The sequence below is a fragment of the Pogoniulus pusillus genome, chromosome 16 (assembly GCF_015220805.1).
Source record: "Pogoniulus pusillus isolate bPogPus1 chromosome 16, bPogPus1.pri, whole genome shotgun sequence".
Lineage (NCBI taxonomy): Eukaryota > Metazoa > Chordata > Aves > Piciformes > Lybiidae > Pogoniulus > Pogoniulus pusillus.
In genome coordinates this window covers 7,110,501-7,252,786 of record NC_087279.1, presented here as the reverse complement: position 1 = coordinate 7,252,786, position 142,286 = coordinate 7,110,501, and the positions used below count along the sequence as shown (strand labels likewise).

The window sequence follows — 142,286 nt, the reverse complement described above, 5'->3', positions numbered from 1 at the left end:
GAGAGACTTCAAAATGGAAATTTAAACAATCACAACTTGTAGAGCTTGCTTATGTTTTCTGTCACAGCACAAAGGCCAAATCTAGCTGTGCTTTAATAGCTTTGGATGTGGCTGCTTGGAACCAGAGATGTATTTGCTCCAGTGACTGCGTAAATGAAAAATCATGGATATGCATTTCCCCCACCCCCCACCCTCCCTTTAATTCCTCCTGCAAACTTCTCCTAAAACTTCTTATAGTAGATGTCAGCCAATAAAGCAGTCATGTAATACATTAGAGTCAAAGAACCTAGCCAGGGCTTTGGGCTGGAGCTGGCTTGTGTTAGGTTTCACAGAGTTTGGGGAAGCTCGCTGAGATTTTATACACGATAAGCCAAGCCTTGCTTGTCTTAATCAGGTCTTAATCATCCCCCAGATTTCAGTTAGCCAGCTCCCCTGAGGAAGTCTAGCTAGCTTTTGGCACAGGGAGGACTTCCCTAGTTATCAAAATCAACAGCCTGCATGTGACACGACGCCGGGCTCCGCTTCACAGAGGAGAGGAAGAAATGGACGTAACAGCGCTTGAGTGTCTCAGCAAGGCTATTAATGAGTGTTTTAAGATGGGAAAGTGGGAACTTGGAACCCCAGGCCACCACACACTCCAATCTAGGCGTGGATTTAATACAGCTCATTTATAACTGGTTATTGCTTGGAGGCACAGTGGACAAAACCCTTAATGTAAGGAGGAAAAAGTGTAGGCTGTCACTTTCCGTTCCAGGCTTTCATTTCAATCGTATGAGCAGGAGCAGCTGCGTGCTGCTATCAGGCCCGTGAAGTTTTTAGTGCTAAAAAGGCAGCTGGACTGGAAATACCCCAGCAGAACACATCCATTTGTCTGCTTAGCTTCAGCACTTAGACTATCAATCAGGTCAGGCTAAAGACAAATGAATGACATCAGTCAAAACAAAGGGATAGCTCCGTGCAGTGATTAGCTCCGTGTAGCCCAGAAAAAACTTAAATAATTTGTGCTTTGAAAATGTGATGATTGATTGGCTTCCATTAGGCTGGGATTTTAAAACATTCCATGAACTCTCAGATAAAATGGCACTAAAATGTTATTGCAATAACCAAATAAATCATAGCGGACTATGGTGTATATAAGTACTTTAAAACATTATAGATACTAGAATTCTGTGTATAATAAAAAGGTGAAGAATGTAAGCCATGAAATTTTTTTGTGCTCTCATCTCACATCAGCGTTATCCTGGTCTGCTTGCAAGGGTAATGTTCCTAAGGATATGGATCCTTGGGTTTATTTCCACAGGCTAGACGTACATGAGTAGATGTTGCAGGGTTCTGCACATGTTGGGTCAGAGGGAGGTGGTTTAAAGTTAGCACAGTGAAGAATTTACCTGAGATGTTCATAATGAAGCTGGCCACAGAATCACCTCAAGGATCACCTCAAGGATCACCCAGTTCCAACCCACTGCCATGGGCAGGGATGCTTCCCACTACATCAGGTTGCCCAGAGTCATATCCAGCCTGGCCTTAAAACATCCAGGGATGAGGCTTCCACCACCTCCCTGGCCTGGCCTTAAAAACATCCAGAGTTGAGGCTTCCACCACCTCCCTGGGCAACCTGTTCCAGTGCCTCATCATCCTTGTGGTGAAGAACTTCTTCCTGAGGTCTAATCTAAATCCGCCCTCCTCCAGCTTGGATCCATTCCCCAACTCCTATCACTACCTGACACCCTAAAAAGTCCCTCCCCAGCTTTCTTGTAGCCCCCTTCAGATACTGCAAGGCCACAATAAGGTCTCCTCAGAGACCACTTTAATATGATCTCAGCCCTGAGAAACAAGCTGCAGCCATCTCAACGTGGGGCATTTCTCAGCATCAGCTTTGTGGTTCTGGCCAGAGAACCTCTGACATATAATAATGTTTCGCCCTGAATCTCGTGTAGAGAAACAGAACAAAATCAGGCCCTGATGTGTAGGGTGCCAGGATGGTTAACACTTGTAATTTATGATCCTTCTTCTAATATTTCACTTTTCCTTAATGACTAAGCCTCTGGAGGCAGAGCATTCTCTGAATCATCTCTTACTTCAAAACAAACTCAGGCTCAATGCACGCAAGAATGCCTAAATATTGTAAGCTCTGGGTCATAAATCAGGAGGCAAGGAAAATAATCCCAAGCAAAATGCTTTATTTCACTATTTGAGGATTTTGCTCATGCATTTTAAGCACTGAAGTAATTGGTGACACTGTAAATCTTCAGAGTCAAAGGCAAGGAGCATGCAAGCAGCTCACACAGGATTGCCTTTGAAGCTCGATGGCTTTTACACTGTTAAGCAACTCTGGTTTGGAATTTGTTTTCTAGTGAGAGAGAACTGAGTGTGTTGAGAAGGTCCAGACACCTTGAAAACAGTTTTTGGAGGGACTTTCATGTTTGATTACCTCAACTGTTGTCTAAACAATAAAACCTGTGATCTAGGGCATTACTCATACTGGAAATACTAATCCCCAAATTATCACATCTCTGCAATGAATGATGTACCTGAATGAAAGCCTCACCTTTGGACCTTGTCTCACACTCCAGAGCTGAGGGGGGCTTTAAGCAGCAGCTAAGGTAGCCATGGGTAAGATCTAAGGTCCATCTATACACATTTCTAAAGCAATGCTATGAAACAAACAGGTGGGTTCTTGAGAGGGCAAGGGACACCCTTCTCTAGAGACTTTCACAACCCACCTGCACGTGTTCCTGTGTGACCTGCCCTAGGTGATCACAGGATCAGAGTTGGAAGGGACCACAAGGATCATCTAGTTCCAACCCCCCTGCCATGGGCAGGGACACCTCACACTAGATCAGGCTGTCTACAGCCTCATCCAACCTGGCCTTAAACACCTCCAGGGATGAGGCTTCCACCACCTCCCTGGGTAACCCATTCCAAGGTCTCACCACCCTCATGGGGAAGAACTTCTTCCTAATGTCCAGTCTGAATCTACCCATTTCTAGTTTTGTTCCATTCTCCCCAGTCCTATCACTACCTGACATCTCAAAACATCCCTCACCAGCTTTCTTGTAGCCCCCTTAAGATACTGAAAGGCCACAATAAGGTTACCTCAGAGTCTTCTCCTCTCCAGACTGAACTGCCCCAACTCCTGCAGTCTCTCCTCATAGGAGAGATTCTCCAGCTCTCTGATCATCCTTGTGGCCCTTCTCTGGACACCTTCCAGCACATTCATATCCCTCTTGTAATAGGGGCCCCAGAAGATGCAGTACTCCAGGTGGAATCTCACCAGTGCGGAGCAGAGGGGGAGGATCACTTCCCTTGCCCTGCTGGCACCACTTCCCTTGATGCAACCCAGGCTCTGGTTGGCTTTCTGGGCTGCAGGAGCACACTGGCAGTTCATATTGGGCTTCTTGTTCACCAGCACCCCCAAGTCCCTCTCCTCAGAGCTGCTCTGTTAGGGTGTTAGGACTCAGTAATCCCTTCCAGCCCCTGACAGTCTACGTCTCTATCACCCACACCAGCGAAGGGAGCAACACTGCCTCTTTGCACCACACGGTTTTCCTTCCAGGAGCTGTGTTTCAAAAGCTATGTGACCACTCTTGGTTACTGTCTACCTGCTGGAAGCTGTGTCTTAAAGCTAAGTAATGCACCACTTCTGCTTGGAATTAGCCAGGTCGGTTGCTAACAGATTACCATCACCAGCTTTTATCGAGGCTATTATCAGTGCCAATTGTCTGCCAAGTGGCATTAGGTTTAGTGTTTCCATCTGCTTAGTCATTAAGCACATGTCAAACTCTGAGTAACTGGTAATTTCTGTAATTAAGGCCACCATTATTGTTTCCTTTACTTAAACAGGGAGTCCAAATTAGGTGGTTAAATATAACCACTAGTTGTTCTTCCCCCCACACACACACACTTCTGGTCTGTGCTGCAGAACAGTGCTAATCCTGGGAGAATACACACTTAATAAAATACCTGTAGATTAAGTTTGCTACTGTGAGCTCAAAACTGTGAATGCCCCCATCCTCTCCAGGGCATCTAACATGAGGAAGGTCCCAGGCAGCAGCCAAAGATCATACAGAATCACAAAAACGTTCAGGTTGGAGAAGACCCTCGGGATCACCGAGTCCAACAGAGAGCCCTACTCTACAAGGTTCACCCTGAGCCATATCCCCAAGCACCACATCCAAATGACCTTTAAACACATCCAGGGTTGGGGACTCGACCACCTCCCTGGCAGCCCATTCCAGTGTCTGACCACTCTTTCTGTGCAAAAAATGTTTCCTGCTGTCCAGTCTAAACCTACTCAGTTGCAGCTTGAGGCCATCCCCTCTTGTTCTGTCACTAATCACCTCTGAGAAGAGACCAGCACCAACCTTTCCACAACCTGCTTTCAGGCAGCTGTAGAGAGCCATGAGGTCTGCCCTCAGCCTCCTCTTTTTCAGACCAAACAGCCTCAGCTTCTTCAGTCACTCCTCACAAGATTTATCCTCCAGGCCCTTCACAGCTTCCTTGCCCTCCTCTGCACTCACTCCAGCACCTCCACATCTCTCTTGTACTGAGGTGCCCAAAACTGAACACAACACTTGAGGTGTGGCCTCACCAGAGCTGAGTACAAGGGGACAATCACCTCCCTGCTGCTGCTGGACACAGCATTTCTAATGCAAGCCAGGATGCCATTGGCTCTCTTGGCCACCTGGGCACACTGCTGGCTCACATTCAGCTGCTTGTGCATTAGAACCCCCAAATCCCTTTCTGCCAGGCAGCTTTCCAGCCACACTGCCCCAGGTCTGTAGTGTGGATTGTTGTGAGCCAAGTGCAGGACTTGGCATTTGGCCCTGTTGAAGCTCATTCCATTAACATTGGCCCAGACATCCAATCTGTCCCAGTCCCTCTGTAGAGCCTCCCTACCCAAGGGATGGTCTGGAATCCTAAGGACAGATGGATAGGAGTTTATAAACATTGTTTGCAGTTGTGTGTGTGTGCTGAAGGAGGCAGAAATATGATTAGCTACCTCTAACCAGATCAAAGCCCTTTAGTTTTTCTGGCTGTTGGTACTTGGAGCTCAGTTTCTTATTGGACAGATTGAAGAAGCACTCATCAATGTGCTGCACGGGCAACCAGCAAAGCCGAGTTTCTCCTCAGCAGTACAGGATGCCCCTGAACAGGAAAGGCAAAAACCACCACGAGGATTCCTCAGTCACTTCTTACAGGTCCAGGTTCTTACAGGTTTCCTCCTGACTGCTTCAGCAGCCTGGGGTTTCTCTCAGGCCCTTCATTCTTACATTTCTGAGCACTGATGGTGAATGAAACTTAAAGCTACGAAGGCTTTCCCTGGAAATGGCTCAGTTCTTCTGTCACTGCACAGCCAGTGAGGATAACTGACACTCTACTTATCACTGGCTGCATTACTTAGCATCAACGTTGGGACTTGCAGGTGATGCTTTGCCTCACAGGCTGATAACTGCTGAACAACTGCTGAAATAAAGTTTCCATCTTGCCTGACATCTAGTTGATTGGGCAGGGCTGGGTGCTAAGTTGGACTGGATGATCTTGGAGGTCTCTTCCAGCCTGGTTGATTCCATGCTAAATCTGGGGCTGTTTTGTTCAGAGAAGACTGGGAGGAGAGCTCTATAAATAGCTGAAGCGCAGGTGTCAAGCTGAAAGTGCCAGGCTCTTTTCTCTGGTGCCCAGTGATAGGACAAGGAGCCATGGACACAAACTGGAACCCAGGAAGTTCTACCTTAACATAAGGAAAAACTTCTTTACTGTGAGGGTGCTGGAGCCCTGGAGCAGGCTGCCCAGAGAGATTGTGGAGTCTCCTTCCCTGGAGACTTTCAAGACTCGCTTGAACGCATCCCTGTGTGAGCTGCCCTGGGTGACCCTGCCCTGGCAGGGAGCGTGGACCTGGTGATCTCCAGAGGTCACTTCCAACCTGTTCTATGGTTCTGTGAAACAATTAAGGGGTGCCCAGAGCCAAGCATTGGCAACACAAAGCTGCAGGCTCCCAGAGCAAAGCTGGTAAAGGGCTCCTGTTCAACAATGGGGCACTTCTTTCAATACCAGAGGACTAGGGAGGAAGGTGCCATCCCTCCCTCATGGCAACCTTTCCTCTTGTTGCTTTAAGCCCAGCTGTGATGTTATTTAACTGTTGGTTTCTGGGTTAGATTGAATGCCCTTTATTGAGAGAAGCAACAGCCTTTTGGCAGTGGGGCATGGTTGGGCCTTTTCTTTTCCAGGGAAAAGAGCCCTCTTCAAGTCACTTACAGTCAGATGTAAAAGCTACCACGGATTTAATGTAATCTGAGTGTATGTTCTGTCACCTTTAAGGCACTTAAGGGATTTTCTTGATTTGTGTATTTATCAGCAGGGGTTCTTTTAGATCCTGCCTGATGAATACACAACCCCTTCAAATTAAGAGTAATGTGCTGGGTCTATTCTCCTCTCACTTGGCCAAATCTAGTCATTTCTGGAACGAGCCATACAGCATAATGTAAACTGCTGATGGCTCCGTAACCTGCAGGGCTAGAAAAACACCAGGTAGGTAAAAATAGGGCGCAGTGGAAAACAGGAGGTGAAGTGTTTTCACTTGGCTGGAGCAGAGCCATTAGGCAATTAGGCTTATCCTCATTAGCCCCTGACAACACAGCCTCTGCACCCTGATTCCATTGACTCACCGCAGATATGCTGCCCTGGGAGTGCTTATTTGCCCTCCTTCCTGGAGGTGCTGTGGGGTTGTACATTTAGGTGATGCTGCCTGCAGCTGGGTGGACATTTGTTTGAAGGACAGAGATCACATTTTCAGCTGAAACTAGGCAATGGTCTTTATTTCACTCAGGTGTAGGTTCATGCTTTTTAGCTTCTCCTTCACAAGGAATGAAACTGGGGGTGTTTAGCCTGGAGAAGAGGAGGCTCAGGGATGACCTCATTGCTCTCTACAACTACCTGAAGGGAGGCTGTAGCCAGGTGGGGTTGTGCTCTTCTGCCAGGCAACCAGCAACAGAACAGAAGGACACAGGCTCAGGTTGTGGCAGGGGAGGTCTAGGCTGGATGTTAGGAGGAAGTTGTTGGCAGAGAGAGTGACTGGCATTGGAATGGGCTGCCCAGGGAGGTGGTGGAGTTGCCACACATGGAGGTGTTCAAGAAAAGACTGGATGGGACACTTAGTGCCATGGTCTGGTTGATTGGACAGGGCTGGGTGCTAGGTTGGACTGGATGATGTTGGAGGTCTCTTCCAACTTGGTTGATTCTATGATTCATGTCCCTGAACCGCGGCCATCCAAGTGAGGCATGGCAAGGTAGATCAAAGATTTAGTCCTGCCTTACGTATTAAAATTATTATGCACCTTGAATATTGCATCCAGTTCTGGACTCCCCAGTTCAAGAGGAACAGGGATCTACTGGAGAGAGTCCAGTGGAGGGCTACAAGGATGCTGAAGGGACTGGAGCACTGCCTGGTGAGGAAAGGCTGAGACCCTGCGGCTGGTTAGGCTGGAGAGGAGACTGAGAGAGGATCTGATCTATGTATAGACATGGGGGTTAGGACAGCAGAAGACTAAGAGGGGATCTGATCAATGTATAGGCTGGGGGTCAAGAAGGAAGGGACAGGGACAGCCTCTGCTTGCTTGTGCCTGGGACAGGACAAGGAGCAATGGATGGAACTATATCACAGGAAACTCCACCTCAACATGAGGAAGAACTTCTTGACTGGAAGGGTGACAGAGCTCTGGAACAGTCTGCCCAGAGAGGTTGTGGAGTCTCCTCCTCTGGAGACTTTCCAGCCCTGTCTGGATGTGTTCCTGTGTTACCTGCACTAGATTCTCTGGTCCTGCTGTGGCAGGGAGGTTGGAGTGGAAGATCTGCAGAGGTCCCTTCCAGCCCCTAACGTCCTGTGACCCTGTGAATCAGAGGAAAGATAACTGAATGAATGTCTCTACACAGACTTTGCTAATGGTTTTTATGGTCCTGAGGCAGTCCTGTGGCTGACCAGCATCTCCAGTTCTGGGCAGGTTTCACCACATTTAGTTATTTTATTCTTTAATTTTGCTTTACTGCTAACCAACCCTGGTCCTCTGCAGTGTCAAGGCATAAAAGAGAAGGTTGGGCTCCGGCTGAAGTGTAGAAGGACCTCAGGAACATGCTCATGCTTCCCTTGCGGTGGATGAAGGGAAGCTGCTCCTTCTGAAACAGAGAATAGAAATTCTGCAGGAATTGGGGAAACTGTCATTGTATAGAGGCCTGAACTGCAGTCCCCTCAGCTTCATTAAATGCCTCTTTTCAGAGGCAAAAGCTTGTCTGATGTGGTCAGATGAGACATCCATCCTGCGAGAGGAAACACCAACCCCACGGAATGAACTAGGCTTTACCAGGGCACAGGCTAGGAAGTGCTCCCCTCTCTCCTCCCCCCCCCTCCAAATACCCAGTCTGGTTTCTCCCTGAAAGCACTGCCACATCTCTTCATCTCAGGGATAAATACTGATAAAGCTGCTGTGTCAAGTAGAGCTGGAGGAGGCTGCCAGAGAGCCCTCCAGCCCCTGACAAAGCCCAGACCATGGCAGGCCACTCAGGCACTTGTTACAAGCACATAAACACTTGCTGCTTCAAGATAGGGGAGAAGGGCAGCAGCTGAAAACAAGCTAAATCAGAGGGGCTGGGTGACTGCTATTTATCATCAGGCTCCTAATTCACTGGGAATTTGCCAGCCTTCGGTTCAAGCTCAACCCTAATTCATCACAGGCAGCAATGGCAGTGTCAGGGCTGGGGAAAGGTGCTCGACACAGCACTTCAGCACTCTTCTCATTTACAAAAATCTGGAGGTGAGGCCATTCATGTTGCTGCCTGCAGCTGAGATAAGGCTGGCTGTCAAACAGAGCACTCCTGGGAGGCAGCCTGTGTAGCACTGAAGGGCAGGCAAGGTGGCTGCCAGCAGTGGGACTGCCACTGCCACCTGGGTGGTGGCCTCTCTTCAGCAGGACCTGCACTTGCAGGAGTCCAGAATGAGGAGAAGCAGGCTGGGAGGTCTGCTGGTAGTTTTAAACTGCCATTTCTGATTGTACCAAGAATTGGGAATCTGTTCTGCACTTTGGCCACCACAACCCCAAGCAGCGCTACAGGCTGGGGACAGAGTGGCTGGAGAGCAGCCAGGCAGAGAGGGACCTGGGAATACTGATGGACAGGCAACTGATCATGAGCCAGCAGGTGCCCAGGTGGCCAAGAAGGCCAGTGGCATCCTGGCCTGCATCAGAAAGTCTTTTTCAACCTGGTTAATTCTGTTATTCTATGATTAGGAACTACAGCAGTCTGTAAAACCAAGTATGAAATATTTGGCCCTAGCTGAGTGAATCACAGAATTAACCACATAATTTAATGCCAACCCCATTGCCAACTCCAGTGGGTCAGGTTTCATAGAATTTCATAGAATCAACCAGGCTGGAAGAGACCTCCAAGCTCAGCCAGTCCAACCTATCCCCCAGCCCTATCCTGTCAACCAGACCATGGCACTAAGTGCCTCAGCCAGGCTTGGCTTCAACACCTCCAGGGACTGCAACTCCCTGGGCAGCCCATTCCAATGCCAATCACTCTCTCTAGGAAGAACTTCCTCCTAACATCCAGTCTAGACCTGCCCTGGCACAACTTGAGCCTGTGTCCCCTTGTTCTGTTGCTGGTTGCCTGGCAGAAGAGCCCAACCCCACCTGGCTACAGCCTTCCTTCAGGTAGTTGCAGACAGCAATAAGGTCTCCCCTGAGCCTCCTCTTCTGCAGGCTGCACACCCCCAGCTCCCTCAGCCTCTCCTCACAGGGCTGTGCTCCAGGTTGTTCAAGCCACCCCCCCCCCCCCATCCAACCTGGCTTTGAACACTTCCAAGGCTGAAGCCCTCACAACAATGCCTATTTCACACAGCTTAATACATCAGCTCCCACCGCTCCATCGCAAGGCTCTCTCCATCCATACCCACTTAACGAAGTGTTTACTGCAGCAATTAGCTCTGTTTTGGTGATGGGTTCAAGACTTGGCAGATAGGCTTTACAGGCCCCCAGCCCTACAGGCATTAATCCAGGGGAACAGCCCCACGGATTTACCAAGTGAATAAAGTTAAGGACATGCCTAAACAGGAGGCTGGAAGTGCTGGTGGCAGGAGGCAGAGCTTCTCTGGTACCCGAAGCACTGGCAGCTCTCTCTAAGCAGCTTCTAATAGTAGTGCTTTGGTTATCAGACTGTGTGCTCCTTGTTCCTCCTCGGTGCTGTGATCCAGGCTGCTAAAAATACCATTTTCACTCTCCTTATCAAAATATTTTAAGGGGAGCAGCAGCAGAAGGAAAATATTTTACCCGGAGGAACCAAGGCGAGGAAGACTTTTAACAGAGAGGCCTGGTAGAGGGCTTGTGACATTTACACACCTTGTGACACTTCAGAGCCCCTCGTTATAACACCTAGTTAAGGGTTTCCCTTAATAGCCTTTCAGGCATAGAGCACCTTATTAGTGCCAGGCCCTCAGCTCCCCCCAGCCAGGCTGGGCTGCTGCCTGCTCCAGTGAGTTCTGCTTCCAGAGGATAATGATTTCGGGAGGGGGGCTCAAATTAAAGGGAAGGGGCAAGCTGCACCAGTGAAAAGTGCTTTTTGAGCTCTGATAACAGAAAAGGCTTTATTGTTGATGCTGAAATTTGGCAGGACTCTCCAGTCTTTATGGCAGCTTCGGGAACTGGGGTGCTGCTGGGCAAAAGTGCTCAATCCTTACTGAACACTTGAAACATTGCCTACTGCACAACAGTAGCTTTTCACTGGGATCTCACCTGCAGACCTGCAGAGCCCAGCACCTGCCTCTCTCTCTCTCTACTGACTCTCAGGTTTGGGGAATTTGGCTCCCAGACCCATGTACACCTACTGGACACTTATCATAGAATCATAGAATCATAGATTCAAACAGGTCGGAAGAGACCTCCAAGCTCAGCCAGTCCAACCTATCACCCAGCCCTAACCAATCAACTAGATCATGGCACTAAGTGTCCCATCCAGTCTCTTCTTCAACACCTTAAGTGATGGTGACTCCACCACCTCCCTGGGCAGCCCATTCCAATGCCAATCACTCTCTCTAGGAAGAACTTCCTCCTGACTTCCAGCCTAGACCTCCCCTGGCACAACTTGAGACTGTGTCCCCTTGTTCTGTTGCTGGTTGCCTGGGAGAAGAGATCAACCCCCACCTGGCTACAGCCTCCTTTCAAGTAGTTGTAGACAGCAATGAGGTCACCCCTGAGCCTCCTCTTCTCCAGGCTAAACAACCCCAGCTCCCTCAGCCTCTCCTCATAGAGTTTGTGTTCCAGGCCCCTCACCAGCTTTGTCACCCTCTCTGGACATGTTCCAGCACCTCAACATCTCTCTTGACTGGACACAGTACTGGACACAGTACTCAAGGTGTGGCCTGACCAGTGCTGAGTACAGGGGAAGCATAACCTCCCTTGTCCTACTGGCCACACTGTGGTAAAATGTATGTGAGCTACTGTTTCTTGACTCCAGAGAACTGAATATACCTGCATAAAATAAGTTCCTTCATGCATATACCAACTCTTTTTATTTTAATTAAAATACTCATGATTGAAGCTGTAAAAATAAGTCTTCAATGTGCCTAGAAATAGGCACCTTTCATGTGATCTTTCTGCATAATTGGGCACCTAAAGGCCAGATTCAAGCCAGCACAGGGCAGCAGAGAATTTCCTGGTAAACAAGACTTTTGGACAGGTTCCTTGGTCTCAGTGCATCACAGAAGGCAGGTAGCAGATGGCAATATAACAGTGGCAGGGGGAGGGAAGGGTTCCTGGACAAGAGGTAACCAGTCCCCTTGTTTGCTGGCCCCAACATGAGCAACACTTGCCATCTAATGCACATTTCCCTTGCTGGTGGCCTTGGGAAATGCAGCAAAGTTCTGCTGTGCTTGGGGATGCTGTGGAGGGTCCCTTGATGGTGTTTCACGTTTGGATGTCTCTCCTGACTGGAGAGCCCTGCAGAGGTGGGGAGGCAGACTCACATCTCATGTATTGGTCTTCTTTAATGCCTCTAGAACTGACATGGAAGGATCAGGTCACTTCATATTTGAGCTTTATTCTGTCCCTAGAACCACAATGGTTGGAAAAGACCTTTAAGATCATCATGTCCTACTGTAGCCCAGCTCCCATGACCATTAAACTACAGATTAAGGGTTGTGTCTGCTCTTAGGTTTAAAGCAAGTCCACATTTCCTTGCAGTCACAAGTACATCAGTTATTGGTCATTAATTATCATTGGTCATTAATTATCTAGCTCTGTGGATGTGGCATTATCTCGTAGCCATTAATTGTGCTTTCCAAGTAATCTTCAGATAAGATTCAGGATGACAGCTGCTGTTTCGTAGCAGCATGCATAGAAAAGCAAAGCAAAAAGGTCTCCCTGAATGATTGTAAACCTGCATGGAATTCCAGTGTAAAAAGGAAAGATTGTCTGCATAGTTCACTCATAAAATTCCTAGAGTGGGTTGGGTTGGAGGGGACCTTAAAGATTGCCCAGTCCCCTGCCATGGGCAGAGAGACTTCCCACTAGCCCAGATTGCTCAAAGCCTCATCCAGACTGGCCTTGAACACCTCCAGGGAGGGGCAATACACCAATCTCCTTGGGCAACCTGTTCCAGTGTCTCATCACCCTGGAATACCTTCCAAATTTCCAGTCTCAATCTCCCCTCTTCCAGTTCAAAGCCATTGTCCCTCCTCTTGTCATTCCCAGCCCTTGTCAAAAGTTCCTCCCCAGCTATCTTGTAGCTCCCTTCAAGTACTGGGAGGCTGCTCTAAGGTTTCCCTGGACTCTTTTCCAGGCTGAACAGCCCCAACTCTCTCAGCCTGTCCCCATAGAAGAGGTTCTCCAGCCCTGTGGTCATCTTGGTGGCCTTCTCTGGACCCTCTCCAGCCGCTCCTGTGCTGGGGACACCAGAACTGGAGGCAGTGATACAAGTGAGGTCTCAGCAGAGCAGAGCAGAGAGGCAGAATCTCCTCCCTGTGCTGCTGCTCTCCCTGCTTTGGATGCAGCCAGCACACAGCTGCCTGCTGGGCTGCCAGTGACCATTGCTGGCTCATGGGGAGTTTGTCACCAACTGACACCCCCAAGTCCTTCTCTTCAAGACTGCTCTTGAGCCACTCCTTGCCCAGCCTGGATTTGTGTTTGGAGTTGCCCCAAGCCAGGTGTATTGCAGCATGCTTGGTGTTCTAACGCACCTGTGCCCCCGTTCCCCAGCCTACATTTCATTAGCACAGCAGACAAACAGGGAACTGCCAGCAGAATGTAAAATGCAGCTATGGCCACATAAGCCTCTAATTCATTCTGATGACAGCTCCCATCCCCAGAATGGGTGCAGCCTGCTTAATGCAGCTGCTGACAGCCAACCCTTATGAGAAGGGTAGGCAGAGCAAGACTTCTGTATCTTCACAACTTCTCTGATATAAATCCTTCCCTCTCCCTCTCTTCTCCCAGCTGATGTACATGCAGGTATCCTTCCCTGAAACAAATATTTGCCTGAAGGCAGAAGTCATTATTGAATTCCTACTTAGTGAGATCCAGGTGAAATGTTATGGGGTTTTTCTGTACTGTAGTACCTCAGTTCAGGTTGTGTATCCTGAGAAGTGCCTGCTCCCCAAAAGAAGTATATACAAAAAGAAGTTTTAATCCCCTGGTGCTCCCCTGAGCCTTGTATCTCTGTGATTTATCTCAGAAGATGTGACATCCAAAGCTCAGACAGGGGAATGTGATGTACTTGTTTCACTGCCTTCATTTCAATCCTTAGAGATGGACACTGGTCACTGAAAGAGACTCTGGAGACTGGATTCAGCTCCGGTGTTAAACTGGTTTTGCCTTCTTGCAGTATCTCGGACGATCCCCTTGCTCCTGCATCACTCTGTTGTGGCTTTGAAGAAGCATCTCTGGTCTTCTCCTGTCCCTCAGAGACTCAGCAGTCTCCCTGTCAATCCCTTAAGCTTCTGAGACACACCACACACCACTTACATAGAACATAGAATCATAGAATCAACCGGGTTGGAAGAGACCTCCAAGATCATCCAGGCCAACCTATCCCCCAGCCCTACCCAGTCAACTAGACCATGGCACCAAGTGCCTCATCCAGTCTTTTCTTGAACACCTCCAGGGACAGTGCCTCCACCACCTCCCTGGGCAGCCCATTCCAATGGGAAATCATCCATGTGTTTAATGTCTCAGCTAGCAACCTTAGGTGCCACCACACTGCTGACTCCACTATTGCAACTGGATCATGTTCTGGTGTTGAAGTCTATGTGCCAAACTCTGTCCTACAACAGAGATCAGACAAGGACTTTGCTTCCCTTGGTAGGGCAACCAGAGTGCTCACAACTGCTTGTGCTCCTGGTTAAGCAGCACATAACCCTCCCTGCCCCCATGACTTTGCTCTGCCTGTTGGGAAGTAAAATGGTTTATTTATGAGACTCCTTTGTGAGAGGAATTAAATCATAAACCTGGAGAAAGGACTTGGTTCGAGCTGTGCCACTTCGTGTAAAAAACCCTTGCAAGCAAAGGGATGAAAATCCTCTGCTCAGAAGCCAACCAAAGCCATCCTCAGGCCTGCCTGAGCATTTTGACTGATACTTTGTTTTCTCTCTAGTGCATCTCTAGATCTCCTTTAGAGTGACACTTCAATACATCAGAATGATTTAAGACCTACTTCATCACCACATTATCCCTTCCCTTTGACCAGAGCTGGAGCCTTCACCGCTAATTCATTCGTCTGCCGGAGGAGAGCAAGAGTCCCCTTAAGCTTCCTTATCTTTCCTTTCAAGTTGTCCTGACACTAATCTAGGCTTCCCAAAGGCCCTCTTTGTAAATATGTCCATCTGACTCTGGCAGGTTCAGGGCTGTGAGCTGCTCAACACTGCAATTAGCAGACGACTCTGCTTGAAGATGCTCGGCATCTTGACAGGATTGCTCACTAAGATTGGGAACAGAGAAGTGGCTTCTCCTAAATCACAAAATGCCTCTTTCCTTTAACTGCAGATGACTTCAGGCATCCCCATCTGTGTCTTGAACAGCAAGCACTTCTGTCTTTGAGAGGCTGTTAGTTCAGGTATGAGGTGTTTTTCCATGACAGGTTATCCATGGGACAGCAATGTGGCCAAGAAGGCCAATGGGATCCTGAGGTGCATTAAGAAGAGTGTGTCCAGCAGATCCAGGGAGGTTCTCTTCCCACTCTACTCTGCCCTGGTGAGGCCACACCTGGAATATTGCATCCAGTTCTGGGCTTCCCAGTTCCAGAGGGACTTGAAAGAGGCCAATGGAGGGCCAAAAGGATGCTGAGGAGACTGGAGTACTGCTTGATGAGGGAATGCTGAGATCCCTGGGGCTGTTTAGTCTGGAGAGGAGAAGACTAACTCCTGAAGCAAGGTGTTGCAGGCAGAGCTTGCAGGAAGAGCTACTTTGATTGGCACCTGAGCTGCCTTTTGCACTATGAACTACATGAAGGCCAGATTGGAGAGAGGAAGGGAGAGACTTTCTATAGTTGCATCCTATCCTTGTCCAAGTGGGTCCTCCTACATCTTGTACTTCATGGGAAAGCTGGAGAAGCAGCCAGTTTTCACCTGTCCTCCCTCAAAGGGAGCCAGCAAACCTTCAGTGTGGATACTGTACATGATGCAACACACGTGCACCATGACAGCTGTGAGTTTGGGTCTCTGCTGCACAGCTCCAAATGCCAACCTCGTGAGTTTCAACAACACCAACTGCATCTGGGCTGGGGAAATCTCAGGCATCGATACAGGCTGGGCAGTGGCTGGCTTGAGAGCAGCCCTGAAGAAAAGGACTTGGGGGTGCTGGTGGATGAGCTCAACATGAGCTGCCAGTGTGCACTTGCAGCCCAGAGAGCAAACCAGGTCCTGGGTTGCACCAAGAGAAGTGTGGGCAGCAGTCAAAGGAGGTGATTCTGCCCTCTGCACTGCTCTGGTGAGACCCCATCTGGAGCATTGTGTCCAGCTCTGGAGCCCTTGGTATAGGAAAGATCTGGAGATGTTGGAATGTGCTGGACCCAGAGAAGGGTCATGAAGATGATCAGAGAGGAAGAGAAGAGAAGAGAAGAGAAGAGAAGAGAAGAGAAGAGAAGAGAAGAGAAGAGAAGAGAAGAGAAGAGAAGAGAAGAGAGAAGAGAGAAGAGAGAAGAGAGAAGAGAGAAGAGAGAAGAGAGAAGAGAGAAGAGAGAAGAGAGAAGAGAGAAGAGAGAAGAGAGAAGAGAGAAGAGAGAAGAGAGAAGAGAGAAGAGAGAAGAGAGAAGAGAGAAGAGAGAAGAGAGAAGAGAGAAGAGAGAAGAGAGAAGAGAGAAGAGAGAAGAGAGAAGAGAGAAGAGAGAAGAGAGAAGGGAATAATCTAAGGAGACCTTTTTGTGGCCTTCCAGTATCTGAAGCAGGCTAGAAGCAAACTGGGGAGGGATTTTTTAGACAGTCAGGTAGTGATAAGACTGAGGGGAATGGATCCAAGCTAGAGGAAGGCAGATTTAGATTAGAGGTTAGGCAGAAGTTCTTCACCATGAGGGTGGTGAGACACTGGAACAGACTGCTCAAGGAGGTGGTGGAAGCCTCATCCTTGGAGGTTTTTAGGAGCAGCTGAAGGTATCCCTGGGCAGCCTAGTGTAGTTTGAAGTGTCCCTGTGCAAGGCAGGGGTATTAGAACTGGATGATCCTTGAGGTCCCTTCCAACCTTGACAATTCTGTGATTCTGCAGTTCTAAATGTCAGCAAGAGCATCATGCCTGCACATGTGAAGTGCATTTAAAACCTGATGTTAGTAGGATCAGATTAGCAGTAATTTAATTTTAATGGAGATGTTTATGCTGAAACCTCTACAAATAGAAAGAGACACGAATCATGATCTGCCTTTAATTAATTCTCTTGATAAATCTGTTCCTCAGACTGCACCAAATTACCTTAATGAGGAAAAAAAAAGTCTTGTTTATCTCAACAAACCTTTAGCCAAATGTGGACTGTTTATAGGAATGCTTCAGCAATGTTCTTCAAGGAGCACAAACAACAATGATGAATGTTCAGGTTGTGCTGCTCTTTCTGTTCTCTTCCCTCCCATCAAATAAATAATATGTTTGCTTTAAAAACAAATGGAGAGGGTTTGGGTAAGCAGTAGTAGAGCTGAAGGGGAAATGGGCTAAATTATAGCACTAAATTACTTGCTTAGGTAGGGGAAGGTCCCACCTAGTTTCAAACAGACTGTGCACAGAGCCTTTATAAATCAGACTTGCCCTGAGGTTTGGCTTTGTTTTAGGGACAATTTGGTTAATTTGTTGCTTTAAAAACAAAGTAAACTTTAGGCAAAGATTGATGGCTTTGAGAAATCCCTTCCTTGTTCCAGCACCAGTTAAGTGAGCCGTCCCAGCCACCACCACCACCGGGGTACACCTGCTGGCATTACACAGTGGGTGCTCCCCAGCCTACCCAGTGACCCAGGATCCCAGGACTTAACCACAGGGCCCTGTGGGGGTTCAGAAGCATCTGGAAGATACAATTGGAGTTTTAGCATGCGCCACTGCTTTTGCTTCCATCTCCTCAGAGCTGTTGCTTTCCCAGGAAGCATTGGCTGTGTGGGCATCCTATGGAATGAGATGCCCAGGGAGGTGGTGGAGTCACCAACTCTGGATGTGTTTGAGGGTCATTTGGATATGGTGCTTCAGGATGTCTGGAGAAAAGGAGGCTCAGAGGTGAACTTCATTGCTGTCTACAACTCCTGAAGGGAGCTGTAGCCGGGTGGGGTTGATCTCTTCTCCCAGGCAACCAGCAACAGAACAATCATATCATAGAATCATAGAATCAACCAGGTTGGAAGAGACCTCCAAGATCAGCCAGTCCAACCTAGCACCCAGCCCTATCCAGTCAACTAGACCATGGCACTAAGTGCCCTGTCCAGTCTTGTCTTGAACACCTCCAAGGATGGTGACTCCACCACCTCCCTGGGCAGCCCATTCCAATGCAAATCACTCTCTCTGTGAAGAACTTTCTCCTAACATCCAGCCTAGACCTCCCCCAGCACAACTTGAGACTGTGTCCCCTTGTTCTGTTGCTGGTTGTCTGGCAGAAGAGCCCAACCCCACCTGGCTACAGCCTCCCTTCAGGTAGTTGTAGACAGTAATGAGTTTACCATGGTCTAGTTGATTGGACAGGGTTGGGTGCTAGGCTGGATTGGATGATCTTGGAGGTCTCTTCCAACCTGGTTGATTGATCCTATGAAATCATTCCTGGGGGGAGAGGAGGGAGGAGAAAGAAAGGAAGAAAGGAAGAAAGGAAGAAAGGAAGGAAGGAAGGAAGGAAGGAAGGAAGGAAGGAAGGAAGGAAGGAAGGAAGGAAGGAAGGAAGGAAGGAAGGAAGGAAGGAAGAAAGGAAGAAAGGAAGAAAGGAAGAAAGGAAGAAAGGAAGAAAGGAAGAAAGGAAGAAAGGAAGAAAGGAAGAAAGGAAGAAAGGAAGAAAGAAAGAAAGGAAGGAAGGAAGGAAGGAAGGAAGGAAGGAAGGAAGGAAGGAAGGAAGGAAGGAAGGAAGGAAAGAAGGAAGGAAGGAAGGAAGGAAGGAAGGAAGGAAGAAAGAAAGAAAGAAAGAAAGAAAGAAAGAAAGAAAGAAAGAAAGAAAGAAAGAAAGAAAGAAAGAAAGAAAGAAAGAAAGAAAGGAAGAAAGGAAGAAAGGAAGAAAGGAAGAAAGGAAGAAAGGAAGAAAGAAAGAAAGGAAGGAAGGAAGAAAAGAAGGAAGAAAAGAAGGAAGAAAGAAAGAAAGAAAGAAAGAAAGAAAGAAAGAAAGAAAGAAAGAAAGAAAGAAAGAAAGAAAGAAAAGAAGAAAGAAAGAAAGAAAGAAAGAAAGAAAGAAAGAAAGAAAGAAAGAAAGAAAGAAAGAAAGAAAGAAGAAAGAAAGAAAGAAAGAAAGAAAGAGAAAGAAAGAAAGAAAGAAAGAAAGAAAGAAAGAAAGAAAGAAAGAAAGAAAGAAAGAAAGAAAGAAAGAAAGAAAGAAAGAAAGAAAAGGAGAAAGAAAGAAAGAAAGAAAGAAAGAAAGAAAGAAAGAAAGAAAGAAAGAAAGAAAGAAAGAAATTGGGGGGGGGAAGAGCCCTTTTAAATGGTATTATTTATTTAATAAATCAACATTGAACCTCAATAACACTTTGCAATTATGAGTGTTTAAATTCCAAACCGTTTCAGGCTAATCACTTTCAGAAACAAACAAGGGCTCGAATGTGCATCGCCTGCAGTTGTTATTGGAAAGGTATGCCCAGAGCTTGCTAAATGAAGTCAGTCCCAGCGCAATTATGCTCACTCAAGCATGCTTTCAACGTATCGTGCCAAATTAGGTAGATTTGAGCAATTTGACTTCCTGTAACAAATCTCTGGGGCACTTTTGAGAAAGTACAGACTGTTTACAAACACTCTCGGGTTTCACGGGGGGGGGGGGGAAACCTGGAGCAAGGGCAGGCTGAGCGGCGCACAAGCGCACACCTGTCAAAGCCTGACAGCAGCACGGGCTGCTCATGCCACATGTGCTGGGGAAAAGCCTCCCCCCACACACACACCCCCTCGGTTTTGTGATCCTTTATTTGCAATTTAAAAGCTGAAAGGCCACCAAAGTTTTAATTACCTGGGACGCGGTCTTCTGAAAAGCTGCAATCTGTTAAATGTAAGTCTCGGCGGCTTTCTGCGTGTGATGGTTTGGGTGTTCCCCCCCCCACCCCCCAACCCCCACTTTGGAAAATCACCAGCAGCTCTGGAAATGGAATGAATCATAATCATAGAATCATAGAATGAACCAGGTTGGAAGAGACCTCCGAGATCATCCAGTCCAACCTATCCCCCAGCCCTATCCAGTCAATGACAGGGTGCTAGGTTGGACTGGATGATCTCGGAGGTCTCTTCCAACCTGGTTCATTCTATGATTCTATGATCTAGACCATGGCACTAAATGCCTCAACCAGTCTTTTCTTGAACTCCTCCAGGGATGGTGACTCCACCACCTCCCTGGGCAGCCCATTCCAATGCCAAATCAATGACTGCAGCTTTCTATTTGCAGCTTAGCGCAACATACAAGCAGATATTTACAGTATATGCAGTTACAGGCAAGTTAAAAAGTAATACAGAAAGGCAACAGCCCTCTCAGAAAGCTGAGTCCCCAGCAGGGGCTCCCAACCACCCTTCCACCTTCCTCCCACCCCTCTACCTTACCCTATATCTTGCCTTAAGTTTAAGGCAGTATGGAGGGTCAGCCAGGGGGGTTAGGAAGCAGGTGGATTAGTCATATAGATGGCAGGTTAGGTTAGAGAGAGAAGTGCAGCCCACAAAGCCCAGAACGAGACTCCCTTACCTATGTTTTTGTTCTTATCCATCTCAGCAAGCCTATGAGTGAAGTAGACATCACCACTGTTCCCTTTGCACAGCCTGTAATCTAGTTCTTCTCACCAAAACATTCTAGCTAGCTTCAAACTAGCACACTTTTTTTTCTGCCTTTGAGTTATTTTGTTGTTGTTGTTGCCACATTTGAGCTCTTTTTCTCTCTCTAGCACACACCAAAACCAAAAAGGAAACAAGAGCAGAGATGGTGTGTTTGGGCTATATGTGCTGGAGGTGTAACAGTCTACCTAATGCTGCTCAAGTTCTGCTGTTGTCCGGTTTGTGATGGCAGAATCACAGAAACAGTCAGGTTGGCAGAGCCCCTCAGACCTTTAAACAAGCTTAGTGACTCAACACCCTCCCTGGGCAGCCTGTTCCAGTACCTGACCACTCTTTCCATGAAAAAAGCTTTTCCTAATGTCCAGCCTAAACCTGCCCTACTGCAGCTTGAGGCTGCTCACTCTTGTTCTATCACTGATGACCTGTGAGAAGTCCCCTCTCAGCCTCCTCTTTTTCAAACCAAACAGCCTCAGATCCTTCAGTTGATCTTCATAGGATTTATTCTCCACTCTGCTCCTCTCCTTTTTGTAAGTCAGTGTGTGAATAAAGAGCAGAGTGAATTGAACATGTCCTCTGCTGCTGTGCCACCTCTTCAGAGGGGACACTGCTCAAGCAGCGTGTGGAGTTGGTGCTTAGGGACATGGTTTAGTGTTGACCCTTCAGTGCTGGGTGGAGGGCTGGACTGGATGAGCTTGGAGGTCTCTTCCAACCAAAAGGATTCTGTGATTCTCTTTTGTTGTTTGTTCATGTTGCTGGGTTCTGTGCACTTCAGTTTTCTCATGGCTATCCTCATCCTTCCCATGAGATATGCAGCCTCTGCTCTGGGGTCTGCGCTGCTGCTGCTGCTGCTGCTGCTTGGGGTGTGTGCTTTGGGCAGCTTCTCTCTTCCCACTTCAAGCAATCAGCTGCTCCTCAGGAAAATGTAAACTAAATGAAATATCTTTGGCCTCTGGATGCTGTGGTACAGATGTGAGCACGTCATGGCCCCAGAAGATTGATATATAGGCCTGAAGAGACACACACAGCCTGGAAGAGGATTTGTGTCCCATTTTCCAGGCTGATGCTGTGCTATAGGGCCAGGAAGACATTTTTTAATTGCCCACTTTGAAATTTACGCTTGTTTGGGGGTTCTGAGGGGTTTTCTGGGCTCTGAAGCTGTTACCTGACCTGCCTCCTCTTCTTTAGGTGCAACTCACCTAAACACCGTGCAGCACTGTTGCCCTTGGCACGGACATCTGGATTTTCATCAGGCTGTTGCATTAATTAATTTCTCCTGCCTAATGAGTACATGGTCCTGAGCAAGCTGTGCTAGAGGCCTGGAGCATCTGAGTATATTGAGCACTTAAAAGCTAATTATACCAGCTAAGCTTTTCCATGTTTAAAGGCACCCGAGGCTGGTGTAGCCACTGACAATTTAGAGCTGTAGGCTAAATGACTTACTTTGAGCTGGCTTCGAGTGCTGCCAACAGAGCACACTTCCTACCAGCTTTAGCCAGGAACCCACACTTCAGAGCAGTTGCATCAGCATGGAGACTGGGTTTTGTTTAATTAGTTGTCATTTTCCTAAGAGCCACCACGTGAAGAACAGCCTGATTGTGCTTAGCAAAGACCACAGAGTCACCATAATGGTAATTAATGGTAATTAATATGAAGACAGGCTCAGAGAGTTGGGACTCTTCAGTCTAGCGAAGAGAGGGCTCTGAGGAGCCCTTATTGTGGCCTCCCAGTATCTGAAGGGGGCTACAAGAAAGTTGGGGAGGGACTTTTCAGGATGCTGGGTAGTGATCTGACTAGGGGGAATGGAGCAAAACTTGAAGTGGGCAGACTCAGATTGGATATTAGAAGAAGTTCTTCACCATGAGGGTGGTGAGATGCTGGAACAGCTTGCCCATGGAGGTGGTGGAAACCTCATCCCTGGAGGTTTTTAGGGCCAGGCTGGATGTGGCTCTGGGCAACCTGATCTAGGATGAGGCATCCCTGGGTATGGCAAGGGGGTTGGAGATGGATGATCCTTGAGGTCCATTTTAGCCCTGACAATACTATGAATTTCTGGTAGCTTGCAGATTTGCCCCTCACATCTCACATCTCCTGGGAGCTCTTCAGCTCAAGTTTAGCAGGCTATGTATGGTAAACAAGCACTCACAGATAACATCCAGTTATTTCCAACTCTGAGCATTTTTTCTCCCACCCCCCAAGAAATTCAAAGGTCAAGTGGAGTGAAATGGTTTTAAAAAACAAAACAGGCCAACAAAGGAAAGGATTAATTGCAGGTTTGAAACAATAACTTCATGACATCAGCAAACAGCAAACTGGATTTGGAGCTCGAAATCTTCTTTCAAATGATTTATGTTCATCATATTTCTGCTTGTAAACAGAGATTAGAGAATAAACTTAATAAATCTCCCTCTAAGGCATAGCAAAGCACATGTGCATTGCTAATGTTTTAAAGGTCCCAGTTAAAGCTCTGGATTTGCCTAACTAGCAGCCACATTTTTGTGTAAGGAAAGAGGAGTAGAAAATACTTTCCTGTGAATTAATGAGCTAATTTTGGGATTACACTCCCAGCTGTTACTACACAGGCTGGCTTTGGTCATTGTAATGCGTTCTGATAGTCCCCCTAGTAACAAGCAAAGCGGTCTCACAAGCTAGGAACAGTTCAAAGCTTTTGATGACGTGCCAGTCCTTGAAGCTCCCAGTCACCCACTGCCTACCAGGCGTGCTCTCCATCTGCCAGAGCATCCACATGGCAGAAGCTTGCAAGAAGGCCCTGCTGGAGCAATGCTTTCAAGATGTCAGTAATCAGCTAGCAGCAGACATTAAGAGCAACTATTACAGCCCTTGCCAGCCAGGTTGGGGGATTTCTGCCTTCCTTCAGAAATGATCAGTCTTAATCTCAGCAATACAGAGCACAGCCTCTCCAAGAGAGGTGCAGCCTTGTCATGTGCCACCCTGTTTTCTCAAGCCAAAACACCAAGCAGATTTTTCTTTCCCTCCAACTGTGTTTCATCTGCTGGAGGATGTGAGGTGCAACACGCGCGGGGAAGGGCTGTGCCGGTGAACCAAACCTCGCTGCCTCCGCGCAGCCAAAGCCTTCCATGGGGATCATCTCCAAGAAAGGCCTGAAGCATTGCCCTGTCGTTACCTTCACTTCACCAACAAGCTGAATTTGTCTTCCTCTTCCAAACTTTACTGCTGTGAGCCCACAGGCCACCCCTTTATGCCTCATGCATTATACACTTTCCATTAACAGATGCCACATGTTAACAGCCTTTAATAGAACTTATTAGGTTTAATGGGACCATGGTAGGGAAGTAGCAAGCAGGATGATGGATAGTTGCAATTCATCCATCAGGAAAGCTTACTTTAAAAGTCTTTGTCGGTGTTTTACCTGTGTTTAAAGCATCTCTGAAGTGATCAATTAGCCCCAGAACTTTTAAACAACATTTAAAGCTCAGAGCTGACTTGCAGCCTAACAGAAAGCAGGGAAGATAAATGAGCTCTGTAACACCCCAGCATTTACACTAATGCATGTGTGGAGGGTAATTGCATCGGTTTAGGGCCTTTCATTTACATAAAAAGGGAATCAGGGCTTGATATGTGGCAAGGTTATGTGAGAAGTAACAAGAGTTCCCTCTGCTGCACTCTCACAAAAGAATCCTGCTTGCTTCCAGCAGCAGTTTTCACAAACTGGGAATAGAAGGAAAGGAAAACAATTTATGACCTGGCATTTTCCTGGTCCATTCCAAATGCTGCAGTGAATTTCACAGTCAGGCTCCCTGGGCTTCTACGTTTCACAAATAAAACAAAAGCCAAGTGGTCACTGATCCACCTGGCACAGAGTTTTCTCCACACTGAAACGGCAGGGGAAGAGGATCCTGCTGCTAGGTGCGAGCGCAAAGCGCCGCAGATGCCTGCTCAGCTCACCGCAGCCTTTGTGCTCCAGACTTTGGAATGGCCTTTTAAAGATGCTTACCTGGACTCTTTCTGATGGCATCTGGAGAGATTGTCAGCGGTGGGCAAATGTGCAACCCTTCAGCTGCCTGTTGTCCACTGAGCTTGAATGGAGGGAACTACTGGAGAGAGTAGTTCCCTGAGTTCAAGTTGCCCTGGTGAGACCTCTTCTTGAGTACTGCATTCAGTTTTGGGTTCCCCGAGTTGAGAGGGACAGGGATCTGCTCAAGGGAGTACAATGGAGGGCTACAAGGACAATTAGGGGACTGGAACACTGCCTTATGAGGAGAGGCTGAGGGACCTGAGGCTGGTTAGTCTGGAGAAGAGAAGACTGAGAGGGGATCTAATAAGTATCTGAGGGTTGGGTGTCAGCACTGGGGGGACAGGCTCTGCTCACCTGCTCCCTGGGGTAGGAAAAGGAGCAATGGATATAAGCTGCAACACAGGAGGTTCCACCTCAACACAAGGGGGAACTTCCTCACTGTAAGGGTCCCAGAGTCCTGGAGCAGGTGAGCAGAGAGATTGTGGAGTCTCCTTCTCTGGAGACTTTCAAGGCCTGTCTGGATGCATTACTCTGTGACCTAAGATAGATCACACAGGATCATACAGGATCACAGGATATTAGGGGTTGGTGGGGACCCAAGGAGATCATTGAGTCCAAGCCCCCTGGCAGAGTAGGACCACACAATCTAGGACAGATCACTTCTTCCTAACATCCAGTTTAAATCCCCTCTGCCAGTTTAAGCCCATTACTCCTCGTCCTGTCATTACAAGACCTTGTCAATAATCCCCTCCCAGCCTTCCTGTAGGCCTCCTTCAGATACTGGAAGGCCACTACAAGGTCTCCTCAAAGTCTTCTTTTCTCCAGGCTGCAGAGTCCCAAGTCTTGCAGCCTGTCCTCATAGCAGAGCTGCTGCAGCCCTCTGAGCATCTTAGTGTCCTCCTCTGGACTGGCTCCAACAGTTCCATGTCCTTCTTGTGTTGGGGGCTCCAGAACTGCACACAGTGCTCCAGGTGGAGTTTGACATCCCCTCTGGGGATATTCAGAGCCAGAGTCACATTTCAGCTATGCAGTTTCAATACCCTGACAGCAAAAGCTTTGGGGCATCAGACTTGAAGACTAATTCCTCAGATTTCTTCTTGAAAATAGTCTGCATCTCTTATTTTTCTGAAAGGTGTAATTGTTACTCTGGATAAGAGAGACCCTTTTACTTAAATCACAGAATATGAGTAAGGGTTTATTTATATCCAGGCAGCTCCTTAAATGGGAAACAATGCTCTGGTGTTTGTTCTAATGCATTATTAATTTCAGCCTGCTGGCTTTCTGTGCTTCTAGAGCATGAACCTATTGTTGAGAAACAGTAGAATTGTGTATACATTTCAATATACACAGATCCCCAGCCTTTGAAATGGTATGATTTGTGCCCCTTGCCAGAGATCTACCCAGACAGCCTTGGCTCAGAGGAAGCCTCTGCTTCTTGGCATGTTCCTAGCTTTAAACTCAGTTTGGGGTTTGACCGAAGAAGACCAAGTGACAGAAGGTATTGAGCCTCTGACTCAGCTGGAATGGAGAATCAAGATCTTTCTGCCTGCCTGCTGTGCTGCAGAGCAGCTTGAGTGTCCACAGAGGAGAGGATGCTTGTGCAGGTCACTCCACGGACATCAGAACAGGAACACGTGAAGGGAGCAGTGGTGACATAGTGGCCTTCTTGTATAGAAGGAATCTGTGGCTATTGATGGTTAGAAAAAGCCTTGTGAGCCCCCCAGGAGTTCTGTAGAGCCAATTTCTGTTTGGCTATCTCTGTGGCTATAGTGCAGGGAGAGGGAAGACTTGTTCACAGGTCTGGTCTGTCACCCTTAGGCTAGATCTGAGCAGCTGCTCATGTGGCTACAAAAAAAATCTAAGTCAAAGCAATTTAATTAAATATAATAACTGCTTCTTTATTTTAGTTTTAAAGAGGACACAAATGTGCTGGGACAGCTTTTTAGTTAAGTGCAGCTTCCCTTCACATCGCAGGATCGCAGGGTGTTAGGGATTGAAGGGACCTCTGGAGAGCTTCCACTCCAAGCCTTCTGCTAGAGTAGGACCACAGAATCTGTGTGGCACAGGTCACACAGGAAAACATCCAGGCAGGGCTAGAAAGTCTCCAGAGAAGGAGACTCCACAGCCTCTCTGGGCAGCCTGTTCCAAGGCTCTGTCACCTTTACAGTAAAGAAGTTCTTCCTCCTGTTGAGGTGGAACTTCCTATGCTGCAGTTGACATCCACTGCTCCTTGTCACATGGAGACAAATACAAAGTTTTAAGCAAGTCTGAGCTCTAAGCACAATCCTTTTTAGCTGTGTGTCAGCTAGAACTTTGTGTAGTCCACTGGTGCTCCTTTCCCCTCACAAGCCATGGTGCTTCTATGCCATATCTGCAAACAATTAGTCAGAAATGGTATTTATTTGAACCGTAATAGTCTTAATCTTCCTATGCTAGAAAATTCCTAAGCCTTGAGCCAATATTGTGACAGTTAGTTTATTATTTGATAACACAGGCATTCTGTATAACAACACTGCTCTGGATGCAGGGTCCTTTAATCAAGTGCAGGGCTGGAAACAGAAATTGTAGATGTGTCGGTCTCGTACGCGATAGGAAGTCATCAGCACTGATTTGCTGCACAGAAAGCACAGAGTCAGGCTCAAGTCTCTCTCTTTTTTTCTCTTGAAACTACCCAGAGAGCTCATACCAGTGCTCAGAGGAGCTTGCCCTTGCCCTGCTGCTTCCTTTCTCCCCTTCTTTCCCTGTCTGAAAGGGAGCAGATTTCAACGGCGCCTGATTAAGGCTCAGTGTGCAATTGCCTGCAGGATTGCCAGACACGGAGATGCTCGGTGAGGGAATACACACGTGGGTGCAACAGCTCCGTGATGACTTTTGCTGCAGACCAAGAGGTAAATTTGGCATGACCCTCAAATAAAGCACAATTATTGGACTAATTAGACACCTCTCCACTGCTTTGTCTTCCCTGAAATTTGTTCTGACCTCCCAGCCACTGAGAAGTTTCAGATGCTGTTTCTTGGCTGTGGTACTGAAGATCTTCATTTCTCAGCTGACAGCTTCACTCTGCCCAAGTGTTGAACCTTGTGTGACCGATGGCCTCTTCTCCTGCAGAAGATGGGATCCTCACAAACCTCAAAGCCATCTGAGCCAAAAAAAATGTTCTGCAGTGTGCATGAGGTGCAGATTTTTGCAGTCCAGCAGCTTTGTAATTTGGTTGGACTTTTGGCAGGTTTGCTTCTCCTCCTTCACAAGAACAGTATTTTGAATTCTCCTGCAGTGCTGTTGATGGAAATCCTGTCCAGGGCATGGCAACATATCCAGTGCTGTCCTCTGGGGTGTGCTGTGCTTGACATTTATTGGGAATGGCTTCCCTGAATTATAGAATCATAGAATCATAGAATCATAGAATCATCCAGGTTGGAAGAGACCTCCAAGATCATCCAGTCCAACCTAGCACCCAGCCCTAGCCAGTCAACCAAACCATGGCACTAAGTGCCCCATCCAGGCTTCTCTTGAACACCTCCAGGAACGGTGCCTCCACCACATCTCCAGGCTTCATAGTGAGGGATGCAGAAGCTTTGATGACCACTCTCAGGGAAAAGGAGGAAGCCAAGTCCTGAATGATGCAGCATCACTCCTACGTGGCTCAGCTGTGACAGTGCTACTGACAGATCCTCAGCTCCTCACAGGGAACACAAGGTGCTCTGGGTAGTGTTTCTCAGCAGCAGCTGGAGCCAGATGTGCCAAGCATGCCCACACTTCAGCTCTTCCTTTTCATTTTGGAATAGGTTTCTCAGCTCTGTCCCCTTTGTGGGGAAAATTTGCCCTGTAGTACCCAGCATCTATACAGGGCAGGACCTGGCTGAGGCAAGGTGGACATAGAGGTCTGGGGACTCTGGTTCCTCACTGACCCAGCCAGAGGTAGGTGGCTTCTGGTTCAAGCTGTGTCTGAAGTGGTCTTGAGCTTTGTCAGAAGTGTTGGGGCTGTGGCTGAGCAAACTGACTCATGCAGCCCGCACAGTGTGTGCATGAGCTGTGTGTTTCCAGTCAAAGACTTTAGGGTTAAAACAACTCAGCAAGCAAGCACTAAGAGAAAAGGACCACAAACACACTGGTTGTCATCCTTTCTTGACACCTGGTATCAAATCTAGTGCTGTAATCAATACAGCTTACTGGAAATCCTTACATGTTGGGTACAAACACTTGACAGTCCAATCATAGAATCATTGTTTGTGTTGGAAGGGACCTTAAACGTTAGCTAGGTCCAACCCCACGACACAGACATGGACACCTCCTACTAGATCAAGTTGCTCAAGGCCACAGACAACCTGACTGTGAATACTTCTGGCTTTGGAGCCTCCACAACTTCTTTGGGGATCCTGTTCCAGTGCCCCACCACTCTCAGGGGGGAGAATTTCCTCCCAATGTCTGATCCAAATCCAGCATCTTCCAGTTCGATGCCACTACCAGTTTGAAGCCACTACCCCTCATCCTGTCACTACATGTCTTTGTAAACAGTCCTTCTCCAGCTCTTCCCTAGCCCTCTTTAACCCCCAGTCAGTTCTGATGCCTGCAGCCTATGGGACATGCACAGTGTCTTTGTAAATAGTCCTTCTCCAGCTCTTCCCTAGCCCTCTTCAACCACCCAATCAGTTCTGATGCCTGCAGCCTATGGGACATGCACAGTGTCTTTGTAAACAGTCCTTCTCCAGCTCTTCCCTAGCCCTCTTCAACCACCCAATCAGTTCTGATGCCTGCAGTCTATGGGACATGCACAGTGTCTTTGTAAACAGTCCTTCTGCAGCTCTTCCCTAGCCCTCTTCAACCCCCAGTCAGTTCTGATGCCTGCAGTCTATGGGACATGCACAGTGTCTTTGTAAACAGTCCTTCTGCAGCTCTTCCCTAGCCCTCTTCAACCCCCAGTCAGTTCTGATGCCTGCAGCCTATGGGACATGCACAGTGTCTTTGTAAACAGTCCTTCTGCAGCTCTTCCCTAGCCCTCTTCAACCCCCAATCAGTTCTGATGCCTGCAGTCTATGGGACATGCACAGTGTCTTTGTAAACAGTCCTTCTGCAGCTCTTCCCTAGCCCTCTTCAACCCCCAATCAGTTCTGATGCCTGCAGCCTATGGGACATGCACAGTGTCTTTGTAAACAGTCCTTCTGCAGCTCTTCCCTAGCCCTCTTCAACCCCCAATCAGTTCTGATGCCTGCAGCCTATGGGACATGCACAGTGTCTTTGTAAACAGTCCTTCTCCAGCTCTTCCCTAGCCCTCTTCAACCCCCAGTCAGTTCTGACACCTGCAGCCTATGGGATGTGTGCAGCCTTTCTGCAGATCCTGGGCTCGGTTAGCATGGAGAAGGTTGGACCCCAGCACAGTGACTGCAGGTGGAGCAGCCTTGTCCTGCCATGGAAACCATTCATTTGCTTTTTACAGAGCTGGACAGTCCTGCTGGTGATTTAAGGTTTGGGATTGCCCAGGGCTTTGGGGACATTCCTCCATGGACACGCTCTCCAATGCCTGACAACTCACACATAGTATTTTATACTCACTCAGAATCTGATACTCTGTAGCTTTTGCAGCAGTGTCTAAAAAAATGATTCCCTGCTAAGACCCCTCATAAATCCCAACAGCACATTTCTGCTCCAAATCTGCATTTAATTTAGGTTTAATAAGGTATTTCTAGTAAAACATAGTCACACAATGCTAAATGATTATTAAAACCTGTGGAGGATTAACAGCTTCAGAACTCATGCTGGAGATACCTACATCAGGTAGTAACTCTCCTGCACACGCTGATGCTGCTGGGTTGGACTGAAACCCTTAAACCAGCATCTTCTCTTCCAAACGAGGGGCCTGAACTGGGCACAGAGTCACAGAACTGTCAGCGTTGGAAGGGAATCACAGAATCATACAATCAGTCAGGGTTGGAAGGGACCACAAGGATCATCTAGTTCCAACCCCCTTGCCATGGGCAGGGACACCCTAGATCAGGCTGGGACCTCAAGGATCATTTAGTTCCAACTCTCCTACCCAACCTCCCCTGAGGATATCACAGAATCATAGAATGGTCTAGGTTGGAAGAGACCTCAAGGACCATCCAGCTCCAAGCCCCCGCTATAGGCAGGGACACCTCCCACTAGAGCAGGTTGAGTGCAGAGGGAATTGGACTGAATGAGCTTTGGAGGGCCCAGACCATTCTATGATTCTAAGACAAGCAAAACTCTCAGAAGTAAATGATATGGATCTGCCACATCAGGCATGGATACAGGCTCCTGTGCTTCTGTGGGTGAGCAGGACAAGCACAGGGCAGTGCTGGACCACCTTAAGGAGGGTGCGTGATGGAGAGGAAGACCAGGAGCACTCTGTTTTTCCCTGACAACACGAGGAGGCATGGGGGCCTCCTTCAGAAGGAGGTGGTTAATAATATGTAGAGCCCTTAGCTGAAATACTTATGGCACAAGCAGGCTGAACCTGCTTACCTGCTTACCCTGATGATACTGTGATACTGTGATACTGTGAACTGGTTGCCCAAACCTAGGGCAAACGTCAAGTCTGTGGCTGGAACATCCACATTTGATGCTGAAACGTCAGTTTCTGAAGGGCTTGCACTGAAACATGAGAATCAGTTGCTAGGCTGGAGTAGATTTCCTCAGCCCAGAAGTGCTGTCTGACAGCAAAGTGAAGCAGACAGTTTCTGTCTATGCATTTTGCACACTGAGGCAGGGGCTGCACCCTTGCTTTAGCCAATCTGCAATACAATAGACACAACACGAGAAACATTAGACAAAATAAGGGAGAGGGAACTTACATTTCCTTGTCAAAATACCTGTTTGTGCAGCCTGACAACGTCTCCTGCCGTGTGGCATGAACAATGGGGATTATTTCTCTGGGCGCTGCAAAGGGGACACTGCCTCAGTCCAGACATGCCAAGCTCTGCCCTGCAGCATGATAGCATCAGGTCATTTAATCCTGCAAAATACCTGCTAAGAAGGCAGCAGCAGGAAGCTGCTGAAGTGTGGAAGAGAAAGCATAGCCTCACCTCACAGTGGTCACGCAATAACCTAGGCACAAAGTAGCATTTCCCTTGCCAAGCTGGAAAAAGTGCTTGAATCACTCAAGAAATAGGCCCCAGGATGGATAAGTTTATCCAGCAGTGCCCCTGGCACCCTCAGCAATGGAGTTTCTGCAGTGCAGCAAGAAAAAAGAGCATCTGATACTAGAGTGGGTATGTAATATTTAAAGCACTCAGTGTGGTACTCTTGTGCTGTCTGCCTTGAACTCCTGACAGCATCTGTGCTTTCTGGAGCTGCTGCTAGGGGATTGCAGGCTGTGCTGGATGAGCCAGGCATGTATTTCCAAGGCTGGAACTTGGCTGGGATTAAGAACAGACCAGAGGCATGGGTTGTCCTCAAGACCATGCACAGAGCAGGGCTGAAGCAGGACAGGGAGCTGGAGGGGAGGGGGTGACAGCCTTTGGGCACAATGAGCATCTTGGCAGTGTATGCAACCAGACTGAGTGCCTTTGGCCAAGCCATAGCCTCCGTAAGTCTGCATGAGTGTCTGCTACTCACTGTGATATGTGGAAGTTCATGGAATCATACAATGGTTTGGTTGGACAGGACCTTACAGATCATCTGGTTCCAGCCCTTCTGCCATGGGCAGGGACACCTCTCACTAGACTAGATTGCTCAAGGCCCCATTCAGCGGGGCTCTGATTGCTGGAACACTCTAAGGGGCACTGCATAGGTGGTAAGCAGGTGGCCAAGAAGGCCAATGGCATCCTGGCTTGAGTGAGAAACAGGGTGGGCAGCAGGGATAGGGAAGAGATCATCTTCCTGTATTCAGCACAACACCTCAAGTGTTGTGTTTACCTCTGGGCCACTCACTCCAGGAAAGACACTGAGGGGCTGGAGCCTGTCCAGAGGAGGGCAAGGATGGAGAAGGGCCTGGAGCACCTGGACTATGAGGAGGGGCTGAGGGAGCTGGGGGTGTTCAGGCTGGAGAAAAGGAGGCTCTCTACAGCTCCCTGAAGGGAGGCTGGAGTGAGGAGGGGGCAGCCTCTGCTCCTTGTTGACAAGAGACAGGAGCAGAGGAAATGGTTGTGAGCTGCCCCAGGGGAGGTTCAGGCTGGATGCTAAGAAATATTTCTTCACTGGAAGGGTTCTCAGACATTGGAACAGGCTGCCCAGGGCAGTGCTGGAGTCACCATCCCTGAGAGTGTTTAAACACCATGTGGAGCTGCTGTTTTAGTGTTGGTCCTTCAGTGCTGGATCTAAGGTTGGACTGGATTAGCTTGGAGAGCTCTTCCAAGCAGATGTTTCCTGTGAATTTGTGAGATTCACTTCCTGGCATGGGCTCTGGCAACGAGCTTAGCTGGGCAGGCGGTTGTCCTGTCCCTTGCTGATGTATCCACAAAGCCCCACTTTATTTTTGTGGCTTCATGAGGACGTTGTGGTGTAAAGCATTATGATTGCAGCAAAAATTACCCAGGGACCAAAAACCAGGCAGTGCCATGCTGGAGCAGGCACAGCGCATCCGCGTGCAGAACCCAGCGAGGTTTGGCCAGCTGGCACTTAACTGTAACACTACACACACAACTAAAATACTACTGCTAGCAGCTATGCAACTACTGGTAACAAACTGCACAGCAGGGGACAGAACCTGGGGTGAAAGCCTGGCATGGACCAGCGATGATCCAGTGCTGCTGTGGTGGCCTAGGCACAGCAGGCAGCAGGTCTGTGGGTGCCCTGCCTGCCTCGGAGCTGGGCTGACACCCAAAGCACAGAATTTTGTCTGCTGTCAACTGTAACTAAATGTACGATATATGCTGTTAAGGCATATCTTTTCTTGTATAGGTGTAGTAAATTGGGACTTGAAGTTCTTCTGCACTACACTAGATCTTACCCAAAGGGTGAGAGGTTGGACTGAATGATCTTGGAGGTCTCTTCCAACTGGGTTGATTCTGTGGTTCTGTGGTTCAAAGTTGCACCCCTAGGGAAACTCTTAAGTGTGTTTTCATTTCAAACCACTGGAAGTCCCCCAGTAAGGAAAGGCTGAGGTCTCTTCCCAGGACAGGGGATGCAAATAACTGAGTAGATTCATCACTGTGAGCTTGGATGAAGAATGAATGTGAAAGAACTTTTTTTTCCTCTTGGACCTTGCTGGTCCACTTAGGATGGATTCAGGCATTCGACTTTCATTACTGAAATTTCATTCCAGAATTTTCTGTCAGCTGTTCTTGATCTGGACAGGGGAAGGAAGGCTACCAAGGAGGCTTCTTTTAGCCTGTTGAGGGGTTTTTTGTTTTCCTCCTTTCAAGAAAAAGAGAATTACTGTAGTGTAATAGACCTGAGCAAGGAAGTCCGGGGGCTGAGAGCAAGCTGCTCCAGCCAGTTAACAACAGATTGCTTTCATTGCCTCGGCATGTCAGTGATTACGCTGGGCTCTGGTGGGGGCTGGATGCTGACGGCGAGGTCCTGCAGCCTGGCCCCCAATTCATTACTGGCCGCAAGTGCAGAGGTCGAGCGCCGCGCCCGGCTGATTGGGCACCTTGCGCCAAGTGCGCGTCCTGGGAGCAGCCCCTGGCAGCCTTCATCTCTCCCCCACACAAACTGTTGGTACAAGAGGTAATCCGGGAATGGAAAGCGCCCTGGACGGCATGATTGGGGACAGCTGCTCCCCTGAGGTCGGGCACTAAATACCCTCCGCTTTTCATGGCCTGGGGACAAGAGAGGTGTCAGGCTACAAAGAGGCACAGATGGAAGTGAGCAGGATTAAGCAGTGCTGATTAACCCTAAGTATTTTTTCAGCAGTGTAATGGCACTTAAACAAAAGAAAAGGGGGGGAACAAAAGGGAGAAGTGAGGAGATCTGAAAGAGGAGAAACCCTCACAAGCTGCTTCCATCCACCGTCTGAGGACAGCTGAGGCTGCAGCTGAAATGGGTCACCCATGTCTGCAGGCTCAGCCCTGCTCAGCCACCACCTGGCTTCAAAGAAAGTGAATCACAGTATCACAGTATCACAGTATCACAGTATCATCAGGGTTGGAAGAGACCTCACAGATCATCAAGTCCAACCCTTTACCACAGAGCTCAAGGCTAGACCATGGCACCAAGTGCCACATCCAATCCTGCCTTGAACAGCTCCAGGGACATCGACTCCACCACCTCCCCGGGCAGCCCATTCCAGTGTCCAATGACTCTCTCAGGGAAGAACTTTCTCCTCACCTCCAGCCTAAATCTCCCCTGGTGCAACCTGAGGCTGTGTCCTCTTGTTCTGGTGCTGGCCACCTGAGAGAAGAGAGCAACCTCCTCCTGGCCACAACCACCCCTCAGGTAGTTGTAGACAGCAATAAGGTCACCCCTGAGCCTCCTCTTCTCCAGGCTGCACACCCCCAGCTCCCTCAGCCTCTCCTCACAGGGCTGTGCTCCAGGCCCCTCACCAGCTTCATTGTCCTTCTCTGGACACCTTCCAGTATCTCTTGAATTGAGGAGCCCAGAACTAGACACAAGACCCAAGGTGTGACTTCTCCCTTTCCAGCTGTAGACAGCCCTTCCTGCAGGATTCTTCTCTTTCCAGCTGTAGACAGCCCTTCCTGCAGGATTCTTCTCTTTCCAGCTGTAGGTAGTCCTTCCTGCAGGTTTCCAGGAGCTGAGTGGCTAATTTCCATGGAAACACCTTGGGGGACCACCCTATCCATCAGACTTACTCCAATGCCTTCTTCCTTTGGCAGAACGAAACACCGAAGCTGCCTCTACTCACATGCAGCAGCAAAGGAAACGCTGGTAAAAAATGAAGTGGGGTCTTGTTTGGAGAGCAAGTCCTTTCATCAGCTGCCATGCTGTGCTAAACAATAACTGTCAGAGGCTGTTAAACAAGCAGAAAAGCAATATTGCTTGGTACAAAACTGACTTTACTAGCATTTGTACACAGACTGCATCACCCCCACGAGCTCTCAGCAATCCGAGACAGCTCCTACCGCAGTTTCCTTTAGCTTCCACTATGTGCTAAGCAGGGAAGGAAAGCCATCTGGCATTCCTTTGCCTGGCAGGGTGACTCCTCATTAGGTTGTCGACCTGAAAGACAATCTCCACTGCGGCCTGCAGAGAAATGCACAGGACCCCCTGCAAAGCCAGAGCCCTTTCTGCGCTGCAGCGGCAGGTTTGCGAAGGATTCGCCTTCCAGAGACGTTATCAACCCACTGCAATGTGCAGTGGTTGGACTCCACAGGGGTGGGAGATGATATTTAAACCCTCGGACTCCTGAAGGCTTACTCACACCTTGGCCTTGTTAAAAACCTGGCAATTCCCCTCCCATGATGTATTGTTCTGGCTGCAGTAGCTGTCAGCAAGGGGAAGCCAACGCTTGGAGAGTTCATGGGATAGCAGGAGTGATGCTCCCCTGAAACCTACCACAAGGCAAGGTTTGCCAAGTGTCTTGGGCTTGCAGCATCCACAGGAGAGGTAGCTGTGGTTGTTGCAGTGCTGTGATCCCAGTCCCTGACTGGTCTGATTAGGGACATTTTGCTTTCTAAACTGCAAAATGAAAGGCTAACGAACTGCTGAACTTTTTATCACACATTACACCTAGCAGGAGCTCTCCTTTCCCAGGAGTGAGGCATCCATGTGTCCACCATACAGACCTACAGCAATGCAAGATGGGATTTTGTAAAGCTGAAGTAGCAGGGTTTGTACTAAACATGACTTTGTGGCCTTAAATTGCCTGTAAATAAATAATCCTGCTGTAATATGATACAAAAATAATCATGCTATTAAGCCTATTACATTACTCTGCTCCAGTCTTCTCCCCACTCTCACTCCTACTCAGATGCTCTGTGCATCCAGTGATTGAATTGCTGCCTACATTATAGTCATCCACTTGCCTGGGGAATGGCATAAGGAATCACAGGGTCACAGCTCATCCAATTCCAAGCCCCCAGTTCCAACTGTCTACAACTGCCTACAACAAGGGGACACAGTCTCAAGCTGTGCCCAGCGGAGGTCTAGGATGGATGTTAGGAGGAAGTTGTTGGCAGAGAGAGTGATTGGCATTGGAATGGGCTGCCCAGGGAGCTCCCTGGTGGAGTTGCCATCCCTGGAGGTGTTCAAGACAAGACTGGATGAGGCACTTAGTGCCATGGTCTAGTTGATTGGACAGGGCTGGGTGCTGGGTTGGCCTGGATGGTCTTGAAGGTCTCTTCCAACCTGTTTGATTCTATGATTCTCTTATCCAGGGACAAGAGCTGCCAGCTGCTGCTCCAGATCCTCTTTGCAGCAGACCAGGGTATGTAACCTGACTACTCTGGGTCTAGCCAGCAGGATCTGAACTTCAGCAGAGTCTCCTTTGGCCTCTGAGGCCAAAGTGCAAAGTACAAAGATTATGGTTCTATGATAAGAATCCTGCAGGAAAGGCTATCTAAGGCTGGAAAGTGAGAAGAAATCAATCTGAGCAGAATCAAGACTGGGCTTTGGGGGCTGCCTTGACTTCATCTGGCAAATATTTGACAAAACTATGAACGTACAAAAGATTTCACAATTTAATTGTTTGGTTTGGTTTGGGTTTAATTCTGTCAAAGCTTTTTTTTTGGGGGGGGAGAGGAGGAGTGGGGCTGCTGATTCTGTCTGCAAGAGACTCTGTCCATCTGAGCTGGGGAGGGTCCATCTGAGGCTGGGAAGGGATAGACTCCAGATGTCTGGAGGGAAGAAAACCCAAACATGGGAAGTGATCCCAGCAGAGAACCTGTGACTCGATGCCCACCCACACCCCCCACCCCCCAGCCCCCTCGCACAAAGGCATTGTCTGTGCCTCCCACTCTATTTGCGCCCCCAGCTCATTGATATGCAGAGGAAGTGCCCCGGGTCAGGGTGGGGGGGGGTTGGGGGTGGGTGCTCAGGCAGGCAACCCCAAGGTCAGCTGTAATTGCTCTAAAAGGTGGCACATGGCAATGAATGAGCTCTAATGGTTTAGATAGGATCTATTTCACATCAAGAAAGTTTTCCACCCCCTCTCCCCCCCTCCTCCCCGAACAGACCTAATCGAAAGTAATCTGAAAATGAGGGAAAATAAAAACCATGCCCAGGCTGACCTAAATACCTATTTCCTTGAATTTTCTGCCCCAAATAACCTCAGTCCTGGGAAGTTTAATTTCTCCCTTCTGCTAAATATGCAATTGCCCGGGAGAAATGGTTACTCACAATCAAGCTTTTTAAAGCTAGCAACTGTTAAAATATTATTGTTCTAGGAAGAATTTTGGGAGGGGAATAAAGAAAAGCAGCCAGTGGAGAGGGAAGGATTGAATATCCCCAGGCTGCCAGAGCCAATGGCTATGGGAACTCTACTCGTGCAGCACAACTACCTCGTTTTTATAGAGGTGCCTGGTTGTATATTTACCTATCATATAAATTCATTAATAAATAAAGGTGGGAAATTAGGGTACTTATATATTAAAAAGTTATATGCTGCATCCAGTTCTGGAGCTCCTATTACAAGAGGGATGTGGAGATGCTGGAGTGTGTCCAGAGAAAGGCCAGGAGGATGCTCAGAGGGCTGCAGCAGCTCTGCTGTGAGGACAGACTGAAAGAGTTGGGGCTGTGCAGTCTGGAGAAGAGGAGGCTCCCAGGTGACCATCTTGTGGCCTTCCAGGATCTGAAGGGGACCTACAAAAAAGCTGGGGAGGGACTTTTTAGGCTCTCAGGGAGTGGCAGGACTGGGGGGAATGCAGCAAAGCTGGAGGTGGGTAGGTTCAGGCTGGACGTGAGGAAGTTGTTCAGAACGAGAGTGGTGAGAGCCTGGAATGGGTTGCCCAGGGAGGTGATTGAGGCTCTGTCCCAGGAGGTGTTTAAGGATAGGCTGGATGAGACTCTGGCCAGCCTGCTCTAGGGCCTCAACCACCTCCCTGGGCAACTTGTTTCAGTGTCTCACCACCCTCATGCTGCAGAACTTCCTCCTGACATGCAAACTAAATCTCCCCTGCTTCAGTTTCAAACCACTGCCCCTTGCCCTATCTCCACAGGCCCTTCTGAAAAGTTCCTGCCCAGCTTTTCTGTAGCTCACCTTCAGGTGTGGAAATGCAACTCCCTGAAGGTCTCCCTGGAGCCTTCTCTTCTTCTTCTTCCTCCAAACAGCCTCACTCTCAGCCTGTCTTCCTGTAGTGAGCAACCTAAAACTGGACACAGTTCTCGCTCTCACAGTACAGTGTGACTCTTTCTCAGCCTCAAATAGGAAGAGCTATAAAACCAAAGGAGTCAATGTACACATGGAGATGGTGCTAGTTGGTGGGCTGCAGTGTTACCAGGACTGGCACACGGTCCCTGTCAGCATGATGTGCTCACACACACCTGTCTCTGGGCCATCATCATCTCCACACACCTGTTCCATGCTTGAATTTTACCCTCCCTGGCCTTTGCACCTCTACATATTCAGGTAAGAAAACAGGTTGCAGGAACTGTGTGGTTAGGAGATTGCTGTGGATATGTCCCCAGCCAGAGGAGACAGGTTGGCTGAAGAGCTGCTGAAGCCTTCACAGAGGTGTTCAGGTATCCCTGGAAGGTTAAGCATCTGTGACTTATACCTATGCCACCAGGGTCAGGACAGCTGCAATTTCTGTCCAGTGCTTTGCTGCCCATCACAGAATCATAGACTCACAGAATGGTTTAAAGTTCATCTATTTCCAAACCCCTGCCATGGGAAGAGGCACCTACTAAACTGTGCAACCTGACCTGGAAGATACCAGGCTTGAAGCCTCCACAGCTTCTCTGTGCAACCTGTGCCAGCATCTCACCATATTCAAGGGGAGGAATTGCTTCCTAATGTCTCATCTAAATCCAGCTTCGAGCCACCAGCCCTCACCCTGTCTTTACATGTCTTTGCCTACCAAAAGTCCCTGTCCAGCTCTCCTGCCGCCCCCTCTTCGATGCAAACCTGCATCGGTTTGGCTCTGTGTATGCCCTGTGAAGCTGTCCTGCTCTGAACATTGGCTCAGGTGTGCCCAGGCACAACGTGCAACAGGCCAATGTTCAACCAAGCCTGGCACTCTCGGGCTCTCTGTGCCCTGGGTGATTGTGTGGTGCCAACACAGCTGCCGGGAAACCCCAGGCAGAGCCACGGTACCCTCTGGTCAGGCAGGCAAACCTACACCCGCCAGAGGGGAGGCTGTGGGGGTCTGCTTTGCTAGCAATTAGCATATTGAAGTATTTGTTTGGGGAAGGCAGCGATTTCTTCATGACCTTGAGCCATCAAAGACTAAGTGTGCAATTGGTTGGAGCTGCAGCGAGGCATTTAAAGTCAAGCACGTGTTTGAGTGCTTTGATACACCAGGGCAGAGCAGAAACAAACTGGAAAACAAAAAATATACAGAGGGCTGGGAGGAAAACCATTTCAGCTTGCTCTTGCAGCATGCTCACGTTACACAGCTGCTCTGCTCCCTGGCAGCCTTCGGTGCTCCACTGTCATTGCCTGGAGATGGATAAAGCTAAACGCACTCTGCCTGCTGCAGCAGAGCCCAGGTGGGGCTGAGTACTGCTGTGCTCAGTCCAAAGCTGCACCCTGAGCCTTGCTGTGCTCAGCCCATAGCTACACCTTCAGCCCTGCTGTGCTCAGCCCAAAGCTGCACCCTGAGCCTTGCTGTCCTCAGCTCATAGCTACACCTTCAGCCCTGCTGTGCTCAGTCCAAAGCTGCACCCTGAGCCTTGCTGTCCTCAGCCCATAGCTACACCTTCAGCCCTGCTGTGCTCAGTCCAAAGCTGCACCCTGAGCCTTGCTGTCCTCAGCCCATAGCTACACCTTCAGCCCTGCTGTGCCCAGCCCAAAGCTGCATCCTGAGCCTTGCTGTCCTCAGCCCATAGCTACACCTTTAGCCCTGCTGTGCTCAGCCCAAAGCTGCACCCTGAGCCTTGCTGTCCTCAGCCCATAGCTACACCTTCAGCCCTGCTGTGCTCAGTCCAAAGCTGCACCCTGAGCCTTGCTGTCCTCAGCCCATAGCTACACCTTCAGCCCTGCTGTGCTCAGTCCAAAGCTGCACCCTGAGCCTTGCCGTGCTCAGCCCATAGCTACACCTTTAGCCCTGCTGTGCTCAGTCCAAAGCTGCACCCTGAGCCTTGCTGTCCTCAGCCCATAGCTACACCTTCAGCCCTGCTGTGCTCAGTCCAAAGCTGCACCCTGAGCCTTGCTGTGCTCAGCCCATAACTGCACCCTGAGCCCTGCTGTGCCCAGCCCATAGCTACACCTTGAGTCCTGTCCTGCTAAGCCCAAAGCTGCACCCTGAGCCCTGCTGTGCTCAACCCATAACTATACCTTGAGCCCTGCCCTGCTGAGCCCAAAGCTGCACCCTGAGCCCTGCTGTGCTCAGCCCATAACTATACCTTGAGCCCTGCCCTGCTGAGCCCAAAGCTGCACCCCGAGCCCTGCTGTGAGGTCTCTTCCAACTTGGTTGGTTCAAAGGATTGGAAAATGGGAGCATCCCACCACCTTTCTATGTCCAAACGTGCCTGCCTTCCTTCCTTCTCTCCTGCTACCAGCCAGGTACCCTGTTGCAAAGCATGGCCTTTCTAATCCCTGGTTTGCCTTTGCTATTGATCCTGCTTGTGCCTGAGCTTTGGGAGTTTCCCAACTCCAACAAGTGTGTTTACAGGCAGTAGTCGGAGAGGAAATTGCATGTGAAAGCACTCAGTGAGGAGATGGCATTTCGTTGCAATTACACATAAGCCTTGTGTTTACGTGGGGGGGGGGGGGGGGTTAAGGAGAATTCAAAGCACATCTCCTTTTTGTGAGGCACCAACAAGCATATCAAATGCTTGCTCCGAAGGCTCGTGCTTTGGGCAAAAATAGAAACCAAATGCTTGAGCAATTTCCAACAGAGGGAAAAAAAAAATCCCAACAGCCATTCCCCCCCACCCCCCACCCCCCAACCACTAAAAAAACCTGCTACAGCAATTCCATGGTCTATTGAAAGCTCCTTTAGAAAACCTTTTAAACAATAAAACTCTACACTCACAATTCCAAGGGAAAAAACAACCTACTGGCTTCAGGTTTCTAAACATTATCTACTTTGTGGGGCTGTTACATGAGCACCACATCTGACCCCTCCAAAGACCCCACAGTCCACTCCTTCTCTCCTGCAGTGGCTCCTCTGCCTTGCCCCTCTGCAATCCCATGGGACACTTCATGATATTAGGAAGAAGTTCTTCACAGAGGGAGTGATTTGCCATTGGAATGGGCTGCCCTGGGAGGTGGTGGAGTTGCCATCCCTGTTGGTGTTCAAGACAAGACTGGATGAGGCATTTAGTGCCATGGTCTAGTTGATTGGACAGGGCTGGGTGCTAGGTTGGACTGGATGAGTTTGGAGGTCTCTTCCAACCTGGTTGATTGTATGATTCTATGACCTTGGCACTGCTTTGGAAGCCACTGAGTGTCTTTGAAGCCATTTGCCTTCACTGTGTGATGTTGAGGACATGCTCAGTGTCACCTGCTAAGCCTCCTGCTCTCTGCTGAGCTGGAGACTCCTCAAGATGGTCCTATGCAGGAGCTCTCCTGAACTAAGTGAGCAAGTGATGGGTTCCCTTACACTGACTTGGGGGAAGGGGAAAGGGAAGGAGAAGGGAAAGGAGAATGAGAAGGAGGAGGAGGAGGAGGAGGAGGAGGAGGAGGAGGAGGAGGAGGAGGAGGAGGAGGAGGAGGAGAAGGAGAAGGAGAAGAAGGAGAAGGAGAAGGAGAAGGAGAAGGAGAAGGAGAAGGAGAAGGAGAAGGAGAAGGAGAAGGAGAAGGAGAAGGAGAAGAGAAAAGGGAAGGGAAAAGGGAAGTGAAAAGGAAAGGGGAAGGGGGATGGGGAAGGGAAAAGGGAAGGGGAAGGGAAATTGGAAGGGGGATGGGAAGGGGAAGAGGAAGGGGAAGAAGAAAGGAAAGAGGAAGGGGAAGGGGAAGGAGAAAGGAAAGGGGAAGGGGAAGGCTGCAAACCTTCATCCAAGCAGGAAAGGTGTCCTTTAGGAAGAGATGCTTGCAGAACAAAGTCTAATGTCAAAGCCTTTCAGGTGAGTTATTTTTCTCCTCCCTATTTCTCTCCTGGAACTCAACAAGCTTCTGCAGCTGCACAACTGCTGCAGTTATCCGCTGCACCCCTGGGCTGCTCTGCTTGGCCAGCCTGGAACCGAAGCTGGGCAGCTCAGCACAGGCCAGGAGCGCTGGGCACGAGGCTGCCCCTGCTGAATGCGTGCTGGGAGTGTGCTGTGTGGAGCACACAGGTGAGTGTGGGCAGTGTGAGCCATTCATACCTTGCCACTAAAATCCCCTTTACCACATTAACTGAGGTTTCGTTGGCCACTACAAACTCTCTTTTGAGCATCACACTCGACCCTTGGCTGGTGCAGGCTACTTTCAGAGAGCACATCTGGGGTCATAGAATCACAGAACAGTTTCAGCTGGAAAAGCCCTCTAAGAACATCCAGTCCAACCATCAACCCAACAGCATTATGGCTACTAAACCATGTCCTGGAGCACCATGGCCACAGGTTTATTGGACACCTCCAGGGATGGTGACTCCACCACCTCCCTGTTCCAATCCCTGACCACTCTCACAGGAATATCCAACCTCAAGCTGGTGCAGCTCAAGGCTGTTTCCTCTTGTCCTAGCACATGGTACTTGAGAGAGGAGACCAACCCCACCTTGCTGCACCAGGAGGTCTTGCCCCAGCGACGATATCTCCTAGTGACTTGGCTGGAGCTGGAGCAAAGCATCCTCAGCTGTCATCCTCCAGACCTGCAGCCCACCCTTCCCTGACTTCCCCTTTGCTGGTACCAGTGGTGGAGGCAATCAAGCCAAGCAAGGCACTGCTCCATACAGCACCCAGTGCTGGCTGTGGTGATCAGAGGGAAGTTGTGATTTGGCCCTGGCACACGTCCCTGTGTTTAGTGCTGCCTAATGAGAGCTGCTTTCCTGACGTGCCTGTGTGCTCACATCTGCAGCCATGCATTTCCAATTACTTTCATACAGCAGAGCCCCTTCCAGCGGGGCCCTGATAGCTAAAGGGACCTGGGCTGCAGGCACTTGCAACACACCAAACTTCTGTACCTAGAGCAGAGCCACTCTGGGCATAATTTGCTTTTGCAAGGGCAGGTTTAGAGGCAAAGAGAAACTCCCACATGGTCTCAGACTCAAACCCATAATATTGCTCTACCATCTACCTCCTCCAGCCTCATTGCCCTTCTCTGGACACACTCCAGACCATCAATATCCTTTCTGGAGTGAGTGGCCTAGAACTGAAAACAGTACTCAAGGTGTGGCCTCACCACCTGGGCAAAGGACAAGTCAACTGGGTACTCTCAGAGTGCCAGGCATCCGCCAGGACTGGGCACTGCTCCTCTCTAGGACCACTTTAGCAACCCTGAGCTCCTGAGGAAGCCCCAGGTGGTGGTGTCTGTCCACAGCTAAGCACCTGCAGAAGATGGCAGTGACTCAGGGCAGCTGATGGAAGCAAGCAGCTATCTGTGGGTGGAGACAAAAGGTTCTTTGCCAGATTTGTTCTTTTTCATTTTCTCATTTCCTCTGTTGCTTTTTGCCCAGCAGATCCCCAAGCTGTGAGGTCTGTCTCCAGCTCAGCATTTTGCCCAGCAGATCCCCAAGCTGTGAGGTCTGTCTCCAGCTCAGCATTTTGCCCAGCAGATCCCCAAGCTGTGAGGTCTGTCTCCAGCTCAGCATTTTGCCCAGCAGATCCCCAAGCTGTGAGGTCTGTCTCCAGCTCAGCATTTTGCCCAGCAGATCCCCAAGCTGTGAGGTCTGTCTCCAGCTCAGCATTTTGCCCAGCAGATCCCCAAGCTGTGAGGTCTGTTTCCAGCTCAGCATTTTGCCCAGCAGATCCCCAAGCTGTGAGTTCTGTCTCCATCTCAGCATTTTGCCCAGCAGATCCCCAAGCTGTGAGGTCTGTCTCCAGCTCAGCATTTTGCCCAGCAGATCCCCAAGCTGTGAGGTCTGTCTCCAGCTCAGCATTTTGCCCAGCAGATCCCCAAGCTGTGAGGTCTGTTTCCAGCTCAGCATTTTGCCCAGCAGATCCCCACACTCATTTTTATTGACTCAGGGGAGAGGTGGAGAATCCAGGAGACACACTGGCATGGGGCTGACAAGCATGACCTCATCCCTCCTACCCCAACCTGCCAGCCAAGAGGGGTTTGACTGCTGAGTGCTTGCTTTTGACTTTGAACCTGAGCTGAGCAGAAATGCCTGTGTGTCCAAATAGCTGTGCACCTCAAAGGCAGAAACTTTCCCCTGATTAGTTTCAGGTTTATAACTTTCAAATTCAATCAGGCAAAGCATTTCTGCTTCTTTAAACCCAGACTTTTCTGATCCCTCCTCTTTCCTCCAGTCATAGTCATTTCCAGGCTGCTGGGGACCACACTGGCCAGCACTGCTGCCAGAGGAAGGGGCTTAGGAAGAAGTTGGTACTGTGGTGTCTGGAGGATGCTCATGGCAATAGCTGAATATTCTTCACAGCAAAGGAACTCTTGACAGTTAGGGTGATGAGACACTGGAGCAGGTTGCCCAAGAAGGTGGTAGATGTCCCCTCCTTGGAGGTATTGAAGGCCAGGTTAGATGAAACCTTGAGCAACCCAGTGGAGAGGGAAGTATCCTTGCCCATGGCAGAGAGCTGGGAACTGGATGATCTTTAAGGTTCCTATCAACCCAAACCATTCTATGATGAGCTCTGTCAAGTGCAGAATCACTTTTTCCATCCCTGTGACTCCCCTGGTGAACATTGTGTGTGCTGGTTTGGGGGTTTAAGGCTTCCACAGGGTGATTAGTTAAATTAACTGATAACTGGCCCATGATTAAAAGGTAATTAAAATTAACAATACTAATTACACTTCCTCCAAAAGTCAAGAGATACTCTGAGGTGAGAGAGTAAGCAGAACTGAATAGTTAGGTTGGACTGGATGATCTTGGAGGTCTCTTCCAACCTGGTTGATTCTATGATTCTATGAATACATTCTTGACCTGCTGTTGGTCTTTGCATGCTTCTGAATATTGTCCTACTTAGGGCTCTAGGCAATCTGATCTGTTGAGGATGTCTCTGCTTACTGCAGAGAAGGTTGGACTAGATGAGCTTTGGAGTTTGCTTCCAGCCCACACCATGTGATTCTATTCAGGAACAAGCTTGGTGAGGGTAGTGAAGCACTGGAACAGGCTGCCCAGGGAGGTTCTTCAAGCCCCCCAAAAAAACACACAGAATCCAGCTTAGGCTGGAAGACACCTCCAAGCTCACCCAGTCCAACCTTCCACCCAACACTGCAACACTAAGCCATGTCCCCTAAGTACCAGCTCCACAGGCTGCTCAAACACCCTCAGGGATGGTGACTCCAGCACTGCCCTGGGCAGCCTGTTCCAGTGTCTGAGAACCCTTCCAGTGAAGAAATATTTCTTAGCATCCAGCCTGAACCTGCCCTGGGGCAGCTCAGAACCATTTCCTCTGCTCCTGTCACTTGTTAACAAGGAGCAGAGGCTGCCCCCTCCTCACTCCAACCTTCCTTCAGGGAGCTGTAGAGCTTCTTCTTCTCCAGCCTGAACACCCTCAGCTCCCTCAGCCCCTTCTCATAGCCCAGGTGCTCCAGGACCTTCTCCAGCCTCATTGCCCTTCTCTGGGCATTCTCCAGCTCCTAAATGTCCTTCCTGGAGTGAGGGGCCCAGAGCTGAACACAACACCTGAAGTGTGGCCTCAGCAGTGCTGAACACAGGAGGATGGTCACCTCTCTGTCCCTGCTGCCCACCCTGTTTCTCACTCAAGCCAGGATGCCATTGGCTTTCTTGGCCACCTGGACACTGCTGGCTCATGTTCAGTGACTGCCAACCGACACCTCCAAGTCCCTCTCCAAGTTGCAGCTTTCCAAACACATATCCCCAAGTCTGTAGCTCACCTTGGGGTTGTTGTGACCCAGCTGCAGGACCTGGCCCTTGGCCACGTTGAACTCCACACAGTCAGCCTTGGCCCATGGCTTTCACCTGTCCAGATCCCACTGTAAAGCCTCCCCCTACCCTCTAGCAGATGGACACAGCCACCTATGGCAGTGCCATCTGCAAACTTACTGCAGGTGCCTCATACCCCTCACCCAGATCATTGATAAGGACACGAGAGAGGACAGGCTACAGCACTGAACCCAGGGGGATTGGTGAGTGGGCAGCAGCTAGGTTCAGCTCCGTGCCCACCAGCCCATGGGCCTGGCCATCAGCCAGCTTTTTCATCCAGTGCAGAGGGCACTGAGCCAAACCTTGTGCCAGGAGTTTCTGCAGGAGAATGCTGTGGGAGACAGCCTCAAAGGCTCTACTGAAGTCCAGGTAGACCATGCCCACAGCCCTTCCCTCATCCACGAGGTAAGACACACTGTGTTCCAACCTTTCACATCACCCAGACCCCTCAAAGCAGAGTGCCATGTGCCAGGTCAGGTTGGCTCCCCAGTTTTCCACCCTGTTAGAGCTCTGGGAGCATCATTCTGCTGAGCCCATGCCATGTTTGCCTGCAAGGAAATGGGATGTTTATGTTTATTCAACTTGATCCTGATGGATTACACTTTTGTTCCATTTAGCAGCTGTTTGGACCATTTTATACCACAAAAGGAGATTAAGATGCAGAGTCCTGTGGGGCTGTGTTATGAGTAACAGCCGTTAGCAGCCATAGCAGTGACTAAGAAGTCCAAGCTTGGCTTTTAGCTGTTATTGTGGCTAAGGTTAGTTTGCTTTCCATAGTTAGAAACACACACAGAGAGATAAAAATGGAGAAGGGAATCCAGCTACAGGCCAAGCCATACCCTAAATTTCTCCCCCAAAGCATGGCCAAGCCCTGGAGCAGGCTGCTCAGGGCAGTGGTGGAGTCCCCATCTCTGGAGGGGTTTCAAAGCTGTGGAGATGTGGTGCTGGGGGCTCTGCCTCAGTGGTGAGCTGGCAGCGCTGAGTTAAGGGTTGGACTGGATGATCTGAAAGGACTCTTCTAACCAAAACAAGTCTGCAGTTCCAGCCTGAAGATGAGCCAGCAAGCAGTGTGCTCAGGTGCCCAAGAAAGGCAAGAGCATCCTGGCCTGGATCAGCAATAGTGTGACCAGCAGGGCCAGAGACATGACCGTGCCCTTGGGCTCAGCACTGGTGAAGCCACACTTAGAGTACTGGGGTCAGTTTGGTGTCACTTTTACTCTGAGAGGGACATTGAGGGGTTGGAGCAGGTCCAGACAAGGGCAATGAGGATGGTGAAGGGTCTGGAGAACAGCAGCTGAGGGAACTGAGGACTGGATGATCTTGGAGGTCTCTTCCAACCTGTTTGAATCTATGATGCTATGATTCTAAACACTGTGTTCCTGCTGGCCTGCACACAAAAGTAGCTGTGTGTTGATGGGATGCTGGCAGGAGCAATGCTCTGAGGAACAGCAACCCCTGCAGCAGCAGCAGCAGTGGCACTGCACAGACAAGAAATGATTAGGATTAATGTCACTGCTCAGTGTGTGTACTAAGTGCCTCAGCTGGCCAAACAGACACTGACCATCTAGGGCCAGAGAGGAGATAGCTCTCAGAAAGAAACTCCCTCGTTTTCAGCAGAAAAAGAATTTACTGCTGACAAGAAACTACAATAGTAGAGTCTGATTCCGTGTCACTGGTGGCTATGCAATGAGGAAGATGAGAGCAGTCTTAAGGAGAAGGACTCAGGGCTGTCAGTTGATCAAAAACTCAACCTGAGCCCAGAGAAACCATGTCCTGGGCTGCATCCAAAGCAGGAAGAGCAGCAGCACAGGGAATTGATTCTCCCCCTCTGCTCTGCTCTGCTCTGCTCTGCTCTGCTGGGACCCCACTTGCAGCACTGCCTCCAGTTCTGCCTCCCCCAGCTCAAGAAGGACATGGAGCTGCTGGAGAGGTCCAGAGGAGGCCACAAAGATGATCAGGGTGCTGAAGAACCTCCTCTATGGGGACAGGCTGGGAAAGTTGGGTCTGTGCATCCTGGAGAAGAGAAGGCTCCAGAGAGACCTCAGAGGCGCATTGCAATATCTGAAGGGGACCTACAGTAAAGCTGAGGAGGGACTGTTCAGAAGGGTGGGTGGGGGTAGGACTAGAGGCAATGGTTTGAAGCTGGAACAAGGGAAATTTAGGTTGAACATCAGGAGAAAGTTCTGCAGTGTGAGGGTGGTGAAACACTGGAACAGGTTGTCCAGGGAGGTGGTTGAGGCCCCATCCCTGGACACATTCAAGATCAGACTTGGTGTGTCCCTGAGCAGTCTGATCTAGTTGGAGGTGTCCCTGCTAAGTGCATTGAGATTCAACAAGAAGGTCCCTTCCAGGCCAATGCAGCCTGTGAATCAGCAGCTGTGATGAAGAGCACAGTCAGCCTCGCCCCCACCCCCTCTGCTTTGGCAAGGCTGGACAGCCTCAAACTCAGAATTTGAAGGCAAAACAGCTGTGTCCTTCCTGGGCCATTTCTGACCTGCCCTGTCTGTTGTTTCTGTCTAAGAGCAACACCAACTCCACCACCATCCAACCAGAGTCTCATGAAATGTTTTCCTGCTTTTTAACAATCTTGGTTTGCCCAGAGTCTGATCATTGAGTCCAAACTCCAACCCAACACCACCATGGCCACTAAACCATGTCCCCAAGTGCCATGTCCACACAATTCTGGAACACCTCCAAGGATGGTAACTCCATCACCTACCTGGGCAGCCTGTTCCAAGGCCTTGCAGCACAGAATCATAAAATCATAGAATGGTTTGTGTTGGAAGTGACCTCAAAGATCATCCAGTTCCAACCCCTGCCATAGGCAGAGACACCTCCCACTAGAACAGGGTGCTCAAGGCCTCATCCAACCTGGCCTTGAACACCTCCAGGGAGGGAGCATCCACAACCTCTCTGGGCAACCCATTCCAGTGTCTCACCACCTTCACTGTATTTTAGAAGAGAAGAAATGGAGACCTTTTTCCTAAAATCATTATCAAGAGGAGAGCACTAAACATAGAGCCAGGACAACTCTAGAACACAAAAGCTTCTTGGGCTACACCAAGAGGACACTTTCATAGCTTTTTCTTGATGGAAGTGCACTTGGAAAACCAAAACTCATCAGCAGGATTGCTCCTCATGCCTTGTGTGCTGCTGCTAGGATGAGAGGTGAGTGTTCATCCAGCATGGCACAATCAGGGCATCTACTCTGGCCAGCAGCAAAACAACCAGCACAGGATCTCGTGGTCCCTTCTGACCCAGACTGAATCTCTGATCACATTGCCTGTGTGCCTGCCTCACCTAGCCAGATGAGATCTGCAGGGATCCAGCTACTCACACTGTTGACCCCACCTGAAGAATCCTCAGCAGGGCTCTGGAAGGAATGAAGGTGCAGAAGTGGTAAGTGGGAGCCGAGTGGAAATGGGACGGCAGGGAGGGGAGCAGGCCACGGTGCTTTGCAGCGCACCAGGCAGCAGGACTGAGTCACTTCCATGAGGTGAGCCACCCTGCAAACAGCCCCGGCTGATGCTTCCTCCTCACACGCTACTGTTCCCAGCTAAAGCCGGCTGCAAACAAATAGCTGGGCTGCTGCTTTGAAGTGTATTGCTTGGCCTGGATGTGTTTCATTCCCTGCACTGGACAAACAAACCTTAGCCTTAATATCTCCCCTTTTTTGCAGCGAATCTTCCTCCCCCATCCTCAAATCCTAGCTGTGACACTGTGCAGAGAGCAGAGAATCACAAGGTTTGTGGTCATCTCCAGGGTGTCCTTCTCAGCTGCACGGAGCCAGAAGCTCCTGCAGAGCTGTGACTCCTAAGGTCACACTGCACAAAGCAGAGCTGCTTTCTCTTGGCTCATGCCTGGCTAGTGCAGGCTTTCTCCACCACTGGAAGCTGGTCCTCAGCAGCAACCAGAACCTTCCCTGCAGACACAGCCCTGGATCAGGCAGAAGACTGTAGGTGGAGAGTTAGCAAAGCACTAAAGAGCATCAAGGATTAAATCTACCTGGACGTTAGAAGGGCAAAAAGTCAACCGAGAGTGGCGCAGACAAGCTGGGATGAAAGTGTCTGGCAGTGAAACAGCGTCAGGGAGAAACGCAGGTGCCCAGACAGAGAAAGAGCAAAGTTCCCTTTGTCTGAAGAGCAGGAAAGTCACCTAATGCGATGAAGGTTTAATCCCTGCAGATGCTCTGAAGCCACAGCATCTTTATTCTCCTCTCACTAGCATCTGTCAGAGTTGTCATCGCTGCTTCTGCCAAGTGCCGGCCAGGGAAGGGTTTGCGCAAGAGCCGCCGGAGATAACAGCTCGTTAATAGCCTGCATTCTCCGTAAGCCGAGCTAGGCTGAGCTGTGACAGCTCTCTTTCAGTGGGCTGGGGAGCTGCTATCAGCTGTGACAGGGCAGAACCCATGGAATGCGGGGAACAAAAGCCCCGCACAAAGGGAGCACTCCGGCTCGGGAGCGCATCTGGCTTGCTCTGCCTTCCCGGAGGCCACACGGAGCATGCGGAGCTCCGTAACTGATCTTAGGGCGAGCTTCAGGTTATCCCCGCAGAGAAGTTAAAGTCCGCACCTTTGGAGGCAAAGCAAGGAGGCTGGGGAGCTTGGATCAGGGAATTGTGTCGAAAGTCCTTAAGCCTGGGCAAGGGCCACGTAACCCATATGGCATTAGTGCACTTTTTATTGTACCCCTTGTTCTGTGTCTTGTTTTATGGTCTGCCCCAGTGAATTCATACCCAAACGCTGCTAGGAAACATTCACCCCTTCTGCCTCCTCCGGGCTGAGGCATCTGACATTCCATATTCTGCAGAGGTGTTTGTTTTCCAAGCCAACCCACCAAATATGTTTTATGACAGCCATAAAATAAAGCTGCGATGTGGCTGGAACTGCTGAGTTTTGCTTTTCAGCAAAGAAACTGGGAGGGGGGGGGAAATGGCCAGTGGAGGGGAGTTTCTGATGCCAGCAAGCAAAGGCAGTCCAGGTAAAGCAGGCTAGTGGCTTACCCAGCCTGCATGGTGAAGAGCTGTGTGACACAGGAGTGCAGGGCTCAGGTAAAGCAGGCTGGTGGCTCACCCAGCCTGCATGGTGAAGAGCTGTGTGACACAGGAGTGTAGGGCTCAGGTAAAGCAGGCTGGTGGCTCAGCCAGCCTGCATGGTGAAGAGCTGTGTGACACAGGAGTGTTGGGCTCAGGTAAAGCAGGCTGGTGGCTCACCCAGCCTGCATGGCGAAGAGCTGTGTGACACAGGAGTGTAGGGCTCAGGTAAAGCAGGCTGCTGGCTCAGCCAGTCTGCATGGTGAAGAGCTGTGTGACACAGGAGTGCAGGGCTCAGGTAAAGCAGGCTGGTGGCTCAGCCAGCCTGCATGGTGAAGAGCTGTGTGACACAGGAGTGTAGGGCTCAGGTAAAGCAGGCTGGTGGCTCAGCCAGCCTGCATGGTGAAGAGCTGTGTGACACAGGAGTGTTGGGCTGCACAGAATCACACCAGCCATCGCCAGCAGCTAAAGGATGGAGCTGTGCCACTCCTCGGGGGGCTCATCTTTAGGGTTCTCTAGCCAATGGAATGGGAAGAAGAAAGGCTCCTTACTGGCAAAGCAGGCAGGAGCAATTTCTCAGATGCTGAGGGGCTTGAGCACCTCTGTAAGAAGGAAAGGCTGAGAGCCCTGAGATTGTTGAGCCTGGAGAAGAGCAGCCCCAGAGGAGATCTGATCAATGCTCAGCAAAAGCTAAATGATGGGGGGCAAGAGGATGGGGCCAGGCTCTTTTCACTGGTGCCCAGGAGCAAGGGGCACAAAGATGACCCCAAGAGGTCCCACCTGAATATAAGGAGAAACACTTTAGCTGTGAGGGTGCTGGAGCCCTGGAGCAGACTGCCCAGAGAGGTTGTGGAGTCTCTTCTTCTCTGGAGAGATTCCAAACCCACCTGGATGTGATCCTAGGTGATCCTAGATGATCCCCACCATTCTGTGATTCTCTGACTCCACAGCAGATCCCTTCTTTCAGCCTGCCAGCCCAGGACGAGCCCTGCTGTTGGAGCCAGGCAGCACAGCAGCAGGCTCCCATCCTTTGCCTTGCCTCAGGGCTCACTGGAGTCTGTCCGAGGCTGGCCAAGGAGACCTGCAGCAGCTGTGGAGGGAAGTTGTTTCCTGGAGCTGAGCGAGTGAGGAGGGCCCTGAAAGCTCAGACCTGAGCAGCTTTGCCCAGCCTGTTCTCATTCTCTCCCCTGAGGTGGCTGCCAGGCAGCAGTCTCCTAATCCAGCTGCGACTCTTCAAGATACAACTTGCCCGAGAGAGCAAAGTAATTACAGATCTCAGACTTGTGAACTGGAGGTACAGTAAGAAAAATGATGCCAGGAAGTGTTGAGTGGTTTACCTGTGAGCTTATCATGTGCAGTTTGAAGAAAGCCCTCCCTGGCTGCCCACAGAAAGAGAGAGGCACTTAATGCATCTAATGGCTCCCGGGACGTTGATGCTCCAGCTCTGCCAGGGTGGTGTTAAGAGCCTCTCCAGCACTCTGCTCATACATCACTGGGGGACACTCCCCCAGCCCGTTCTGCCCAGCAGCACACCCACATTACAAAGGGTGATGGTGTCCCAGGGCAAACCAGGCCAGTGATTGCTCTCCATTCTCTAAGGCAAAGCCTGGGCTCCGCAGAGACCCCCTGCTGTCTGGAGCCATGCTGGCATTATTTGCCCAGTCTGCTGCAGGGGTGCACCTTGGCCACACGACGTGTCCCATCCTCAGTGTTGTGGAGCACCTCCTGCTTTCAGAGCTTCTGCAAGATGTTCCTGCACAGCAGCACCTTGTTTGTTCAGCCTGCCGGCAAACGAGGGGAGGGTGATCTGCCTGGGGGCTGGAGGTGCATCATGGTGCTGCAAAACAAAGAGAAGGGGAAGAGAGGAAAGGAAGGAAAAGAATGGAGAAGAGAAGGCTTGGAGGAGACCTTTTTGCAGCCTTTCAGTACAGAAAGGGGACCTATAAGAAGCTGGGGACAGGCTTTTTATCAGGGTCTGTTGCAACATGACAAGGGGTGGTGGTTTGAAACTAAAAGAGGGAGGTTTAGATTGGAGAGAAGAAAGAACTATTTTATGCTGAGGGTGGTGAAACAGGTTGACCAGAGAGGCAGTAGATACTCATCCATGGAACTATTCAAATCAGGTTTGATGGGGCTCTGAGCAGCCTGATCTAGTTGAAGATGTCCTTGCTGCTCACAGTGGTCTTGGACTAGATGGCTTTTGAAGGTTCTTTCCAACATAAAGCACTTCATGATTCTATGCATCTGTGATTCTGTGAATGTGAGGGGCTGGAGATGTCTCAGTAGGTCTGTGAGCAGCACTGCTTTAAAGAGGAATCCAGCACTGTGAGAAAGGAGCATTTGCTTCCCACCACAGATGCAGAGGAAATAAATTCTCTGTAGGATCAGTGGTGCTTGGAGTGTGAAGATGTGTGGAAGGGCCAATATGGGCAGGGTTGGGTCCAGTCTTGTTCAATATCTTCATCAACAACCTGGATGAGAGGATTGAGCAGACCCTCAGCATGTTTGCTGGTGGCACCAAACTGAGGGGTGGCTGACATGGGACATTCTGTGTCCTCTTCACATGCCTGTGGGCAATGCAAGGTGTACCCTTGCCACATGTGGAGCCAGGCAGATCGAAGGCAGCAGAACCCCCACACAGCTGATCTTGGCGTTGAGCTTTGTGGCAGCATTCACCAAGCACAGCAGGAAGGCAGAAGGGAATAGGACAGTCCAGGAGCTGCTAGAAGTGCCACATGCTGGCTGCAGGTGGCCAGGACCTCTTATGAGTGGGAGATGTTGTAAGGAGTGGGGAGGGAAAGTGACTTTTCTGCCTCCTTAGTACCAGAACAGCTTTCACTCATGCTAGCCTGGAGGCCTGCTGGAGTGAAACCAGACCTATGCCAGGTGCCCACTGTCCCTGCTGTCAGCAGGAGGCTGCTGTTGATGTGTGGCACCAAGCCAGGCAGAGGGTAAGTCAGGCTGTCCCCTGCTCCTCATTTGCCTCTCTGTGCTCTAGTTTTTCCACTACATTTGTGGAGGACAAGAACTTGTCAGATGCAGAGCTCTCTGGGGCTTGTCCAAAAAGAGGTGGAGGAGCCCTCTGGGCAGCTCCTTTGTGGGCGCAAAGACTCTTACACCTCTGCCAACCAGGCACAGTGATTGCTGGGCTTGAGCTCCACACCCCATCAGCTGGTGCATGAGCACCTGACTGACAGACATGGGCTGCCTGGGGGCGCAGGGAGAGGGCAAGAAGCACGCAGGCAAAGGAAGCAGTAACAACTCAGGAAACAGGCAAGAGAGCAGAAATGGCTGCACTGAGCCACAGACCGAGGAATGACTTCTAATAGGCCCTGACCTGAAGCCTGAAGAAGCCAAGATAAACCAGGAGTAAAGTGGCAAAAAGTCTCTAGCAACCCAAGAGGCCAGCAAGGCAGACCTCTCTGAAATGGCATCATGGAAACTCCCTACAAGGAGGCTGGAGCCCAGGTAACATGTGAGAGGGTGAGAGGAAAGGACCTCAATTTGCAGCAAGGGAGATTTAGGTTGGGTAGCAGAAGAAACTTCTTGACTGAAAGGTTTCTCAAGCCCTGGAGGAGGCTCCCTAGGGAGCCAGCTGAGTGCCCATTGCTGGGGGACGTGGTGCTGAGGCACGTGCACCAGCCTTGGTGGAGGCAGAGAATGGTTGCACTTGATGATCCTGATATCTTTTTTCCCCAGCAATACAGTTCTATGATTCTATGAAACACTTGGGAAGCTTCTCAGCATGTGCTGAGCAGTGTTTGCTCTAAGCCTTGCTACTTGGCTTCATTAAGAAGAGTCAGGAATGCTTTGGCAAGTGTAGTAACACTGTGCAGGCTCACAGCCATGCTGCATGTATCAGAAGCCACAACATCCACCAGGTTCATTTGCCCATCTTGGTGCTGTTTGGAGACGTGCCTGGCACCCCAGGCCAGGAGGCAGGACAGTGACCAACATCCCTCAGCAGGCTGCAGGCCTATGTGTCAGGAAAGTCTTTGTACTTTGGCCTCAGAGGCCAAAGGAGACTCTGCTGAAGTTCAGATCCTGCTGGCTAGACCCAGAGTAGTCAGGTTCCATGCCCTGGTCTGCTGCAAAGAGGATATGGAGCAGCAGCTGGCAGCTCTTGTCCCTGGATAAGAGAATCATAGAATCAACCAGGTTGGAAGAGACCTCCAAGATCATCCAGTCCAACCCAGCACCCAGCCCTAGCCAAGCAACCAGACCATGGCACTAAGTGCCTCATCCAGTCTTGTCTTGAACACCTCCAGGGATGGTTACTCCACCACCTACCTGGGCAGCCCATTCCAATGCCAATCACTCTCTCTGCCAACAACTTCCTCCTAACATCCAGCCTAGACCTCCCCTGGGCACAGCTTGAGACTGTGTCCCATTGTTCTATTGCTGCTTGCCTGGCTGAAGAGACCAACCCCACCTGGCTACAACCTCCCTTCAGTAGACAGCAAAGAGGTCTGCCCTGAGCCTCCTCTTCTGCAGGCTGCACACCCCCAGCTCCCTCAGTCTCTCCTCACAGGGCTGTGCTCCAGGCCCCTCACCAGCTTCATCATCCTTCTCTGGACGTGTTTCAGTACCTCAACATCTCTCTTGAATTGAGGAGCCCAGAACTGGACACAGCTCTGCACCAGGCTGTCAGTTCAGCGTTCTCTGGACTGAAGCATCTATGCTTTGTCATTATTGCTGTCTTGACATGGCTCTGGGCAGCCTGGCCTCGTTGAGGATGTCCCTGCTGACTGCAGAGGGGATTGGACTGGATGACCTTTGCAGCACCCTTCCACCCCAGACCAATCCGCGATTCTACGATTCTGAGGGTGCTTTCTGCACGGCCTGGAGCCTTGCAGTGGCCTCCCGGGGCTGCTGGCAGGTGCACATTGCAGCGAGTGGCAGGCGGCGCTCAGCCTTGCAGCGAAGGCGCAGGTGGCACCGCCCGCGGGAGGTGCCAGCGCTCCCCGACAGCGGCTCCCGGCGCGCAGGCTGGGCTGTTTCTGAGCTGGGCACGCCCCCCGCTGGTGAGGGGCCGCTACTGCCGCTGCAGCCAGAGGCAGCCTGTATGCAGACCCCTACTGCCCCATGCAGTCATCCCACTTAGTAAGGAGGCACAGCAGGAGCGGAGTTTGGTGCTGCGTGGCGCTTACCTCTAGGGAGAGGACTCTGCCTGCTGGGGCTGTCACAAGAGGTAACTGCGCAGGCTGTGGTTGGCCAAGTGCTAGGCAGCAGCCTAGGTGCCTTGTGTTAAAATGCAGGAGCAGCAGTGGTTGCACACGTCTGTGGCTACCATCTTCAGTCACTCTGGCGAGGACCAAGAGGACTTGGAAAATGGCCTTAGGGACAGGAGAGTCAATCTGGAGCAACGGCTCAAGGTACCTGGTGAGACAGCTCATGTTTCCACCACCGACAAGAAGGGGAAGGGCTGTAGCACCTGGTCACGTCCAAGATGGAAGGAGGAAGGAGATGGAAGTGGGTGTGTGCACCAAAGGAGGTGGATAATGACAGCAGTGATGGACGGTGGGCAGCCATGTCTGGGTGGGCCACCGGGCATCTTACAAGGACACTCAAGGGCATGCCAACTTAGCCAGGGCTTCTTGTGGTGTTAGAGCAAGGACGGATTTCGGGCAGCAGGCTTAGCCCCCTGTGGTGTGCTTGCAAAGGAGCAGTGGATCTCCTGCTGAGGGAGCAGGCTGACCAGGCAGAGCAGCGTGCAGGGCTGTGGGTCCCTACTCTCTCCTCCTCCTCTCCACCCGGAGGCATCTTGCAGCTACCTCTGCCCCCTCCCTCACCTCCCATCCTCCGCCCACACATAGCCCCCTTGCCAACCCCACAAAAAGGCCAGGCCCAGGCAGTTGTGTACAAAACCTGAAATAGTTTACTTTGCTTTCTTTTTTTTTTTTGTTTGTTTGTTTTCTTTTTCGTTCGTCTGAACTTTGCTCTAAGTTTACTTAGATTCCGTGAACTCGATACAAGAGCATTTGATATGAATCAGTAAATAAAACACCGTCATAGATAGATAGCCACGATAAACTTTGTTAGAAATGTACATGTCGCGAAAAAAATAATAATAATACTACTAATAATAATAATCATAATAAAAAAAGCCGGCGCGACGCCCTGGCCGGCTCGGGCCCCTCGGACCCCGGCCCCCGGCCGCGGGTGGCTCTGGTTCCCCGCGGGCACCGCGCCCCAGTAATGTGTGTATATAAACAAAGCCCATAAGAAATGTACAAATATAAAAAGCTACAAACATTAATAAATTACATCGTCACAAAACACGGAAAACACTCCACAAGGTGCTAGTAAAATAACTTGTCTTCCCTCCTCGTACAAGAAGTTACGCAAAGAGCTGGTACCGGCGGGCGGCGCCCCGGAGAGACTCTTCCCCTTATAAAAAAACCGGTGGTGGTTATTCCAAAAGCTATGTACAAGCTACATTCTAGGAAAAGGATGCCTCGGGAAACGCAGCTACAAAGGGCGACCGTGGAGGGGGGGGGGTTGCCTGAGAAACGCGCCCACCGCCTCACAGCCCACCCCAGCAGCCCCGGGCCGGCCCCGCGGCTTGGCCTGGAGCGGGGTCCCTCCCGCGCCGCTGCTGCTGCTGCTGCTCCGCTGGCGGCTCCTCCAGCTCGGAGCGGGGTCCCTCCCGCGCCGCTGCTGCTGCTGCTCCGCTGGTGGCTCCCCCAGCTCGGAGCGGGGTCCCTCCCGCGCCGCTGCTGCTGCTGCTCCGCTGGTGGCTTCCCCAGCTCGGAGCGGGGTCCGTCCCGCGTCGCTGCTGCTGCTGTTCCGCTGGTGGCTCCCCCAGCTCCGAGCGGGGTCCCTCCCGCGCCGCTGCTGCTGCTCCGCTGGTGACTCCCCCAGCTCGGAGCGGGGCCTCTCCCGCGTTGCTGCTGCTGCTCCGCTGGCGGCTCCCCCAGCTCGGAGCGGGGTCCCTCCCGCGTCGCTGCTGCTGCTGCTCCGCTGGCGGCTCCGCCAGCTCGGAGCGGGGCCTCTCCCGCGTCGCTGCTGCTGCTCCGCTGGCGGCTCCCCCAGCTCGGAGCGGGGCCTCTCCCGCGTCGCTGCTGCTGCTGCTCCGCTGGCGGCTCCGCCCGGGGCCGGGGGAAAGCGCCCGCTCCTTCGCAGCCGGGGTTAGTATTGGCGTTTTGCGGCTAGTCACTCTCAGCGCTCTGAGAAAGGACATCTATATTAAAAAATATTTATAGCAGGATTCTGTACACTCCGACCGCTGAAAGTTCAAAGGGATTGCTGTGGTGCTGGCCCCGGCGTCAGGCGGCAGCGCTCCCCAGGCGCGGCGCCGCCGGGCTGCCCGCCGGCCCCGCCGCTAGAGCAGCAGCTTCCCGTTCCGGTGGATCTTCAGGATCTTGCCGAGCCGCTGCTTGGCCGTGGCCATGCCCTTCTTCGTGCGCTTTCCTGGAAGGAGAGCGTGGGAGCGTGGTTAAGGGCCCGCTCCTGCCACACCAATGGCCCCACATCGGCTGCCTCTCTGCGGAGCCCCTCCGGGTTGCACCGCAGCCTCCCTGCCCGGCTTCTGCAAGGTGAGTGCCCTCCCGGGCCGTCAGAGAGAGCTGAGGAGCGCAGGCTCTGGAGAACCAGCACCAGTGACAGCCGGGACACACGGCTCACCCCCGCCCGGCTTGCATCCCTCTGAGCACACTCCCATTCAAGGTGGATGCTCATCCCATCCCTTCTCTGCTGGGGCTCCTCCTGCCTCCACAGTACCAGCTCTGCTGCCCTGCACCTGGCCTAACACCAAGCGTGGCCCATGGGTGACCTGTCTGCCCACAGGGTGACAGCCTAATCCCAGCCACTGTCTTGCTTCTCGGTGCCTCAGGGGAGAGGCTGCACACACACAGACGCCCCACAGCTCCTTGCATCTGGCAAGCTGCACCCACACACTTCCCAGGCATCTCTGGGCACTCTTTGAAAGAAATCTATGTGATGGGGATGCTGAACTAACATGCCACCATGAGTCCCGGGCCAAGCACTGCCCTGAGAACACCTGCTCCCTCACCCATCACCCTCAGACCAACCCACGTACCAACACAGCTCCACACTGCTGCTTCCCCTCTCTTCCCCTAGCACTAACGACCTGCAACCAGCCTTGGTCAGGAAACACACAGACAGGCATACAAAGACATGGACACACCCAGACATGCACACATGCTTCCTTCCTGCAGTTTCAGGCTGGCACTAGACACAGCACACCCAAAGTGGACAGAGTTTTTTCCCTGTCCCCATACTGAGGAGGAGACACTACTACCCTGAGCCTAGGTGCCTGCTTGTGAGCTGTGTGCCTCAGGTCTGTGCTCCCCATGTGCAGGTCCTGGGACTGGTGCAGCTACAGCAGCTGTTTGTGCCCCACCAGCTATCAGCTTATGGCCAAAAACTTCCCTGGTTGCCAAGGCAGCTGGGACTGCTGGGCACCACCCTGACCCAGGCAGCCTTTTCTCTTCCTGTCACGCTGCCACTGGTGCAGCTGTGTGACACCTGCAGAGACTCAGCTCCTCTCCACTTTTCCCATCTGCATATAGCTCCCCAGCCTTGAAGACCATGACACTGTGGGTGACACTTTCCATGGAAGTTTCCTGATTTGTCATCCTTTTGCCTTACTCTTTGAAACAGAGACCTTCCCTGAGCAGGTCCTAGAGCTCCCTAATTCTGCTTCACCACACCACATTCTTCCACCTTCATTCTCAGTGATGCCCATGCTGCTAGCCCCTAGGCTTAATACTTTGCGGTGCTTCATGCAGAGAGACGCCCAGAAGTCCCTCTGGTGCCCTCAGCTGTCCGAAGACCCTGCACAGGAGACCCTGAAAGTGCTCTGTTCCCTGCGAGGTCAGCTGCTTGCTTTCTTGGCACATGGCTCCTTCCCTCCTTTGAGGACTGACACCACAGGCCAAGGTGTGATCCATGTAGCCAGTCAGGCTCTGTTCACAGTGCCCTGACTGGGCTGCCCAGCTCACTGGGCCAGACTGGAGTTCAGTTCCATTCATCACTCCTCTTCCTATCACATCTTCCACAGGGGCTTGGACCCGAGTCACTACTGCCACCATCTCACCACAAACACACAATTTCAGGCAAACACATTCACCGCTCTGGTTCTGCTAACTGCCACAGGTACTACCAGCTCTGGGCAAGACCCCAGCACCTGCCATGGGCTGTGCACAGCTGTGTACGTCCTCCTGTATGGCCCATTCAAGCTGCTCTGATGTGTTCTGTGTGCCAGGACATGGTGCACTACCTCCACTCAAACACAAGAAACCTCTGCCACACTGCATCCCTTGTTACAGCAAGGCCTTTCCCAGTGGCACCCCACACTTACTCTTCACGCTGCACGGTGCCTGTCCCACACACCTGCCTCTGTCACACTTTCAGAGCAAAGCTCAAGCAGAGAATAGGAGGTCCCAGCCCAGACTTCAGGATAACCCCAGCTTTGCAACGTTCTGTCTAAAGCAGACGACAAGCAACCACTGTGTCTCTCTCAGCTGTGGTCATGTCGTTTTGTTACTCCTAGGATTTGATACTCCTCTGCTCCCTTGTGGCAGCTCTCGAGTCAGCTTTGCAGATCTGCACTGCTTTACACCCTCTGGATCAGGATGCCCTCATGTACATGTCAGCACAGGTGCGGGTGCACAAACACCACCACACCACAGCAGTGCCTGGCATAGCCCTGGGCAGAACAGACATCACAGGTTCATCTTCCCCTGAACAGGGCTTCACCAAACAGGCTGGACTGGGATGTGACCGCTGCAGGTGTTCCTTGACCTGTCTGTGATGTGATGTGATCACTGCAGGTGTTCCTCAGGAGCCTCAGGGCATGCTCAGGAGAGCTTCCTAGCTTGGGATGCCTCACCCTTGCAACAAGCAGCTCAGCAGCATTTGGGCCCTCAATGCCAGGAAAGCCAGGGCCATGGGCACTACCTCTTCCTGGGTCTGACCTACCAAAGTACTTGCCCACACCCGTGGCAGACACAACAGGTGAGGGCCCTGCAGAAGGCAGGGGTTACATCACCAGTTCACCCTTCCCCATTCCTACACCACCACCCCAGGCGTTTCCTGGTACCTTTGGTGGAGGCATTGTTCTGCGAGGATGCTGAGGGTCTCCTCTGTGTGAGGAACACACCGGGTGCCATCGGCTGCGATCCCCTGTTAGGCTGGGCGACCCCAAAGGTGCTGACCCCTGCGGTGTACTCATGATCTGTGAGGCTGCTGGCCTGGGACTCCAGCTTCGGCTCTGGTGAGCTGCCCTCCTGAGCCACTTTGTTCACGTTGGCGCTTGACAGCTTCTTTTTGGTATTTTTTTTCTTCTTGCTTTTTTGTTCCTCCTTTAAAATGACAAACATGAAGCTCAGGTTAATCCCCAGAGGACCCTTAGCTATGGCAAGGGCCGCCGGCGTCGCGTGGGCTCCCACGGTTTGCCACGTACAAAGCGCCCAGGGGCTGCTCTGATACCGTCTGGCTGACAGCTGTGGCTGCTGCACTCGCACGGCTGCTGTTCCTGCACCTACACATGAGCTTTGTGCAGAGCCTCCTGACTGGGTAGCCCTGCACAGACTGCAGTAAGTGGAAGCCAGCCAGGAGAGGCAGAGTGAGCCCACCTGGGGAGACCAGCATGGCTTTGCAGCAACAGCGCTATCGATGTTCCACAGAAACTGGCACCTCCTATCTCCAGGTCTCTTCACACACTGTCACAGTCATGTGGTGGACATTAAACACCCTCCCTGATTCACAGACTGCTTCCTGCTAGGACACAGACATTACCTCTCGACCTGTTACTGCACTTAACATGCCATGTACCGTGCCAACAGAGGTCTGTCGCCAGCCTGTTTCCCTTGACTGACTTCAGTCCTCTTCTTGACAAAACCCTGACACCATACTAGAGGTTTTCTACTCAACAGAAGGCATCACAAAATCTGCATCACAAAACCTGTCACCAAAACCTGCATCTCCTGCAACTTCACCAGCCTTGCTCCAGCAGCCTTTGTCACCTTCATGCCTCGCAGTGTCACACTGGTGGGGCCTGTGCGTGCTAGGCACTCAGCATCTCCCTGACCTCTTTACAGAGTGGGCACTTACCAACACCCAGAGTACCCTGATACCTTTGCTAAACTGCCCCCCAGTTACCCATGCTTCAGCAAGTCTTTGGAAGTAAATAAATCCTTCTGCCTGCCAGCAGCCAGCTTCCACGAGGAGGCAATCACACCAGTCACACATCAAACACAGATCACTATGAGGTCCACACTGCCCTGAGTGCCCTCCTTTTCTCTTAGCCTAGCAGCTATGCTCTCTGCAGCTCCAACGCACGGCCTGCTCTGTGCTGTGGTGTTGTGAGGTGTGTTGTGACAGCCTCGAGCTTTCCATCCCTTTGATTTCCCCAGAGACTGGCATGAATAAACCCCAAAGAGGCCTGGCACTGTGCTGCTCTTCGAACGGGACTCTGCTGCTGGGGGAGAGGGCTTTCATTGCCTGCGTCTCAGGCAGCCTCACCTGCTGTGACAGCTTGGCGGCGGCAGCGGCGAGCCCGGTCTCGATGGAGGCGACTCTCGTGCCTTCTCGCACCGGTCTGTCCTGGCGAGGCACGGAGGGGCCCACGCGTGCTACGAGGCAAGCAGATGCAGGTCAGATGCAGAAGGTGCCCCTGCGAGCGGCATAACCACACAACGGGCTGCAGGGCTCTGCTCTCCTGAGCAGGGAGGGCAGGGAAGCTGCAGCCTCTGCCCTTCTGTCCCTGAGATGTACGCGAAGGCAGGAGGTGCCACCAGCTTGCAGACACGGTGGCTTGGGGAGAATTACAGAATCATAGAATCAACCAGGTTGGAAGAGACCTCCAAGATCATCCAGTCCAACCTATCACCCTGCCCTATCCAATCAACTAGACCATGGCACTAAGTGCCTCATCCAGTCTTTTCTTGAAGACCCCCAGGGACGGTGCCTCCACCACCTCCCTGGGCAGCCCATTCCAATGGGAAATCACTCTCTCTGTGAAGAACTTCTTCCTAATATCCAGCCTAAGCTGCCAATGAAGCTGTAACACAGCCGAGCAGCTTCTCTGGCAGCTGAAGCCAAGGCCTGCGCTACAGACATGAGCATCGCTTCCCAAAGGACAGTGGAGGTGGACATGCAGTGTCACAAGCTGGTGAGATGTGGGCTGCCTCTCACATCCAGCAAGCTGCAGAGACTCCCCTGCTAGCAGGCTACGTCAGAGAGGTCTAAGGACCCCCTGGCCTGTCACTGCTTCTGGTGACACCCTTCCAGACCACCAGCTTTGGCTGAACCTGGAGGAGACCATTTCCAGACTCCCTCTTTAGGGAGGCTGCTCAGCCGTCTGAGGCTTCACTGCTAAACCACTGCTGAGGAGGCCACCAACTGTTCCATCACCAAGAGTGGGAAGGAAAACAAGCCAACAGCCCCCGAGGAAAGGCTTTTTCCTGGCAGCTGATTGACAGAAGAAGGCTAACGCTGCTCAGCATGAGTCCCAGCACACAGTATCACCTCCCACTGTGCTGGAGAGGATTTCATCCTTCAGGTGATACAGAAACTGCTGGTTGTGGTCTTGCAGTTTCCACACTACTTGTCTGGGCTTTTTGGCTGGGTGTTTAAGGACCTGCATGGCCTGGCCTGGCTCTGGGCAGCACAGACCAGAGGGACTTACCCGTTGGACTGTAAGGGGCATCATCTGAGCTTTTCCTTTTCTTTGACCGGGATTTGAATACTGGATTATCTTCATCTGATTCCAGAGAAGGGTAAACTACAGCAGGAAACAAAGACAATAGTTTCAGTGCAGGCAACAGCCCTGTCCTGCGGAGGCCACTCGCTCTGTCCACCTGTGGTGACTGCAGGCATCACAGCCGGAAAAGCAAGGGCCTCCAGAAGCACCGAGTGGTGACACAGCTGCAACAACTCCGGGGACTTTCTCCTGCTCTCCTCCACACTTGGGCGCTGCTGGCATTAAACTGTGACTAGGTACTTTTGGGATACACAGTGAGGCTTCTCAAACGAGAGCAATCAGACTTCCTCTTGCCTGCAAAGCAGCAGCACAGACAGAAGAGACAGGAAGAGGTTTCCTTATCTCCAGCTAGACTGCATTAAAGACATCAGCCAGCCACTACAGTCAGCACCACACCCTCCTGGCCCATAGAACCAGCAGAAAGAGAGACACAGGGAGAGTAGCCAAAAGATGAACCAAGGCATCCTTGCCAGGCCTCTTGGATAAACACCAAGCTCTCTGTCTGAACTCTGCCTCTGCCATGCAGCTCCTGGATTTTCTTTGCAGGTGCATTTCTCACCAGTTTGTTACCTCCCTGCTGATGTAGGCATTACTGCAGCACCTGGCCACTGACACTGCAGCCTGCTGAGCAGATGTGGCACGCCCAGAGCCTCTGCAAACCAAGCCTGCTCACAGCAAAGCCTCTCCACTCTCTGGCAGCACAGACATGGCAAATACAGCCCGCGGCTGAGCACAGCTTTGGTCGTGCATGGCATCTGTCTGCAAACCACCCTCCTGTCCAACAGCTTCCCAAAGCACCTCCCAGCACTGCCACTGCAGCCCATGCATGCAGTGCACCCTGGGAAGCCTTCTGCCATGTCACAGGAGCTCCGTTTTGCCTTGGCACCTCTGTTAACAAGGTGAAAAGATGCACTCCACTTTTCCAGTCTAGCAACTGATTTCTAGTGGCCCTACAGACTCTCCTGTTGTGCAGCATCAACCTCTACCAACTTCTCACCCTCTTTGGGCCTTCAGGCTTCCAGTCCCTACCAGTCTTCACATTAATACTTTTCTTGATTTCCTCATTTCATATACTCAAAAAATGCTCCTGCTATGATGGAACTTCCGTATCAGAACGGGACCTGGGCAGGCTGGAGAGGTGTGCCCAAGCCAACCTCATGAAGTTCAGCAAAGCCAAGGGCAAGGCCCTGCACCAGGGTCAGGGCAATCCCAGGCACAAATCCAAGATGGGTGGAGAATGGATAGAGAGCAGAGGAGAAGGACTTGGGAGTGCTGGGTGAGGAGAAGTTCAACAAGAGGGAGGAGATTCTCCCCCTTTTCTTCCCTCTCATGAGATCCCACCTGGAGAACCGTGTCCAGCTCTGGAGCCCCCAACACATGAAAGACATGAGCAAGTCCAGAGGAGGCCACAAAGATGATCAGGGAGCTGGAGCATGAAGACAGGCTGAGAGAGCTGGGGCTGTTCAGCTTGGAGAAGAGAAGGCTTCAGGGAGACCTTAGAGCAGCCTTCCAGTACGTGAAGCGGCTACAGGAGAGCTAGGGAGGGACTTCTAACGAAGGCCTGGAGTGACAGGATGAGGGGTGATGGCTTCAAACTAGAAGTGAGACATTAGGAAGAAATCCTTCCCCATGAAGGTGAGGAGGCACTGGAATAGGTTGCTCAGAGATCTGGAGGCTTCAAGCCTGAAGGTATTCAAAGCCAGGTTGGACAAGGCCTTGAGCAACCTGGTCTAGTGGGAGGTGTCCCTGCCTGTGGCAGGAGGATTGGACAAGATGACCTTTACAGGTCCGTTCTGTGAATCAGTAGTTGGGATGTGGTGGGAAAGGGAGCAAGCACACCATGGGGAACATAGGGAGCATCTGCAGATGTGCACAGAGGGGACCCTGCAGGGCAGGCAGATGCTTTCTCAGACAGCTTTGCTCATGCTTACCATAATCTGAATCTTTAAAGCAGGCATCTAAGTGGTCCTGATCCTCATCATAATCCTCCATGTCGATGCTGTTCTTTGTGCTCTTCTTCAGCAGCTGCTTGCTGGTGTTTTTGTTGCCACCCCCTCCTGCTTTTTTAGAGTTTTGTGTGGAGATGGAGTTGTTCTTCGCCTGGTTGGTGCCCCAAGACGTCTGCAGGCAGGACTCTGATGACTGGAGGTTGGCCATGGAGAGCATGCCCTGGATGGCTTCCTGTGTGCTGGGCGAGGCAGGTGGCTGGCTGTGGGGAAAGGTGGAGAAACACCAGAGCTGTTAGAGCTTAGAATCAGAGAATCATATTGTTGTCAGGGCTGGAAGGGACTTCAAGGATCACCCAGTTCCAACTCCCTGCCATGGGCAGGGACACAACACACTACATAAGGTTGCCCAGAGCCACATCTAGCCTGGCCTTCAAAACTTTCAGGGATAAGGCTTCCACCCTGGACAACCTGTTTCAGTGTCTCACCACCCTTATGGTGAAGAACTTCTTCCTATGGTCTAACCTGAATGTCCCCACTTCTAGTTTTGCTCCATTCCCTCCAGTCCTATCACTACCTGACACCCTAAAAAGTCCCTCAACAGCTTTCTTGTAGCCCCCTTCAGAGGCTGGAAGGTCACAATAAAGTCTCCTCACAGCTTTCTCCTCTCCAGACTGCACAACCCCAACTCTCTCAGCCTGTCCCCATGGCAGAGCAGCTCCAGCCCTCTGATCATCCTTCGTGGCCCTTCTCTGGACACGCTCCAGCACCTCCAGATCTTTCCTGTAATAGAGGCTCCAGAACAGCTTCCAGAAACACAGCAGCCCCTGACTCCTTTCAACGCAGAGTGGTACTGCCAGAGACTTCTTGGCTCATGGCCTCTGAGCAGCTGGGCTGCTACTTCATTTTGACAGCACAGCAGGCTTGGGCTGCTGCCCCAGAAGCCAAGAAGCTGTGTGGCTGGGCATTGCCATGGGCAGCTCTCTGGGGGCTGCTGCTGCTGGTGGTTGAGGACAGGGGTCAGGTAACTTTTCAAAGCCTGTACCAACAACACAGTGTCTCTGTGACTGACTCTGAGGGCTTCAGGGTCAGCACTGGAGGGGCATGTCATGGTGGGCTTCTCCTAAACACTGCCAAGCAAGCAGAGGTAAAATTTGACCAACTGATGTGGTGTTGTGCTCTGTTTTCACAGGTTTGGAAGAAGAGCTGCTACCATTAAAGAGGATGATGGAAGTGAGAGCAGCCCTGCAGAAAAATGACTTGGGAATTCTGATGGATGAAGACAACATCACAGAACACCAGACATTAATTCTGCAGCAGGCAGAACACATCAGCAAATATTTCCAGAACTTGGGAGTTTGAGCAAATAATGAAATGCAATAAAACCTGTCTGTAGTAAAAATTGTTGGCAGTGCTGCAGTGGAAGCCCCTGACACAGCACTTTCCAAGTCAACCAGCAGTGCCACATCACTTTCTCTTATTTCATTCTACATTTAATCCACTTGAAACCGTTACAGGACTCCAGACAGAGCAATGCACGAGACATAATGGGAGCTTCTGGGCACTAATTGCTTTTATAACTAATCCTGACAATGAGGTAAGAGTGGAGTTGGGAGATCCTGACAAACTTCTTTAGGGAAGAGAGCTTTTCATCCTTTCATCATCATGCCAGCTGTCTGAGCCTGCTCCCTGTCTGAGGCAAACCTTGCACCATCTCTAGGAAATTAACAGATTTTCTTTCCAGTTTCTACACACCCACACCCCCCTACACCCCCCAAGCTTTTTCTGCACAGACTGGACTCTTAAAACACTGCAAACAGACCATCAAGCACTGACCACAAATGGGCAAATCTGAGAGGAACTGCCTTAAGCAACACGAGCCTCAACAAATAAATTGTGGAATATGATCAAAACCAGTGGCTCTGAGACTCCAACCACAGCCTGACTCGAGGAGGGGGGGGGTGAAATGTCTCCAAGAGACAAAGCTGCACATGGGGTAAAGTGTTTCTCATTAGGGCATGTGCTTGGCTCTGCTTCCATTAGAAGAATTTCAGCTTTCTAAGACACACACACACAAAAAAGAAGAAAATCAAGAAGGAGCAGGAAGCAATTTTTCAGCTCTGGAATGCCATATCCCCTTTCTGTAGCTTCAGCAGTGATTTAAACTATCTGTGAGTTACACTCAGTGACTGTAAAGGAGCAGAAGCAAAGCAGCCAAAGTGCTTTTGCCTCCCCCCGCCCCCTGTGCTCCCTTCCTAGCAGCTGGCTGCTGAGGGCCCTTCCAGCACACAGCAAGGTGGCACTTGGCAGCTCCTGGCAGCTCTGCTTTGCTCTCCTTAAGCTGAAAGCTGAGATTGTGGGTTAGCAGAGGAAAGGGCACAGTGACAGACTGGTTGTGCTTCTTGCAGCTGTGTGTAATTCTGGAGCCCCCAGCACAAGAAGGACATGGAACTGTTGGAACCAGTCCAGAGGAGGCCACAAAGATGCTCAGAGGGCTGCAGCAGCTGTGCTATGAGGACAGGCTATGGGAGTTGGGGCTCTGCAGCCTGGAGAAGGCTTTGAAAAGACCTTGCCTTTCAGTATCTGAAGGGAGCCTACAGAAGAGCTGGGGAGGGACTATTTTACAAGGTCTTGTAATGCCAGGACAAGGAGTAATGGGTTTAAACTGGCAGAGGGGAGATTTAAACTGGATGTTAGGAAGAAGTTCTTTACAGTGAAGGTGGTGAGACACTGGCACAGGTTGCCCAGGTAGGTTATGGATACACCTCCCTGGAGATGTTCAAGGCCAGGTTGGATGAGGCCTTGAGTGACCTGTTCTAGTGGGAGGTGTCCCTGCCTGTGGCAGGGGGTTGGAACTGGATGATCTTTGAGTTCCCTAAATGTAAACCATTCTGTGAGTCTGTAGTTTAGCTCCCCTGTAAGGTTTCACTGCTTCTTTTCACTCCTGCAAAGACACACGACTGAGATGAGTTTACCTCAGCAACTGTTTACTGCCTACAGCAAGCACCTGGAGTTTTCTGGCTGCAGGTGGTGCAGGAGCTGGAAGAGGCCCACTCTGGAAACTGCTCTGGAAGCAGGCTTCCCCTGCAACCTAGCACCACATGGTAAACCTTGGTGCAGCAGCTGCACAGTCCACAGGCAAAAGAACCAGGCAGATGGGCAAGAAGGCATGGCCAAAGCAGCATGGTGACCACAGAGCTGAGTTGTGGAGGACAAGTCCAGGGTATGCCAGGCCCAGCTCCCACCCAGAGCCCATGCTGAGCTGGTACATGACAAGCCAAGGCAGCATCCACACCAAGCACCTGAACTCGTGAGCCTGCTGAGCCATGTACACATCATCTGCTGGAGTGAGCCCAGTGAAGGCTATGAGGATGACAAAGGGACTGGAACATCTCTGCTACAGAGAAAGGCTGAGAGCTCTGGGACTGTTTAGTCTGGAGAGGAGAAGGCTAAGAGGGGATCTGATCAATGTCTATGAGTATCTGAGGGCTGGGTATCAGGATGAAGGTGCCAGGCTTCTTTTGGTGGTGCCCAGTGCTAGGAAAAGGAACAATGGGTACAGGCTGGAACCCAGGAGGATCCACTTCAACATGAGGAGAAAATTCTTAGATGTGAGGGTGCTGGAGCCCTGGAGCAGGCTGCCCACAGAGGCTGTGGAGTCTCCTTCTCTGGAGACTTCCCAAGCCTACCTGAATGTGTAACGTGCCCTGGGTGATCCTGCTCTGGCAGGGGGTTGAACTCGATGATCTCTGGAGGTCACTTCCAAGCCCTACCACTCTGTGATTCTGTGATCTTGCCTCTCTGCTGCTGCTCCCCAGAGCTGAAACTGGCAGCATGTTTTCACATTAGGAGCAGTGAGAAGCACCATACCAGAAGGAAACATTGCCTGTCCAGCACAGAATTCCAGAATTCTGTGGTGGTGACTGCCACCTCCCTGGGTAGCCCATTCCAGTGCCTGAGAACCCTTTCTGGGAGGAAATTCTTCCTAAAAGTCCAACCTGAACTTCTCTTGGTGCAACTTCAGGTTAAAACTCATCCCAAACAGAATCTCTCCCATGGCTGACCCCCCTGCAGTGCTGGTAGGGAGCATGTGATGAGGAGCAGGGAAGGGCATCTCATCTGAGTGGGTACCCGAGGAAGAAGCCATCTGTACGGCTGTGTGGCACAGGTGGCTTTGCCCCCAGCACACAGAGCTCTCTGCAGCTGGTCCTTGGCTTGTGTTTATGCCTCGGGGCCTTGGTGGCCCAGAGCAGCTTGCTGTTGCTAGCAGTATCTTCATGGGGGAGGAGAAGAGAAACCATCCCTCAGGCTATGCTTTGGGGCTTTCACAGGGCCTGGATTAGTCACCCAGTCTCAACAAGAGCATCCTTTCCCTGAAGGCAGGTTCCAGAGCAGGTGGCCATAGGCAAACTGCCACGAAGGTGACAAGAACACACCCAGTCCAGCACAGACAGGTGAAAGTTGTACCTCCTTAGCTGAGGCTGGTCCAACAGCAATGAGTCTAGTTGAGAGGTGTCCTGCCTATGGTGAGGGGTTGGAGAAGATGATCTCTGAAGTCCCTTCCAACCTAAGCCACTGTATGATTCTATGATATGAAAGAGAAGCAAACCCAGGAAAGGACTTCCACTGTAGGCATGGAAGTATCCAGGAAAGAGTCTGGGTTTTTCCAAGCCATGTGCTTCGGTGGGGAGAACAGTGACCAAGGGTAGGGTAGATGGTTTCCTATTTTCATCTTCCAGCCATTCTGGGCCCTGCCCCTCTGAATGGAAGGAGTGCTGGTCGTTGTCATTACTTCTTTACATTACTACTACACTAGAAAACATTTCTCCTGCCCTCAGGCTGCATTCAGTGAGCTCTCTCTTCCTTCTGAACGACTCATCTGTTACAGCAGTATTGCTAAAGTGGGTGCTCTGTGTTTTCAGCTGTGAAATGCCTCCATTTGTCGAGATGATACCACCAAAATCTTTCCCACCTCTGCTTTCAGGTCACAGGACAAAGAAGGAATTTGCCTTCTGGAGAAAAAGCAGCTCCTGAGCTGCAGAATTCCTTCTGACCCCCGCACACTCCCTGCACACAGGAAAGAAAAGCCACTTTTGTTTATGGAGAAGAGGAAAAAGCATCCCTCGGTGCATACCTGTTGGTGTTATACTCTAAACCCCCAACTTCCTTGCTTGCCTGCAAAAGGTCAAGAATTCCTGCTGAGCTCCCAGTCTCCTTCTTTACTTTGGAGTTGCACCCTGGCTTGGCCTCCGTGTCGATGTGAAGCAGATCTTCATCTGAGGAGTCATCGCTCTGCAAGAACAAGGGAAAGGCTCAACAGGGCAGGAGGTGCCTGGGGCAGCCAACAAGGGCAGTGCAGTGACTGCTGCAGCCTGCTGCTGCTCCTGCTAGGCCCCCAGTCAAAGACACAGGGCTAGCACTGGTGCTTTGCTGTCATGAACACATAAAGCAGCCCAGGCACAGGGACGATCAGCCCCCTTGCAGCCTGCAGGCATGCTGGGCTTTTGTCTCCCCTTCCAACCCTGCAGAACCAGCTCTGAGATCTGATCCTGCACATAGGACCTCTATCAGTGCTGTTTCCAGGTGCTGTGCTGCCTTCTCAGCCCTTGCCTCTCATCTGGAGACCCAGGCAACAAAAGCAGCCAGTGTGTGGCTCAGACACACGAGGGCACAGATGTCCCTCTTGCAAGACTGTTAACACAGCCAGGTCAGACATGGGGTCAGACTCACCTCTGCCACCCCTGCTGCATGAGAACAGGCAGATCTGGCAGTGGAACAGGATGGATACACAAGCAGTGGCATCCAGCCACCTCTCTGGAGCTGGGACCTCTATGCACTACAGACTAGAGTGTAAAAGAAAACTTCTTCCCTGCTGCTGCTCTACTGTCAGGCCTCCAGAGTCCCAACCCCCATTGCTTAGACTGCCAGGCACTGTCCTCTCCAGGAGCTGGTTCTCTTCTTGGGCCAGGGAGACACCAGCATGTTGTGTCCTGTTCTCTGTGCATTGCTCTCCAGACACCAACTACTGACTCAGGCAAGGAGCTCTGCACGTGAAGATCTCTGAGCCAAAGCAGGGTGCTTTAAAGGGATTCCTCAGTTCTTAGGCCCAGCCATTTCAGTCACCTGCAGTTGACAATTAAGAAGCTGTTTTGCTTCACCTGATTCATCCAGACCGTAACAGGAATTTGAATTCACCACAGTTGGGGAAAACTTTGCATTTTGATGTCACTTGATGTTATTCATCTCCAGCAATGAGCTGCAATTGCTGACACAGAATGAACACCCTCCTGTACTCAGCACTGGGCACATCTTGACTATTTGGTTCAGTTTTGGAGTTCTTTCTACAAGAAGGAGATTGAGGAGCTGGAGCAGGTCCAGAGAAGGACAAGGAAGCTGAGAAATGGTCTGGAGAACAGGGCTGGTGAGGAGCAGCTGAGGGACCTGGGGTGTTTAGTCTGGAGAAGAGGTGGCTGAGGGGAGACCTCACTGATCTTCACAGCTCCCTAAAACGAGGCTGGAGCCAGGTAGGGTTTGGTCTCTTCTCCCTAGTATCGAGTGATAGGACAAAAGGAAATGACCTCAAGTTGCCCCAGGGGAGGCTTAGATTGGACATTAGAGGAAACTTCTTAACTGAAAGGGCTCTCAAACCCTGGCAGAGGCTGGCCAACAAAGTGTTTGAATCCCCATCCCTAGAGGTGTTTGAAAGAGGCAGAGCTGTGGTGCTGAGGGCCATGGTTTAGTCTCAGACTTGGTAGTTAGAAACTGGTTGAAGTGGATAATCTTAAAGGGCTTTTCCAAGCCTAACAACCACAGGACTGTGAAATACCAAATGAGATGAGATCAGGGTATCAGCATTACCCTGAGTTCCACCTGTCAAACACGAAGATGGAAAACTAATGTCCAGTGTTCAAAGCACACGGAAAGACGACAGCCACAAGCTGGGAGGACAGCCTGGGACAGAGCCCTGTGCCTGTCAGCAAGGTAGGATGAAGGGAGGTACAACAGAAAACTCCTCCTGACCCTCCCTATTCCTTCTTCGGGCTTGCTCCTGTTCTCGTGTTGTGCAGCTGTCACGGTCCCCACACACAGTGTCCGTCGGCCCTTGACCGGGTATGAGCAGCTCCAGCCACAGCACCAAGTTATGCTTAGTGCTGGCAGTGTCTGGTGCCAGCTATTCTGGGCAGACTGGCACTGCAGAGTGAAGGGGAGAATGTGGCAAGAGCCTGTAAGGAGGCTGTGCCACTGCAGCAGGGCCCCACACCCCATTCCAGGTGCAGTACCAACCCTACCTTGTAGGACGCTGACTCCACCTTTGGCTTCTTCACGGGAGTGTGCTGCAGGCTGTCCTTTTTATCTGATAAAACTGGAACAAGAAGGAAGGAAACTAAAGTCAGGACTCCTTTCTCTCCAAAACACAGCTCTCCTAATGACTTCCCTTGGACTGACAGTTAAGATGTGGGTTCTGTATCAGCAGCCACAGGCTGTAAAACCTACTTTGGGACAATCAATATTGGTTGAGTCGCCAACCCTGAATGTGTTTAAGGGTGGTTTGGATGTGGTGCTTAGGGACAGGGTTTAAGATGAATCTTGTAGGGTAGGATTACAGGTTGGACTTGGTGATCCTGAGGGGCATTTCCAACCTGGGTGTTTCTGTGGTTCTGTGATATCAGACTGTGCAGGGTACAGACCAACCAGGAATTGTCCTTACAGGGCAGTTCTCTTTTCGTGGTGTTCTTCTTCCTCCTGATGGGAAACTCATCGATTTTCAGCTCTCCATCATCTGACACATACTCATACTCATCACGAACAGGTTTGGCTTTGTCTTCTTTAAAATTCTGCAGTGAGCCAAACACACTGGTGTTCAGCTGGGGCTTGACCCCTTTTGACCTGAAAAGAAAGAGTCAACAATTGCAGATCAGTAACAACAAGGACTAGGAGACAGCCTGACAGAGAGGAAGACAATCAGCATCTGCGTGCAGTGCTCTGCACACTGGCGCCAAGGCAATGAAGGTAATCTGACACAGAATCACAGGCTGGTTTGGGCTGGAAGGCACCTTTCAAAGTCGTGTAGCCCAATCCCTTGCAGTCAACAGGGACATCACAGACCCATACAGCCTGACCTGGGATGGTTCCAGGCACGGGGCATCTCCCAACTCTCTGGGCAACCTGGGCCAGGGTCTCGCCACCCTCAGCATCAAGCATTTCTTCCTTCTCTCCAGTTTGAATCTCCCTCTTCTAGTTCAAGCCATCAGCCCTTGTCCTGTCATAAGAGACCCTGTTCAAAAGTCTGACCCCAGTTTTCTGATCAGCCCTCTGAAGTACTGAAAGACCACCAGGTCTCCCTGGAGCCTTCTCTTCTCCAGGCTGAACAAGCCCAACTCTCTCAGTCTGGTCTCACAGCAGAGGGCTTCCTTCCAGCTTTCCCAGCATTGCCGTGGCTCTCCCAGCACTGCAGGTGAGGTCTCAGCAGAGTAGAGGCAGAATCCCTTCCCAGCCCTGCCCACACTGCTGGGGATCAGCCCAAAGGCTGGCTCATCTCCAGCTTTCTGTACACCAGCACTCCCAAGTCCTCCACAGGGCTGCTCTCAATCTCATCATTCCCCCACCTGAATTGATACCAGAGATTGCCCCAACCCAGGTGCAAGACTCTGCATTAGGTCATGAGGTTCACCTGATCCCACTTCTCCAGCTTGTCCAGGTCCCTCTGAATGCTATCATGTCCCTTTGGCATATCAACTCAGCTTGGTGTCATCTGCACACTTGCTGAGGGTGCTTTTGATCCCACTGATGAAGACACCGAACAGCACTGATCCTAGCACAGAAACCTAAGGGACACCACTTGTCACCAATTTCCATCTGGACATCAGGCCACTTACCCAAGCAACTTCTTGTTAGAGAAGGAGAAGGTGAATTTGTTGTCCTTGTTTCCTGACAGAGGTGTCTTCTCAGATTTGTGCTCCTCTTCCATTTTCAGAAGTGAGTCAGGTTTGCTGTTCTGAAAGGCAGAAAGACCCAAAACAAAAAGGTGAAATGAGTTAAATGAGTTGATGACATTTCAGACTCCTAGGTAAGCTCAGGGAATCCTCTGATCCCTATGCAGACAGAAATCCCCTTCCCCACACATTGTGAGCAAGTGAGGATTCCACTCTTCCACAGCCTCACCTGGGTTTCAGTCGAGGGACTTGCTCCCATTCCAGAAGCACTTCAGTGCCAGTTTAAGCAGTGCCCTCCACAAACACAATGCCACATTTACATCTGGCTCTCTCCAATTGGTGCAGGCTGAAGGAGGATGCTAAACACACCCTTTGAGCCCAGGCTAAGCACACTGCTCTTCAGCATTGCACTGCTGTGGCTGAGGACAGTACCCAAGGACACTGCCTGCCACTCCCAAACACAACCACGTCTTCTTCCTAGGTTCCCCATGCTGCCTCCACACCTTCAGAAGAGCCTGAACTGCCAAAGCCCTTCAGTGCAATGGAAACCTTGGATTGTTTTTCAGTATCACCTCAATACTCTCCTCCTCAGCTGTCCTGGCAGTGGTGCTCACAGATCCAATCATGTTACCCATGACATTTTTGACACAACAAACGTGGATGTCTTCAACCTCAATGATTTATGATGCTCAGCAGTTTCCCCACGTGGAAATACATCAACCTTTGGGGTGGTTTAGAGGATTTGTTTGCACCTTTACCATTACAGAACCATGGAATCACAAACTCATTTCAGTTGTAAAAGACCTTTGAGATCAGAGTCCAACCATTCACAGAACCACAGAACATTAGGAGTTGGAAGGGACCTCGAAAGATTATCCAGTTCAACTCCCCTGCCAGAGCAGGATCACCCAGAGCAGGGCACACAGGAACACAGCCAGGCAGATTCTGAAATTCTCCAGAGGAGACTCCACCACCTCTCTGGGCAGCCTGCTCCAGGGCCCCAGAAACCTGTCAGGGAAAAAGTTTCCCTACTGTTCCCATGGCACCCAGGCACTCCGGCCTGCACCCAGTGCCCCTTGCGCTGTCTTTGGACGTCCCTGAGCAGAGCCTGGCTGCATCCTCCTGACACTGCCCTGCACATCTTTATCAGCAGCAATGAAGGCAACCCTCAGGCTCCTCTGCTCCAAGCTCCAAGCCACAGCTTCCTCAGCCTGGCCTCACAGGGAGGTGTTCAACTGCCTGCAGCAGCTTGGTGGCTCTGAGCCGGACTCTCTCAAGCCTTCCCTGAGGTCCTTCTTGAACTGAGGGGCCCAGGACTGGAGAACTGGACATAATATCTCTAACTCTACCAAGTCTGGTACTAAACCACATCCCTCAGCTCCACATCTCTGCCTCTTTTAAACATCTGCAGGGATGGAGATTAGAAGTTCACAAAGCAGGCAAGAGCCAGACAGCTGCTTCTGTGACAAAGCCTGATGTCACCTTGCTTTCAGTGGCACCTGGAGCAAAAATGTAGTAACTGTTCTATGAAGGAATTCCACTCACCATGCATTAGCCCTCCAGGAAGGCAAGTCTCTCACTGGTGTGGCATCACTCAGATTTTTTTATGCCATCATTAGTTATTGATTTCTCTGGAAGTACTCTAAAGTAGCACAATGTTGAAGTGAGAGTCCCAGACAGAGATCAGGGCTGAAACCCCTCCCTGTAAAGAGCACTCCCACTGGCCACACTGAAGATGAAGATGGATTAACTCCCCGCATGCTTCTGAAGAACCTTCCTCTCCCCTCCTTCACCAGTGGCTACTGCATTACCTTCTGCTCAAATGGGAACTAGAAGTTGGTGCTGTCTGCTCAAGTGGACCTAGAAACATTTCCCCAGCCCTGCCTTAACAGAAGGTGGCAGAGCCAGCAGCAGGGTTTAGCAGGAGGCTTTACCTTGTACTTCCACTTGGCTTCCGTTTTGCTTTTATTTTGCTCTCGAACTTCAAATTTCTCCACCTCATTCTGCTTCCCAGCAGCTTCCTTATTGGGAACACTTAAAACATTCTTTGCAGCCTGGGGAAAAAGTCAGCATGTACTCTTAATGAAGAGGGAGTGCTGGCATGCTTTGTCAAACCTTCTGCTTCATTCTTTTTGAACCCAAATATCAGAGCCGTTCAAATACTGCTGCTTCAGAGAATGCAGAAGGCTAAGCACATTGCTCCTTGATATACCAACACAGAAGGGCACTATGAAGTCATCCTCATCTCCCTGTCTGCTGCTCACAAAGTACAAGCACACTACTTGGAGATTTAGAAGCATTTATAAAAGACTTGTGGCCACTTCTTTGGAAACCCTGGCCCCTAACAGGGTCAGCAGCAAAATTTACCTTGAATTAAAGGCCATCAAAACCAAACTTGTCTTATCTGGGCAAGCAGGTAGGACAAGTTTCAGACTATTGTTTTATCCTCAAACTAATATTTTATCTTCAATCACTCACTCTAGATCAAATTCTCATGCAAATAAGATGCTTTAGAGATGAGTTCCTTCATCTTTGATAACTGGCTATGAAAATGCACTGGAGTGCTTACAACAGTTGAATTAAGAATGGAATCACAGAATCATAGAGTAGTTTGGGTTGGAAGGGACCTCCAAAGCTTATCTAGCCCAACCTCCTCTGCAGTCAGCAGGGTCATCCTCAACTGGATTGGGTTGCCCAGAGCCCTGTCCAGCCTCACCCTGACATATCTCCAGGGATGGGGACACAACCACCTCTATGGGCAACCTGTTCCAGTGTTCCTCTAACCTCATGGTGCAGAACTTGTTCCTAACATCCAATCTAAATCTGCTCTGCTCTGGTTTGAAGCCATTGTCTCTTTTACTGTCACTGCAGATCTTTGCAAACAGTCTCCATCCTCCTTGTAGCCCCCTTCAGGTACTGGCAGGCCTCACTAAGGGCAGCAAGACTAAGGTCTCCCTAGAGTCCTCTCTTCTCCAGGCTGAACAACCCCAGCTTCTCAGCCTATCCTCTTAGCAAAGCTGCTCCAACGCGCTGATCATTTTGGTGGCCTCCTCTGGACCCACTCTATCAGGTCCATATCCTTCCTATACTGAGGGCTCCAGAGCTGGACACAGCACTGCAGGTGAGGTCTCACCAGCACAAAGTGGCAGAATCCCCTCACTCCACAGACAGAACACTTCAAGAGGTAAAAAAGAATCCACTGGAAAATGCCTTTTAATCTGCATCATGCCTCAGTTTGGGCAGTAGTTTGCCAGCCTTGGTTTGAATGGGCAGGTTTCTTGGGGGCTCCACAGCAAATGACTAACCAAGCAAAGAGTCAAATCAAATCCCAGAGTCTGCTAAGGAAAGGGCAGTTTGTGTCTGCTTCAGTGCAGGCAGCCTCTCTGCTGCTTACATTATTTTATTCACGAGAGCTAAGGAGTGATTTTATCCCTGTGCAGGCAAGAGAAGAGGGAGAGGTTAAACCATGACCTTACCTTCCCCTTCTTTGGCGTCTCGATCTTTGTCAGAGCCTCCTTGGTGTGTGCCTCCAGCAGGTCGAGGTTGGGGATGGCTGGCGGTGGACTCTCTTTCGCCTTCTTTCCCTTCTTTTTGCCCTCTCCCTTAACTTTCGGTGTTTTGGGAGGCTTGGGGGGTTTGGGTGGCTTAGGAGGTTTGGGGGGTTTGGATGGCTTGAGTTGTTTGGGGGTTTTCACAGTTTTGGGAGTCTTTTTTTTGGGGAGCTTTTCTACAGGTGGGGGCGGAGGCGTCACTTGGAGAGGCGATGGTGGCTCCTCCTTCTCCACAGGACACAGCTCCTCGGCGGTGGCGTTGGCACTGGTGTCTGCTTTGCTGGCTTTTGAAGCATTCTGCAGGTCAGGACAAAATGGGAAGGCACTCAGACCCACCTGTCCCCCACCAGACATTCACTGCACCCTCCCTGCCTCGGGGATGCAAACCCCAGAGATTTTCCCCTCCATAAAGGGGTAACTGCACTCCCAGGCCAGGCTGCCCAGGCAATGGAGATCACACCACATACCACAGCAATGCTCTGCTCACCACTAATCCCCACCCCAAAGCACAGGTTTGGCCTGGAGAAACTCTAGTGGCTTCATAAGGGATGTACCTTTCAGCAAGCTATGTCATCAGGCAGGACCATTAGGTGGACTGCCCACACAAAGAGACACATGAAATGGTTTAGAATGCTGATCAGCCTCAGCACAGACCATTTCCAATTAATTCAGATGTGATAAATGTAGCAGATTCCTGTTTCATGCCCTCAGGAATAAAAGAAGCAGTAAAATAGCTGCCCAATTAAAATTTACACTGCCTGATTAATTAAAGAGGAATTATTTTCTGCTTAACTTGCCCTTCTGACAATCAGAAAACTTAGATAGTACATCAAAGAGGATAAAAGGACAAGATGGATTTCAATGCTGAGGTCTTTGGATGTGGCTAGAGAGTGGAATGTAACACAAAGTCACCTGAAAGCAGCTGAAGCAGCCATTGTCACCCTGCACTACCACACAACTCCACTGAAAGTGGTGTGATGCCAGCCTCAAGGGGGGATACCTCCAAGCAACCTCTGTTTGGCTTTGTGTTTGTTCTGTTGTTGCTTTGGTTTTAGTTTCCTGGGGGGTTGTTTGGTCGCTGGCTTTTTTTAGCAGTGGAGGGAGGTTGTTTTTATTGCATTTGCTGTATTAACTCTGCCTAGAAGCCAGCCAAGAGCAAGGCTTCCTGTTGAGTCAATGTGCAGGGAAATAGTCCCAAGCTCAGTCAATGTTATAGACAAGAGATGAGGAAAAGGATGAACTTCCCAGGGAGCACGATCATGGGGGGTCACAGCAGTGCTCTCTGGTATTTTGGGATAGGGAGTGACTGAAGTGAAAGAGGTAAAAAAGGATGGAGAGGGGAATGTGGCCACTCCAGCTCAGAGGAGATGGAAGAGAAAGGCTGTAAGACAGGCAGACAGTATAAAGCTGAGGGGAAAAACAAACAAGAGTGCAGAAATGTGAGTTAGCCCCAGAAAACAGTCCTGAGCAGTTCCCCTACTGCAAAAGCTCTCCTTAATTCTTTTAATGAAGGGAGAGGGGAAAAAAGATTCCTTAAATCACCCATTTTCTAGCCTAGATTGTTAAAAGGCCCCCAACAACATTAACATCAGCAAAAGAGCACAAACCTCACTTAATCTTATTTCTTTGGCAAGGTCCTTGATAAGTTGTGCTGGTTTGAAGTTTTCTGGTAGTTCATCTTCATGCTCGGCTAAAGCCTAAAACACAACAAAGCCAGGCTGCTGATTCTGGGCACGGTATTGTTTTCACAAGTATCACCAAGCTGCAGGAAACGACCCATCCACATTTCCTCTGGGGACTGAAATCAACACTGCATGCATCAGTCAAACAGCAAATAAGTTCAAAATGGGCTTTTTTTCCCCCTCCTGGGTGTTACTGGAAATAGCTGTCCTGAGAGAAGAAGAGTCTCAGTAGGTTGCTTTTGATGTTAGTGCACTTTCACAACTGTCACATCCCTTGGCTCACCCCCTCACAGCAGATCCTGAGAGAAATACCTTTTCTACACCTGCCAGGAGAGACTGGCTGAGGCTGGTGCCTTCAGTAAGCCTTGTGAGCAGTGGTTTGGGAGCTCCCTGGCAGGGCTGACAACATTTACACTCACATGCCATGTTAGAATATTCAGTGTTCAGCTTTACCTAAGTGCAAACACAGCCTGACTTCCTTGGACCCTCTACTCCTCATCTGCATGGCAAGCAGAAACATAACCAGGGTGACACGGAGCTTCCACGCCACTCAGTCCTGCTGCAGGAATCCAGCAGCAGCTCTGTGTCTGAACAATGCTCAAGCAGTGGTGGTTTGCAGCAGGGAGCAGCCAAGTCCTCAACTACATTTAAGTCTGAGACAGCCTCCTGTGTGACCTAACTGTGTGCTACACATCGCACTCAGCCGCCTGAAGATCCTACGGCTGCCAGCTGCCCTCCCCACGCTCAGTGAGTGAATGACCTGTGTCCTGCAGCCAATGCCCCACACCTTTAGAAGCAACACTGAAGTGACTGCAGCAAGGAATTCAGGCTGCAAAGTCCTTTTAAGCCTTCTCTCCCACCAATATGTATTTCCTGGCTCAGTTAAGGTGAGGATTTGCAGGAAGCTCATGCCCACAGAAACACAGGCATCGCTCAAGGCCTCACTCACCTGCACAACCTCTGCCTAATTGATTTGGCAGGGGGAAATGCTGAGAGTCAGGGAGAACATTCATTCAGTATCCTTTTGGCCCTGTGCAGAAGGGACTTCTTTACAACTCTGGAGGTACTTTTTACCTCTGGCTCCTCACGTGACACTATGAAATGCCAGCTCTGACCCTCCTTCCACACTCTCCCTCTTCCTCCTCTTTGGCATGTCAGAATGAGCTGCTTTGCTGTGGAGCTGTTTATTTGTCCTAGTACCTGCTCTCTGTTCCAGTGACTGACAAACCAAACAAACACATCATATTACAACAAGCTTCTTCTCCTACCTGTTTTTTAGTCCATGACCTGAAAGCACCATTAAGAATTTTTGCTCCCTGGAGTAAATGAGCAGGAGGTTGTTGCCCAGCTTTATGCAGACCTAAGCAGAGGGAAAAAAATCAATGCCATTGAAACACTGACAGCTAAAGTGGTTTGGTTTGGAAAGGTTTAACTGTGAGAGTTAACTCTTTGAAAGCTGGTCACCACAAATGCCTCCCTCTTGTAACTTGATGATAATCAGGAATGTATTCACTGTGTCATAAACCAAATTCAGCCTTCCTGCACTGTGCTCCTGCAAGTCATGTCTACACTGGCAATCCTTCTGGTTCCTTTCTTGGTCCCATCAATCAAGCTAGCTTCTGTGTTGACACATCCTAGGCTGTGGGAACAGAAGGGCACTGTCATCAGTTCATTGGTGCTGACTGAAAAGGCAAGCACTACAATGTGGGAACCAAGGTGATACTGGGCAAAGCATTGCATTCCTGCAAGCTTGCCTAAGCTTCTCCCCTCATTACAGTGTGTGTTGAGTTGGTCACAAGAGGGCCCCCCCGAGGAGACACTCAGGGGGACCCCTCATCTTGTTGATGAATTACAAACATGTTTCTCATTCTAAAGGGATCTGGTGGCTGTCTCTAGACATGCTCTGTAGCAAGAGAAACAGAGGCAAAGGGCAAGGCGAGCTGCAGGCGGTGAAGAACAGACACAGGTGGATGTTGGTGTCAGCTCTGAAGGGATCTCATTGGGAAGATTTTGAATTTCAAAGGAGCCATTGCTTTAATTCTCAGGGTTCCTGCAGGCCACATCTGATGTGCCTGTGGCCTGCCCATGCACTTCAACTGGGATTAGTAGAATCAGGGCAGGAGGAAGTGCTGCTCCTCACCTCGGGCTGACAGAATGTGCACCTCATCAGTTTAAAGCAGGGAATGAATCCAGGCCTTACAGGCAACCTTAAAAATGTTCAGATATTATTTGCCTCTGAGACAACTCAAATACACTGTATAAAGAAGATGGACCCTCCCCTGAGGTTCTCACCCTGAGGTGAGCAGGACACTTCAGTCAGGATATTAAAAGGAGAGCTGGACCAGACAGCATCTTCTGCTGGTATGTAAAGAGTAGTTTTCAAAGCCTAAGAGGATTCATTTTGGCCACCTGTCCTTATGTGGCACACCAGCAGAAACAAAGAGTAACTATGTTCAGGGCCCCAGAAGGGGCAAGCCCTGCAGCCTCACCTTTGAATGTCTCCAGCAGATGCTTCCCCATGTACCAACATGCAGTTTCAAAGTTTGGGAACTGGGTCAGACTGACAATTTTCAATCGTCTCTCCACTTCATACGCCCTGCAATACAAAAGCCACAGCAACCTAAAGCACAGCAGGTCACGAGGACGTAGCTCAGTGACAAGCACTGCTCCCAAATGCCTGAGGTCGATTTTGTGGAGCCTCATTTCTTTGTGCTGCTGCCACGTGTCCTGGCACCAGACCAAAGCAAAGCACCAAGATAACACTGGTAAGGAACTGTGATACAGAGGTGAAAGTTTTATTGCACTGCTTCCTGGGCTGGGAGTTCTCAAATTCTGGAACAGGCTCCACAGGGAGGTGGCTGAAACCCTGCCCCTGGAGGTGTTTCAAAGAGGCAGAGACATTGGGACAGAAATGTGCCCTTGTTGGGACAGCAATGTGTCCTTGTGGCCAAGAGAACCAATGGCAAAAGTGTGTCCAGCAGGTCTAGGGAGGCTTTCCTGCCTGCCCCTCTACTCTGCTATGGTGAGACCACATCTGGAACACTGTGTCCAGTTTTGGGCTCCCCAGTTCAAAAGAGACAGAGATCTGCTGGAGAGAAACCAAGAGAGAGCTATGAGGATGACTGTGGGACTTGAACATCTCTGCTATGGAGCAAGGCTGAGAGCCCTGGGGCTGTTTAGTCTGGAGATTAGATGGCTGAGAGGGGATCTGATCAATGTCTATAAATACCTGAGGGGTGGGTGTCAAGAGGAAGGTGCCAGGTTCTTTTCAGTGGTGCCCAGTGATAGGACAAGGAATAATGAATATAGGCTAGAATGCAGGATGTTCCACCTCAACATGAGGAGAAACTTCTTTGCTGGAGCCCTGGAGCAAGCTGCCCAGAGAGGTTGTGGAATCTCCTTCTCTGGAGACTTTCCAAGCCCACCTGGATGTGCTCCTGTGTGACCTGCCCTAGGCGACCCTGCTTTGGTGGGGGAGTTGGACCTGATGATCTCTGGAGGGTCCTTCCAAGTGCTAACATTCTGTGATTCTGTAAGATGTGGAGCTGAGGGCCATGGTTTAGCCCCAAATTTTGTAGAGCTAGAGAATGGTTGGACTTTGTGATCTTAGAGGATTTTTCCAACTGAAACAGTTCCACAGTTCTCTGGTTATTTATCCAGCACTAGCAAAGAACTACTTGCACTGTCTTATGCTGGACAAAGAGCCCTGCTGGGTAGCTGGGGATTTATCCAGAAGGTCACTGGGACATCCCAGGGTAAACCTCCTGACAGCTTTTAACAGGCCTTCCTTCAGAACTTGGCCACATCACTCCAAGCACCTGACACATCCTTCCATTGGCTATGCAATAGGTGTAAAGACAGCCTGGGACAGCTCAGCACAGACAGAAGGGACAAATGCTGCTACAGTTCCCAAAACTGCCTGGTGGAGCTACACCAATGCTAGTGCAGATGTAGGGCACTTGATGGGGGAAGGGATGGCCAATTTATTACAAACTCAGCCTCTACCTAACTTTGGATTTTAAAGACAGACTTACCTCATCTGCATTTCAACACTTAGGCTGTGTAGAAAATGTCCTGCAAAGGCCAGGCAGTCTACAGGTGTGAGAGTTGCATAAATCCAACCTAAAAGAGAGAGAGAACGCTGAGGTTCAAAGCTGGAAGGACAATAACAAGGCTGTTATTAATCTGTGATCTTTATACTTCACTTAGCAACTTCCTAGGTACCAATGCAGCCCTTTAGCCCAAGTCAGCCCCTGGACTGCATCTGTTTTGAACAAAGCTGGCATCTGGCCCCTTGTCTGCTTTGCATGAAAAAGGCCCAGCCCAGGAAGGTGCCACACACCTTTGACTCTCAAGACTACCTTCAAGGTGGCAGGCAGTGAAAAGGAACATGCTGCTCATGCTGACATTTCCTTGCTGCTGTGACAGGCAGCAACAGTGACACAACGGTAGCTGCTCCCCCATCAGCATAAAAATCTGGGACAGCTCCTGCCACTGAATTTGTTGCAGTGTCAGAGACACCTGTTTGCCAAACATCTACTGCCATACAAAAGAAATCTCCCCAGACTAGAGAATCTCTAATTTGCTGGGTGTTTATTCCACCATCTGCTCCACACATGGGCATGAGAGCAATAATACCCACTTCCCACATTTTAGAGCCAAAGTACAACTCAAGTGTCTAAACATTTTGTGCCCCAGAGAGAAGGGGCACCACTGGGTGCTGTCTCCACAACACAGGTACCAGTGCTACACTCACACTGCCTGGAAGCCTCAGCTCAGGCTACAGGTCAAGTGGGCAGTGTGTTATTTAAAGACATGCAGAGGGAGATAAAATCTCTGTCCCAGAGAGATTAGTTACAGCAGGTAACAAGGAGCACTGGAAACAGCAAGGAAAACAAGGAAAATACTTGTTCATGGAGACAGGAAGGTGAGGGACAGGGGCAGAACTCTGTTCACTTAAAACTAGGATCAGCTCCTTGTCCTTATAAAAATCCTCCCAGGAGCTGAGAAAACTGAAAGCCAGCAACCCTAATATGCAACAAAAGCCTGACTCTACCAAGCAAATCAGAAAGCTCTGTGACACCCCACGTCCTCATCCTTCGTGCCCTAAGTGCAGCACCTGTAGTTCCTCAGTGCCACGAGGAGTCAGTGATCACAAAAAGGACTTTGTGGGCAGTCGTGGTCTGAAAGGAACTCAAGGGGAATCTTCTGCTAGAGCCCAGAAAGCACCAATGCCACGCCTGGATACAGCAAAAGGACCCCTGAGTTACTGCAACCCAGCTAGAGCAGCAGTGGAAGAGTCCATCTGTTAGGTGTGGCTTTGGAAAGCTGCTAAAACATAAAGCAGTGAAATTCTGCTTTCAGTTTTGTAAGCACAGGGCACTGAGGGGCTGGAGAAGGTCAGGAGAAAGGCAATGAGGCTGGTGAAGGGTCTGCAGAATAAGGCTGGTGAGGAGCAGCTGAAGGGCCTGGAGGTGTTCAAACTGGAGAAAAGGAGGCTGAAGAGAGACCTCATTGCTCTCTACCAGTCCATGAAAGAAAGCTAGAGCCAGGTGGAGGTTAGTCACTTCTCCCAAGTAACAAGTGGAGAGAAAATGGCCCCAAGTTGCACCAGGGGAGGTTTAGGTTGGACATCAGAAGACATTTCTTCACTTAAAGCGTTCTCAAATGCTGGCACAGGCTGCCCAGGGAGGTGGTTGTATCCTCCTCCCTGGAGGTGTTCCAAAGGCACAGAGCTGTGGTGCTGAGGGTCACGGTTTAGCAGCAGATTTGCTAGAGAATGGTTGGAAGGATGATCTCCAAAAGCTTTTCCACCCCAAAAAATTCTCTGAGTCTATGACTCCAAGAAATTAAACTTCTACTGAGATTTAGCCTTCACCACTGGCCAGAGAAAGTCATCAAATCACATCCCTCTAGCATTTTGGACAGGCTGTTTCAGCAGCTCCAGAAGAAGCAGGGGAACCTCACCTGGCAGCAGGCTGCTCACCTGATGGGATGAAGAGTGTCTGTCCTTGTTTGACTGTGCATTTGTAGCATTTGTCCACTTGGTCTGCAAAGAACATCTCGCTGTGGTTTGCTGCCGACTGCCAGCGCTCGTAGAGAGAAATGTTTGCAGAGGCTGGCTTGATGAGATAAAAGATCTTTTCTCCCTGAATTAGGAAACACAAAATTAGCAACAAGCAGCCAACCCAAACTGCTGCACTGGCACAGACAGATGCTCACCCTCCAATGTCTATCTAAACATCCATGGACGACAGTTCTGTATTGTAACACTCCTTCGATCACATTTCGGCCCCTTGACTCCGCTCTGCTCAGACCACATCCCCAGTACTGCATCCAGCACTGGGGCCCCCAGCATGAGAACGACACAGAGCTGCTGGAGGCAGCCCAGAGAACACAAAAATGATCCAAGGCCTGAGGATAGGCTGAGGGAGCTGGAGCTGTTCAGCCTGAAGAAGATTCCAGAAGAACTTTAGAGCTGCCTTCCAATAGCTGAAGGGATCCTACAGGAAGGCTGCAGAGGGACTTTTCCTGAGGGTGTCTAGAGACAGGACAAGGGGGAATGGTTTGATGCCGAGGGAGAGCAGGGTTTGACTAGAGCTTAGGAAGAAGCACTTCAGTAGGAGGGTGGTCAGAGTCTGGAACTGGCTGCCCAGGGAGGTTGTGGATGCCTCCTCCCTGGGGTTGTTCAAGGCCAGGATGGACGAGGCCATGAGCAGCTGAATCTAGTTGAGAGGTGTCCCATGGTGGGGAGGCTGGAGTGGATGATCTCTGAGGTCCCTTCCAAGCTGAGCCATTCTGTGATTGTAAATGCAGCTTTGCACAGCATGGCTGCAACCATTCAATCACTAGGTGACCACATCTGCTCAGACTGATGGTGCAGAAGGTTTCCAGCACCAGGTTCCACTACACTGCAAGAGCAGGATGCAGTACCTTTCAGGCCTCAGGTGATTTATGTGCAGAAGGCACTAAACAAGGGTTACAATCCTAAATCAGTGAAAATCCACAGGCAATGTCCACACTCCAGGTGTGGATTTCTGCTCAGCAGAGCATAGGGACCACTGAGAGTTCACCCACTTACAGCAGGTATGGCTCTGGATACAACAACCCAAGACTAGATTTTTTGAGGGACTGCTGGGGTGGTCTTTGCACAACACACTGAGTCTATTGCTAGGTAGAGCTCAAAGAGATGCCCTCTCACCTTCAGCACGTGGTACCAGGCAGAAGCTCCTCCCGAGTCTATGTGGAAATCCGTGTAGCTGTCCTTCACACAGATCAGGCAGTACTTGGTCACTTTTGGTTTGGCCAGAAGAGCATCATCAGGCCAATAGTTTTCCACCCAAGACAACTTCTTAACTATATCTGGAGGCTCTACGAAACTGGACATCCTTCACAGAGAGAGCAGAGGGGCTTGTTGAAAGGGCTTTAAACTAGGCTGGAAGGGGGAAGGGGTTAAACACAACAGTAGCAGAGACAAACCAAAGGAGGCTGAGGGTGGAAGGCCAGAGATAAAGTGTGTATACACCAATGCATGCAGTATGGGTAACAAACAAGAGGAGCTGGAAGCCTTGGTGCAGGAGGAAAACTACGACGCTGTCGCCATCACAGACACGAGGTGGGATGACTCACACAACTGGAGTGCTGTTATCAATGGCTACAGACTCTTCAGGAGAGACAGGCAAGGGAGAAGGGGTGGAGGAGTAGCCCTATATATTAGGGATGCTCTGGATGTCATGGAGGTAGAGATTAAGGATGATCAGGTTGAGTCCCTATGGGTGAGAATTAAGGGGAACGCCAAGAGGGCTGACATCCTGGTTGGAGTCTGTCATAGACCACACAACCAGGAAGAGGTGGGGTTGGTCTCTTCTGCCAGGCAATCAGCAACAGAACAAAGGGACACAGTCTCAAGTTGTGCCAGGGGAGGTCTAGGCTGGATGTTAGGAGGAAGTTGTTGCCAGAGAGAGTGATTGGCATTGGAATGGGCTGCCCAGGGAGGTGGTGGAGTCACCGCACCTGGAGGTGTTCAAGCAAAGCCTGGATGAGGCACTTAGTGCCATGGTCTAGTTGACTGGATAGGGCTGGGTGCTAGGCTGGCCTGGATGATCTTGGAGGTTTCTTCCAACCTGGTTGTCTCTATGATTCTATGAAAGCACACATGAGTACAAGGAGCCTGCTACAACTGCAATCAGAGTGCGATTCTGACACTTGAAGGGCAACCTGAAGCAGTTCCTTCCATGTCAGTGCAACTGCTCTTCATTCAGAAAACACCTGAACACTGCTTACAGACACAGGTTTAAGGCTCTTTCAAGTATGATAACTTAACAAGGACCCCTTGACCTCTTGAAGCAGCAGCAGTTATGATCAAGTTGTTTGCACTGTTCCAGCCCTTTTGCTCTGTAGCCTCAGTTATCACAGCTACTTTTCCAGACCCCTTCAGAAGAGAAGGTGAGCTGTGTGTGCTCTCAGACAAATGGTCTGGTGAATCCTACCAGTCTGCAAGTTAAGCTTTAAATTAAATTGAATATCCCTGAAATGAAATTAAATATCCTAATAACAATAACATTCATACTTAGCGACTACATAAGTCTTGATGGGATGCTAAAAATCACACTGAGCTTTTTCTTTAGACATGAAGTTACATTAGTAGCTCAGAAAAAAAGGAAAAAAGCCAGCTGAAGGTGAGCCAGCATGTGCACAGGTGGCCAAGAAGGCCACCTGCATCCTGCCTGGACCAGCACGGTGTGGCCAGCAGGAGGAGGGCAGGGATTGTGCTTCTCTACTGTGGAGACCACACCTTGAGTACTGGGTTCAGTTTTGTGCCCCTCACTCCAGAAGGACATTGAGAGGCTGGAGTAGATGCAGAGAAGGGAAATGAAGCTGGTGCAGGGTCTGGTGAACAGGGCTGGTGAGGAGCAGCTGGGGGTGTTCAGTCTGGAGAAGAGAAGCTGAGGGGAGACCTCATTGCTCTCTACAGCTCGCTGAAAGGAGGTTGGAGCCAGACGGGGGTTGGTCTCTTCTCCCAAGTAACAAGTGATAGGATGTGAGGAAATGGCTTCAGGTTGCATCAGAGGATGTTTTGGTTGGACATTAGAAGAAATTTCTTGACTGAAAAAGTTCTCAAAGACTGGCAGAGAGTGCCCAAGCAGGTGTTTGAATCCCCATCCTTGGTGGTGTTTGAAAGAGGCAGAGCTGTGGTGCTGAGGGCCATGGGCTAGCCCCAGCCTTGGCAGAGTCAAAGAATGACTGGATGGGATGATCTTAAAGATCATTTCCAACCTATGATTCTACAAAGTCTAATTTGAGTTGATAATGTGAATGTATTTCAAATATAGCACATGAAACATTTCTGGGTATAATCTCTACCAAGGAATAGTTTGCACTGGGCATGGACTCATATTGCCTATATTTATTTCTGTATTTTTTAGATGAGGTTTACATTAAATATAGAATATACACTATAAATCCCAGCTAGTAGTAGCAGTGGGATGCTAAACAGGCAGTAAAAGCTAAAATTTATCATTTTGTATTTAAAGAGTACAAAATTTGGACTAATGTTTGCAGGGGGTGAAGGTTCACTGCTGCAGGCTCTAAAGTAAGGAGTCAGAAGAGTATCTGCATCGGCAACTAAAATTAAATGCTCCCATGTGTCATTGCTGCTCACTGTCAAACAGGGATAACAATAGCTCCATTTAGAGTGGCAGGGGAAGATGGAGCAGTGCATTCAATTAAAGTGTCACTGTCTATGGTAAGAAATAAAATATTTGCTGCTTAATGTCTAAATTAGCAGCGTCTGAGTGACAGCTCCAGCAGTCCTGCAGAACAAAAGGCCTCCTGTTCTTCTGGGATAATGGCAGAGAGCTAAAAAAACCTCAGCTGAAGATCCTGGTAATCTTGGAAGGCTGTAATTACTGGAGATGCTCTCTGCAGAGATGGGTGTGCACTACTAAAACACTAACTACAGGGCTAAAGGTAATGGCTTTACCCTAAACGAGACAGCAATTATTCATCAGCCTTCTCTTTTAGTGCTCCTTTAAGTCTCCTCATGAAGATGGAAAGCTCCCCAAAACAATCCCTCTTTATTTTCATGCTGACAGCCATCACCTTGTGCTCTGTGTCTATAAAGGAATCTCTTCCTTCTCTGATTCCTCCCTTGGAGAAGAACTCGCTGCCCAGAAGCACAGAATTGTTTGGGCAGCAAAAAGCCCTCCAAGATCATCGTGTCCAATGATCAACCCAACACCACCACAGCCACTAAGGCATGTCCCAGAGTGCCATGACCTGGACTTCTGCTGACAGCAAGGTGAATGCTGCTAAGCTCTGCTGATGACTGTGTGCAGCAGTTGTGTGGTGTGCTGCTTTATTGTCTTCTGTGCTATTGATGTTTTTACAGCCCATAGTTTCAGAGCTGCTTCTAGGGGAAAACTACCAGCCACGATGAGTCCTCATTTCGTAAGGCAGTCATCCTTGGCTTCTTACCCTGGCTCCTGGATTCATCTGATTAGCTCAGTATTTATTATTTATTATTATGATCAGTGGAGTCTGTCTGGTAACTGACCAACAGAATCAGAGAATTGTTTTGGTTGGGAAAGCCCTCTAAGATCACCAAGTCAACCCAGCACCTCCATGGCCATTAAACTGTGTCACCTGGGGCCACACTTTTCTTGAACACCTCCCGGGGCAGCCTGTTCCAATTCCAGACCACTTCTGCAGCAAAAAAAATGTTTCCTCATCTCTGACCTAAACTTCCCCTGGCACAATTTCAGGCCATTTCCTCTCCTTCTATCACCTGATAGCTGGGAGAAGAGACCAATCCCCATCTCACTGCAACTTCCTTAAAAGAAGTTTCAGAACTGCCAGGACTGTGAAAAACATCTGCACAGTTGCCTGTTCAGCCATAGTTGGTGCATCTGCCTGCTTCTGGAGTGGAAGCAGAGCTCAGTGGTGAATGCAGCAAAGAGCAGGAACTTCAGTCTGAGCCACTTACTAATCATCCTCTAGAAAAAGCTACCCAAAGAGAACAGAAGGTTTCCTCTCCTTGAGCTTTGGTGATATGCCCCTAGCCAGCACTATTACTTCTGGCTCACTGCAGCACTGAAGCACCTCAGCCTCATTTTCAGAGCTGATCTCTACCATCACCCCAAGCTCCCATCAAGAAGGCAGCAGCACTCTAGTTCCAGCTGGTTGTCATGCAGGTTACAGGTTCACTCCCCAAGGCACTGAACTAAAACTGTATCACGAGGCATGGCACTGGGGGACAATAAGCTCACCACGAGGCAGCAACATGCCCTTGTGGCCAAGAAGGCCAAGAGTCTTCTGGAGTGCATTAAGAAAAGGGTGGCCAGCAGGTCAAAGGAGGCTCTCTTCCTCCTCTACTCTGCCCTGTGAGACCACATCTGGAGTACTAGGTCCAATTCTGGGATCCATAGTTCAGCAAGCAACTACTGGAGAGAGTCCAGTGGAAGGCCACAGAAGATGTTTGAGGGGCTTGGAGCATCTCTGTTAGAAGGAAAGGCTGAGAGCTCTGAGTTGAGCCTGCATAGCTGAGAGAGGATTTTATCAAAGGGTGGAGGTCAAAAGGAAAGGGTCAGATTCTTTTCAGTTGAGCCCAGTGGTAGGTCAAGAAGCAGCAAACACAAACTGGAACCCAGGATGCTTTACTTGAACATAAGGAAAAGCTTTGTCACTGTGAGGGTGCTGGAGCCCTGGAGCAGGCTGCCCAGAGAGGTTACAGAGTCTCCTTCTCTGGAGGCTTTCAAGATCTGTCTGGATGTTTTCCTGGATGATCCTGCTCTGGTAGGGGGGTTGGATTGGATGATCTCTAAAGGTCCCTTTCAACCCCTACTATTCCGTGATTGTATAAACTCTACCTGTACTACTGGAGTCAAAATAAAACTGAAAGGCACCCAAATGCTGTGTTCTGTTACGTGAATGCTGATGGCAGGTGGGCACTGATGACACACAGGCATGAACAGCCACGACAGTGCTGGCCCAGGTAGTCCATCCACCATGTCCCATTCTCCTCACTCAGCAAACAGCAGTTAACAGCACATTCACCACCCAGCTCTGCTCGGCCATCTGGATATGGATGATGCCATGGAAAGTCAGAGCAACAAGAAGCCACTGTCCCAAGATCAAACAGCACTGCCACAAAAGGGATCCACCAGTAAGGACAGAGGCTGTTCCAACTCCTGCAGCTGAGCCCTGCCACCCACCCCATGCAGTGTGTGGTGCAGCAGGCTGGATTCTTACCTCGTGTCCGAGAACTCCAGGTTGGTCACGTTGAGAACCCTTTTCCTGTTTGTGCTGTAGTAGTAATCCACAAATTCCTTCAGCTTCATCTTGCAGTCTTTCTGCTTGGTGACATCAGTGACATCAACACTCCTCTCTGGTCCTGCAAATTCATTCAGTGAGAAAGAGAGACTTGAAAGGCAGCCTGAGTTGCCCTGGTTTGTGTTCTGGGGGGTGAGTTATCCTTCTGAGAAACACCTTCAGACTTCCTGACCTTCTTAGCTTTTCATAGAACCATAGAATGGTTTAGGTTGGAAGGGACCTCAAAGATCATCCAGTTCAAACCCCCTGCCATAGGCAGGGACATCTCCCACTAGAACAGGTCGCTCAAGGCCTCATCAACCTGGCCTTGAACACCTCCAGGGAGGTGTATCCATAACCTACCTGGGCAACCTGTGACAGTGTCTCACCACTTTAACTGTAAAGAGTTTTCTAGCTTGGGCTTTTGGACCATTGCTTCAGCATGCTGCTGCTCTTCACCCTACTTTTTCTACAGATAGGCTCAGGGAATTGTGCATTTTGTGCTCTGCTGAGCTGACTTTGCTGAGTAAACTCTATTCTTACCTCTTCTACTTTTTTATCTCAATCCCAAGCTGTTGTATGTTGTTTTTCCCTCACTCCTGTGTAGGGAAAACAGGCTAACCTGCTGGTTCAGTCTGACCCACTGTGTTCTGATTTAAACCATTGCAACTTTAACATCCAAATTATATATCTTTCTATTGCAAAGCAGCTGAGCTCCAAACAGCACCAAGCCACCTGCTCACCAGATACTCACCGACATAGTTTTCGACGTCGCTGACGTAGAAAGTGGGGGCAGGGACAGACAAGCCCAGGCCATCCTTCTTGGGCACCAGGATGGGCTCTGCAAAGCCATTTTCTTCCAAGTACTCTGTGGTTAGCTGGCTGCCTGGCACCTTCACAACTATGTCTTCAGCACTGCAAAAGCAAACACAGATTCCAGAGTGAGGGTCCTCCCTGCAGACTCTGGTGTAAGTCTGCGTTTCACTGCCAAGAAGGGAAAGTCAGAATAGGCAAATATATGCAAATTAGGTGCATAAGGCAAAAGGCCAATACATGATCCAGAATTGATTTGCTGGAGCCTCATGCATCAACTGCTGGAAACTTCTAAAATAAAAGCTTTGGGTGAAAACCAGCTTTTGGTAAAAGCCAGGAAGGGACTTTTGACAAGGGTTGGGAGTGACAGGATGAAGGACAATGGCTTTGAGCTGGAAGAGGCGAGATGGAGAGTGGAGATGAGGAAGAAATTCTGTCCAGTGAGTGTAGTGAGACTCTGGAACAGGTCACCCAGGGAGGCTGTGGATGCCCCCTCTCTGAAAGTGTTCAAGGCCAGGCTGGATGAGGTCTTGAGCAACCTGGGCTAGTGGGAGGAGTCCCTGCCCATGGCAAGGGGGTTGGAACTGAGTGGACTTTAAGGTCCCTTCCAACCCAACCCATCCTGTGTATCTATGAAACTGTTTTCCTCAGCTATAGGGATGTGTCAAGCTACCAGTGATGAATGTTAAGGAAATGAGGGTTAAAGGGTTAATCTTGCCTTTAAAGAAGGCAAGATTCAGACTCTTACAGAACCTCAAATAAATTGCTCAGGAAATATTCTGCAAATCATTTCCAAGTTGCTGGGCAGGATTCAAAGGGTCTAGGGGAAGGGAAGCTGCAGCACTGGACCAGCTATTTTCAGTAGCAGCAATCAGGGGAAACTTGGGTCCAATCTCTTGATCTTATCATGAAGAAAACACTCTGAATTTGGAGTGAAAGGACCACATGAATGACCAGCAGCCTCGAAAGTGCCCTGCTGCGGTGTGGTGGTCATCAGCTGGGCTCCAAAAACCATCCAGCAAGCCAGGACCACAGCTGCCGGGAGAAGAGTGGAACTGTTGTGTTGACCCCAAAAAGCCCTTCCTCCAGGGCACACAAGGCTAATACAGGAGTGCCCTCTCCTGCAGCAGCTCTGAACTACAGCTCACAGCTTTGTAGGGCACAGAAGAAGATGGGAAAGGAGACAAGGCCATCAGTGATACCATGGTGCCCACACACTTGGGCAGCACTGACTTTGCCACCCCGTGAAGCCTAACCTGCGCAGAGCCCACAGCTCCTCTAAGATGTGGGAGTCCTTCCACACCCCTTTGATGTGAGGGTTCTTCCTTCAATCCCACCACAAACAGGGGAACCCCTCCCCCTGGGCCTGCTCAGGCCAACCCAGAGGGGTTTGTGCCCAAAAGAACAAAATGGCTGAACTCAAACAGGGACAAGCTGTAGAAACTCTACTTATTTCCAGATCGCTTCAGCCATGGTGAAGTGCCAGTGGCTGCTCAGGAGGAAAAAAAAGGGATTACTTAATAATTTAAATAGTAATTAATTAAAAGAGGAGTTCCCCATTTATGTGAGCAGTGGTGACCATCAATGTGCAAAGAATGAGGCTGCAGATTTTAAGGAGCAAGAAGCAAACCAGGGACTTAGCACTGAAGCTCTGCACTTACTTTACAGTGCCCACAGATGTCTCCTGTACTTGTTCTGCATGATTTGATTCTGCATGTGCCACAGAAACTTACACACTTACACACACCCACGAAGGTGGTGGAGTCCCCATCCCTGGAGGTGTTTAAAAGGAGACTGGATGAGGCTCTTAGTGCCATGGTTTAGTTAATTAGAGGGTATTAGGTGATAGGTTGGACTCAATGATCTCAAAGATCTTTTCCAACCTGGTTAATTCTGTGATTCTGTAAAGACAGAGCAGTATCAGAGCTTCTAGTAATGATGGTGCCAAAATGAAGAGCCTGGCACCCATACTGAAGCACATGAAACATCCATTTTATCATTATTAGCACCAATATAGGCTGGGCAGTGACTGCCTTGAGAGCAGCCTGAGGAGAGGGACTTGGAGGTGCTGGTGGACAAGAAGCTCAATATGAACTGCCAGTGTGCTCCTGCAGCCCAGAAAGCCAACCGGAGCCTGGGCTGCATCAAAAGAAGTGCAGCCAGCAGGGCAAGGGAAGTGATCCTCCCCCTCTATTCCACACTGGTGAGAACTCACCTAGAGTATTGCATCCAGTTCTGGAGCCCCTATTACAAGAGGGATATGAATGTGCTGGAGCATGTCCAGAGAAGGGCCATGAGGATGATCAGAGGGCTGGAGCACCTCTCCTATGAGGAGAGACTGAGGGAGTTGGGCCTGTTCAGTCTGGAGAGAAGGCTCTGAGGTAACCTTATTGTGGCCTTTCAGTATCTTAAGGGAGTTTACAAGAAAGATGGGGAGGGACTTTTTAGGCTGTCAGGTAGCGATAGGACTGGAGGGAATGGAACAAAGCTAGAAATGGGCAGATTCAGACTGGATGTGAGGAGGAAGTTCTTCACCATGAGAGCGGTGAGACCCTGGAATGGGTTGCACAGGGAGGTGGTGGAAGCCTCACCCCTGGAGGTGTTTAAGGCCAGGCTGGATGAAGCTGTAGACAGCCTGATCTAGTGTGAGGTGTCCCTGCCCTTGGCAGAGGGTTTGGAACTAGATGATCCTTGTGGTCCCTTCCCACCCTGACTGATTCTATGACCCTATGATGATTATCATCGTTACAACTACTCCTCTAAAGCTACTTTGGTTTGAAATTTTCAGGAGGGGAATGAGAGTTTTATTTTTTGCTCTCTTTGCTGCTCCTTTTGACACAAGCCTCACCCAGAGACTGACCCTGGGTTACAATTTACTGTAGCATGCTGTGAATCAGCAGTCACATTCCTGTTCCTGAACTGAGACTCCCTTTTTCTGTTCATCACATTCTGTCTGTGGGGTGCTGGGTTTGGTTTCATGAACTTCTGCAGATTTCATTCATTGTCTTCCAAGGAGAAAGTGTCTCAACAAGGCTCTGCTCTGATAACAGTGCAAGTGCAGGTGTCAGAGGCCTGAATTTTGCAGGCACTCTTTTTGGCTTTCTCAGAATCTTTCATTTGGCAGCAGGATTTTCTCCTGTGCACGTTTATGTGAGAAGCAAACAAATAAAATCGGAGCCCAGATCTGGTTTAACAATTTGGGATTGACTCAGCAATACTGCATGTGTGAGTCCTACCTCAGAGGCCATCTGAGGTGACTGAAATCATCCTTACCAGTACCTGAAAGGGCTACAAGAAGGATGGAGACTCTTTGAAAAGGGCTGCAGTGACAGGATGAGAGGCAATGGCTTCAAACTAGAGCAGAGCAGATTTAGATTGGATGTTATGAACAAGTTCTGCACCATGAGGGTAGTGGAACACTGGAAGAGGTTGCCCAGGGAGGTGGTTGAGGCCCCATCCCTGGAGATATGTCACGGTGAGGCTGGGCAGGACTCTGGGCAACCTCATCTAGTTAAGGACATCCCTGCTGACTGCAGGGGGGTTGGACTGGATGATCTTTGGAGGTCTCTTCCAACCCAAACCATTCTAAGATCCTTTATGCAATTAGGTTTGCAAGCTGTCCAATTGCTCTGTATAAATAAAGGGAAAGCACACAAGCCAAACAAAAAAGAGCTAAGACAAAAATCTAGCAGGCCCAAAATGGCCAAGCAAGGTCATGAGCTGAGTGAAACCTATCTGTAAGTACTGCAAATGCTCTGCAGGGGTATTTTCAGTCTTTGCCTTCATTGCCCTACGACTGAATCACACAGGCACTCTTTTGGGCTTCTTTCTCATAAACCTGAATTTGTCTAAGACTGCTTAGTGTCTGAAATTAAATGTGAAAGTAAATTGTCCTTAAAAAGGAAGTTCTGTGTTTACCAAGTACACTTCACCAGTCTCCAAAGGTTCCTCTAAAATAATTGGTCATTAATAATTAAGGATTTATTTGGCCAAGGCCTAGTCTAAAGAACCAGCAGAAAATCATCACTCTTGCAAATGGCTGTGAAGCAGCCTAATAAAGTGTGGAACATGTCACCTAACAATTAGTGCTATTCATTACCACAAATAAGAGAGCCTTTGTCACTGCAGCAACTGAGGATGTCATTGTTCTTCTTTTCAAGATGGAGACAGCCTCCAGCAGCACCAGCAGTGGTTTTGAGAGCAGGATAATCCTCTGCAATAAATTGGTTAGTTTCTCATGCAAGCACAGGAACTGGGCTCAGGCCAGAGGAGATCTGAATATGGCTGCACAAACACACAAGAGGGAAGAGCCTGGGACACCTGTAATAAGAGCACTCCCTTCAGCTTCAGCATCCTGCACTAGGCAATGCTTTCAGCAAGCAGCAGCACCAGCTTGGCAGGAAGCTGGCCCTGCATGCTGTGCCTCGGCAGCCCTCTCCAGGCTGAACAACCTACCTTGGGAACGTGCGACTCCGCAGCTCCTTTATAAAGACTTGGCTCCCGTTCTGCACAGGTTTGACCTCTGTTGTCTGTCCAGTATCGTGTTTGTGCCAATTTCTTTTCTTTTTCACTGCAAAAGAATGAAGGGGACAGCACTGTACATCAGGGCAGAAGGGAATCACTGTGGAGAGGCTGCTGCTGGTCTCCTCCCACAGGTAAATAGTGACAGAACAAGAGGGAATGGCCTCAAGCTGCCACTGGGTGGGTTTAGACTGGACAATAGGAAAGATTTTTTTTCCCAGCAAGAGTGGAGAAGCATTGGAATGGGCTGCCCAGGGAGGGGGCTGAGTCACCGACCCTGGATGTGTTTAAAAGTCATTTGGATGTGGTGCTGGGGATATGGTTTCAGGGTGAATTTTGTAGAGCAGGGATAACAGTTGGACCTGGTGATCCTGGGGGCCTTTCCCAACCAGAACGTATCTCTGTGTGTGATTCTGTGTGACATCTGAGGGAAGGACACATCTTCATCTCATTTCTGAGGTGAGCAGAGGAGAGGGAACCCCTGCTAGGCTGCACTGAATGTTAGCAGTGCTCTCATCTCTCTGCTAGACAGTCCCAGAGCAGCCTGGAGATCCATTACACACCCAACAGTGCTGGGTTTGTAACATAAGGGCAACCAGACGGATAATTACAGAGCTGCACAGCTACCGCAGGCTCGATGCAAACACAGGCTCTGGACGCTCTGTGCTTGCCAAACTGCACACTGAACCCTTAGCATCAAGCTCTTAGAATACCACTTTTCTGCCCTCTCAAGATGCAGCACAGACCTTTATGAACATATCTGCTATGAATTGCCTTGGTCTAAAGGCAGGTTTCACTTTGCATCATGCCCTGCGTGCAGTGTGCACATAAAAGGAAAGGAAAAACCAAAGAATAAAGATCCAAGGGCACCACAAATGCAGTTTTTAGAACTCTTGTCCTAGTTTTTGAAAAGCAAGCCAGGCTCAGGCCTTCTGTTGATGACAGCAGACTGAAAGTCCCTCCACTGTCCTGCCTGTGGGTGACAGACACTGGCAAACTGAGCTTGGAGAAAGGGCCAGGTGGAACAAGCACGACTAAGGAAGTCAAATGCCAGTGTGGTTCTGCCTTGCCTCTCTGGCAGCAGACAACGAAGAGCAGGAAAAACTGGTCCAGCTTTTTCTTCTAGTCAGCACAATCTCTCTCAGCTGTTCCTACCTCCACAGTTTGTCCAGACATGCTTGTTTTGGAAGTAATTTTTTTTTCTGTCCCAAGTTTCTTCTCCAGCCTCTCTTAGTAGAATTTTATTATGTCACAACTTACTTTTATTTTTCAGCTTTATTTTCTGTTGTCAAACTCAGTGTTTTACCCCCGTATCAAGATCCCTTAGGCTTTTCCTACTGTTCAAAGCAGCTAGGGAAGGAACCAGATTTCTCCACACACAGGTAGCACTCTTTCCTCTGGCACACACACAGGTCCACATTATTCTTCATGAAGAAGAGAGCAATCTTGAGGCTACAGCTATAAAGACAAGGTTCAGAAAAAGCTAACTTTGTTTTCCCATCCCCAGCCCTGCAATAACTCAAGTTGTCTCCCAATGAATCCAGCCCAGGTTTTGCACAAAGCATGCTGGTTTTATTAGTTCCATGCAGCTCTCCAGCCTAGCTGGATATATTCATTAAAGCTGCTAGTTCTTTATCTTAATGACTCTCAGGCTTAGTGTATTAATTCAATGCTCCTGGTAACAAAGGAAACAAGCCCTACATGAATGCCAAACCTTCCTCCTCTCCTTCGCTTTCCAACGGCTGCCTCCTCCCTCTCTCAGCAGATCTGAACCAACACTGGGACCCCTCGCACAAGTCCCACTGAAACAGGTGGCACTTGACACAGTGAAAATTAAAGAGCTTATCATATTAGCAAGGTCTCTTATTACACTGCAGATAGCAGGGAGTGCTGGGAAAGAACAGCACCAAAGCAGTGCTGAGTTAGGAAACTCACTGCAACTCCTTAAAAAGCACCAGGGAGCTGCCTCCCTCAGCTCTGAGTGAGTATGTCAGAAGTGGATAACAGAATCCTAGAATGGTTTGGGTTGGAAGGGACCTCCAGAGCTCATCCTGTCCAATCCCCCTGCAGTCAGCAGGGACATCCTCAACTAGACCAGATTGCCCAGAGCCCTGTTGAGCATCACCTTGAATTTCTCCAGAGATGGGGCCTTAACCGCCTCCCTGGGCATCCCGTACCAGTGTTCTAATACACTCATGGTGCAGAACTTGTTCCTAACATCCAATCTAAATCTGCTCTGCTCTAGTTGGAAGCTATTGCCTCTCATCCTGTCACTGCAGGCCTTTGTAAACAGTCTCTCTACTCTGGCATCATCCACCCCTGGCATCATCCTCCTCCTCTGGAATCATCCACATCTTCTGGCATTATCTTCCTCTGGCATCCTCCTCTTCCAGCATTATCCTCCTTCTCTGGCATTATCATTCTCTTCTGGCATCATCCACCTTTCATGCAGAGGCAACAAAGATCCCTCCACCACCACCAGAACACTCTCCAGGGGGTGCCATCTCCCAGGCAGCATCGAGCTGGCTGCTGTACTCCATTGTACTGCAACGAATCACTGACGTTTGGCCCAGTTTCAGTTGTTCTCTTTGTGTTTCATCTTGGCTATGGGGACCACGGCAAGGACTAAAGGCTCACTAACATGTGCAACAAATAGTAGCTTTGGCCTCTTCTTAAGTGATTCCAGATTTGTTTTTCTGCAGAACTTTGGGATCCAGAGCTGACCTTTGGACCAACCATCTCCTTCTATAGAAAGTCCTCCAAAGGAAGCAAGGCATATGTTATATTTTTATGAAAACTCTGTCCCAAAATGAGTAATTTTAGACTTCAGAGGAATGTTTCAAATCTGTTTATGAAGAAGGAAAGCATAGAAGCATAGAAGCCCCCTGTTCTGTACTGATTTATATTAATGGTTGTAACTGCTTGCTTGTAGTAGTTTCAGCCTGACTTTGGCTCTTTAACTTCACCAATTCCAAGGAATTTTGTCTGACTTCCAGTGCTGCAAAGGAGAGGGCAATCAAACCCAGCATTTCAGATTGCATTATGAAAATGAGCCAAGGCTGCCCAAACAAAGCACTTCCATTTCATTGCAGCGATGTCAGAGCGCTTCGGATGAATGTGGACAATTTCTCCCAAACAGGAGCCCCTACAAATTTCATTAAGCAGAAATAGCTTAAAATGCTGTGTGACAGGAAGCAATCTTCTGAAATAGTAGCCACTAAGCCACACTGGTAAAGTGGAAAACTGTCAGAGGAAGAAAATGATTTTTCCATTTGCCATCTGGAAAGCAGAGAGCGGGGAAGGCGCGCGCCAGGAAGCCACCGAGGGTTTAAATCCAGACCAGTTGCGTAACACACAATTGGTGGCTGTGTTCCCCTTTGCTAATCTTGCCATAATTAAATCCTATCGGGGAACTCCTGGCTCTGGAACAACTCCTACTCATTTCTTACCAAACTGATAGTGCTCAATAACCAGTTTAAACAGCTCCTGTAACCAGTTAATCAGCAAACGAAGGCTCACAGCAGCGCCGGCAGAGCCCACGTGTCCTGCAGCAGGACGCCATGAATGTGTTAAGCCAGGCTGCTCCTGCCTTCATTTCATCAGTCTCCTAACTTCTCTGGACTACTGCACTCTGCAAGGAGGGGCTACAGGGTAACAGCCTCATTTTTCAACAGGATCCACCATTCTGCTAGGGAATGGGGAAGGTGGCCCTGCAGCCTGGGAACCAGTGATCTCGCACCGCGCCAAACCTCAAGGCAAGGCTGGCAACAAGTCCTGTTTAAATGCTCCTGCAATTGCTGCACTCCTCTATCCTCATGGTTGCTTTGGTACATCCTGCAGTGCATCTGAAGGGACCAGGGAAGTTGCTGTTGCTGTGCTGCAGAAGAGCAGAACATTCTGGATCCCAACCTCTTAACGTTTACATGACCATAACTAGTGCCAGCACTCCAGCAGCACTTTCTGCTGTGCTGCATACCAAGGGATCTCCTGCCAGGTTGGGTTTTTATCTGCATAAGAAGAACTGGATAGCCAAAAACCTGCTGAAAGCATCAGAAAACAATGGTTGATTTAGCTCTCACAGGATCACAGGATGTCAGGGACTGGAAGGGACCTCTGGTGATCTTCCAAGTCCAACCCCCCTGCCAGAGCAGGACCATAGAATCTAGTGCAGGTGGCCCAGGAATACACCCATACAGGGCTTGAAACACTCCAGAAAAGGAGAATCCACAACCTCTATGGGCAGCCTGTTCCAGTGCTTTGTCACTCTTTCAGTAAAGAAGTTTGCCATCATGTTGAGGTGGAACTTCCTGTCCCTGCTGTCCCCTCCTCACTCCAACCTCCCTTCAGGGAGCTGTAGAGCACAATGAGGTTCCCCCTCAGCCTCCAGACTGAACCAGCTCAGCTTCCTCAGCTGCTGCTCGTAGGACCTTGTGCCTTTCATAATTCAAAGCAAAAGGAAAGAAACCACAGCATCAGACACCCCTCGGTGTCAGACAGCCCTCACAGAGGCTGGAGATCCTATGCCGCTGCTTCTGTGGTGGGGCAGGAACAGCCTGGCAGTATCTGCACATACCCACCCCACTTTTCAACATGACCTATCCTAACAGCAAACTGTTCACCTGAAGATGATTTGTAGTCATTTGTCTGACCTCTTTCCAGTGTGTTTGTCAGAAATCTTCCAACAAAGCATTACAAAGATTGACTCTTTCAAACCCAAACACCTTCTGGGGACATACAGATGTCTTTCACAACAAGCCTCCCAAAGGGGTTTGTGCCAGCTTCTCCAGTTTGTAGGTGCCCTGCTTGTGCCAAAGTCTGTCAGCAGACTATCTGGGAGGCAGGAACAGCTGCAGGTCATTTCAGGTTTCCAGTTCACATTTGATTTTGAAGAAGTCCTAGTGGAGAATTATTCTCACTCTTGCCCCTAAAATGAACATTTCAGGCTCCTCTTCTTTGCTCATAGATTTTTGTTAAGCTTTAAAGCAGTGCAGAGAAAAAAACCACAACCAAAATGGCCTGGTTTGAAAATGACAGAATTTTAACACCAGAGCAGCCAAGTTTCCAGTCATCTCTTATTTTGCACTAAAAAAAGAACACTGTGACTAGTCCAGCTCCTGGGACACCAGCACAGAGCTCTTCCTCTTGCTGTAAGGTTGCAAAGCAGTGGGAACCTCTGCATCGTTGGTGCTTATTTACCACAAATGGCTTTCAAGTCAAACCTTTCATCTTTCACAGCAATTGGTTCCTCTTCTCTCTCTTTTTTTCCTTCCCCATTGTATACCAGAAAGAATTTGTGAATTAATCTAACCAAAGCAAACACAGCTCTTTCCCAGACAAAGCTCCCACTGAGATCAACTGTCACTTTTTACTCAGAAGAACTTTTTTTCCTGTGAAAGAACTGCAAGAATTGGCACCCCCAGCACATCCTACAATGTTGACTGCCACTGAAATGGCTGCGGCTTGCTCTGCAGGCCAAGCACAGCAGATTGTTTCTTACTCTTCTCATCCAACAACAAACACACCATGTTGTTTCCAAAACTGCCTGGAGTCTCTGCAGGATTCTTCTAGCCCACAGTACTATGTGCCTCCACAATGCCTCATTCCCTACAAGGAAGGAAGCATCACTTCCACTGCTGGCCCCAAGGAGAGAAGCTCTCCAGGTATGAGCTCACGCACAGTGCCCAAGGCCAGGCAGGGAGCTGCACCCAAAGCTCCACAAGCCAACGTGTGTTTTTTTCCCCTCCCAATATCTTTTTTCACCTCATGGTTGAAATTCTGTTATTTATTTAGGTGTGTCCTTTTGTAAGAAACACAAAAGCTCCTTTGGTTTCCACACTCAGGATCTGCTGCGTGCCTGGGGAGCAGCAGGGTACTTACAAGTAGACTTCCCGTGGGTTTTCTCACAGTTTGGGCAATGGTAGATGTCAATATCTGGTGCCTCTTCTTCTTCAACCCCCACACAGCTGGAATACATAAAGGCAAATATCACATTACCTTGAGGCAGTCTCCAAACATGCAAACATGCAAACCATAATGGCAGAGCCCAGGCTCAATAAGCTGTGCATTTGCTGTGCAGCTCTGCTGCCTGCTCACGCCTGCAGCAAAGCAAAGCTCAGGTGCTTTGTACACTGGGACAGTCAGGCTGGGAGTGTTTGCAGCCTATTTTCTTGACGTGGTGCTAAACCAGGCATCAGTCAGAAGCCCAGCACCAGCTCACTGTGGCTTTCCATTAAAAGGTGGCAGAGAGTGCCAAAAGGACACCCTTTTGTATCTACGTTAAGAGTTCCCCAAGCACCATCCCAGGTAAACCTAATTACCAGAACACATCTTTCTTACCAAGCAAGTATGGACAGCTGCTAGGCATGAGAGCAAGCTTGGCAAGGTACACCATATGCAAGCTCTCTATAGGTTCCATCTCTGTAACAACACAAGAAGATGAGAGGGAAGAGAAGACACAGAGCTCACAGCACTGCTGTTTGCCAAGAAGATGGGCTGTATCAAGGCAGCTGCTTAGAACACCCACCAAGAAGGTTTTGGATGGCACAACATCTGCAGTGCTACAGTGCTGCCAATGCAAGCCCATGGCAGAACGGCACTGGGGAAAAGCAAAACCAAACTGCAAAGGAATGAAGCACCCAAGAGAAGGTGCTGGGGTGCAGTCAAAGTGCTGAGTAACCAGCCAAATGGCACTGGAGGGCAAGCAAACAGGGGTTCTGCTCCTGCTTGCTTGGGCTGAAGGCACCCAGGCTGCAAGGCACATCTGCAGCACAGGAAAGAGTTTCAGCTGGGTGCTGTGAGATACAGCCATGGCTCCAGGGGAGATCAGCGAGGCAAGAGAATCCAGCAGAAGCAACAGAAGCAGCTTTAGCTTAACCACCTGCACAAACCAGGCAAGATCACACTGCAGTAAGACCTTCTCTGCTTCACTGCCTGAAGTACCTTCTCAATGCTCTTCAGTTCACAGAAGACATCTCCTCTGCCAGAGAAAGGGGTTGGGCAGGAGTCAAGTCAGTGCCAGCTCCGCGCACGTGGCAGCGTGCAGTCCCTCACCCCAGTTAGTGCACTGAATTCTGAGGGGCTAGCTGCTGGTTCTGCTCCCCAGGAAGCAGAGCAGGGGATGTTTGCTTCACTGGCACAGGCAAGGAAACAGGGTGGGTCAGTTCTGCCAGACATCTCATAGCAGCGCTCAAGTCACTGTCACTGCCTTCAAGCTCTGTAGGACAGCACCACAGTGCCCAGAACTAGACACGAGTTGAACAGCCAGAGAAATGTACATCAGGTGGATACAGCAGCAGTTCCTCGGGTGCAGGAAGGCCCTAAACTCTTGGCTGCTGGCAGGCAGGAAGGTCCATGGATGAAGGAAGGATAATGCATGGTCATGCAAGCCCACTTCTTCTAAGCCTTCAAGTCCCTGCCGTTGTGGAGCAGCCCTGTGGCTCCGTGGAGCTCAGAGCTGCTTGTGTGGCTTGGCTGGGGGGGTGCAGGTGTGTGCATGCACAGGCTGCAGCACAGTACACGCTGCAGCACAGCACACACAGACATGTGCATGCCTGGGGCATGACCTCCCTGTGTACCACGCTGGGCTGGAAACCACTCTAGAATCCAAGGCACGCAGTGATTGGTAACTGTACACATCATGAGCGCCAACCGCAGAGCCACTTGCTTTTAGAACAGAGCATCCACAAACCCTGCCCTCAGTCTGCAGCCAAGCTGGAAAGAGACAAACTAGTTCAGACATGGAAACAAATCCTTTTTACAACCATTGTCTTGTCAAAATACGATGCTGCCACAAACATCTGTGGGTATTTTCATCCTGTTGCAGCTGCCAGTGTGTGTATGAGACTCAGCTCCCTTCAAGCCACAGAGTAGAGGGTGAGAGCAGCTTTGCAAGCACAGCCAGAGAAACTCTCTTCTTGGTAAGCTCAGCCTGCAAGCAGGCTGGCAAACAGGACATCATTCTGGAATCGTGCAGATTGGGCTGATGGGAGGGGTGTTATTAAACAGTCACTTGAAAAAATACAAAAGGATTGGGTCTCCCTGGGCAGACAGCATGAAAAACTGAAGAGCAAGTCTGCAGACAGGAAAAATCATCACAACAAACGAGTCCTCAGAGTCCACTACCCACAGGCAGTCAAACACCAGATTAAGCAGCAGAAAATTTAAACAAACCCTGGCAGATTAGAGCAGGCATAAGAGAATGGGGAGGATTCCTCTAGCCATAAAGCTGTGTCAGCTGCTTATGCCACTGGATTCTGCTTGTTAAGCTTAGTGAAGGTATGGATTAGGCTCTCCACTAGGGCTTGAAAAGTCTATATTTAGCTAAACTAAGGAGATGAGACCCTTGGGTGCTGCATGGATTGCTGCAGGAGGAGCTATGAGAAGGTACTGCACAACGAGAAGGCCTCAGTGTGGTGGGAGGTATTGTTCTGGGAGCAAGCCCAAGGATTTCACTAGAATGAAACTGACCTCAAACCCCAACCCTCCTCTAAAAGATGCAGTCAAGCCTTTCAGCTACAACACGGCCTTCAAATACAGCTTGGCCATTTACAGTCCCTTGTGGGCAGAAGCTGCTGCCATCACTGTGTGAGAAACTGCAAGTACAAAGTGTGCAAGAGAGCACCTTATTGAGATGCCACAGGTTATCTTCAGGCAAAACATGAGCCAGTTCCACTTTCTGCCCCTTTTCTCAATGAATAATACCTAAGTCAGCAGCTGTTTCCAACCAGCAGAACTCTTTGTGGGCTTCCACACAAGCACAGGCAGACAAAACTGAATTCTGTGGTTAAAGACAGAGAACCCCTCAAGAGCATTCCTGCCAGAAGAGGAACAAGGATTTCTTGCTGGGTGCATTGGGTTTAGAGAATCATAGAAATTGTTTTAGTTGGAAAAGCCTCCCAAGACCAGGGAGTCAATGTAAGACCACCATGGCCATTGAACATTGTCCCAGAGTGCCATGGCCACACCTTTCTCCAACATCTCCAGGGGTGGTCACTCCTCCACCTCCCTGGGCAGCCTGTTCCAATCCCTGACCACTTTTGCAGCAAAGAAATTTTTCCTCATCTCCAACCTAACCCTCCCCTGGCACAATTTCAGGCCATTTCCTCTTGTTCTGTCACCTGATGCTAGGAAGGAGGGACCAACCCCACCTTACTTCAATCTCCCTTCAGGGCAGTGATGAGGTCTCCCCTCAGCCTCCTCTTCTCCAGACTAAACACCCCCAGCTTCCTCAGTTGCTCCTCACTCTGTTCTCCAGACCCTTCTCCAGCTTTGCTGCCCTTCTCTGGACCTGTTCCAGCAAGGTTGTGGTTGTGGGAGGCGCATCAGGTCTGCAGCAGTGACCTACCCTTGGGCCAACCTGCAAAGCATCTGCAACTGTGAACGAGCCCCAGAAGGAGGCTGCCAGCCTCGGCAGGAGTCAGTGCGGAGTCCTGAAGCCATCTCCTGCCTAATTTCTCAAAGTATTTTTCCTCCAAGTGGCCAATTAACGATGGAAAAGAACCAAAGCCTTTCTCCAGCTGGAGAAAACCAAGGCACCAAGAGCAGCTGAACAGTGCTCTCCTTCCCTCAAGCCCCCGAGCACAAACGGTGCTTTGTGCTTTGCACCTTCTTGGTTTTCAATCTTTCTTATTTAAAGGGAATGCTCCACTATGGTCCCTCCAGTTACTCCCTGCAGCCCCCTCTGCCCAAGAGAAACACAAACAGGAGGAAAGACTCAAGGCCAGCGTTTGACCCCCTGCCACCACCAAAGGGGCTGAGAGGCAGGCAGCCAGGACCAGAGGCAGCCTGCTGGGGAGTCGCCTCCAGCCACAGCCCCGCAGCAGCCAGCACCACATCAGCCTGTCAGTACCAGCCCTGGATGGTTGCTGTCAACAGCGAGGAGCTGCAAAAGCTCTCAGCAGCACCTCTGTGTGATTATGCTGATCCACCACTGCACAGAAGAGGAAGGGAGCAGTGGGCCATGAGGAGCTGGAAGCAGCCTTGTGAACAACAGAAGCATCAGATGTATTTGCTTCAATTGTACCAGCAGCACAAGGATCCATTTCCAAAAGCTCACAGACACCCCAAAACCATGTGCTGACATCTCCCAGGCTCATAGGAAGGTTTGGGACCTCTGAGATCATCCATTTCCAACTCCCTGCCATGGGCAGGAACACCTCCCACTAGCTCAGGTTGCTCAAGGCCTCATCCAGCCTGGCCTTGAACACTTCCAGGAAGGAAGCATCTACAACTTCCCTGGGCAGCCTGTGACAGTGTCTCACCTCCCTCACGGCCAAGAATTTCTTACTAATCTCCAGTCTCAATCTCCACTCTTCCAGCTCAAAGCCATTGTCCCTCAACCTGTCACTCCCAGCCCTTGTCACAAGTCCCTCCCCAGCTCTCCTTCAACCCCTTTTAGGTACTGCAAGGCTGCTCCAAGGTGTCCCTGGAACCTTCTCTTATCCAGGCTGAACAGCCCCTAGTCTCTCAGTCTGTGCCCCCCCCCCACCCAGGGAAGGTTCTCCAGACCTCTGAACATCTTTGTGGCCTACTCTGAACCCTCTTCAACAGTTCCTTGTCCTCTGTTTGTTGGGGACACCAGAACTGGACACAGCATTCCAGGTAGGGTCTCAGCAGAGCAAGGCAGAGCAGAGGGGCAGAATCACCTCACCCATCTTGCTGGTCACAGGATGTAAGATGCAGGAGCCCCAACCTTGTGGCACCGTCCAGGACACAGCTCTACCAAGGTGCTCATCTACAGAAACCTCATTCCACCTTTCTGCCCAAATGCAGTACAGGTGGCACCACCTGAAAAACCCATGGGGCCTGCAGGCAAAGCAGGGCTGGCCAGCAAGAAAAGACTGGATGAGGCACTTGGTGCCATGATCTAGTTGATTGGTTAGGGCTGGGTGATAGGTTGGACTGGATGATCTTGGAGGTCTCTCCCAACCTGGTTGATTCTATGATTCTATGACTCACTCCTCACACTTTGATGCCAGGCCAGCATTAAGGCACAGCAAATCCCTGTGTCTGCATCCATCACAGCACCCAGACATGCAACGGCCAGCAGTGCAGCCAGGAGAGATGGCAAGACACATAAAGGGAAGGGAAGAAGCTGTTCCCAGTGCAGTGAAATGAGCTGCTCCTTGGATTTCATCCTGTGTGCTATCTTGCTGGTGGCTGTTACATGGAAAACTCTTCCATGGCTGCTCTCCTCCATCTAAGGAGCAAACGGCCAAGCCTTTTCTTGAGCAGCAGGATCTGTCTCATCTCATCAACCATCTATGTTTGCAGATCATGCAGGAGTTTCTGAGACCTCCAGCCTGCTGTCAGGTGTGCTTAAAGCCAACCAGTGAGTTCAAGTGTCAGTTGGGAGACCAGAAGGGACACACACATCAGTGTCACTTCGGCAGGAGAACCAAGAGCAAGCAACGGCAGGGAATAAACCCATGTGTGCTGCCTTGGGCACATGTGTGAGCCTCCAGTACATGGGGCTGGTTGAACTGGAGCCTAAAGGAGAGATGACTAGCAGCGTGCTCCTGTGGCCAAGAAGGCAAATAGTCTCCTGGAGTCTATTCAGAAGTGTGAGCAGCAGGTTGAGAGAATTTCTCTTCCATCTCCATTCTACCCTACTGAGGCAACAACCAGAGTACTGTGGCCAGTTTTGGGCTTCGCAGTTCAAGATGGACTGGGAACTACTGGAGAGACTCCTGTGGAGGCTATGAAGAGGCTGAGTGGCCTGAAGCATCTCTGTGAGAAGGAAAGGCTGAGAACCCTGGGGCTGTTAAGCCTGAAGAAGAGCAGCCCCAGAGGGGATCTGATCAATGCTCACCAAGAACAAAAGTGTGGGGGCAAGAGGATGGGGGCAGACTCCAGGCAGTGGTGCCCAACTGTAGGACAAGAGGCAATGGGCACAAACTGGAATCCAGGAGGCTCTGTCTGAACAGGAGGAGAAATTTATTTGGTATGAGGGTGCTGGAGCCCTGGAGCAGGCTGCCTAGAGAGGTTGTGGAGTCTTCTTCTCTGGTCCTCTTCTCTGTGAGCCTAAGCAAGCTGCTGTGGGTGCCCCTGCTGGTATGGGTGACCCAGACTGGGTGATTTCCAGAGATCCCTTCCAACTCCATCAAGCTGAGATTCTGTGGGGCTTTACAAATACAGGTTTCACAGCTCTACCCATTTCCAGGTGATTTTTTAACTCAAATTTCCACTTGGGTTTCTGCATTTCTGGGCCCAGCTCTGAGACCTGATCAAACCAAACATGCTAGGTATTTGGAAGAGGAAGATTTAGCCTCCTCCAGCTTATTAGTGAGGAGAGGTAGCATCAGAAGCCTTGCTGAAGTCCAGGTAGACAACATCCACTCTTGACCCCACATCTACCCATTCAGTCACACCACCAGAGAAGGCTATCAGATTGGCCAAGCATGATTTCCCATTCATGAATCCATGCCAACTACTCCTGACAACCTCCTTTTCCTCCACATGCTTTGAGATGATGCCCAGAACAAGCTGCTCCATCACTTTTCCAGGGCTGAGGCTGACTGGTCTGTGGTTAACCTGGGTCTTCCTTCTTGTCCATTTTGCAGACTGCAGTGGCAACCTCAGGCACCTCTCCTGTTCTCCAGGACCTTTCAAAAATCATGGAGAATGGCTTAACAGCAGCCAGCTCCTTCAGCACTCATGGATGCATCTCACCTGATTTGAAGGTGTCCATCTTGTCTAGATGTTCTCTAAGCAAGTCCTCCTCAAGCAGGAGGGAGTCTTCCTTCCTCTAGACTTTCTTACTTCCAGGGAGTGGGGTTCCTGAGGGCCAGTCTCAGCAGTAAAATATGTTTCTTTGATGTGAGTAGCCTGATCCCACCACCCCTTCCAGCAACCAGAGAGAGCACCACGCTGTCTCAGCGGCACTGAGTCAGGGGCATCATCATATCTACCTCATTAATTAGTTGGGCATTCTCTGGGGCATGGGGACATTGCCCACTCTTTGATCCCTGGCTTATGAAGTAGGTGCCCTTTTCTTCTGGAGAGAGCACTGGACCAGAGCTGTTTGGTACAGTCCAGCTGAGAAATGCCAACAGGACTGAATCACAGCAAGGAGCTGCTCCCTGCTTCTTCATGCCTGCACTTCAGCCAGCCGGAGGAGTTCTGCTGTCTTGGACAAACTCTGCTCTTTGGTTAACTGAGCCACATTTTGCCACTTTGTTTTCAGAGTTGCTTGCAGCTGTGGCATGCAGCAGAGAAGGAGCTCTTGGGAGAAAGCATGAAATACTTGACCTCTGTGAAGCTATTTGTAAAAGTGAGTGAAATCAGGACCTCCCTGAAAAACAAACCTTACAGCCAGCTAGGCTGGCTGGAGAATAACTCTGTTAGCTGAAAACAGCTGAGGGACGTTACTGGACAGTGCAGGTGCTTGGGACCGCCTTGAAGAGATAAAGAGCTGCCCTGTTCCTGGTGTGAGGACCCTTCTTCTGCAGCATGCAGGCTCTCGTGTGTACAGCCCACCACAGGTTCATCACACCTCTGCATAGGCTTAGCATACATCTCAGACCTCAGGGATGGGATATGCTGGGGAGGGACTTTTTACAAGAGCTTGTAGTGATAGGAGAGACAAAATGGAGTGAAGCTGGAAGAGGGGAGATAGAGATTGGAAAGCAGGAAGAAATTCTTGACAGTGAGATTGGTGAGACACTGGAACAGGTTGCCCAGGGAGGCTGTGGATGTATCCTCCCTGGAGGTGCTCAGGCCTTGAGCAACCTGGGCTAGTGGGATGTGTCCCTGCCCATGGCAGAGGGTTGGAACTCAATGAGCTTTGAAGTGCCTTTCAACCCAACCCATTCTGTGAATCTATGAAATGACCAACAGCTCAGGGCAGGGACTCACTGCTCTTGCTGAAAGTGGCAACTCACAGCAAGGTCTTGAGAGCAAAACTGACAGAGAGCAATGTCTGACAACACAGACTGAAGAGCACTGAGAAGGTGTAGCCCAGAGCGCAAGGAAAGCCAAACTAAAAGCAGGCAGGCACTGAGAACTGCATTCAGAGAATTACAGATTTTATGTAATCAGCAACATCCAGATTCTTCCAGCCTGAGTCATAAAACAAGTTTAAAAACGCCAGAAACAAATCCCATCTAGCAAGCAGGGCTGTTATTATAGGATGTATTTCCCTAAGGTCTAATAGCTCTGTCTCCATTACACTATTAATGCCAGCCTGTGCTCAGCTGCAGTTCCTGTGAGCAGGTTCAGTTGCTGTGCTGTGAGACATCCTGGATTCTGAAGGCTCTCCAACTCCTCCACTGGCTGCAGTTCCCAGCCACTTCTGTCGTCTCAACACATCACAGGGGAAACAGAAGTTCGTATCACTCTGCAGGGTTACTATTTTCACAGGGTTGCATTGCTGCAGTGGCTTAGATGCATAAACCCAATTTTTGGCCTCTACCTACATTTAAAATACCAGAGGGAAGAGTCTTCTAAGTTGATAGAAAGAAGATGAGTCATGGAATCACAGAATGGCTCAGGCTGGAATGGACAAAGATCATCTGCTCCAATCCTCCTGCCACGGGCAGGGACACCTCTCAACCAGACTCAGCTACTCAGGGCCTCATCCAGCCTGGCCTTGAGTGCTTCCAGGGAGGAGGCATCCACAGCCTCCCTGGGCAGCCTATTCCAGAGTCTCATCACCCTTGTACTGAAGAACTTCTTCCTATGCTACAGTCTAATCCTGCTCTCCCTCAGCTTCAAACCATCTCCCCATGTCCTGTCTCTAGACACTCTCAGGAAAAGTCCCTCTGCAGCCTTCCTGTAGGATCCCCTCAGGTACTGCAATGAGCTCTAAGGTCTCCCTGGAGACTTCTCTTCTCCAGGCTGAACCCCCCTAGCTCTCTCAGCCTGTCCTCACGGCAGAGGTACTCCAGCCATTGGATCATCTTTGTGGTCTCCCCTAGACACACTCCAACAGCTCTGTGTCCTTCTTCTGGGGACACCAGAACTGGAGGCAGTGTTCAAGGTGGGGTCTCAGCAGAGTGGAGTCAAGGGGCAGAATCCATGGGAATGAACTGTGTGAGGCAGTTGATGGTTACTCAATGTCTGGTTCCATTTATGTGGAGAGGCTGTGAGCTCAGCCCCCCCCAGGACTCTCCATCCCTCAGTCTTCCTCCTAACCCCTTTCAGTCTCTTCAGAGCCAAGTTCCCTACAAAGCAGCACAGGTTTGGCTGCATTCTTCTCTCCTTCACTTGTGCAGTTGTATTTCAACTATGAGCCAGATTCTCAATGCTCTTCTAGTCTTTCTGGGCTGCTCTCGGGGCAAACAATTGCCCCAGTTGCTCCATTTGGAATTCCTCCAGCACAAAGGAACACCTGAGTGCCACAGAACCAGCCCCCATTACCTGATTCCTATCGGGTAACCCAAGTGCTCACCACCAACCAAACACAAGCCTGATTTAGTTTTCCTTTCTGAAAAACCTGCAACACCCAGAGAGATCACCCAGCTGGGGCAAGGCAGAGAAGCAGGAGCTCCATGTACTCAACACCCAGAGAGATCACCCAGCTGGGGCAAGGCAGAGAACCAGGAGCTCCATGTACTCAACACCCAGAGAGATCACCCAGCTGGGGCAAGGCAGAGAACCAGGAGCTCCACATACTCAACACCCAGAGAGATCACCCAGCTGGGGCAAGGCAGAGAACCAGGAGCTCCACATACTCAACACCCAGAGAGATCACCCAGCTGGGGCAAGGCAGAGAACCAGGAGCTCCATGTACTCAACACCCAGAGAGATCACCCAGCTGGGGCAAGGCAGAGAACCAGGAGCTCCACGTACTCAACACCCAGAGAGATCACCCAGCTGGGGCAAGGCAGAGAACCAGGAGCTCCACATACTCAACACCCAGCAAGAGGGCTGGAGCCCCACGGAGCTGGTACAAAAACATCTCTATCTCTTTCATGATCATGTTTAGTTAATGTAATTACTCAGGAGTGGTTTCCCAACCTTTGCTGTCTGTGGAGTCCTGCATGGTTTCCTGACATCCTCCAAAGAGCAAATCTAAGCCTTCTGACACCAGGCTTATTTTCCTTGGATCCAAAGTCTGTCACAAGCAGACAATCATTTCAGGGGGGTGCCTGGAACATGCTGCATTAGAAGACTCCTTTTACCTACCCTTGGAGAAATTTTTTAAGCCATGAAACAGTCTCAATGTTGGGCAGAACATCTGGAAGAAAGGAGAAAGAGCTCAGAAGTTGTTTTGAGTATCAAAGAGCCCTCGGTGATCATCCTCCAGTGCTCTGTTCAGCTCTAAGCCTCTCACTCCAGGAAGGACATGGAGGGGCTGGAAGGTGTCCAGACAAAGGCAACAAGGCTGAAGAAGGGCCTGGAGCACCTGGGCTATGAGGAGGGGCTGAGGAAGCTGGGGGATGAAGGTTCAGCCTGGAGGAGGCTGAAGTGAGACCTCACTGCTCGTTACAGCTCCCTGGAGGTCGGTCGGATTGAGATGGGGGTAGCCTCTGGTCCTTGCTGACAAGAGACAATAGCAGAGGAAATGGTTCTGAGCTGCCCCAGGGGAGGTTCAGGCTGGAAGCTAGGAAATATTTCTGCACTGGAAGGGTTCTCAAACACTGCAATGGTCTACTGAGGGCAGCTCTGAATTCACCATTGCTAGAGGTGTTCAAGCAGCCTCTGGAGCTGGTGCTTAAGGACATGGTTTAGGAATGACCCTAAACTGGGTCGGGTGTTGGACTGGATGAGCTTGGAGGTCTCTTCCAACCAGATGTTTTCTGTGACTCCAGTCACAGCAGGACACGGGTTGAGGCACAAGCCCAGCCACACAGAGCTGTGAGTGCCTGAGCTCTGTGGTGCCAGCGTGGCCTCAGTTACTCAGCAAGGATATTCACGCTGCTGCTAACGCCACCCTGCTCTGCAAGAACATTCACCTACCCAAATCAAAGCTTAGCAATTACCCCCAAGCTGTCCCACTCACCTGACAACAACGTGACAGGGAGACACACATGGCTTTCCTTCGGTGTGCTCTTGGCTACCTGACTCAGGCTTTCCTCTCGTTGTGTGGTGCTTTGCTGCTGCTGCTGCTGGAGCTAAGGAGTGTGGTGGTGCTTCCTGGGAGGGTGCTTGCCAAGGCTGTGCTTCAGTACCTGTGTCTGCCTTTGGAGAGCTTGGAGCAAGCCAAGGGGGATTTGATCAGAGGGTTGAAGAACCTCCTCTATAGGGACAGGCTGAGAGAGTTGGGGATGTTCAGCCTGGACAAGAGAAGGCTCCAGGGAGACCTTAGAGCAGCCTTCCAGTACATGAAGGGGCTACAGGAGGACTTTTGGAGGGGAGGGACTTTTGACAAGGGCTGGGAGTGACAGGATGAGTGACAATGTCTTTGAGCTGGAAGAGGGGAAATTGAGACTGGAGATGGAGAAGAAATTCTTTAGAACGAGGTGGTGAGACACTGGCACAGGTTGCCCAGGCAGGCTGTGGATGCCCCCTCCCTGGAGGTGTTCAAGGCCAGGTTGGATGAGGCATTGAGCAAGCTGGGCTAGTGGAAGGTGTTCATGTCCATGGCAGGGAGCTGGAATGAGATGATCTTTAAGGCTCCTTCCCACCCAGACTATTACATCAGTCTCTAGTTCTATGACAGCTGTCAACTCCTTGATGGAGTCACAACTCAAAAGTTAACAACACCTTCTCCCTTCACCAGCTCTCCACGTTTGAAGTTAACAACTTCCCTGTGTTAATTTTATTGCAAAGTGTTTTCCTGGTGCACTGAAGAGTGTTTTGTTACTGCAGCAGCTGTCTGGGACTTGGACACAAGTCAACATGCAGTCCACACCTTCCTTCTGGCCTTGCTATCTTCCCTTTGCATGCCAAATTCCTCTGTGTTGCAGGAGCCAGGCAACATCAGCACTCTCACCCAGTTAGCAAGAAGGCCTCCAGGAAGAGCCAGCTTGCCTAAGAATTCATTGTCTTGTTTCTGTACCTAATCCCCCCTGTGCTTAGGAGCCACAAACCTTTACAAGAGTTGTTCAGTGTCAGGGAAACTCCCCAAAAATCAGATTCTAGAGTCCTGTTTGAGAGTGCCCCTCCCAGGAGGCCTTCAACACTGGTGAACTGGAGATTTTGCACGGCCTCAGTATGGCATTCCCTGCCCCTGGGAGTTAAACTCATGCCATCACTACACACACACACAGAGGCTTTGTGACCTGCAGAGTCACCAGGTGAAGTTGCATGAAGGTTCTCCTGACCTCCCTGGTGAACACCAGATCTCAAGACAAAAGCTTCACCGCTTGCTCCTCTGTGAAGGGTGGATTTGAACTACTCTCTGGGGTCTGTTTGCAGGGGACCATGCAGCCTGCTCACCTGCTACAACAGCAGCAGCCTGCTTATCTCTTGGTAGAACTGCACCTGGCACTTCTGCAGCTGCTCCCCCTGTGGTACCTGAGCTAGCACAGAGCTTGGCGCCAGACTCAGCCCTGGCACTTGGGCAGTGCTACCCTGCAAGCCAAGATTAGCTCAGTTGGCCTCCTGCAAGCTCAGATCTGCAATGCTGCTCCCTCCAGCAGCAATGACAATCTGCAAGCAATGGCCAAATGACCTCCTGAAGTACGTAGAGTCTGTCAAAAATCAGCCTCCCTCCACACTGACACTCATCTGTCCTTTCCCTAACTGTTCCAGGAGCAGTCTCCAAGAAGCTTTCCTTCTGTGAACTTGAAGGCCCCCACCATTCCACTCCTAACAAGGTATATTTCAAGGAGTTTGAAGTTCTTTTGATCTCTAAAGCCTCAGATGGCAACACATGGCCTAAGAGAAGAGAAGGATCCCTTAAGCAAACAGTTTGCCTCTTTCTGTTTGAAGGGTGCACTGGGGCATGCCAGGATATTCTGGGTTACTCTTCCACAGCCTTCTCTGAAGGTGAATTCCCACAGCTGTTGAAAAATGCTGGCAATCCAGTAACTCCTTCTCACTTATTCATACAGTTATTAAAAGGAGTTATTAACAAATCAAGCCTCTGCTTCTTGCTGCTCACTGTGGTACTCAAACTGACCAACCTACAGTGGCTGCTGGGGAACTTTAGGTACGCTTCAGCCTAGACTGCAGCCACTCCTGAGGGTCCAGAAAGCTTCAAGTTTTTGAGACACAATTTCCAAAGGCTAACTGATTTCCTCACCAATAATACCCCAGATTTCCAGTATCTCATCAGAAAATGGCAGCTTTTTAATGATGGATGTTCAGTAAATTACAGGCAACATGATAAACACTGTGAATGTCCTAGAGAAACAAATAACCTTTTGATCACAAGCAGCACCAAAAGCACCGTGTCTTGTCACAAGTGTCTCTGTGCTCGTTTCAACGTGCTACAGGTCACTAATTATTCCTTCCACTTTCAAACCATTCCCTCAAAAAGGAGCAGAAGTTCACCAAGTGCTGGGCTGTGCTCAGGTGTGCGTGCACTGCACTGCACTCCACAGCCTGCACTGACCCTGACACCCCAGCTCAGCTTGGATCCAGCCAACTCCTTCAGTGCCATTGGCTTTGATATTAGGAAAGTGCAGCAAGGACAAGAGTCACAACCTTGGCTGCCATCCCCTGCCACTGAACACCTGAGCAGCTCCTTGGTTCTGCACCCCATGAGAAGCTGAGAGGCAGAGAGCCCTGGTTGTGCTTTCCTGAAGCAGCAGTAAATAGGTCAGGCGACAGGCAGTGCTGGCATCTCGCTCTCACTCTGGCTTTAAGCAAAACCATGTAAATGTACAAGAAGCAAACAGCACCAAAGAGACAGGAAGCCTATGCAGAAAACAAAATATTAACATAAGCTGAGAAGTATCCTCACTGCACCTTTCCTGATCCAGTAACATGCACAAAGATTCATACGAACAATCTGAGCTGGGCATCTCCCGTTGTGCTCTGTCTTCTCAGGGCTGATGCCAGCAGCATGGCACCACACAAACATTTCTCCCAGCACCAGGAAGGTGTTAAGGTAAAATGCTTGCAAAGTGTAAACTCACACCAAAACTGTAAGCATCTGAGCCAAGATTTGCTCTTAAGAGTCCATCCTCTCCTAAGCATGTGGGAGCTGAACGTGCATCTGCTTAGATCTTATTAATAGAAAGAAACCTAAATATGGGAACTGAAATAAAACCTAAACATGAAAATCAGAATAAAATCTGAACATGGAAACTGAAATAAAACCTAAACACGAAAACTGAAATAAATCTCATTGTGAAAACTGAAATAAAACCTCAATATGAAAACTGAAACACAACCTAAGTAAGAAAACTGAAATAAAACCTAAACATGAAAAATGAAACTGCAATACCAAAGGGGCAAAACCTGCAGCACCCTGAGGCAAGGTAAAAGCCGGGCAGGAATCCTAAGGCTGTTTTCCAGACCCATGCAGATCTGCCTCCCACTGTCTCTGACTGGATGATTTATTCCATGTCAAATTCATTTTCCTTGGGTTTCAGAGGGAGTGCTACCATAGAATCATGGAATGATTTAGGTTGAAAGGGACCTTAGAGATCCCCAAGGAGAGGCAGGATTGCCTCTCAACTAGACTGAGCTGCTCAAGGCCACATCCAACCTGGCCTTGAAGACCTCCAGGAAGGAGACATCCACAATCTCCCTGGGCAACCTGTTCCAGAGTCTCACCACTCCTGTATGGAAGAACTTCTTAAGCTTCAGTCTAACCCTGCTGTCCATCAGCTTCAAACCATTCCCCCTTGTCCTGTCTCTAGAGACCCTCAAAAACAGTCCCTCTGCAGCCTTCTTGCAGAATCCCTTCAGCTCTAAGGTCTCCCTGGAGTCTTCTCCAGGCTGAACACCCCCAGCTCCCTCAGGTGCTCCAGGCCTTTCTTCCAGCCTCATTGCTCTTCTCTGGACGTGCTCCAGTCCCTTAATGCCCTTCCTGGAGTGAGAGGCCCAGAATTGAACACAGCACTCAAAACAAAGCCAAGTGTCCACTTGCAAGCTTGAATCTCAAGGCTGTGAGTTCCTCCAGACAAGCTGTGCTCCAGCACTGGTGATGCTCATGGGCAGACCCCTGGCAGGTAATGGCCACTTGCGACATGGCACTGGTCCTCTCTAGAGTGCATCTACTAATGGTTCCCAGGCCATTGCCAAGCTGCAGAGCTGCTGATGGTGTGCTTTGCCCCCTTAGCAATGATGCTACATCTTCAGAGAGCTGCTACATTTCTTCCTGTGGGAGCCTTGTGGGGTTTCATGGCATTAATTCCTATTTGCCAACCCTGTCCGTGTAAATGAGGATGTTCATTAAATTAATGTTAAGTGATGAGCACTATAATTAGGACACATTTAAGATGAAGCACATCTAAATCAAAGCCTATCCAAGATGTTCTCTTTTTTATTACATATAATTTGAAGGATGCTCACTGTTTAGTTTAAAAGGAATGATGCCTCCAACAGGCTCTTCCCACCAAGGCAGTGGAGAGAAGGAGAAAAGACAGCAGAGGCTAACGGTCCCCAGCTGACACTTTGTGGTACACTCTGGGGTATGACACCTCTCATGTCACACTGGTATTGAGTGGAGTGTGCCAGGTTTTGCTACTGATGGCAGTAAAGGGAGAGAGGGAACCAAGAAACACAACATAGTGAGCTGCATGTAACTAAACCTGCTGTGATCTTGGGAAGCAAAGTGGAACGTGACAGCTTCAAGGAGAAGCTGCCCAGGTTACTGCACTGGGACTTTTAGATTCATAAAATGGGTTGGAAGGGACCTCTAAGATCATCCAGTTCCAACTCTGTCTTGGGCAGGGGGACACTTCCCTCCAGATCAGGTTGCTCAAGGCCTTGAACACCTCTTGGGGGGGGGGAAATCCACAACCGCCCTGGGTAACTATGCCAGTGTCTTACCACCCTCACTGCCAAGAATTTCTTCCTAATCTCCAGTCTCAATCTCCCCCCTCCCAGCTCAAAGCCATTGTCACTCCCAGTCCTTGTCAAAAGTCTCACCCTAGCTCTTCTGCAGCCCCTTTCGGGTACTGGAAGGCTGCTCTAAGGCTTCCATGGATCCTTCTCTTCTCCAAGATGAACAGCTCCAACTCTCTCAGCCTGGCCCTGTGTGATCACAGCTGTTTGATTTCTTGTTCTGTTCATTCTCCTCACCAGATTTCCCAAAAGCAGGTGGGAAATAAGCCAAGAGAGCAGGAACCAGAGAATGAGATAGTGGTAAAAAGCAGGAACAAAACAAAACTCAGAGAAAAAACTGCAAAGCTAATTTGAATTAAAACCAAAAGGTCAAGTAGTACATTTAAAAGCACAAAAATAACTCTTCTCTCAAAATCATGCTCTTCATCTTCAGTGTATTCCTTCTGCAACTCAACTGAATCAAGTGGCACCATCCCACAGAAGAATCTGGCCACATACAGGAACAAAACCTTCTTCCTGTGCATAAAGAAACTGCAGGGAGCCCAGAAGTGTTCCTCAGGCCCTGCAAGCTGGGGACAGTTACAAAGCCCAAGGATCTGGCTGGCTCTAGAAGAGCTCCTCAGTCCCTGGCAGCAGAGGAAGATTACAACACTCAAGGTGCTGTCTGGCTGCAGAAGAGCTCCTCAAGCCCTGGCAGCTGGGGAAGGCTAGAAAGCCCAATGTGCTGTCTGGCAGCACACACCACAACACAAGCTTCTAAAGCACCATGATGTACCCCAGCTCTGCAACGGAAGATGGCGAGGAAGACAACAAAGCTCCTGGCTGTCAGGTATGAGCTGATAGGCTGCAGGTGTCACAAGAGAACACCAGAGGTGTTTCTCCTCTGGTGCTTGCTTGCTTTCTCTGCTCCTCTCACCAGTTGCCTTCTCTTCTTTATGTAGTTTCCCATTTCATCTTCAACTGCTGCACCAGGTGTTTGCTGGTGACCGCAGAAGACACCAGCCAGGACATCTGTCTATGTGTGACAGCTTCTAAGGTCCTCTGCTACAAAACATGAAGATGTACCTGAGCAGCCCAATTTTGTCAGTCTGCAGAAGAGTTTGGAAGAAATCAACTTGCATTCACAATCACTAAATCTGCTCCCAAACCCCTTCCAGTGCCAAACAATACCTAGACTTCAACCTTGTAAGACTGGAAAAAGTAAGCAGTACACATATCAGTACAGAGATATTTATAGATATTTGTGATTCCTCTCACAAAGCTCCTCTCACAGCTCAGTAAAGTTCTCATCTGTCACTTGCAAGCAGCAGAAACCATAGCTGGTTGTGATGCAAGACTTCAAACTGCATCCTGCTCTGCATGTTGAGTTTGAGCAGGAACAACTCAGCTCCCAAGAGTAACGCAGCAGAGAAGAGCAAGGGAAGGCACTCCAGAAGGTATTTTTGAGAGTGTAAATATGTGTGAAGCAGAGCATTTTGCCCTGGAATCTGAAGAGTGTTTCTGCTGCATATGGAGGAGAGACTTTGCCTCTTCCATGGCCAGGTCACTTCACACAGTGACAGTCAACTCCTGCTTTGTCCTAAGGAATGCAGCAGCCTCACACCCTAAGGACGTGTACAGCTCTGCTGGCTGTCACCAGCTTACCTCGAAGGCTAGTCTGATGGTCGCCTTGTGGGCACAATGCCTTCAAACCCAGCCTCCTGACAGGATGCTCCTAATAAAAGCCTCTTGCCAGCAGAACAAGCCCTCACACAAAGCTTCTTCATGCTTGACATCTGAAGACCCAGTGGGTAACCACAGAAGTTTTCCCACTGTGGTCACTGAGAGTTTCACATGAGTACAGAGCACTTGCAAGCTGGGCACTGTCCTGGGGCTCTGCTCTTTGTGATTTAGTGGTAAGAATCAAAAGGTGGACTTGGACACAAAGGTGTCCTTTACCCTTCCACCTTCCATCTCCCAGCTCACTACTAGGCTGTGAAAGCAGCTCAGCAGACAGCCACACATCCTCTGTCTATCCCACACACATAATTCAAATCTGTGTGAAATGAGGTCCTGGGTTAATCAAAACAAGTCATTAGCTACCAGCTGCAAATCATCAAGTCAAGTGTGCTGTCTAATAGCTCCTGAGAGCTAGGAATACAGACCCCAACAGCAATACACTCATGGCCAGAGTGTGGCCAGGTCAAGAGATGTTCTCCTCTCCCTCTATTCTACTCTAGCAAGGCCACATCTGGAGTACTGGGTCCTGTTTGGGCTCCTCGGTTCAAGAGAGACAGTGAACTACTGGAGAGAGTCCAACAAAGGAAACAGAGCTGCTGAGGGGCCTGGAGCATCTCTGTGAGGAGAAAAGGCTGAGAGCCCTGGGGCTCTTGAGCCCGAAGAAGAGCAGCCCCAGAGGGGATTTGATCAATGCTGAGCAAGAGATACAAGTGTGGGGGGCAAGAGGATGAGGTCAGACTCTTGTCAGTGATGCCCAGTGACAGGACAATGGCACAAACTGGAGAGTTCATGTGAACATAAGGAAAAACTTCTGGAATAGAGGTTGTGGATTTTCCTTCTCTGGAGACTTTCAAAACCCACCGTGATCCTGGCAACCTGATCTTTGTGACCCTGCTGTAGCAGAGGGGTTGGACTGGATGGTCTCTGGAGGTCCTTTCCAACCCCTACTATTCTGTGATTCTGTGATTTTCACTTACCTGTTGGAAAGCACAGGAAGTGCAAAAAGGGAATTGTCTTTCTGGTATGATTAACAAAATTCCATGATATTAGTGTCTCAGCACTTCTTCCTCTTTCAGCCTCTGCTATTTACAACTGCTCCAGGAGATGCTCCAGGACACTGTCCAAGCAGTGGGGTGTATATATACATATATATCTGTATTATACAGCCACATAACAAGGCCAGCACAAAGTGCTCTGCACAAGCCCTGCCCTCAGCCTTCATTTGTTTTCATTAACAGGACACCTTCTGCCTGAGCACAGCTCAAAGCTGCTTTAGCCAAGTGTCTGCTCTTAGCAAGTGCCTTTTGTTCCTCAGCAAAACCAAACAGGTTCTGGTGTACTGATGAAACATTACACAGCCTGAAAAAAAAGGAAATCAAACAAGCAAATAAAGATTCTAGATCACAGCAATCTAGCAAAAGTCACTGCACAAGCACAACGCCTGCCAGCAGCACCCTGCGGAGCGGCCCGCCCAGAGCTGCTCTATGCCAGCGACAAGCATGATTTCCAAAGTCAGGAAGCCAAAATAGGAGCAGGACTGCACTGGTTGGTTTCTAGAGATCCCCACCGACCAGGGGCACACTCCGAGTTTAATTGAAGACATCACACACCCACAATGGACAAGGAGGATGCACACTCCCAGCTCTCTAGCCCGACTGGGAGAGCTGGGGCAGCCAGCGGCTCACCATGGCAGCAGACAACAAAGGCAGCGACGCCTGATTCCACCCTGAAACTTTCTAGCCTGTCACAAGGATTCAAAGATGAACTGCATCTCCCCCTGGGATGCCACCTTACCAGTCACCGAGTACACAGGCCACTTTCCTGGGACAGTCCCGAGGATGTCCTCAAGGACACGAGAAAAAGGGACACCAAAAGCTGAGCTGAAATCTAGCCCTAAGGAGTGGGAGCTGAGTTGAGCTGAGCCAGTGGCATGGATTCATTTCCCCTGAAATGCAGCACTGCAACTTCAAACAAAGTAAGTGCCACCTTGTGAAGCATAGTCCTTACTTCTTGCCCACTACAATGCTAGAAATTAACTTGTAGAAACCAGCAGACACATGTGAGGAAAGAAACCATGATGTAAAAGCCTCACGAAGTAGCCACAGCCTTGCTGTCACCCTGGCATTTGGTTTCTCTTTCCAACAGCAACATTTTTGCAACCCCTACTGCCACCCTACCCTGTCCCCACAGGACCAGCAGCCATGACACATCCACAGCTTGCTGAAACACTGCAACACTGACCTGTCAGAAACCCACAAACACAGTCTGGCAGATTCCTCTGGTTGTCATTCACTCTCCAGTAGCCCCAACCCATTCCCTTGCACCACAACCATCCTGGCACTAAACCTGGCCAGGGTGCAGCTGGGTGAGCGCAGGGACACCAGATGTGCTCCTGTTTCACAGAACCACCGAGCAGCAGGGGTTGGAAGGCACCTTGAGAGATCATCCAGGCCAAGCCCCCTGCCAGGGCAGCATCACCCAGGGCAGGGCAGGTGGATTTTGAATGCCTCCAGAGAAGGAGACTCCACAGCCCCTCTGGGCAGCCTGCTCTGGTATTTTGTTACCCTCCAGCACATCAAGGACGTGGTCAGTCTGCACAGCACACACACAGTCATACAGAATGCAAGATCCATAGATTCATAGACTCATAGAATGGTTTGGGGTGGAAGGAACTCTAAAGATCATCTAGTTGTAACCTCCTCCCATGGGCAGTGACACCTTCCACTAGCCCAAGTTGCTCAAGGCCGCATCCAACCTGACCTTGAACACCTCCACGGAGGACACATCCACGACCTCCCTGGGCAACCTGTGCCAGTGTCTCACCACCCTCATTCTAAAGAATGTCTTCCTCATCTCCACTCTCAATCTCCCTCTTACAGCTCAATGCCATTGTCCTTCATCCTGTCACTCCCAGTCCTTGTCAGAAGTCCCTCCCCAGCTCTCCTGGAGCCCCTTCATGTACTGGAAGGCTGCTCTAAGGTTTCCCTGGAGCCTTCTTTTCTCCAGGCTGAACAGCCCCAGCTCTCCCAGCCTGTCCCCAAAGGAGAACACACTGCAGCTGACTGATACACATTCAGGACTAAACTATAGAGATGTGAAGGAACACGTCACAAACTAAGCAGCCACAAAGTCCCAGGCAGCCCCCTCAGCTGTCCAACAACAATTCCTTGCACTGACATCCCCAGACACAGCCTAGGTGCTGCAGGGATTCAAATGGCTTCAATCATCACCTTCCTTTCTCTAACTTTTTAGGCTATCAGGGAGTGAGAGGACTAGGGGGAATGGAGCAAAGTTGGAGGTGAAGAGATTCAGACTGGACGTGAGGAGGAAGTTGTTCAGCATGAGAATGGCGAGAGCCTGGAATGGGTTGCCCAGGGAGGTGGTTGAGGCCCCATGGCTGGAGGTGTTTAAGGCCAGGCTGGATGAGGCTGCAGCCAGCCTGATCTAGGGTAGGATGTCCCTGCCCATGGCAGGGGGTTGGAACTAGATGATCCTTGTGGTCCCTTCCAACCCTGACTGATTCTATGATTGTAATTCATCTTCAGACCTGAGGGAACTGGGGATTGGCAAAGACATTGCAATGCCAAGATCTTGCTCCAAATACACATCCACATTTGGTTGGTTCTCATCTTCCCTCACAGCACTATTTCTTTTGTTATTTTCAGTATGTATATATTTATAAGCAGCCAGCAGACCTGATAGCAGACTGACATCACCTCTTCATGCTCTCTTTTGCATGACAAACAATCTGAGCCAACTGCAGAGCTCACGGTGGAATCTCCAACAACAAACCACTGGCATAATGAGGAGAGGAAGGGGGAAAGGGAAATGATTTTCACTGTCATATTTATGAAGAGCTTACTAGAGGAACACTAACAGCAACACAATTTAAGAATGATAAATTATCAACAGGACCCCCCCCACACCAAACCGTTCCTGACTCTTCCTGTTGAGTTGCATAACCTGCTCTTGTAGCTTGCCTTCATCAGCTTCTAGCACTCTCAACACATTTTTCAATGGATTAACAGCAGATTTCAAATGATCTAATCACAGTTTGATCAGCTTTTACCCATCCCAAGATGGGAAACCAACTTATATGCCTACATGCACATCCATGCTGCAGTCCCAATGTCTGTCCTCTGCAGCTCTCCACAGCTCTGCCCACCTCCCCCCATCAACCACTGTGACAATGTCTGGTCCTGCTGCTTAAGATAGCCACTGTGGCACAGGTACACCTGTGACACAACAGAGGACATGTATCTCAGAATGATGGACAATGTTTGTGGCAGAAAAGGAAGAAGCAATGGTGCTGGTTTAGATAGAAAACCAAAGTATGTTCCTCACAAGGACATGGAACTGGCGGACCGGGTCTAGAGGAGGCCACCAAGATGATCTGCAGCACCTCCTCTATGGGGACAGGCTGAAGCAGCTGGGGTTGCTCAGCCTGAGAAGGCTCCAGGGAGACCTTAGAGAAGTTTTCCAGTACCTGCTGGGGGCTACAGGAATGCTGGGGAGGGACTTGTGACAAGGGCTTGTGGTGACAGGACAAGGGACAATGGCTTTGAGCTGGAAGAGGGGAGATGGAGGCTGGAGATTAGGAAGAAATTCTTTACAGTGAGTAGGGAGACACTGGAACAGGTTGCCTGGGGAGGCTGTGGATGTATCCTTGCTCATGGCAGCAGGGTTGGAACTGGATGACCTTCAAGGTCCCTTCCAACCCAAACCATTCCATGACTCTCTGAAGCCAGGCCGCACGTATGAAGATGGTCCATTTATCTGAACTCTTGTTTGAAAAGAGTAGGAAGACACAAACTGTTACCAGCAGCTCTAACTTCCAAAGCTCCTTCAGTTCTTCTCTGGACAGTAATATATTTTCTCTGGTTCTTCAGTTCTGATGCCTTTTTACAAACATGCCACAGCATTAAAATTTTTGTTTCCCTGCTTGTAGCTTCTCAACACAGGATCATAGCTCAGCCTTGCTCTCCTTGAAGCAAAAACCTTGCCTAAAAGCAAACACGTCCAGTCCACACAAGCTGGGTTCCCCTCAGATACTCCAGTGCTCCTGAAAACACTCCACGTGTCCCCTTGGAGACCTGTAGCACGAGCAAGACCTGGGATGGAGCCTGCTGTTCTTGCAGGCATTTTGCCACAGGCTTTGGAGAGAAGGCAGCAGGCCAGGGCAGCTGAACCTCCCCTGCAGCAAGCCCTGCCAGCCGTGGTTTGCATTTAAAGCAAACAGTTGTGCTTTGAGCTGAACTTTGGAGCTGCAAGAATGCAAAGGAACACAAAATTCAGACAGGACAAAGAGAAAGCAGCAGCAGCTGGCAGGCTCAGACTGAGACTATCAGCAGCCAGGTGGGCTCTGAAAACAGAACAGACTCCTGCTCAACCTGCTCTCCTTCTTAACACCTTTCACTAACTCATCACCAAAATGCAGAAGAAAATTAACCTCACAAACATTTGTAGCTAATAGTCAGTACCTGTGAAGAACTTCTGCTACCAGAGCATAAACTGATGACTGCTTGGTGCTGCCTCCTGGAAAAGAAATAGAAAAGCCCCAAGCAAACAAAAAAAAAAAATGAGCCAAACCCAAAAAAGAACAATTACAAAATAAATTAGTCTTCCCACAGGCTTAATGAATTTAAATCCTAAAGGTTGGCTTGTTATTTCTTTAAGACAATGGTAAAAGCACCTCTGATGACAACTGCTACGCTGAACTGATCGTCTCCTGCTGGGCTTTATTTTGGAAGCAAAAGAGAACAGCTTCAGCTACAGCTTGTTCCAGCCCTTTGGAATAATCTTCAACAGTACTGAAGTCGTTAATTGCAGCGTTTTTCACATGGAAACATCTCAGAGTATCAGAAAAAGTGATGTAGACTGTGGATGGGCTGGAGCACCTGGAGAGGGGCGAGCAGCCTGGCTGTTATCATGCAGAGGAGTCTCACACACTCAGTGTAACAGCTCCGTTTATCTCTGCAGGCTGCCCGCTCTGCTCCACTCCCCCTCCTGCCCTCTGCAAACCACCAGCGCTCGCCCGTGCGCTACAGCTGCTTGCTGCAATGCCAGTGGTGGACCCCAGCCAGGCAACGAGAACGTCTCACCCCGCCCCGATCACCCCAGGGCAAATCCAGTGAGGCACACACAGATACGATGTGCCAGTGCTCAGCACACCCTTGACCCTCTGCACCAGTATGGGTTAGGGGTTGACCTGCTGGAGAGCTCTGCAGAGAAGGACCTTGGAGTCCTTCACAGTAAGTTCTCCACGGAACAGCAATATGCCTTGGTGGCCAAGAAGGCCAACAGTACATTAGGGTTAAGAGCATGGCTAGCAGGTTGAGGGAGCTTCTCCTCCCGCTCTGCTCAGCCCTAGTTAGACCATACTTGGAATACTGTGTACAACTCTGGGCTCCCCACTTCAACAGAGACAGGGAACTACTGGAGAGTGTTCAATGGAGGATAGGAGGATGAAGAAGAGCCTGGAACATCTCTCCCACAAGGAAACCTGAGAGATCTGAGATCTGAGGCTACTTAGTCTGGACAAGGCTGAGAGGGGAACATACCAATGTGTACAAATGTCTGAAGGATAGCTGTCAGGAGGATGGAGGCAGTTTCCTTTCGGTGACACTCAGTGACAGGACAAGAGGCAATGGACACAAATTCAATCACAAGAAGTTTCATCTCAACGTGAGAGAAAAATTCTTTGCTGCAAGGGTGCTGGAGCCCTGGAGCAGGCTGCCCAGAGAGGTTGTGGAGTCTCCTTCTCTAGAGATCTTCAAAACCCACCTGGATGCCTTCCTGGGTGACCTACCCTGGGTGCTCCAGCTCTGGCAGGGAGGTTGGGCTGGATGATCCCTGGAGGTGCTTTCCAAGCCTTAGCATTCTGTGATTGTGTGGCTGGTGTGGGCAGCTTTAAAGAGCAGATGCAGTTAGTAAGTGGGACCAGAGTATGGTGCCAGTGACAAACTGGGTGCAGGGCTGAGCTTTACACCACCTCCGTGTCACTGTTCTGCACATTTTAACTCACGGCTTCTCTGAATATCTACCAAAGCCACACTACAGACAGCAACTTTCTTACCTACTCCCTACGTGATACAGCTTGCAATCACCCAAAGCAAACCTGGAACACAAACATTTCCTTTCCAGTAACACCCAGAGCACCCAGCGGAGACAAGGGACTACATCTAGCTTGAAAGCTGAACATCCCATCACTTGAGAACCAGCTTGGGTGGCTTCCTTCAGTCACAGTGGGCAGTGGACATGCAGGAGGCAAACACAACTGATCAAAAGCAAAGCTGAGTGGCACAAGAAGGCAAAGCAGGTACCTAACTCTTGCTGAGAAAACCTGAAACCCCAAATGAAATCCCAGCAAACTCCAGAAGAGCGAGCAAGCGGCGTTCGCTGCGCTTCTGCCTGCAGCATTCCAGAAACCACAACTTGTACACAGATTTGTTGATTCAAATAGCTCATAAAACAAGAGCTAAATATTCTGACACACACTCAGAAAACTCACAGTGGATTGTCACTTATCTGCTGTGCCACATCCCTGCCAAGCCGCACGGCACGAGGCACATTCCAGACGCACACTCTGCCTTACAAGAAGTCCTTTTCCTAAGTCACCAAATGGCAGAGGAAGACTCTGTGCTCCTGCAAGACTGATGGACTTCTACAACACAGAAATTCTGCAACCTAGCCACACAGGCTGGGTGAGAGCCAGGGAAAGGGATGCTGGCATAGCCAATTCCAATTTGGAGGCAACTCAAGCAGTTAGTTGTGGCATGGGATTTCCAGGAAACACAGACCATGGCATGGCTACCAGGCATTACTGGTTCTCTTGGAATCACAAAATCATTAAGGTTGGAAAAGATCTTTAAGATCATCAAATGCAACCATAACCCAGCTGCCTTGACCATTAATCCCTACCCTGGAGCCACACTTCTTGAACACCTCCAGGGATGGTGACTCCACCACCTCCCTGGACAGCCTGTTCCAATCCCCGAACGCTCTTGCAGCAAGAAATGTTTCCCAGTCTCCAACCTAGACCTCCCCTGGCACAGCTCAAGTCCATTTCCTCTCATTCTATTGCTGGTTACTTTGGAGAAGAGACCAACACCACCCTCACTCCAGCCTTCTTTCAGGTAGTTGTAGAGAGCTACAAGGTGGTTCCTCAGCCTCCTCTCCAGAGTAAACAACCCCAGCTCCCTCAGCTGCTCCTCACTCCTTGTACATCCTCCAAACCCCTCTCTCTGCTGCATTCTGAAGCCTTGTCCATTCTGAAGTCTTGTCTTCAGGTTTTACCCTCTGTTAAACACCATCCAAGACAGACTAGAGAAGCGGAACCCTTGCAGCAGTGACAGTAAGCTATTCTCCCCAACAAGATTTGACACCCGAGAAGCCCTTGATAAAAGTCTCTCTCGAGCTTTCTTGTAGGGCCTCTTCAGGTACCATCTTTCTGCTTTTCAAAGCTTAACTGAGAGGCCTTTCCTCCAGACCAGGAATTAGTCAAGTCTTTAGAATGAGCAATCCACTCAGCAAATAAATGTGGAGTTGCTGCTTTGGTGCTTCGCACACAACAAGCAGGGATGAGCCCACAGACACTGCCCAAAGGCTGTCTGTGGTCTTCTTTTCCAGCTAGACTGCACAATGTGGAAACAGCCTGAGGTGATTTGGTCACCCTGGGGGTCTTGCTGGTTTTGATGGCACTTCTGTGACTTAGATTTCTGGAGTGACCATGTCAAATATACTTATCTGCTGTAAAAGTTGCCTCTTCTTAGTACTCATTCAGCTATCCAGCTGGATTCCTCACCACAACAGCATCTGTTAATCCCACACGGATTTCTGGGACAGGAGTTCATGTCCTCTAGCTGTGGCAGTCTGTATGGAGCTAGACCTTCAAGGGCTCCTACTCCCAACTAATTCCAGCCAGCAAACTGTGTGTTTGAGCTCAAACAATTAAAAATACACCAGATACACTCTAATTTTACATTCCTTAGCAACTGCTGCAATTGTATTTAAGGGTGTTCAGTGATGACAAATGGAGAGAAAGTGGAGAGCAGAGTGAAGCAGGAAAGCCTCTCCTTGTTCAGTCACAGGCCAAAGAGCAACACAAACTGAAGTGTTTTCACTTTCCCCTCCTGCCCCACTCCAGAGCTGTTGGTGGGATGTTCAAAAGGAGGGATGAAGTATTGCTTGTATTCTGGCTGTGGGGCTTGTACTCCTCGAGAGTCAGATAATCATCACATCTTCTTGCTTGGAAAAGACCTTCAAGATAATCAAGTCCAAGTCTTTGAAACACCCCCAGAGATAGGCATTCAACCACCTCCTGGGCAGCCTGGCCCAGTCTTCCAGAACTTTTTCAAGGAAGCAGTTTCTTCTAAATCCAACCTAAACCTCCCCTGGTGCAACTTGAGGCTATTTCCTCTCATTCTGTCACTTGTTACTAGGGAGAAGAGATCAATTCCCACCTTGCTCCAACCTTCTTTCAGGTATTTGCAGAGGGTGAGGAGGTCTCCCCTGAGCCTCCTTTGTCCCATGCAGAACAACCCCAGTTCCCTCAGTCACTCCTCGTTTCTCCAGACCCTTCCCTAGCTTTGTTGCCCTTCCCTGGACTCCATGGTCACTAGCTGTTCCATGTGCTCCCATGTCATTCTGCAATCATCCAAACACAGAAGGAAAACCACTGGCAGTGCCTGTTGGATCTGGCATCAGAGGCTGCCTGGTGCCTATCCATTCCATGCGATACTGCTCTGTAGCCCAGCAGCAGTACGGACCTGAGCTGAAAGGGTAAATCACAACCACATGGCTCACATTTAATAAGCATATTTTTATAGACACTCACAAGCACAAATCATCCCAGAATCATTTCCTACTCCATGTACAAATCCTGCAGGACCCAAAGATACCACTGGGGAAAGGAGATCACTCTGCTGTCCACAGGCAGTGGGCACTGTGCCAAAGGAGCACAGGAAGGTTAGTTTTTTAAAACTAGTATGTATTAACAAGGGAGGGATTTAAATGATGTTACCTTGGCAAGCTCAAATGCAGCTTTTGTAGCCCAATGAATGGTACACACAGGATCACAGGGTGTTAGGGGTTGGAAGAGATCTCTGGAGATCTTCAAGTCCAACCCCTCTGCAGAGCAGGACAACAAAATCTAGTGCAGGTCACACAAGAACACATCCCGACAGGGCTGCAAAGCCTCCAGAGAATGAGACTTCACAACTTCTCTGGGCAGCCTGTGCCAGTGCTCTAGGACCCTTAAAGTTCTTCCTCGTGTTGAGGTGGAAACTCCTGTGCTGCAGTTTCCATCCACTGCCCCTTGTTCTATCTCAGGGCACAATTGAGCAGAGGCTGCCCCTGTCCCTTCATTCCTGACACACAATACAGGAAGTGTTCCTGCCAATTTTCTCCTTTCCATTACCTTCCACTGAGATGCTAACAGTAGAAAAAGGAGGTTGAACAAAAATCACAGCTAGTCCCTCCTGGCAGCAATATCTCACCTGTTTTTTTCACTTGTTACATCCTTTCAGTCTGTCAGGTTAAAACTTCAAGGAAAAATCCTCTCCCCGAGTATGCATGTGCCATATTTTGGGCTAAAAGATGGGAACACAAAGAAATCCATAAGCAATTCAAGGAAGGCAGAAGCATCCACAGCTCCAGCTGCTCTTAGCTACTTCTAGATGAGCAGAGCAGCAATTGTGGAGGGCAGATTCCAGAACAGTTTGGGGGTTACAATTCTGATTGTTTTTTCCTCTGTCAAAACATTGCTTAACTTGCTGCCTTTCTATCTACTTGCTAAAACACTAACTCCTGCTGGCTGCTCCCTCAGAGGCCTGCACCACTTGGCAGCTGTGCAGGTAGCTGTCCCCACATCTGCTCAGGGCTGTTAGCACACCACTGAGGCAGGGGCTCGTCTGCAGAAGCTGCAGCCAGAGCTTTCTGGGGATGTGTCTGGGAGGAAGCTAGGAGAGGAACTGCTGGACAGGTATCAAAGAACCACAGAACATCAGGGGTTGGAAGGCACCTCGAAAGATCATCCAGGCCAACCCCTCTGCCAGAGCAGCATCACCCAGGGCAGGACACATAGGAACGTGTTTAAGTGGGGCTTCAAAGTCTCCACAGAAGGAGACTCCACAGCCTCTCTGGGCAGCCTGCTCCAAGGCTCCAGCACCCTCACACTGACAAAGTTTTCTCTCCTGTTCCCATGGCATCTCTTCTTCTCTGGCTTGCCTCCAGTACCCCTTATGCTGTCCTTGGACATCCCTGAGCAGAGCCTGGCTGCATCCTAGATCAGGCTGGCCAGAGCCTCATCCAACCTGGCCTTAAACCACCTACCTGGGCAGCTCATTCCAGGCTCTCACCTCTCTTATGCTGAACAACTTCCTCCTCACATTCAGTCTGAATCTCCCCACCTCCAGCTTTGCTCCATTCCCCCTAGTCCTGTCACTCCCTGAGAGCCTAGAAAGTCCCTCCCCAGCTTTTTTTGTAGGCCGCCTTCAGATGCTGAAAGGCCACAAGAAGGTCACCTGGGAGCCTCCTCTTCTCCAGACTGAACAGCCACAACTCTTTCAGTCTGTCCTCATAGGAGAGCTGCTGGTCATCCTCGTAGCCCTTCTCTGGACAAACTCCAGCACGTCCACACCCTCCTTGTAATAGGGGCTCTAGAACTGGATGCACCACTCCAGGTGGGGTCTCACCAGAGCGGAGTAGAGGGGGGGAATCACCTCCCTCAACCTGCTGGCCACACTTCTGATGCAACCCAGGATCTGGTTGGCTTTCTGGGCTGCAAGTGCACACTGCTGGCTCATGCTGAGCTGCTCATGCAGCAGCACCTCCAAGTCTCTCTCCTCGGAGCTGCTCTCCAGCCAGTCACTGCCCAGCCTGTATTTGTGCTTGGGACTGCCTTGAACCAGATGCAGGACCTGATATGATGCTTTGAATGTCATAAACCACATTTTGAGGAACTGTAAGATATTCTGGAGACTCCCAGGAGACTCTCTGAAATCAGCTCACAGTTTTCACCACGTAGTAAAACCCTGCCATTTGGAATCTTGGGGCACAAAGGGATGTGAAGTGGTAAGACATGGAACTGATGCAGCCATGCTAAAAGAGCACGAACGCAGCACTGACTGGCAACATTCAAGACCAACTCAACTTTACCACCTGGCCAGACTCCCTGATGCTCTTAGAAGTTGGTGTGGCACCATCACCAGTAATACAGTGGGACCCATCACAGCAGTGCAAAGCAACAAACCCAACACCAACACAAGTGTGCCATGTGTTTCCACTCCTATGCAGTCCTGGACATTTAAAAAGAATCTTCTAGAACACAGAAAATTATTTTGAAGTCTTAGAAACTTCTTAGGGTCTCTGAACTGCAGAGTAAATAGAACAGAGTTACTGCAAGGAAGATTAAAGTGACATCAGTTTCAGCCTGAAGACAAAGGGGGGGGTTCAGCAGTTTTATCTAAAGTTCAAATCTCCTTCACATTCCATACTGCCAACTCCTATTGTCTCAGGAAAAGTAAGTGTGTTGGGTTGTTTGGCTTGGTTTCCTTCTAAGGCATAAGTGTCCCTGTAAACACTTTCTCCAGAACAATGAGTGTGTTTTGTGGGCTCTATAAAATCATTCCTATATTATAAACAAGATGGTTTGCTGTCTGATGCTGGAGTAGAGTATAAGGGAAAGCATTCTGGTATAGGCTTACTCACCAGAGCTGCTCTGATCACTCTCCCAGCACAACTGAGGCTGCAATGTTAACTAACTGTGATGGTTTGGGAGTTACCCACCCACACACTTTCGAAATCACCCAGACAAGACTCAGCCAGCTGGGAGTTAAGGAAGGAAGCTTTATATTCACAGCTTAGCACAACGTACAAGCAGGTGTTTACAATATATCACAAATATTTACACCTATATACAGAAATATACAAGGTAAAAACAATACAGAAATACAACAGCCCTCCCAGAAATCAGAGTCCCCAGGAGGGGCTTCCAACCACCCTTCCACCTTCTTTCCACCCCCACTCTTATTCCAAAATCTGCCTTACATGCAGGTTGAGTTGGGAGGATCGGCAAGGGGGGTTTGAAGCAGAATGATTAGTTGGGTTACACAGATCCAAGAAGAAGCCCAGGGAGAAAACACAGACACCAACAGACTCACTCCTTATCCATGTTTGTGCCCTTGCTTTTATACATCTCAGCAAACCTATGTGTGAAGTAGACATTACCACTGTTTTCTTTTCATAGACTATAATCTAATTTTTCTCATTAAAATATTCCAATTAGCCTCAAACCAGCACACTAACTTCAGAAAAGCTTGAAATCACCTCGAACATTTGGTTATGGGGAAAACTCTCACACTTTGTTCCCATCCCTCTACCTAAGGATAGTGGAACACTGGAACAGGTTGCCAAGGGAGGTGGATGGGGCCCCATCCCTGGAGATATCATAGAATCAACCAGGTTGGAAGAGACCTCCAAGATCATCCAGTCCAACCTATCCCCCAGCCCTAGCCAGTCAACTAGACCATGGCACTAAGTGCCTCATCCAGTCTTTTCTTGAACACCTCCAGGGACGGTGCCTCTAACAGTGGTCTGGGCAACCTCATCTAGTGGAGGATGCCCCTGCTGAGTGCAGGGAGTGTTGGACTGGATGAGCTTTGGAGGTCACTTCCAACCCAGACCATTCTGTGATTCTGTGATCTGAACCCAGCATGCTACAAGAATTAATTCCCTGCAGAGTGACTCCTGGGCTGTGACGGCTTGAAGGCAAACAGCACCATGTTTTTAGGAGTATCCTCACCTCAATATTTGACTCAAATTGCCAGATTTAGCCCCAGCCCTTGCTAAGCCTACACAAAAGAGAGGGACTGGAAGTTGCCGTTCAAAACCAGACCTAGTTTTAAACGGGACAGCGCTGATCGCTCCAGAGGGAGGACAGAACCTCCCTGTCTGTGGGGTGTTGAGTTCTGCAGTGTAAAAGGGAAGTGCTTTCCCCACCGTGGCCAGAGCCCAGCCTGTGCATCAAAGCCCTCCCATGAACACCCATCACCAGTTTATGCTGCTACAGCAACTGCAAGAACCACTTTTAGAGAACTAAACCTTTTGTAATTTCACTAAGCTGTTTGATTCAGCTATGCATGGGGCAATTAAGTTTCCAAGTTTAAATATACACAGGGTAGCAAAATAAACAGAGAAAGAGTTGCTGTTTTATTCAGCTGGTGGTTGCATGATCCCAGCCTAAAGCACCAGGTGTGTGCTGTAGTAACCGGTAACAAAACGCTGCACAGCAAATAAATAATTCACCTCCCTGCCCCCACAGTTGTAGTAAACAACCCTGTACAGATTTCTCATCCAGCTAACCCTCACAGAGGACTCACCTGGCCTTCAGTGCCAGGCGCTGCAAAGCTGACCTGACACTGACTATGATGCTATCAAACCCTCAGCAGGTCACATCCACAGCCTGTCAGCAAACCTACTCCTGCTGCAGCAGAGGAGCTCAGGAAGAGAAGGCGACCCTGGAGCATGCAGTTCCTGAACCACACATGGCTTCATGGATGACTACCAGCATCATCACCTGGCAGCACAGGAGAAGGCACAGCTCAGGTGTAATGTGCTTTGGCCAAACAACTCCAAGGTGGTGAACCACAGACTCATAGAATCACAGAATGGTTTGGGTTGGAAGGGACCTCCAAAGCTCATCCAGCTCAACCCTCTCTGCAGTCAGCAGGGACATTCTCAACTAGATATGGTTGCCCAAAGCCCTGTTGAGCATCACCTTGAAAATCTCCAGGGATGGGGCCTCAACTACTCCCCTGGGTAACCTGTTCCAGTGTTTCACCACTCTCATGATATAGAATTTGTTCCTCATATCCACTCTCAATCTGCTCTGCTCTAATTTGAAGCCACTGTTCCTCATCCTGTCACTGCAGGCCTTTGCAAACAGTCTTTCTCCATCCTTCCTGCAGCCTTCTTCAGGTACTGGAAGCCTGCTCTAAGGTCTCCCTGGAGCTTCCTCTTCTCCAGGCTGAACAACCCCAGCTCCCTCAAGCCTGTCTTCACAGCAGAGGTGTTCAACCCCCTGAACCATCTCGCCTCATATCCTCTAACCCAAGCCTGCGCAGCACATGGCACAGCAATCACTCCCTTCAGCTTGCAGCACTGCCTGCACAAAGCCAGGCCAGGCCTACGGATGAGGTAGCAGTGACTAGCTGGGCACCTGCTGGTTCTCAGCTTCTTCACCCATCAGAAAGTGATTCAGTGCCCCTCTCCTCCTCTCCTGGCCTTCTCCAAATCCAAAGAGCCATCTCTTGTACAAAGAAGCTTTGAGCAGAGGGGTGGGTACCTACAACCCCAGATCTTTCTATTCCCTGTGGTTCTGCTGCAGAGTAATAGGTGGAACAAGGCCAGGAACTCCTCAGCAGGAAGGGACCCAAGAGGTGAGGACATCACAGGGATGCACTATGATGGAGGAGCCAGGAGTGCATGGAGCAGCAAGGTTGGCTTTTCCCAGCAAAGGCCTACAAGCAGTTGAGGTGTGAACGATTTCATGATATCAAACAGCCACATCAAAGAATATCCACTCTGCACAAAAGAAGGAGTCAAACCACGCTGCTCTCTGCTCTAGCATTATGTTTCTTTGCATTATAAGATCAACTCCATCCTCTCCAGACATAGCTTGAAGCTGCTTGTCTCCAGCTGCTCTGGCAAACAGAAAGCTCAGGAACAACTGAAACTCAGTCGAGTGAGAAGTGACAAACTGCATTCTGCAAACAGACTGGTGCCTCGAGAGCCCAACAACCTTCCCCTGCAGTGTCCAAGGGGCTCCAGTGCTGGCTAAGACAGGAATCGCAACAGGGGTGCTCAGAAAGCTTTCAGAAAGGAACAGAGCTAAAGGTGAACAAGTGCTTTACTCATTCTTCCTGTAGACTAGCAACACCACACAGCCAACACTACCAAAGGCTACTAATCTACAAAATCATCACCAGCCTTTGCCTAACAGAAGAAACCTCTCAGGCATAGGGATCCATTTATCTGTATAGTCTAATGCAGCAGCTTCACCCTGTGCAGGCCTAAGACCACAATGACGGCAGGGACCCAGGCAACAGCAGCAAGTGCTCCCAGGTGCTGCCTTCCCCACCACACAGCAGCTAGATCCAGCAGTGAGGGACCACCTGGATGTTTCTCAGGTTGAAGTAATGATTTCTACAGAAAGATCTAACACCACTTCCCAAAAGAAATCTCTGGAAAAGGTAATAAAAACAATCAGTGGTATCTAAAAGCACCAGAGAACCACAAATCCATCCCTCTGGCACTCGTAGTGGGAGCCAGAGCAGTGATTCCCAAAATGCTCATCATTGCTCACCAGCAAACTGCCAGTACTTGACAGTCTGGAGAGCACCCACCTGACGCCCAGCTCTCCGTGTCCACCTTCCAAAGTGCATTAGGGAAGTTTAACACACGTTTGATGTTTTTACAGAACACATTCACCATCGAAATGGCTGAAGTTGCCACAGAGACTTGTCACCCAGCCTGAGGTGCAGGAGTGACTGTGACTGCCGTGTGAACCAAGCCACAAAAAACACTGCTCTAGGGATTTGGAAACTACTGCCAGAAAGGAAGCACAAGAACACCTGATCTGCTTCTACAAGCCCAAAGAAGTGACACTTTTCTCTCTGAAACATCAAAAAGACACACAAGTATGATTAAACCACTAACAAGCCGGGCAAGCCTTAGGAGCGTGCAGCTTTGCACTCATGTTTGGTTGCAGCAGAGCTCCTACACAAACACTAACACTGCAAGTGCTCTGAGTAGCCAGGAGACACAGAAAGTTTTGTATTTTTCTTTGCTGGATCTTGATTTGTCTTTATAATAGCAAGAAAAGCAAACAGGGACACAGACAAGCTGTTTTCCACAGTATGGCTCAGTAACTTCTCCAGTACAGTTATCTCCACTCTTAGAATGGTTTAGGTTGGGCAAGCACACCTCTCACTAGACCAGGGTGCTCAAGGCCTCATCCAGCTGGCTTTGAACACTTCCAGGGATGGGGCAACCTACCAAGCAAGGCCAGGCAAACACAAGTGATAAAGTTCCCCATGTTTTTCTTGTACTTAAAGAACTGAACCTCCCAATGGCACAAGGAGGATGTTCTGCTGTGAATGAGGGCCTGCACAGCCAGAATCCCCCCATATACCCAGACAGTATGCTGCCAGGCACAGAGCAAGAGCTGCCTCAACCTCTGTAAGACACCAAGTGAAGAGGTCTTAGATGTAGCTCAGTAACAACCTAAAAGCCTTACTCCCCTCTTGGGAGAAACCCTCAGGATGAAATTGTGTGCTCAGTCACAACCATGTTAACACTCCCAACCTTCTTCCAGTTGCAAATTTCCTCCTTCCCCAGCTAGAAGGAGAAAGAGTGCTTTGGACCTTACCCTATTTCTTACTTTTCCACACAAGAGAAGCCAGCAGAGACACTTATTTTTCTTCCTTACATTCTCCCTCTCTGATGTGAGGAGGAGGAAGGAGATTGTTTCAAATCAGAAAGAACCTCATGATAGCAAACACATGGCTCCCACCACCCAGCAGACATGGTGAGGAATTTCAAGTTTTCTTCACTTCAAAATCCCTGTCTGGACACTCCTGTGTGCCAAGCAAAAAGGGTACAACTGTATCTCTGCCACGGGGCTATGGTTTGATTCTGTCCCTCTACACCACACAATGAAGCCTTTCTCTTTGTGCATGTGCAAGACATTGCCCCTGAACTGCCCACAAAATGATCATTTTCTTCATCATTCACAATTAACATTTTCATCAGCTTTAACCAAAATTCACCACCTTATGCAGGCAGTTTAATTCGTTTTGATTTAATTATTTTTTTCTCCACTCTACCACCACTTTGCACGAAAATTTTACATTTTCCACATCTTTTAAGTCTTCCACTTCTCAACTGCACAAGCTGCCAACCTCACCTTGTCACCTGTGGCCAAGTCTTCAAAAAACAGACCAGGACACATCCTTATGTCCAGAAACACATGCGCAGAGCACTCCACTTTCAACACTGGCGCTGCAACTATTTATTTCAGTATTCTTGCTTCGTGGTTCTAGACAGCTTTGTTAAGAAACGGCACAACATCATCCCTTAACCCCGCAGCAAAGTTTCTTGTGCTGTGAGGTAGTTTGGGGAAAACCTGCAGCTAACCCAGGGCCTCCCAAGGCATGTGTGAACCGCAGCAGACAGTGCCTCTGCCCTTCACCTCTTCCACCCGCTACTTAGAGGCAATTACCAGAGCTGGCTCAAACGCACGAGTTACACTTTACTGAATACCTGTCATAAAAAGCATTCACACAAGTGACTCACCAGATTTTAATTTCACTTTTTACACTTTGAGCACTTCTTGAGAACTGCTGCAAAGCCGGCAACGATCCATCACCCTCTCCTGTAACACCTGATGCAGGAAAACCTGCCCGCACGACTCCCTCCTCATCCACCTTCCCCACCATCACAGTTATAACCCCCGGTACCGCCCACCAGGCAGCTCCGGCCAGGGGAGGGTCCCGCAGGTGCGGGACGCGTCCGGCCGCTGGTTCCGTGAAGCTCCTCTGGCTGACAGCTCCTAAAAGAACCTCCCCCACCTCGGCTTCTCTACCACCGTCCGTTCGCGGCCCGAAGGCAGCCGCCGCCGAGCCGCCCGGGACGCGGCACCTCCCCGGCCGCAGCGCTCCGCGACCTCGCCGCCCGGTCGCAGGACGCTGCTGAAGCGGCTGTGTCCGGGGAGCTGGGTGAACGTTACTGCTCTCGCTTCCCCGTCACCGACTTCCCCGTTTCTCACAGGAGCAGCAACACTAACACACGCTTCGGAAGTTGCGCCCGGCCGCCTTAACTCCAGCGCGGCCACTCGCCCATTGTCTGCCGCACCAGCATGGTTTGGGGAGAAACGAGACGAAAAAAGGGGTCCCCCGCCCCGGCCCGCCCTGCCCAGGCTCCGCCGCCGCTGCCGCTTTTCCCCCGCCCGGCGGCAGCCGCCGTTATAGTAGGCCCCGGCCTCGGGCACTTCGGCGGCGGCGGCAGGGCCGGCTCGGGGGTGGCGGTGGGATCTTGGCAGCCGCCTCCACCCCGCACGGAACACGCCGTGGGGCGCGGCAGGGCGGCGCAGGTCCCCGCGGGGCGGAGGTGCCCGATCCGGGCTCAGGGGCGGGCTCTGGACGAGCAGAGTCTTTCCCGCTCGGCCCTCCCCGCGCCCGGGTAGGCGCTCTGCCGCCCCGCCCGGCTCCCGCCGCCGAGGGGCTTTCCTTCGCCCCCCGCATGCCCCCAACCAGGGCGGACGCGGAGCTGGGCCCCGCCGCGCTCCCTTCAGCCCGGCCCGCCTCGCCAAGGGTTAAGCCGCAGGGCTGGCGCGGCGATGGCAGCCCTGTCAGCCGGGAAACACCCCGGCTGCCCCCCGCACCGCTCCTCCCCGCTCCCGCCGCCCCGGGGAGCCGCGGAGGACTTGGGGGGAGAAAGAGGGGGGGCCCGGAATTCTCTCCCCGACCGGGATGCTGGCCCGGCCCGCCGCGCTAGGCGGTGGAGCCCAGTGACAGGGCGGCGGAGACCCCATTTTCCGCCGCCGCGGTCCCCAGCTCCCCCTGCCCGCCCCGGGCGTGCCGCGGCCAGGCCCCCGGCCGCCCCAGGCCCCGTCTCGGTGAGGGAAGGAAGCGGTGCGGAGCCGAGGAGAGGGCGGCGCGGGACACACAACATCCCGGCGTCAGAGCCGCCACCGCGGCGCTGCCATCGCCCAGCCGGGCCGGCGGGAGCGATCCCCTCCCCGAGAGGGAAGCACAATGGCCCCCCCACCCCGGTGACACCGGAGCCCCGAGGATGGGGGGGAGCTTTGTGCGGGGAATACAGCAAAATTTACAAAACAAAACACACACACACACACCAAAAAAAAATACAACGGGGAGAGAGCGAGCGAGAGACGGGGGCAGAGTGGCTCCTCCTCCTCCTCTCCAAAAAGGCCTGTTGGAAAACTGCACACGGCGGCGGCTCCGGCAGCGCCCGGCGGAGAAAAAGGCGGCGAAAGGCGGCAGGACCGCGGCGAAAGGGGGGGAAAGGCCCGATCTCTTTGTGTTACCTGCCGTGAAACCAGTCCTTGCAGGCATCGCACTCGATCATGAAGCGGGTTACGTCGTAGGGCAGCCTACAGATGCAATAGACGGGCACCGTCGCCATGTTAGCTCCCTTCAAAACAAGGCTGGCCGCCCGCGGGAGCGGGGCGAGCGGGGCTGGCGGCGGCTCCTGCCGCGGGGTCGCTCCGGCTGCTGCTCCTGACGAACCGCCCGCCAATTCCCGATGCCGAGAGAAGGGGGGGGGGAAGAGAAGGGAGGAAAGAAAAAAAAAGGGGGGGGAAAGGGGGGGGGGGGGGGACGAGGGGGGAAAAAAAAAAATCAGATAATGCAATTACGGCTCCTCAAGGGCGGGCGAGCAATGTCAGAAAAATAATAAAGGGCTTCCCAAAGTTTGGCTGCATGGTGGCTCCTTCGGCTCTCCGAGCGCCGGCCGGACTGGGGCTTTTTTGTTGTTGTTGTTGTTGCTAAATGATTATTATTCAAAATGTTTGGCGAAATGCATTCTATTGCGTGCCCCCTGGTGACAGTACAGTACCGAGGCTTTTCATAAACACTCCGAAATGTAGCCCTTGCCTTCTCATGTCCTTACGTCAGCTTGCAACATCGCAATGTTTCCTCCGCCGGGGCTGGGGCCGCGGCCGGGGCCGGGGCGAGCGGCGGGCAGCGGCGGGGCTCGGCGGAGCGGCTGGCGGGGCGGGGGGTGCGGGGGGGGCTTGTACCGCCCGGCTGCCGG

General features: G+C 50.2%; 1 protein-coding gene across 4 annotated transcripts; it reads right to left on the bottom strand.

Moving 5' to 3' along the window:
* Nucleotides 1-57,413: 57,413 nt before the first annotated feature.
* PHF2 (PHD finger protein 2) lies at nucleotides 57,414-141,747 on the bottom strand. Of its 4 annotated transcripts, none has more exons than XM_064156295.1 (22): nucleotides 141,559-141,747; nucleotides 103,764-103,849; nucleotides 97,821-97,935; nucleotides 93,307-93,467; nucleotides 92,493-92,634; nucleotides 87,445-87,631; nucleotides 86,230-86,392; nucleotides 84,278-84,365; nucleotides 82,733-82,839; nucleotides 81,512-81,603; nucleotides 80,169-80,258; nucleotides 78,487-78,858; nucleotides 76,945-77,064; nucleotides 74,954-75,072; nucleotides 73,786-73,964; nucleotides 73,367-73,440; nucleotides 71,212-71,369; nucleotides 66,063-66,340; nucleotides 64,057-64,152; nucleotides 62,892-63,001; nucleotides 61,468-61,729; nucleotides 57,414-58,814 (listed from the first exon to the last, which is right to left on the bottom strand). In XM_064156295.1, exons 1-22 carry the CDS (start codon nucleotides 141,654-141,656, stop codon nucleotides 58,726-58,728), a joined length of 3,186 nt encoding a protein of 1,061 aa, XP_064012365.1. In that variant the 5' UTR covers nucleotides 141,657-141,747; the 3' UTR covers nucleotides 57,414-58,725. The 4 variants fall into 4 exon arrangements, with proteins under 4 accessions (XP_064012365.1, XP_064012364.1, XP_064012367.1 ...); XM_064156294.1 differs by having other exon boundaries at nucleotides 139,806-141,638; XM_064156297.1 differs by lacking the exon at nucleotides 61,468-61,729 and having other exon boundaries at nucleotides 139,806-141,638.
* Nucleotides 141,748-142,286: the final 539 nt, after the last annotated feature.

What these genes read in the sequence shown, in the direction of transcription:
- PHF2 (XM_064156294.1), bottom strand. Translation starts at nt 139,948, where the DNA reads ATGGTGGGGAAGGTGGATGAGGAGGGAGTCGTGCGGGCAGGTTTTCCT. An exon ending in CGACGTCGAAAACTATGTCG is followed by an intron (nt 92,635 to 93,306) that starts GTGAGTATCTGG and finishes ATGAATTTGCAG; the next exon opens with GACCAGAGAGGAGTGTTGAT. An exon ending in AGACGCCAAAGAAGGGGAAG is followed by an intron (nt 77,065 to 78,486) that starts GTAAGGTCATGG and finishes CTTTTTCCCCAG; the next exon opens with GCTGCAAAGAATGTTTTAAG.